The following is a 107,257-nucleotide window of genomic DNA, read 5'->3' on the forward strand; positions in this document are numbered from 1 at the left end:
TCTTAGTTATCAACTAATGATCATCCCAATGGCTCAAGAGGTTGCATACTGATCTTTGCTCTGTTCCAAGTATAGAAATATATGTATGCATATGATACATGTTATAATTAACATAATTGGAATATCATTTCATGTTATCAGAGACTGTTTAATGTTTAACCCAAGCTACACCTTGTCACTCTGAGAGAGACACGATTGTCCTTTGAACTCAAGGACATAGCCAAGGGAACATCAAGCTAATACTGGACTTAGACACTGCGTATAAGTTTTACCTTGAGCTATAAATAGACAGATATTGAAAAGGGTATTGGCTTATCTCATTACTTGTTCTATATGCACTATACTATGAGTATCTTCACTTCACGTACTAAATTATCAACCTGTGTTTGCCAAGCGAGATAAAATTGCACTCGCATAAGCTTACAAGGATGTTCATGTGAAAATGCTCTCAAGCAGTTGGTAATGTGGTTCTATATTTTAATATAATTTTAGCCTTCAATCAACAAATACAGCCAACAAGCTTCAGAATTCAGATGCAGTCAAGCATCTCAACATAAAATCGACATCTGACGGACATGCTGGTACATAGTCAACATTTTGCGACGTATTTTAATAGTATTGTATGTTTTTCAATCTGATGTTTATTAAGTATTAAAGTGTAAACTGTACCAGCAAAGAAGTGTTTGTGAACTAATAACTTGGCATGCAACTAGATATATTAGTGAATGGCTTGAAAGTTCCTATTCGAAATAGTTAAACAAGAAAAGACAAATCCCACTTTCTGCCTAATCTAGTTACATAATCTCCATCTAATTTCATCAAATTCAATGATGGAGATTTATCCTCTCTTATACTGACCAGTCCACATCAACATTAATCAAAGGAGGTCAAGGGTAGACACAGGTTAAAATATAATAAAGGACAAGAGGCAGAGTCTTAATCAAGGAACTGCTCATTTCATGGTTTAACATAATTACCGCATTAGACAAACTTACAGCTGCATTGAGAAGATGACTCCAATTTACCTCAACTCCCAATTTTGAAAGCCGCTGACACTAAAAACTTTAAAGATATATATGAAATTTTTTAATCCTTTTGAGATCTTTGCATAAATATTTTATGGGATTCACTCGCCTACGCAAGTCATTCCTAGCAAGCAGTACCAGCACTAATCAGATAGCCCGAAGGTGGATGTTTAAAAGACTGGTTCTTTGAAACGAGACAAAGTTTTGAAACCAAACATTTTTGATGACCTGGTGAAATACTCGGAGTATATGCATGTGAAGTTTGGATAAAATCAGCAAAAAGTTGAAAACACGTGGCGTTGAGGAAGACTAACAGACAGACAAATACTAGCACGCACGCAAGCGCAAACACACATTACACACACATTATACACGCCCACACACGCACACAAGCACCAGCCATCATGCCGTACACACCATGCTACACCAGACCACCCAGACAGACACAACGAAAAAGTGGGATTTATTAATATAAATGTACAATTAATTTACTGGGCAATAAAATCTAATGTTTACTTCTCGTAGTTGTAAAGAATTCATTTTATAGATATTTGTTTTTTTATAATTACTTAGAAAAGAGACAAAAGTGCATATGGTTTGTATGAAAATTTGTATAATAAATCTAATATTAGCTTTACTCCCATGATACTCATGATACTTAACTAAACTTAAATAGTACTTACTTATAAGGACTTACCTACTCTAGACACCATTTTGGTCTACCTGCAGTTTTATGCGTCTGACTGAGAGACAACTTTTAATGATAGAACATGTACTGATAGGTTTCCTAACGGAAAATGCAATATATGTACTTTTATTTTATACTTACAATATACCTTTATTTATATCATTTTTATAAAAAAAGTTTCACATATGGTGTCTCAAAATATATATAAAAAGGAATCGACATGCGGTGTCATTGATGCAAAAAGTAAAGGTTTATACAAGGAAAATTTGAAACCGCTAAGTTTAGGCATATATCTTATTTCTTTTTATAAAATATTAAAAGATTTAACAATACAATTGTTGAGTGCATCTTTTGGTAAATACAAAATGAAATCATCACATCATGGATACCTGATATCTCAAAATTTAAACATACCACTGACATATGAAGGTGTTGAACTATTCAGTATTTTGAATCCAACGATGTTAGTAAGATGAGTTATCATATCTGGCAGTGGGAGAACTTTGACTCTTCTAAACAATGGTGTAGATGGTATAAAACAAGATGGCACTAATTGTAAGTTACAATAGTGTAAGTTACAATAAGTGTCAGTTACTTTGCATTTCAAAGTAACTGACATTTTGGAAACTTTTGAGTACTTTGGTATTCTAACTGATGTCCAAAGCAGTGAAAGTAAAGGAAATGACGATGATATTTTTTTCTAACGATTCTTATGAGATTATTACAATATTACAATAATTATTACAATAAGTCTTAATGCAGTCTTCTGTAGAATAAATAATCTATCTAATAGTTTTTTAGACAAAGGTTCACGAATCACCAAAACGAAGACACGAATCTCATAAATAAAATGACAATAAATAAATTGAAAGTAGAACTGTCTGGTTGAAAATTTAGTCAAAAATCTGCGACAATCTATTGATGATCTTTTGCATTTTGTACTCTAATGGAAGAGGGTTTAAAATCTTGTGATTTATTTTACAAGATTGTAAACTTTTTCCTACCCAGGCTACCAAAGAAGTTGTTTAAATATACATGGCAGCATTTCTGTCCACCTACCCTGGGTCAATTTACCACTGCACTGATTTGTCCAGGCACACAAGCAGAGAGCCTAGATCTTAGCCTTAGATCTAAGTTGTCTTGTTGTGGCTAATTGCTTTTTTGTTGAGTATGAAGTCATTTTATCTCAGAACTTTTTGTTAGTAATTCTTCCTATCTAAATGGCTCCGCGGCAACCTGATGGCTTTTTATATGCTTGAATGCACTATTCAGCTTAGCAAAGCAACAGGTTTCTACTACATCGCTCTACAGATAGACTACGAATTCCTAAAAATGCTTTGAATGAGCGATGGTTGGAATTAATAAATCAAATAGGGCGGAGAGTAAAACGACTCAATCCTAAACAAGCATTTTTATGGAACTGCAGGCTAACATGAACCAGCTGAATAAGATATCATCTGCCATTTTTTGATACAGCAAATCATCTATGTCGGTCTTGCTAGTACTAGTATAAGTTGTATACATGCTGACAGTTGCAATAAAGCTTGTTTAACCGCTATCTTAACCACTACTAGAGGCGTAGAGCCAATACAGACCAACAATAGTGCAATAGATTGCCTAACTAGAGGTCACTTGTGGTAGTTTGTTAGATAAGAGTATTGTACAGAAATGCAGGAAAATATCGCTCTGTAAGTAGCAATTACTATAGAAAAGAGGCAACAACCATCTTACCATAAACGTAGTTCACAAGCAATGTAAAAACTTAAAAGCTGTTCATTATGCTGGTGCCTCCATCTTGAATGTTCAGCCATAAATCACTCTATTAAAAACTGATTATTCATGAGCATGACAGATCTGAAAATAGTCGTTTGATGGTTTTAAAGTTCAAAAACCTCAACTCAGTTCACTGTGCACTCAATCAGGGTGCACTGATTAGTGAGCACACGTTTACGTACTCTTGCTACAAAGTCTGGAAAATAAGACAGTTAACTCACCGAACATATCCCAAACTAGTGCTCTAAATGTAAGGATTACTGTAAGACAATCTTGCTGTTTTGTAAATGACCTGAAACATCATGTTCACAAAAACCAGATAGCTAACGGCAACCCAGGCTAGCTAATGATAAATTTGGAGGTACGAAGATGTCAAGACATGTTAAGTTCTACCAGTGTCTGAATGAAAAAGCTCTCAATAAATTGCTAGAGTGTTTGTAATTTCTAATAATCATAGCCTGTGGTCATAAAATATGGACAGAACACAAATTCAACATCTGACAGACTGCAACTCAATGCCATTTGTGCATGCTAACCATAGTCAACCCAGCTTTGCATGTCGCCTTTATCGATCCCATCATGTCGTGAGTAGAGCATCGCTTAGTGAAAGTTGCAAAAACTTTATATAGCCTTAGTAGATGAAGACATTGAGGTGCTCAGTCTAACATCTGGCCACATAATTAGTAAAGTACTGTAACAATGGTATCAGTCTAGTTGAATTTCTGACAACAAGTCTCCCTGCTTTGTTTGGTGAGACTGTTTAGCCCAAGTCTAGTAGCTTTTAGGTAAGTCATTCCAATGAACACTAAGATCAAAATAGATGGCTGTTGACCTAATAACAGAGTGGCAATAATAGTATTCCTGCCTTTCTGGTCAGTGATATTTTAAAATGAGTAAATTGTGTTCAGGATGAGAGTTCTCAACTATGATAAGCTCTGGCATCAATCAGCACAGATTATTTTTCCTCGTGATGTCAGGGATTCCTGAAAGCTACAGGAATGAGATAGCTGCAGCTATCTGATTTAGCACACTGCAGAGGTATCCTGCTGGTATTTTAGATGAAAAAGCCATCACTGTAGTCTCTATATAGATGTAAATTGTGTAACCTGCTTTTCTGTATAACAATAGAGTATGATTTAACAAAAAGTTGGCAAGATACATAAACAGTCTCCAACCATTGATAGAGTCAAAAAGTTGATTACTAATAGAACTAAAGTTGGTTACATAAGCAGTTCGTCTAAGAAACAGATGTGCGTTACAGAGTTAATTCGATAAATGGAAAGTACATAGATTACTAAAATGGAGTTTGCAAACTGCGTACGCCTACTTATTAAGAGCATGCCTAAAAAACTAGCGAGGCAAAAACTACCCTCACAACTTTTGATCACTTGAAACAGGTCAAGCGGTAAAAATTACAAAGCCAGTGTAGCGTGACAAACACTCAGTTTGCCAATGCGGAGAAGCAAGCTAAGCCTGCCACTAATATTTTACACAAGACTAAAATCAGCATTAGCTTTGTTACCTTTTGTTATAAAGCTGCAGTATACTGTAACTTATTGAAGCCTGTGGTCGAGATGTTTCGGGATGTTATTTCTCATCATGTCCTACTATAAAGAAAACTCGGCAGCGTAGTTTCGCTTTGTTTTCTTTAACTTCTAGTTTATGTAGAACTATTAAATTATGGCCATTTTTTATTTGTAGTGTTTTCAGTATAACTCTAAAGTTTCAATTTGATTTGACTATTAATTATTGAGATATCGCTAAAGTAATGAAGGCATTTCGAACTAGGCATAGAAATAAAAAAAATTGGTGCTGGAAAGACACTAGTTTCTAATGTCATACTGATTGAAGTTCTCAATAATCAAGGCTCATAAATAAACAAAACTTCAAGCGTCTTCTCATCTTCAACAAGAGCTCAAGACCAAAACTAGTTATTTTTCTATTCAAAACAAGACATACACCAACTATCAGTTTTGGTATACAGCAATAAGTGTGCTTCCTCACTGCTTTTAGATTATCACTATTTTGAGAAGATATGAAATAAGAATTTTTCTCTCCATGTTATTTCTGTTTTTTTCCTTATTGTGCTGCAAGCTTAGAGCTTCAAAATGATCTTTAGTTCAAAAGGAATTGTGCTATTCTACACACTTTCATAGTCGATGGAAAGTTTGTAATGATTGTAATGCTTTCAAGTGTTAAAAAAGAGTGCAATACCTAGGGACATAGCATGTTACATTAGACACTGTACACCTGTATGCAATCAAGCTTTACAAAAATGTTGTTAATTTGCTAAATGGTAAGCAGGACTTGTAATTCAGAGGCTAACGATTAGCAATACGGCTCTTACTAGATAGTAAGCTACTAGCTGAAGCTCTGCTTGATAAATCCGAGAGCAGTAACAGTAGGTGTGAAATACAGAACACATGACTACATAAAACATACCTATCACAAACACATAATTACATAAGACATGCCAATCACAAACACATGACTACATGTATATAAAACATACCTCTCACAAACACATAATTACATAAGACATACCAATCACAAACACATGACTACATGTATATAAAACATACCCACCACAAACACATAATTACATAAGACATACCAATCACAAACACATGACTACATGTATATAAAACATACCTATCACAAACACATAATTACATAAGACATGCCTATCAAACACACGACTGACTATTACCTCATTTGTTTTTTGTTTGTTTTTGTTTTACTATTGTTGTATGGCCTAAATTGAAAAACATTTCTATTCTTGAAATGAAATTATTGCCAATAAAGTACTATATATATGACTATATAACACATGCATAACACATGACTATATAAGACATACCTATTACAAACACATGACTACATAAGACATGTCTATTACAAACACATGACTATATAAGACATACTTATTACAAACACATAAATGTATCATAATCATCTAAGAGGGTCTGCACTAGGAAGTCTGGCTAGAGTGAAATTTTATCACAAATTGCTTTAAAGTGATCAATCAGAGATTGATAGAGACATTTCCTGTTGTATCGAGACTGTAGATGTGCAGAAGGCTGATCCAGCAGCCCATGTTCATAATAACTAGCTATATATATATAACATGAAGATATAATAACCACAAGTGGTTAGATAACCACGGAATATTATGTTCATCTGTAGCTGGTATAGAATAATGGTAGCTTGAGTTCTACTGCAGGTCTTGCTAAGCATCCTCTTGACCCCTTAAAAACATGTGAAGTCTTAATCTTAGTCTATATGTTTGTATTTGATGTCAATTTCCCACGATGTTTATAATCTCTGTCAACACCAGCAGTATAAACAGTTAAAAAAGACTAGCAAAAAGAGTACATTTATTACCTTAAAAACGGAATCTTGGTAAATATTAAAAGAAAGTTTGAAGCAATTGCCTGTCTGTGCACCAAAGGGAAGAATAATTTAAAAAGACGTCCTGAGATAAGCTTATCTATTACACCATCTAATTGATAGCCTGCAAAAAAGCTTTTTAGTGCTTTTTGCAGTTTCTAGTGTCAAGATTAATATAAAAGTACAAAGAAAACTAAGGCACTAAGGCTAAATATTGTAGCAAAGATAGATCAGGCTAATCTTCCTTAACTATTTCTTAGTATTTTCGTCTCATGGTCCAATTTGTTTTGAACAGCGTTGACCTTTGAACAGCATTGACCTTTGAACAGCATTGACCTTTGAACAGCATTGACCTTTGAACAGCATTGTTCTTTGAACAGCATTGACCGATGTACATAAAGTTCGTATTTATCCATAAACTGTAAAATTCTCTTCAAAGACTAGCTAGTAGAAAATGTGCTGTACCCTTTTTCATCTGGCGCTGTTTCTGTTTGGGTCTCTTTTTCTGGAATTCTGGTGACAAAAAACTCGTGGAATACTTTGCTCATACCAGATATAATGGAGGCCATCCACACAAGCCCAGAGAGCACCCATATAAAGACAAAGATCCTGTAGAGAACGGCTATTACAAAGTTGTTCCCACCATCAGCGAATGAAGGATAGTAATCTCCGAATCCAACAGTAGTTAAAGTAATAACAGTATAATAGAGCGCCTCTGCGTAATGCCAACCCTCGTAGAGCGAGAAAATAACAGACGCCAAGAGACAATATATCAAGAATCCGCATGAGGTTACCATGACTAAGGCTATCGGTGTGCCTCGTTGTTTGTATTTAGCAGAGCATTTCAATTTGCCTAAAACAGTGAGACTAAACCGATGTAACCTCTTACCAAATTCTCCAGAAGTAGCGAAAAAGAGAGGTATTCCAATAATAGCGAAGAAGACACAAAATAATTTTCCAGCCAAGGAGATAGGTGTAATATTTCCATAGCCTATTGTTGTGACGAGGGTAGTTGAAAAAAATATAGAGCTGCCGATATCAAAACTTTTGGCATAATGTAATGATTTATTTTTTCCGAGTACAAATCCATGGTCAGTCATCTTCATTACCTCTTCCACAATAGAAAGCAAGTCCTCTCTTGTAAGGCATGTTTCATTCGAGAGAATTCCTTCAATCCAAATTTCAGGATCGATAGCTCTTTTCTCCCGATATGAATATTCGATGCAGTGAAAAATAATACCTCCCAAGAGGATGTATATCACATAAGTGAAGAGCAGCACTAGTGGTAATTTTCCTTTCAGTAAGCTCGATGATTTAGCAGACTGTCGCCGTGTTGTCTGATGAACGTCTGATGAACTCAGGTTATGAGAACATAGCTCTGTGTTTTCGTCTGCAATATCCATTCTACAACAGGTTTTTTGTTCAACTTATTGCTGTAACACTCCTTGAAAGCTTCAGCGATTCTGTGGCATGTTGTTTAGTTGTGCGTGAAGCCTGTTAGTCTCCCTTTAAATCTGATTGGATAAGCATATCAATCAAAAATGCAGTGAAAGTGGCAACTAGGAACAAATGAGATGAGACACAACAGGCGCTCAGGAACATCCGCAAAAAGCAGACGTTTGCACAAAAGATTTTCATCAATACACACCTTGTCATAATCACATGAGCAAACAGTGCCTTTACTAAACACTGAACAGAGCTGTAAATACAAACAACTAACCGTCTACCTACTAGTCTATTTACTTGAGCAGCTATTAAAGTGGAGGCCTTCAACATGCGTCCCACAGCCTGCTCTTTATTCTGTTTTAGGCTATAGTAAGCGAGTCCAATATTCTACTAGGTAAGAGCATCTAAATAAGTTCTGAAAATATATAAATAGCTCCTATTTTCAGACTAAAATGAGAAGTCAAATAGCACATAAAATAAGCACACACAATTAAAATAGACTAGCATTATTTTTACATGAAAGATTAAAGCAGAATTGAAATCTGTAGATTAGCAATAAACTAAAATGTATTAGATTTTTGAGGGAGCCGCTCAAAAACATAAGTGGTATATAAAAAAAAAGCTTGTGGCTTGCTCACCAGCCAATGCTTTCCTAGTCTGATGAATGCATGACCAAAATATTTTAATTTAGCATTGTCTCCTCAATAAACAGAAGTAGAAACGGAGCAAACAACTCTTTGTATTTTATCACATGTATGATCGCTTCTTTGAATCATCATTCTTAAAGGTTGACTTGCAAGAAAATTCACATTACAGTTATTTGGTATCAAAAGGTTCACCATGTCTTACTCTGCTGTGTTGTCGGTGCAAAGTATGTGGAAATGTGATTACAAACTCTTAAAAGCTCAAAAATGAAGTTAATTACAACCATCACGAAAGCGCCGTAGGATGGAATCAATTTATTTTTCTGACGTACTCAAACAATTTGGTTATTGTTTTGACACCTGATGTTATCACGTGAAATGAAAGGCCAATAAAAGGTTCAATATAAAACGTTTCGTAGCACTAGTTTACGACAAAAACTTTGGGTTTTACCGGACAGCCCTTATCACATACAGATGCTCGCTACTTTACAGTTTCGTTTCAGCTTGGTCTAATCATCTAGTCGTAATCTGATCATGTGACCCATACTACCTGCCAAATGGCGCGAATAATTTTCTGCAGCATTTTTTGACTATCACAGGTAACCAACAGGCTCGTCATGTTTATCAGATGATGATATGCACTCGTTCGAGCTAAGGTTAGTAAATTAAACGAACTTTTACGGTGAGTTTTGAGATATCAGCGCTCAAAATGACAGCATTACAATGATGATGAAATAGACGCGTAAGGACGATAGACATGGTTTTATTGAATGCATAAAGCATATTTGTGAAAATATTTCGACGAATGAGGTTCCATGAAACTGTAAACAGAAGCCATCTTGTTCAGCTATGTCCCATTTGAGCCGTTTTGAAAAGGGATTCTAATCTACGGAGTTTTCATGATGGCTGCAATTAACTGTTCGTTTCTGAGCTTCTACGAGCTTGTAATCACATTTCCACATGTTTTGCACCTACAACACAACAGAGTAAGACATGGTGAATCTTTTGATACCAAATAACGGTAATGTGAATTTTGTTGCAAGTCAACATTTAAAAAATTATCTTTGATTGTTTTTTGAAAGGTTCAAATGCTATCATTTGGTTTGCCAAATGAGCTAAACTAGGGTAAAGTAACTTGTGTTCAACAATGTTTCACACTATAAAAATAATGACACTTCATAAAATGTGTACATGAGTTTAAAAATATCACCCATATCATTAAGCACACTTTAGCAGTCTTTGCTGGAAGGAGGCCGTTTTAGTCGACTCTCTAAGTGTCCTGAGAACTGGCAAAGACTGGCAATCACTGACTAGCAAGCAAAAGTTAGTCGCTTAGATCATATGGAAACATACGTAAGCGTAATAAGAAATATATATACATGTAGCAACATAACGTGTCGAAATGGGCAACATTCACTGAGTGAATTCATTGCAAGCTTGAAGCTAGTCGGTCTTAAAAAACCAATCTGTCAAGTTTTTCTGTTTTTCTGAAAACAAAATGAAAATAGAATTATGTAAATGTGTAAAACTTTCTTTTAAATGTATATAAAAAATTGTCCATTTTTTAACTTGATGGTTATAACCCCCACCAGAGGTGGGGGTGCTGGGGCCTATGTGAAGGATGGCTTGCAGATTTGGCTGCTGCCTGTAGTATTGTCTGGCGCGAGTGTCATTTCTTTTAATTTCGGAGGTATGTTCTTAGGCTACTCTTTGCCATGTCTGACACTAATCTACCGTAAGCCTGAAGCTGTCGATGGATTTCTTAGTGACTTTGAAAGCTTGATCTCTTCCTCTTCTTCCTATCATTACTGGTGACCTTAACATTGAGTTTCTTGACTATAATTTAAACAATGGCTATAATTGTACTATAGTTGCAACGTACAATTTCCAGAATTTAATAAATATTTCCACTCGTTTATGTTCTACACAAAACAGTTGCTTGGACAATTTTCTCATAAATTTCACATCAAACAACCCCACCTCATCAGGAACTATATCAGGTTTTATCAGTGTTCATCTGCCTATTTTTATGAAAAGTAAACGCTCAGAGCTGACAAATGAACTGGTTGATGAAAGTCACCTGCCTTCCAACGTAACTTACTTAAACTACTCCAAACTTTATTCATCAGTTTCACAATTAAATTGGAAAGGTGTTTGTATCTTTAATAACCTGGAACAAAATTATAATGCTTTCATGTGTAAACTAAACGAATGCTTAGACCGTAGTTTGAGTAAGAAATCTTCAACAAATTTTCAAAAAAGCTTTCTAAACCTTGGCTAACAGCAAAGCTTTTAAAGCAGATTAAGAAAAAATATTCATTATATAAACAGAGCCTAGCTTTGCCTTTAAACACAAAACTGAGAGCTAAATTTAATAACTTTAGAAACCAATTAACTAGTGATTTAAAAATAGCTAAATTTAACTACTTTGGGCAGACAATTGATAGCTGTTCAAATGCATCTCACTTATGGCAATTCATAAACAATGAATTAGGAAAAATTAAGAAAATAGGCTCTAGAATTTTACATAATTCTAAAGAAAACAGAATTTTAACTGAGGAGTTAGAAATAGCTAATGAAATGAATAATTACTTTACATCGGTAGGAGCAAACCTTGCTTTTAAATTTTAACCCTCCACTGAACCTCAAATAGATTTTTTGACTAACAATCAACCCCTGTTTGAATTTGCTGAAGTTACTCCAAATAATGTATTAGGAATAATAAAAACCATAAACTGTAAGAAATCGGCTGGTTTAGATAGGATTTCTCCTAAGCTGCTAAAAAACTGTGATTGCCAAATAACAGGTACACTATGCAATTTTATTAACAGATCTATCAAGGTAAACACTGTTCCAACTTTAATGAAAAATCCCAAAGTTTTACCTTTTTCAAAAATGGTTCTCACGACAAATGTGAAAATTTTAGACCAATTTCAATTTTTCCAGTCTTTAGTAAAGATTTAGAGAAACTGAAAAACCAGCAGATTTTAAGTTTCTTTGAGACACATAAATTGCTTACAGTCTATCAATACGGCTTTTAAAAAAAATTAAGTACTACAGATGCAGTCGTAAATTTCAAAAATCAAACTCTTGAAGCTTTTAATCTAGTATATACTGTACTCGAGATTTTTATTGATTTTAGTAAGGCTTTTAATACTATTGATCATAACATTTTACTGACCAAGATGAAATTGTTGGGTTTTGGCAAAAATTGAATTACATGGATAAAGAGTTATTTGACAGATCGCTCCCAAACTACATTAATAAATACTACTTATTCAAATTGTAGCAATATAACTTATGGAGTACCACAGGGCTCAATTTTAGGTCCAACGCTATTTTTAATATGTATTAACGACTTATGCTCTAACCTAAAATTCTTCATGCCTATATTGTATGCTGATGATACTAGCTTATTTTATAAATCAAAAAACTTAAATGATGACATTAACTTTGTAAAGGCTGATTTGATAGAACTTACAAGAAAACAAATTAACTATTAACATTAAGAAGACAAATTAGATTATTTTAAAGAACTATCAAAACAATTTTAAATTAAATGACAATTCTCTTTTATTAAATGGTGATTCAATTAAGAAAACAGTGTTAAATTTCTTGGAATAACTATAGACAACAATTTAAACTGAAAACTACATATAAAAAGCTTATTAAAACAATTACGTCTACTTAGTGGCTTATTGTATTGATTATCTTTTCATTTACCACGAAATATTCTAATTTTACTTTATAACTCATTGATCAATTCAAAAATTTCATATTGTATTAAAGCCTGGGGAATGCTCCATTAATTTATCTTGAAAAATCATTTATTTATTAAAAAAGAGTAGTTCGCAATATTAACAAGAAACCATTTTATTTCTCGACTTGGGATCTATTTATAAAATGCAACAATTTGAATGTTAGTCAGTTGTTTAAATTTCGGACTTTGCAAAGAGCTCATATATCTTTTTACTCATATTCTCATCTCTCACAGCACTACTTCACTCCAAATTCTAAATTCAACTTGCCTCTACCTAAATCATCCTTCGCTGCTGGTCACAAAAGATCAATTTATCAAGAAGCTGTTTTATGGAACTCTCTGCCTATTTCTATTTGCAATAGACAAAACAGGTTAAGTTTTAAAAGCAGCTTAAGGGCATGGCTATTGAGATAATTTTTTTAACTATGATGTTTAATTAATTTTTGCCTGTAATCTGCCACCTATGTCCGTGCTAAATATTAGCTTTTGCTATCGCGCACATGACCTCATCATCACCTTCTCTAGATGCTCGTTGCCTAGTTTTAATTTTTTTTGTATATATTTTCATATATTAATGATGAAATAAAGCAAACAAACAAACAAATATAAAAGTGTGTTGGCACCAATAGTAGTATTTAAAGTTACCATGATGACGTACAGCGCATACATGTATTAGAGCATCCACATATGCTACATAAGATACATGTACTTCATGAATAAGGTGAAGATATTTCATGAATAAGGTGAAGTAAACCCAGGGTAGCTAATGCCTGAAACGAATGACAAATGCTGGAAACTTGAAAACTCCATTATTTATTCTTAAAAAAATACAATTTAACAGAATTAGATAACAATTTATTATAAGCAAGTGAGTCAAATGCTAGTTATGCATATTCTTTTTCACAATAAATATTACATAATTATCAAGGTAAGATGCACCAGGGAGCCGATGCTGCAAAAGATACAATGGTGATCGCGATTCTGGGACTACTTATCAATTTTTTTGTGTTTTTAATAATTTATGGTATAAACTTATTTTCTTTAGTATCAGACCCACCTATCACATATATATATATATATATATATATATATATATATATATATATATATATATATATATATATATATATATATATAAATCCCATCTATATATAAATCTCAAAGTCTGTGTGTCATATGTTGGTGTATATCCAGCTATAGGAATTAAAAAACATTAGTAATAAAAAATCAGCATCTTGCTGGATTAGAACTCTCAACATTGAAATCACTAATCAACAAACAGGCGCGTCTAGCAATTAGGCTAAGCCATCCTTAGCATTCTTCATTATCTTATCGTTATGATGATTGCAGGTTGCAAGCTAAAAATGTACTTCTTACTATTAATTAACATTACCTTTTGCATTTGTTTTTCTTTCAAAATTTTTCAAAAGCTTCATATCTATTTTTTAATTTGTAATTTTCAAATGTGACGTCACAATTGCAAGATTGCCATTACACGCTTCGATGTTCAGATCTTCTCAAGATCAATTGTCAAATTGTAACAGCTAAACGCTTTTCACATTGAAAGTTTTATGTTGTGTTATCTCAAGTAGGAATTGCATCTACATTCTTTCTGCTCCTCACTGCTGTATGTTTGTACCAGTATGAAAAGGTACCGGTATCGCCATATCCAAAGTTTTGATGAATAGCCTCTGCTTCAACAGTAACCTTTTTATACACACACTTTTATGTACTCATTATTATTATTAATACAAAAATTTCAAGATTTTTATTTTGTTTTCATAGTTCATATTAATTGTAACATTATCAAATTATGTGATAGGTGGGTGCGGTCTAGTTAAACTACCAACTATATTCGAATCGATTAAGAAATGAGCTTGCAGATTATTATCAAACTTTATTGTACTATACTCTTGACGGATTGATTGCTAATTTATGCACACTACTGATTCTCAAACACAGCCTTATATACCATTTACAAAACCATAGGAGTTCCAGAACCATAGGAGTTCCAGAACCATAGGAGTCCCAGAACCATAGGAGTCCCAGAACCATAGGAGTCCCAGAACCAAGTTACTAAACAATGACTTAAATAGAAAAAACTGTATGTTTTTACAAGAAGGAAAATACACAGACACAGAACGGATAAGAAGGCTGTCCATGGCAAACCAGAATCACCATGTCAAGATAACAAATTCGATTGTAAGAACATTGAGGGGAAAATGTTGTTGACTTCTTACGATGGTTCCATAAACACTGTGCCACATTTTGATTGTTATCTTCATTGTATCAATTAGGTGGTGGCAGTCTAACCAGATGTCTCTAATGTATCTATTGTGTGGTGAAACCCAACCAGATTTCTGAAATGAGTCAAATAAGTTTTTTATATGAACAGTATGAGTGTTGTAAGATGAAGAAAATAAAGTGCTATGAGATTGTAGTCGAACTCTATCTTACAATCATTTTTCATTGTAATTATTGTAGTAAAACACATTATATAGCCATTACTTTCTAATTCTTTCACGCTTGAACACTTTAACAGTTGTTTTATTTTTTCTCTATTATTTATAAAAAAAAATTTGAGAAAAAGTTTCATTTGAGCTGCACAAAGCATTTTCCTCCTGATGTGTTGATAATGTTGTATTTGTTAAATAAGAATAAATTTTCTGGGCAAAGACTTTTTTATTACTCGAGCAGGGCTGGGTATTCACGTAGTATACTATAAGTATTTGAGCAGCAAGTTTTGTAGGCACTCTGTTTGACACCAAAAGTATTTTCGATAAATATAATCAATGTACCGGGCGCCCATTTTATCCTCTCCTGTGATTGACAATAAGGGCTAGCAACCAAATATTAGCACGAGACTAGTAATCCAGAAGACAAAAGTTTACTTGAGCATGGCTACATGTATACGTATGTTTATAAACCGGGTTAAATTTGGCAAATTTTGTCAGCAGATATAAACTTAGTTTTTGTTGGATTTTTTGTAATCACTATGTCAGATATCGCTATGTTACAAAAAATCAGGCTGTACAGCAAACACTCGTTGATATTTAATAATGTTTATGTGGAGAACACTTTTAGCTTTCTATTGATCATTTGTTCGCTTAAGCCACCCATCCGTCCATCCAAAGCCAAAGCCACGCTAAGAGCATTACTATTAGCATATACTCTAAGTTACAAATCATCACGCCAACCACTACACCACTAGGATGCCTTGCCACTTCATGCATTAACTATGCACATACTAATTACGATTTCTCACAATGGAGGGGACTGCCAAGCATATTAGTTACCAATAATGTGTTTATTTTAAGTGATTCTGTAATTACAATCGTACATGTCACTATAACAAAAAGAAGAATAATATTGCGCAATGTATTTTTTAAAGCATCCTTAAAAGGATCAAAATAAAACAGAATGGTCAGAAAGCCTCATTAAGTTATCAAAATAACAACTTATCATCTTTTTGACGGTATGAAAGTTTTAAACTTGCATTTTTTGTCTGTTGACTGGTAGTACTTTCTCATTTATCTTGTTAACGAGTTGACTCGCTAGTCTCCTCAGAGTCGCACTCTTTGACTTCCTTAATCTATTGAACTATCAGTTGCAAACACTGAGCGGTTAGCCAGCAATTATGAGATTGTCATTATCAGTTTTTCAAGTTCAAATACTTAAACTCTTGATTTCCTTAAAAGTGAGGTGACGCTTTGTAATTAGTTAGATACGCAGCGAAATTTAAGAAATAACCTTGAAACTATTAGATTTTTACAAGAACTTTATAGAGGGGGTTCTTTATCACCTTTTTAGCTGCTGGCAATTATCTTGTTTAAGCAACACTAAGTAGATTTGGGAAATTATCTTCTCATGATTTTAGACCTGCGCTACATGTAGATACAACAGAAATATTATGCATTATTCAATCAGCTCTTGTCATCCTAGCATACATTTGTATTTTGCTGCGACATTCTTATAGAACAACCTACATTCATCTCTCACTCCGAGGTTGGGTCAGGAGTTTATTATATTGAAGAATAATTAGAAAAATAAGGATACTTAGTTTGTGCTATTTTGATATCTCTACATGGGCCAGCTACTATTGTAGCATTACATAGCATACCTGATATCTATGTCTATGCTAGTCACTACCTTAGCGCAACGTATGCATTAGCTAATAATGTTTTAGTATCTTTCGGTGTTTGTGACTGCCAATTTGGTTCATAAATGATCACAGCGACTGATCCACTCTGCCGATTGATATTACGATATTGATATTACACGTGCAAGTGCATTTATTATTCTTATTGTATACTATATGTTAATGTATTAGGAAACATAAAACTACTGTAAAAGTATTTAATTATTTTTTGTAATGCTTGATGGCAGTGAGGAGGAGAAATCACAGGAGAAGAGGGCGTCGAACTACTGGTTTGCAGGTTTATTGAAGTTGAAGATGAAAACTTTGCTTTAATCAACTATGTCAATGAGCAACACAACAAGATATGGTTGCACAAACAAATACAACAGGTAAGAACAACTTTTAAGTTTGGAAAACTATAACAGAACACATTTTTAATTTATTCTCAATAAAACTCATCCTAAAAGTTCGGCAATCTAATTTTTGCCTCTTAATATCTTGTAAAAATCAAATTAATTACTTCATTCTGCAGAACTTATTTAATTATGTTCTCAGTGGGTTTCCAACTGGTGGTCTAAAAACCCCTGAGGTACACAGAGAGTTTTGAAGGGGTCCATGGCAGTATTGCCATTTTCATGCGCCAACGTCGATATTGCTGTTTATGCTTTTCTATTCACACCAATTGCTGGTTACATCATACACGTGTATGGAGATGTCAGTAGTGATTGACCTATCTTGTATATTTACAAGTATTTCTTCCCTCCATAATCTGACCAATTTGCCATAATGAGGTTACATTCCTCTACCGTTTCGATCAGGAAAATGCTTGCATTTATAATTAGCTTGATGTCAAGTTGCAACTCTAATTTTACAATTTTTATGTTATCACTGGAGCATGTCTCGTGTACCTTACTGCCCTGAAATGATGCAACGTACAAGTATGGAGCTCGACATCTGATAGAGTTTTAGCAATTTTTTTAATGTTGGAAAGAATGCTATTATACATTTCACACATTGCCACAGAGCAAATAGCTCTTTGATAATACGTTTTGTCAACCTCTGAACAATTTGGTGGACTGCACTGGTGCAAGCAATGCAATATGATATGTGATATGACAAATGATAAATACATAGAGGTGCGATTTTAAAAATGTGTTTAGCAGTGTTGAATCAGAATCATGTAATTGTAGTTTTTATGCTGTACCGATGCAAACATGTACGATCTTATGTATAAATGTGGAATGAAGCTGGATTGAATGCAGCGAGCTGTATGACAAGTGCAAATAAAGTTAGTGGTAATGAATCTGTGTGTCCAGTCTACAATAGTTAAAGAGAAACTGTCAGTTTCAGCTGTGAAAGTGAGTAAATTAATGCAAACCAGGGACAATTGTTTACCTTTCAATTTTCCTCATTGTCAAATACAGTGATATGTTCTACCCCTGTGATATATCCTTGCTTTCTATGTGCACTTTTCTACATTCGCCAATGGTAAAAGCGAAATATGTGATAGCGTTGTTTTCATACACGCCACAAGCATCGGCAGCAGGATTGCAGGTCTATCAGCGGTAAAATGGGAACGTAGTGCCGAGTACTTCCGGTAGTTGCAGCCGGTCAGTGCAAGAATTCAGCGCTATTCAACTTTCGCAAAGGACCGCAGGCAAACCTTCGCAAAATACACTGTACAGATTAAGGTCAGTACTTTTGAAATAGCATGGCGAGCGGTATCAACATGGCTGAGGACGAAATTCAGTGTATGCGACGCAGCTTTATGTGAACATCAGCCGCCGAGCCTAGCGTCGCAAGTGTTTTGCTACACAAAATTACCGCCGGAGTCTCGGAGTCGATATGAGAATCACGCTTAAAATTCACCTTCAACAGATATTTGAATGATTGTGAGGATATTCTATAGCTTTTTTACATCATTGGTTACAGATAACGTCTGCGCACTTCTGTGGGACTCTACGACTTTCAAAATATTTTTAGTATGAGCAACAGAAAGATAAATGTGATGCTCCGTAATTTGACTACAGATTTACCTGTTTGATAGCGAGTGAAGGAAAGGTTAGTTAAATGTCAGAAGGATATGACAATTGATTTGATAAAGCCTGCAATGCTCAGGTTACACCTGAATGCGCAACACGCTACCCTTGTAGAGAAGAATCGAACTTTCTTTGAATGTCATGAAACTCTTTTGAAAAAATGAGACTATTGTCTGATGGAGCTTTTTATGCAGTTCACGGCAAGATTGCTGAGACTTTATATGCACTCGCCCTATAAATTTGCACAGCAAAAAAGTCCAATACTATAGTGGAACAGCTAGCAAGCCATATGCTCAACAAATGGTTGAACCTAAACCAGCAAATAAGCCTATAAAAAAATATCTGCAATGCCACTATCCAATAACACAATTCAAAGAAGAATCATTGAAATAGGTAGTCACCGTAAGGAATTGGTAATTGCTGAAATTCAAGCACCAACTTTTAGATTGTTTTCAATCCAATTTGATGAATCAGCAGATGTGTAGTCATGTGCGCAGTTGATGGCTTTTGCTAGAAAGGTCCTCGATGGAACCATCTAAGACAAGTTGCTTTTTTGCAAACCAATGAAAATCTTTGAAAAGTTATCACTTTTTTTAGGCTGAAAGGCTGTCATGGGACAAGCTATGTGACTGCAGCCCAGATGGTGCACCAGAACTAGGCTCAGCATCTGATTTCAAACTTGAGTGAAGCAAATAGTTCCAACAGTGAAAGATATGCATCGTATGATACATGGACATATGTCTGTCCGTCTGTATTATACATAGACATAGATATAATGTCGGTATGATACAAAGACAGGCTTAAGCATCCAAGACATTTCCTGAATCATTGTCAGCAGTCCTCACTTGAGTAATTTGGATAGTGAACTACATAAAAAGAGGTGCCCTCAACTACTGGCTGTTCAAGGAGCTGTGTAGAAATGTGAAAGCAGATCACCAAGTACTGCTATATCACACACTATATATATCACACACACTGCTATATCACATACTATATATCACACACACTGCTATATCACACATTGTCTATATACCACACACTGCTACATGCATATCACACAAATATTCACTGGCTTTCAGAAGAAAATGTGACAGAAAAAGCATTCAAGTTATGAGATGAAATGAAGTCCTTCTGGGTGAGGAATACTTAACTGGGTTTGAGATATGGATGCAAGATGAAACTTGGCAGCTCAGTTTGGCTTACCCAGTTGACATCTTCGACCAGCTTGATAGACGTAAAACAGAGTCTATTAATGGAGTAAAATTAATAGAGTAAAATTAATAGAGTAAAATTAATAGAGTAAAATTAATAGAGTAAAATTAATAGAGTAAAATTAATAGAGTAAAATTAATAGAGTAAAATTAATAGAGTAAAATTAATAGAGTAAAATTAATAGAGTAAAATTAATAAAGTAAAATTAATAGAGTAAAATTAATAGAGTAAAATTAATAGAATAAAATTAATAGAGTAAAATTAATAGAGTAAAATTAATAGAGTAAACTTTACTGATGCATTGAAGGGTTTTATCTGTCTGCAAGTTTCAGTTTTGAAAGAAGGTTGACAATAGTAATTTTTTCAAGTTTGAGTCACTTGCATCAGTTCTCAAGCCACGGGACAAGGAACTTATTTCTGTTCCAGAAATAGTGCCGTGTAGTATTACATGTCACTTGAACGCTCTTGAAGCAGAATTTGGGCACTATTTCTATGAGGCGGAGGATCAGAACTGAATCTTGTCAAAAATCATTTTTGATGTTCTGTTGAGAGCACATGATGAGCTGCCTGAGGGGCTGATAGATTTGCAGAACGATTCTTCTGTCAAGGATACCTTTGAAAATAAGGTGATAGAGGAATTTTGGCCTACTATGGAGAATTCATACCCAAAGATAGCCGAATATGCCGCCGCATTCTCCTTCCATACATGCCGATATATTTATGTGGTTCAGCATTTTCTTCGAGGATTGTGATCAAATCAAAACAATGAAAGGGGCTGAAACTTGAAGACAGCAAGTGCTGTGCATTGTCAAAGATTTCTGTAGAAATTCAGCAGCTGGTCAACAACAAAAATTTAATCTATCTCACTTACTCAGACTAGCCCCAGACTAGACAGAGACATTAATAATCATAATTTATTGCTATTAATGATAATAATATCATTAATAGCAATAATATTATTAATGATAATAATAATATTAATAATTATTAATGACAATAATAATGAAATTATTAATTTCCGATTATATTTTGTATAATGAAGATGTTTGTATAGAATACAATTATTTCAATTAAATCTACTACTTCTTTATATGTAATAATTTATTGGATTCCTTGTTTACAATATTAATAATATGTAATCTATGTATCATGAGCTCACGGATATGAAGGAGTTAATGACTTGTCAGTTCTTAGGCCAGAGATCCATGACTCCAAAGTAGTTGAGAACCGCTGTCTTATTCCAACAACACAGAACTACGCGAATAAAAATGGAAATATCATTTATGCAAGTACCATAATAAGAAGTGTAAGAGTTGTCCCACCTTTAAAGCCTGCTCATCAGAGGTAATCACTTTATTACAAAATTAGTTTTCTTGTTGGTTATTATTGCACACTAGATTATGCTGCTCGACAAAATGGAGGCGCACTTGATTTGCTCTGATTGGCTGTTGCAACCCACCAAGCTTTTGAAAATTAAACAAGGCTAACGTGGCTAACAAAGCTAGTCTGCAGTATAGTTAATTTTAACTCAGTTTTAAGTGAAAACAAACGTTTTTAAAAATTTATTGGTTGATCAAGCACCTGCCAACATATGCTAGATTATCAACTATGCAGAGGCCCAGCTCAGCTTAACACTACACACCTGATAATTAAGTCTGGACCAGCCACATCCCTTACACCACACACCATCACATGGTATCAAAAACATGCATCACCTCCACACATCAAATGCATCTAGACGCTGAGGCAAGCATTTCCAGTGTAAGTTTTATAGCCAAAATTCAATTAAAATCTGTTTTTTGCAGGTCATCTTTTGCTTATCGTCTTACCAACCTAGTCTACTTATCGTATTATGGTCATTGTTAACAGTCCAGCCAGGACTTCATTAAAAAGTTGTGCATTAATGAAAATTTTCTTTTACAAGAGTTGATACAAAAACAGTGCACTTGCTCTTTTGTGCACATAATCTGGCTAGACAAGCATTGTCCCACAAGAGCAAATAAGCACTTAATATTCCAACTGGGTTTTGTGCTAATAATAGTAACACGTTTAAGCTAACTAGATGATGCTTGAGTCTATTTAGCTAAGTATCCAAAGTTGGTGACATAAAAGTGTGCTAACTGCGGGCTTTGTGTGCCTTTCAAGTAAATAGTTGGCTTGAAACCAAAGCTAGTCTGTTCTCTCCATATGTGGAATATTGGAACACTTAGGTATAATTTGGAGTTCTGTTCTCTTTGTCTGCTTGCATTACAGAGTAATAAGTTGTTGGTGAGAAAACTCTCTGCTAGATAGTGTCATGATTACCTTAAGTTTAGTATCAAGGTTACAATGAGTCAATTTAAACCTTATCTGGCATGGCACTTGAATGTTATACAACACCATAATAGAAATATGGCTAACTGTGTTACACAAGGTAAAACCGATAGAACATATTGTATAATCTCTGTAGTTCTAGACATCTATCTTCTGATATCTTCTTCAGACAGCCATCATAATAACAACAACAACAACACTAATGTGTTATTGTAATTATTATTATAATGGGGTACTGTAAACGAGAATAAGGACGCAAAAAATGTATCATAAAATTCGGCGTATAAGTCGAAAACTTGACAACAAATTTCAAGCTTAAAAATCTGTCTTCAACTTATACGGTGGTTCCATTTTTCTTGACACGAGTTCTAGTAAAATTCAACATCAAAAAACCATCGCAAATTAAAATTACATGATATGACATATAGGAACTTATTTATAGAATAGTAAAATACTAGTAATCATACTCAACATGAGATGGATCAAACACAAAGTTCCATTCTTCACCATTCAAATTGTCATTGCTAGGATTCTTTTCTTGAATTTAATGCTTTTTTGGTAGTATCTGCCTACAAGCCCACACTTCAGTAACCTATTTGTCTATTTGAAACATTCACTATTGTCCATCCATCCTTTTTTTTGCATATGAATCACGATTCCTGATAGAAGTCTGTCTTGCTGAATAGTTTTTCTGTTAAAAACATGCATAATTATTATCAAAGGTTGCAGTTTCGTTTTATTGCCGAGGCGGGCCAATACGATGATGAAGTATTGTTTTTCATGCCTTGTGGTCTTCACTAGAATTGTCATCTCTCATTCTTTTATTAACTGTATGTGTTGCCAACAGCACAAAGACATGAGCATTTATGCTGATGGCATTTTTGAATGCCATTTCTTCAGCTATACATTCCTGCCTCTCATGCCGACTGAACTATTGCAATCAAACAATTTGAGCCAAAGAAGGAGATCGACTTAAATGGCAGATATGTGTCAAAACCAGAATTTTTAAACCAAACTTTAGACCTCGACTTACTTTAGACTTTAGTCTAAACTTTAGACTCGAATTTACGGCAATCGCGGAGCAGGTGAAACACGATGCCCCTCAAAGGAGAATGTCTAGTACATATTCCAGACCACCATAGAAACAGAGCGTAATATACATAAACTTATATCTGTTTAACAGCTGGTACATTCAAAAACTGGTATAACAACCATATGAGCTCTTTTAGGAATGAACGTGCTGTAGAAAGAGTGTAGCCATGCTAAACCGCTTCATAAGGAGCCTGAAAGATGCAGGCGAGAAATACAATGTAAACAGGAAGGTGATTACAAATGCAGGACCATACTTCAGAACTAGAAAGCAATGCAACCTTTGTCTGGTTGTAAAGCAACTCATAGTTTGCAATAATTATTTTGGCACCCTTTACACCAAAAACAAACCAATCAGTGCTTACAGACACACAAAAACTTTTGTACTATTTAAATAGTACAAAAGTTAAAAGCGCAATTAAATATTACAATTTTTTGCAGCTACCAGCTGATCTATACAACCAAGTGAACTTAGTATGGTGTTCGAACCTGATGAATGTGGTTTAGTCAGATTTGAAGCTGTGCTTTTGATTTTACTGTAAACCATACGAAACAATATTGTAGTGCAATAAATTTTAGTCACTCTATAACTTGTTTTATAGAGTGACTGAACAATGAGCACATTTGAACTTTTTATATCAAATGTATTTTCAGAGCTGCATTCTGACATACATGTTTATAGCGTGCTTGAGGCATCATCATATGCTTAACATAGTGAGAAATGTGATTACACAATATAGCAGTCAATGTAAAGGGCATAACGTAGCATCTAGAAAATATATCTTGACAAATTATAGATTTTTATCTTACCTAGTCTATGATATAAAAATACAGTAGAGAAGCTAAAAACACATGTAGAAAGATGAGTTAGCAACAGTGAGGCAGTATGAGAGGTTCTGCATGTGCAAAATGATGCCTGGTGACTTTTTGAGTTAAACAGCACAAATTTGCAAAATATAAAATGTGCGATCAGTTTTCTGTGCTTGTATCGTAATTTTGATGACTGTTCTGCTTCACTTTAGATCGCTTCTCTGAAAGATGATGTAACAAAAACTGCCTAAACAAAAAAGATGATCCTGATATAATGGAAGCCATCCAAACTAGACCAGATAGAATCCATACTATAACAAATATCCTGTAGAAAATGCCGCTTACGGAATTGTCTCCCCCTTCAGCAAACTTTGGGTAAAAATCACCAAGGCCTATCGTTGTCAGGGTGATGAATGTGTAGTACAAGGCCTGCGTGTAAGTCCAGCCTTCATAGACCGAGAAAACAATAGACGCACTAAGGCTAAAGATTGCATAGCCGGATAGAGCAACTAACAATAGAGTTATTTGGTATCTATATCTTGTTACTCGTACCTTTTGGCCAATCTTTAAAGAAACTTTGTAACAAAGTTTATGGAGCTTCAGCCCGAACTCACCAGACGTGACAATGAAGAGAGGTATGCCAACAGAAGCAAACAAAACAGCAAAAAGTCTACCACCAAATGAAATTGGTGTAATATTTCCGTATCCAATTGTAGTAACCAGCGTGGTTGAGAAAAATATAGAGCTACCAATATCAAAGTTCCTGTCACCATTTGAATTATTGCTTCCTAGTAAAATTCCTTGATCATACATCTCTATTATTTCTTTGGCTGTAGACAGCAAGACTTCTCTCGTTAAATTTGAATTGTTTGATAGAGTTTTGTCAATCCATTTCTCAGGGTCGATAGCTGTTTTTTTCCGGTATGGATATTCTATGAAATGGAATATAACTCCCCCTAAAATAATATATACCAAATAAGTGACCAACAACATCGCTAGCCACTTTCCTGTCAGTGAGCCTTCTGATTTCAACTCTTCTTTAAAAGTTGTATGATTTGTCTTTTCTGACGCATCCTTAATGCTTCCGCTTAGCTCCATACTCTCTTCTCGTACTCCCATTTCAAATCCCGCATCCTCCTCTGTTTGCCTGTGCTTTTTACCGCTCATTGCCAAAGCCTGGATGATGAGCCTGTGCAATGTTATGACCTTCTACTACTACTGCTCATGCATGCCTGCCAATGAGATTGAAAGGGTATCAACAGCGACGGCAGTGAATCATTCAAGCAGTGCAAATGATTATCAAACAGCATTCAAGTCGAATGAAACTCGTTTGCGAAGGAATGGTGAGATAAATTAGCATTTGCGGTTGCTTGCTGTAAGCACTTCTTCAGTGGGTCAGCTATACATCTTTTGTTTTAGCAATCAACTATTATTATGGCCTGTAATACCATAACAAATGAAGAGACCGCTTGAAGGCATTATGAAACAACTATGCGAGCATACTCAATTTTACCTGGAGAAATTAGGCCATGAACACTGAAATTCTTAGACAAGGTGGTCTCCCATCTATGGTGAACATCTTGATAAAAAAGACACAAAATGGCTGGGACATAACTCTACGAAGGAAAAAGGAACCAGGGCAGACCCAGACTAAGATACATAGATGTAGCAAAGGTTAACATGAAGTTGAGGGAACTAGACAGGAACAGATGGGAAGAGACAGTGGAAAGCAGAGCTGCATGGAAGTCAGTGATAAAGCCTAAACCATAAGACAGTCATTGTCAAAATGGCTTACTGGAAGAGAGCCATTTTGTATATTGTAACATTGTATATTTGTTTATTATGTTCAGAATAAACGACTCTCATGGGGGGCTACAGCTGCCTGACATTGGTTTAAGCTACAAATTCTTTTTAAATGAAATTTAACCTCACACTGAGGTCACCACAAAGAAACCTACAAATGACAGACATTATATTACAACGGCTCATATATTTGTAGTCATGAATGTGCTCTCTGTGTGTCCTATGAATCAAGGACATAATTGTAAAAAATGAGCAAAGCTCTTGCAAATGTGGCCCCAGTAAAACTCTCGACAGCTCTCGGTCGGTTGCTGTCAAACTGACCGACTGGCAGCAAGAAAGAAACAGACTATTGCTATAAATACCTGGAATAAAAGTTTCTCCTGTTTGCAGAGCCTTAAATACAAATTACTTCAATGTTTTTCGGAGAATCAAATTCAAATGTAGGTTATATATCACCATCCTAAAGAAATTAATGTACATGTATCTAATAAAATTTACACTTCTAGCTAGTTGAAGGGCTGTTGAACATAAGGCCTGATACATTCTCCATCACTCTCACTAAAATTGATATGCATTGAAATATGAATACAAAGGTTAATTGTCGATTTGTATTCTTCAAGCAACACATTTGATTTGTCTCAGCTTTGCCAGAAACGTGAAGAACCAAACTGGTACTAATGGTAAAATTGGCCTTTTTAATTAAAAAAAGACAACTTTTGAATGGATCTGTTTAAACACGGTTTAGAACTTGCTTTCCATCTCCTATTCGTATCTCCTATTCGTATCTCCTATTCGTATCTCCTATTCGTATCTCCTATTCGTATCTCCTATTCGTATCTCCTATTCGTATCTCCTATTCGTATCTCCTATTCGTATCTCCTATTCGTATCTCCTATTCGTATCTCCTATTCGTATCTCCTATTCGTATCTCCTATTCGTATCTCCTATTCGTATCTCCTATTCGTATCTCCTATTCGTATCTCCTATTCGTATCTCCTATTCGTATCTCCTATTCGTATCTCCTATTCGTATCTCCTATTCGTATCTCCTATTCGTATCTCCTATTCGTATCTCCTATTCGTATCTCCTATTCGTATCTCCTATTCGTATCTCCTATTCGTATCTCCTATTCGTATCTCCTACTCGTATTTCCTATTCGTATCTCCTATTCGTATCTCCTATTCGTATCTCCTACTCGTATCTCCTATTCGTATCTCCTATTCGTATCTCCTATTCGTATCTCCTACTCGTATTTCCTATTCGTATCTCCTATTCGTATCTCCTATTCGTATCTCCTACTCGTATCTCCTATTCGTATCTTCTATTCTTATCTGACATTCGCATGTCCTATTCGTATGTCCTATTCGTATGTCCTATTCGTATGTCCTATTCGTATCTCCTATTCGTATCTCCTATTAGTATCTCCTACTCGTATCTCCTATTCGTATCTCCTATTCGTATCTCCCATATCCCGTATCTATTTGTATCGATACTGTTCCAAATATGTATCTGCTAAATCAGATCATCAAAACAGATCTGTTGCCTTCCCTTTTGAAGCTATCGTTTATTGTTTGCTGATTAGCACCATCACTTCACTATCACCTCACACTAACATTAATGCTAATACTAAATTTCTAGGAATACCATATGTGGTCAGTGCTGTGGTCAGTGCTGCGGTCAAAGCTTCGATATCAGTAACTGTTGCCTACTGATTCATAAAGAGCTGTAATTACAAGGTGTTAGTTTTGCATGACTGGCTTTGTTCACGCAGCTTTCTTGCGCTGATCTCAACGAGTGCTGTGAAACATCTGTCAGGCCACAGCTCAATAAAATCTTATGTTAGCAATTCTAAAAAGCTTCAATTAAGTTGGCTTGCCAGATTAAAATTCCAATAGATTTAAGTTCAATACATCTGTATGTATATACATCTGTATGTATATACAATACATTCATATGTATTTAAATACATATGAATGTATTGTATGTACAAACATTTTTATGTATATACGCGTAAATGTATATACATGTAACTGTATATAGATTTAAATGTAGGCTTATATACATTTACACATAAATATACAGTACATGTACATAGATATAAATATATTTACGTGTAAGTACATGTACCTGCTTATGTATCAACACTATGGAAAAACACCATTCATCACCTGCATCTATAGTGAAGGTTCCGTTATCACTCTTCTTGCAAGATATTTAAGTTAAGAAAATTTAATAGTACGAAAACAACGTATAGATTATGTTTTTATTGTGCTAATTTTAGCATTGTACAGAAATTGTACAAAGATGCAGAATACACAAAGGTTGATAAAATCAATGGCATATAAAATAGATTCTGAAACTCATATCTTGCTGAAAATGTTTTATGCTCTAAGATGTTCGTTCTGTGCAAACCAACAAAACTGGAAACTATTTCTTCTTTTGTGTTTTTTCTCTAGCATTGGAAAGGTCGTATCTAAAGCCTTCCTTCCTCATAGCCGATTCTCGTTTTCTTACAGTCTTAATCACTCGCTGTTGCAGTTCAGATCGAGTCATAGGTCGGGCCTCATCTTCGCTCACCTCATCTGAAAACCATGGTAGAAACTGAAACTAAAGGATTGGAATAACCCAAAATGTCAATTGATCATCTACAATCTAATAAGATCCTTAATCTGGCATATATAATCAAATAATATTAAATGCATGAAGTATGCATACCAGGCTCTGAGTCTAAGTCATCTCCAACAGAAGGTGGCATGATATGAGATGGTGGAGCTGGTGGCTGTGGTCCAACACCTATCAGGCCTGGAGCCTTGGGGTCATACCTGTCATAGTCCTACAAACATGAGAATTTTTCAGAGCTAAAAAAGTGTTGCTACGCTTGTGTTTTTTTTATAAAAGCTTATGCATGCTTCTCAGCAAGGTTGCTCAGTATAGCCGCTGGTGGTAACTTTTTACTTCCTAGCTAGGATCATACGGCTATGTATTATGGCTGATGAAATCTGATTATTTGTTGTAATAAAAGCTTGATGGAACAGTACGACCTCATGGTCACAACTCGGTATGATATGTGCAAAGTATATTATTCAAGTATACTTCATAATATTGCTAGTATATCATAAGTTATTATGCACTGAATATCTCATGTCTGACCCCAAAAATACTTTTATACCTTCCTTCACACCCACGAGACTTCATGACACTAAATATATTATATAGTCACTATACATTTTGATCATATAACTGACTTCTGATACCAAAACCAATTTTTAAATGCAGCTTTGAATTAGTAAAATTCATTTATTTTGATGTTCTAACAAAATTATCTCTAACAAAATTTCAATATTTAAAAAGTATTAAAGCAGTATCAGAAACTTACTTGCTAATAAAATGCTACACTTTCATAAAAAAATGATTGTAATAATATATTATTTCAATCCTCTTTTTCAAATTACAATATTTTATTAATATTCTATTCTTTATTTTGTATTAAAATGGATTTGTATAATTATTTAACACATTTCTTTTCACCTGTCAAATTTGATGTCTGCATTACCTTGGAGCAATCAGAGAGGAAGTGGCATATAGAAAGCCAATCATAAGAATATTGCGATGGAACCTTGACATCGCACACTCTAACCCTTTGCTTAGCCTCACTTGTCACAAAAGTCAACACAACCAAAAAATAAATCAATAAGCGAGCTACTTAAAGTATAATTGCTGTGAAGAAAGGATCACACATAGAAAGCTCTTTGGTCAATGATTAACTTATAGGTTCTAGCTTGGCTGCGTGGGACATACTTTTGTGTAAGATCGTCGAGACAAAGACTTGATATCCTATAAGTTAGTTAGATAATTGTCATAGGCTCTTTGCGGTAAACATAAATGTTTGGTAGGGTACAGATTTTACAGGCGCATACACTGTTAGCACGGATGTCTGTGTACGTATATACAAACACACCGTACATGTGAGCCAAATCAAAGCATACAGATGATATTTTTAAGGGCATTGACAACATTAATACTCAAAAACAAGTTTGACATACTGAATTAACCTTGCCAGTGGAGTTTGCCATATCAGAGTCAGCCTGAAAATCAATGTATAAACCAACAGGCTAAATACAGCTTGCCAAAAATATTTTCAGAGTTGTCCTCCCAATGTGTAGACAACTTTGTAAAGAAATTAGAGTACACCAACTAAAACAATTCACATAATTTTTTGTTCAGAAAGTTAATAACATCCCAATAAAAGCTAAAAACCTCTCAAGCTACCTTACAGATGGTTAGCGACAAGACATTACAACAACTAACTTGCCAGTGAACTTGTGGCATCATCATGCCCACTCAACTTAATAATACCAATTTCAAAGCTGTCTTACCTTGCTTGCTTGGTAATCCTTGACAGATAACAGCTCATTGGTTCTCTGTTCAATTATGCCGAGATACTGAAGCATGTTTTGATCACTAACACCCGCCTGTGCACCGAGCATGTCATCAATTGCACCGCGGTTGCAGTTGATCTTGTTAAAGAGCGAATCCACACCTGTGATAAAAGGTAGTTATGAGCACACAACCGCAGCCATTACTGAATACAGAGTATAGCTAAAAGTTTATGGCATGTTTGCACAAAAACTCTTTTTTTTCATTTCTTACTCTCTAAAGAACATGCAAAACATATAGAGATATACCTAAACTTTTTTCTGTAAGTAATAATTAGTTACAATGAGGACTATTTTGAAATCTATTGTGCAAGCAAAGAAAAGAGAACTCCCTTGAGTATCTTTCTTATAGAAATTTAGAGTTAGATAATGGACCATTATACATCAATTGTTGACCATTATAAAAATCTAACACACAAAAAATCTTTGTTTGACACTATTTTGTTGATTGTATAAGAATTTGGAACAAGATACAAGTAGTTGTGAATAGCTTAAGCTAAAGACTATCTAAACACCCTTTATAGGATATAAAGCATGATAGTTTAAAAAATAAGAACTTCGCTATGTCATGTAACTGCAGAACAAATCATGAAAATCTTTACTCAAAGACTACTAACCACAATTTAAAAGCCCAACTCTTTTGTTATAGCATCTGTTTAAAGGTGTTTTACATTGTACCTTACTGATCATTAAAATTGAGAAATTTACATGCAAATAATATTTTTTGCAAAATTAGTTAATAGCAACTATTAGCTGAAGGTGTTCACAGAATAGAAACAGTAACTTATCAAAATGGCTACTAACCTGCTTTGAGCTGATCTAAGATCTTATTGACTGATCTGACCTTCACCTCATAGTCATCTGCTTCCTTGCTCGCCTTGACTTGTCGGTCTTCCAGCTGCTTGAGTATAACTTTGCGCTGTGCTTCCATCTCCATACCCTGGTCTTTGAAGGCAGCAATTTCATCGTTTATCTGCAGCGAGTCAACTGGCATGCTGAACACAGGGAGTTGTTACCTCTTATAATGATCAGGTGTTGAAGGTAGGACAACTTTCAAAGTTCTTATGATGCTAATTACACAAATAATATTTTCATTTTCAGTCATACAGTTTTTGTGATGTCATAAAACTTAAAGAAGTTTAGCAGAGTGAAGCAATAATTCAAACTTTTAAAAACCAAAAAAAAACCAAAAATTAGATTATTGAACCTTCAGGGTAGGTTTTTTGGACAAAAACTAAAAAAATCGTTCTGTTCTGTTATGGCTTTTAGAGCTTAAGTTGTTTTACCTGCTGTATCTGTTCCTGAAGCAACTCTATTTCATTGTGTTGCTCATTGACATAGTTGAACAAAGCAAAGTTCCTATCTTCAACTTCAATAAACCTTCGAACCAGCAGTTCGACTTCCTCTTCTCCTGTGATTTCTTTAATACGGTCCCAGGCTCGTTCATATGAGTCAACACTGCCATAAAGCACCAAAAAAACAATAATTAAATACTTTAGTTTTATACGCAAAGCTCTGTAATAAATTAAAATATAGTATACAATAAGAATAATAAATGCGCTTGAACGCGTAATATCAATATCGTAATATCAATTGGCAAAGTAGATCAGCGCTGTGATCATTTATGAACCAAATTGGCAGTCAAAATTCACAAACACCAAAAGCTACTAACGTATCATTGGCTAATGCATAAATTGCGCTAAGGTAGTGACTAGCCTAGACACTGATATTAGGTATGCTGTGTGATGCTACAATAGTAGCTGGCCCATGTAGAGATATCAATTTAGCACAAGGAATTATCCTTACTTTCATATTTATTCTTCAAAACAACAAACATCTGATCCAACCTAGGTGTGAGGTGTGAATGTAGTTTGTCCTATAAGAATGCCACAGCAAAATACAAATATTTGCTAGGACGACAAGAGCTGATTGAATCAGGCATAACATTTCAATTTCTCACCTGTCTTCTTGTGTTTCCTTTTTGAGCTCAGCTTCTTTTTGTTCTCTCTGTTCTCTCCATGCTTTCAACTGTGCATCTTCCTGTCTTTCTTGGCCCTAACAATTGTGGATAAAAGTGAGCAAGTGCCACAGCAAGTCGCATAGTTTTGTGTGCTACAACACATTGTTGTATCATTACGTACATTACTAAATAAATGCCAAGTAATAAAATAATCACACAGTTAACTTGAGTAACTTAAGCTAGTAACTAAAGCTAGTTTAAATCTTTACTATAATAAGAGCTGGTAAGCCAGTTTGAGGTTATGCATCATGACGTTACGCATCACGATCTCTCACGCAATCATGCTAGTAGTAACAGATAGTATTTTCACAAGCGCTGCACAAGTATATGAACAATTACTCCATAGTATGGCAGTGACAACCTAGTATAGTGATTAGCTCGTGTGTTTGCAGAACTGGTGGTTTTGGGTTCAATACCAGTGCAAAGAGAATTTTTGGTTCATAGATTTTTATTGCTATAACAAGACAGACAGATAATAGACGACAGACAAATGCTAAGATCTATATATGTAGAAGATAATGTTTTAACAGACACCTGGTTATACAAGCCGCGAGTGTCAAAGTCTCACTGCTTCAAATATTGCAAATTACTTTTTGTTCACAGTTTACTAGCTGTACTACTCTGAGTTGCTCAGGTAATAAAAAAGTCTTTGCACAGCAAATTGATCTGTATTTAATATATAACAACATTTTCCATTCTAACTTTCAAACTACATATCATGAGAAAATGAAAAAATGTAGTTGAAATAAATTAAGAGAGAAAATAAAAACAACTGTAAAGTTTTCAAACTTAGTCAAACAACCGTAACTTTCAAACTTAATAACACGAAAAAAATGTTTTGTTAAAAGTACAACTAGTTTTACCCACTTTACATAAGATTCGATTAATTAAACTAACCTTTATGCCCATAAATTCCTTGAGTTTTCTGTCATGATCCAATATCCTGACCAGCTCCTTCATTTCAGCATTGTGTTGCTGAAGGTCCTTATCTGCTCTCTCTTTCAGCAGAATCATCTTAGCCTGAGCTTCATCACTGGACACAAAGATTAATGCAGTTTTACCATTTACAGATACATAAGTAGAAACACGGTCTGTAAAAAATAATCGGAAATACCAACCGAGTGTCATAGGAGATTGTTGATTGGTCGATTTCTTCCGCAATCTGTCGCCTTAGAGAAGTTAGTTCTTTGTCAAGCTTTTTGTGCATTCCTTCAAATCTTTTTCTTTCTACCCTCAGGCTGTCTATTTCCTGTCTGAGGTCAGCATTTCCAGTTAGCATTGAGTTAAACTTCTTCAAACTCTACAATAGTTTGAATAGCCCCGATGCATTCAATTAAATATAATCTTACACCAAACTTGTGTCATTGGTACCCATCTTTACTCATTACCTTATACCAGACACCTTGCCAATTTACATTAAAGAGCAGCACTATGCAAAAAGAGCTTTTATTTCAATACACAACTTACGGTATTTTACTTTACTATTTTTTATTGCTTTTTTTGTCTTATGTTCTAATTTGCTTTAAATAAATTTTTATCTATTTATATTACTCACGTTTATTACAAATGACAGCTTGTTTACACATGAGACCAAAATATATAACCCAGTATACATATTCAAAGTTTTGTAATTTCAATTATTTTTAATATTTTCTAATAATTACATGCATTTAATGAGTGTTTAAGTTTTTGTCTAAATAAAGCATTGGTTTACATATTAAAGTACTTGAACTAGTGAAAGTTTTTCTTCTTTTTTATATAATCTATGGATTCTATGCATTGAAATTGACAGAAATGTATCAGACTAAGTAGAGTCAGAAAGTTGTTACCTAAAGATTATCTTATCTTAGAGTTATTTTATCTTAGATTAATAGTCTCTTACATGAGCTCAACAGAAAAACACTAGTTACAAAATGAAATGCCTCAAGTCTTAAATACATTCAGTTAAACAAACTAGCTTTTAATGATCTACTCTTAAAATAAATTTATTTAATTTAGTTAAAATTAAAAAAACTTCATAAAGCTAGTAGCAAACTAGCAACTAATAATTAAGTATTTTAGTTTAAACCCAAACAAAGAGTTAAAAATAAAGGACTAACTTTGTCCAGCCTGTTCTCTAGTGTCCTGATTTCCTTCTGAGTTTTAGCGGTGTGTGCGGCGGACATATGTACACCTCCCATCATCTTGTGCTGTTCTTTGATTTTCTTTTCCCATTCCTTTTGTTCAGCAGTCAGTTTTTCTATTATATTTCTCTCTTCTTCAATCTCTCTATCTTTTTCATCTTAAAACAAAGAGAAAACTGTAAGCAAACTTTATCAAACCAAATTATTACAACTACTCATGCCAAAACAGCTATGTGCTCTGCTCTTTCAGCTAGTCATGGGGTTTTGTACTAGTTGGTCTATAAACAACAATTTACTTTACTCACAAAGTTTGTGGTTTAAAATTTGTGTTTTACAATCTAGTTTGTTAATGCTTAGGTAATATTCGACACTGGTCACTAGGTAATGCTACTAAAGTAATGTCACTTGCCACGGTGTTCTGGTTCTTATAAAACATTAAAAATAGTGAGTAATATTGCAAGTTAGCTTTTTTGTACCCATTTAAGGTGTTGAATGTAATTAACTAAACAAACTAATGACATATCAAACAGCTTAGAAGAGTTTAAATAAACATACCTCGAGCTTCAACAATAGCCTTCAGTTTGTCGGCATTGCCTTCATCGGCTACCTGATTCGATCGGCTTTCAGCTAGTCGTAAATCTTTGTGCAATTCTTTTTTTTCTCCTTCAAGTTGGTCAATTTCATTTTTTTGCTTCCGAATGAGGTTTTGGGTTTCTTGTGTATAAGCTTCTCTATTAACACAAATATGATACAAAATCCTTGCCAACCTAGCTGTTGATATATTTAAATAGCATACACGTATATGCATTGTTTCAAAAAACACTATTGCTTTAAAATCATGCATTCAAAGTTATTAAAAAACGGAGAAACAAAAGGTCCACTACCTGTCTCCTTCCATAATCCTTAGTTGACGTGACAGCTTCTGCATTTCCAGCTCTGCCAATCCCTCCTCAGCATCACTGTTATCTGACTCGGGGCTTCTTGCTCGAGGCATTTTGACTGCAAGATATGTTGCATGTAACAAATAAATAGATAAGTTATAAACTATCCTACAGCTTTTATATATAGCTTCAACCTAAATAATGAGAAACGGCATGATAGTCATTATCAGTGTAGGGGACGACCACGACCACAATGCTTTAGACTCCCATTCACTTTTTTATAGTTTTAAGCATTTATTTAGGTTTAACATAATTGTTTTTGTAAAATATACCTGCAGAGCTTACTTACTGTACTTCTGGTTTTGTGGTCAGGGATTGTGTAATACAATGTCCAACTGGCTACTTGACGAGCAAAATAGGCGAATATCAAATGTGAAGCTGTTGTGGTAGTTGCCCAGCGACATGTAACCGCTTTTAAAATATGATCACAACAGTGTGCGCGTGTTGAAATATATGTATTAAAATTTGACATATAATTTAAAATGCAAAATAAAACAAAAAATTTTCAATAAATAATTTGCAATATTATCTCCGTTATATCATCATAGCCGCTAAACTAATAGCGGGAAATACCAAGCTGGACATCATGGCTGATAGCGCGAAAGCCGTTTGGGATTCGTCTCTAATCGCTGAGTTGCTACCAATTTACTACAAGAAATTATTTCCTTTTACTCAATATTACCGTTGGCTGCGGTACAAGGACTCAGGTTCAAATTATTTTCGGAACAGAGAGTTTTCATTTACTTTACAAGATGATGTTTACCTAAGATTTAGAAGTTATGCCGACCAAGCTGAAATGGAAAAGGATATCAAAACCAAGTGTCCACATAAAATTGATCTTGGTGCTGTATACACTTGCTCTGTAAGTATGGGTACTTTTGGTATTATGTTAGTCATTTTGGTTGTCTTTACGTTGGTACGGTTGTAATTGTATTTTAACTTCCGTCTGCATATATGGCATTAATTAAGCAGAAGCCTATTTTATCCCGAGTACACTAGTTTATGTTTAATAACTTGATGTGGTTTAGTATGCCTGTATATATTTGTTTATATCGCCAGGTTTAACTAAACATGTGATCAGCTGCTCCGTTTTGATTTTGCTATTTGAAGCCCAAGATGAGAGACATGGTGCGGGCTGGAGAGTTCGTAGCTCAGTACAAGGAATTGGTGTTTGATATAGATATGACAGACTATGATGACGTGAGGACTTGTTGTTCTGGAGCCAGTATCTGCCTTAAGTTAGTTTATACTTGATATCTGTAAGATAGGGGCTGTAAGATTTATTTGCAATGTTAAAGGTCGCGATATTGGTATAACTGGCTTAATTAAAGACATGAACCTGGAGACGTTAGAGGAACGTAGAACCAACTTGCGTAAATGTTTGTTATATAAAATGATCAGAGACGCCTGTTCCGAGTCTCCAGGAGCAATATCACACAAGTTTCCTGAGCTTTTTAGTAAAAATAAAAATGAAGATCATTGTACCACTAGAAGTCAGCGTGCCTCGCAGCCCATGAATTTAACCGCAAATAACAACAAGTACCATAATAGCTTCCTTCCGAGAACTATACGAGATATGAAACTCGGAGATATATATGTCATACAATAAGCTTTTTTATTTTTTGTTTTTGAGGTTGTAATTTTAGTCTATACTTTTGATTGTACAAACTTGAGGCCTGCACAATATATTCATATGAATATCTGCAGGATCTATTTATACCGATACCGATACCGATATCCATCAGTACATTTCAACCCTTTCTCGTACACTTTTATGCAACATGTACCAATGCTGAATTTTTTTATCATTTGTAGTGGATAGATGTGACTCATCAATTCAAAAGTTACTTGTACATATAATGATATAACCATATGCTTGCGCTGTTTTTGTGAAAGTTTAGTTGGTGAATACCATCATACAACAGTCCCATTTTATTTACTTTAGCGTATTAAATTAAACTAAAATTTGATAAATTTTGCTTTCAAAAAACTCTGCTTCATGTTGTATTTTATTTCTTCTATTTGCACGGTAATTGTTGTAATAGTAATATAACAAAATAGAAAGTACGAAAAATCTCGGTATACAAACTTGATTCATTCCAATGTTTCCTTTGTATGTTGAAACCGCCAGAGCAAATACTTTAATGGATGTGTTACGTTTAATCTGTTCTAGAGCCACTCAAAATATTTTATGTAGTTATATAAAATGTTATAACAAAAACATTTCAAGTACCAAATTTTAAAATGCAGAAAAACCAAATTGTTAAAAAATTTAACCTCGGGTTATGGCATCCCTGTTATATACAGTTTTCGCCATACTATGTAAAACATGTTTTTTCGTCCTCGCCATGCGATTTGTTTTTGCCATATCAACAAAAATTTATCTCTAAGTTCAAATTTGGCAGTCAGTGTGCTGAATACGTTGAAAAAATGAAGATGCCGCTATGCTATTCGCCTAGAACACATTTCCCTTCCAGAACCCATGAAAGATGCTCTCTCTCTCTCAGTTTAGCATTCTTCGTGTTTCATAAATGTTTGATGTTTGAGTGAAACGAAAATTAGTGAAAGTTTAGTGGGTATTTTAGTGTTTAGTATAATATTTAGTATGACCTTCAATTTATTATACGTATGTAACTACATATATAACTTTAATTTGTTAGTCATGGATCCTAAGATTGACATTCGAGGAAGAATTAAGAAAGTGAATGTCATTGCAACGAAGCTATAGTTACTTGGTTACCTATAAGTTAATTATACAGTACATTACGTATATAAAATCTTACACTTTTTACAAAGAGGTGTGTGTTTGCATTACATAATTACTATAGGTTTCTATACCCCTTTATCTGACATTTTTCCCTCATGATGCCAACACCGGAATGAATTAATTGATTTCATATGGGTGGCGGGAGGGGGGGGAGTGGGGGAGGGGTGCACCGTAGTATTGCTTGATCGCAGAAAGATGTGAAAAGTGTAAGCTGGGTGATAAATATGTTCCGATGTAGCAGTGGCGGTAGAAACACAACTTAGCCTGTACACGTGAGTGTTTGATTTTTAGATTTTTTTAATGTTTTGTGATATTCATTAGCCTCACTGAGAAACTTCAAAAGTCGTATGCTGTAAAACTTAATCTGCATCCCAAAAAGTTCCCTGAATTTGGTTTTGTAAGCGGTGCCCTATTGAGCTTAAATATTAGAGTGACTTATAGTATGCACTCCAATAGGTGCATTCACTACGAGTATGTACAGGTGATCTAAAACAAAGGTATACACAGCTAGTCTATTTGTTAGTGTCATATGACCTCGGAGAAGCTTATGCATGTACATGATAATCGGGACTTGTTTTCAGGACTAGTGTTTATCTAAAACTTAGAGGCACCTACAGAGCAAAAAATTTACTAGTATACATCCACAGAATTAAAATATTAGTTTCACCACGTAGCTTAACCTGAAAACTGGACTAAACCAGCTTACTCATCAGGCTGGTATAAAAAAAAAACTGCCACAATGAGTTTATATGATCAAAATGATTCGCCCATGCAGCCTTTGAGAAACAAGCTATTTCCGCAATGTAACAATGTTTGTTTACAGAATCTAATTTGGATACTAAGAGGTTACTAGGCTACCAGTGCACAACTTTTGTCAAATTTATGCAGACTCCCTTCCTTTATGTCGCTATTTATTATTTATACGACTATAGCAGAATGCCCTGCATTGTACAGGTAATAAAAACAGCTTGTAAACATTACCTTGTGTCTGCACTACCTGTAACTGTTTGTAAGCTGTTTTGTTACCCGTGCAATGCTGGGCATTCACCTAGTCAGGTGTGAGCCGTGCTCGTTACATGTGACGCAACGTTGTTATACATATTTTAACTGATGTAATAAATGTCTACGTATATAAATCTCAAAGTTTGTGTGCGTGTCGGTTTGTCCAGCTATAGCTATCAAAGTATTGGAATGATTTGATCTTTTGGAACCTCCTGTTCGCCAGACGATACACTAAACCATTCAGCTACATGAGATTGATTGATTGGGCGATATGAGTGAATATCTGGGTAAAAATAGCGCTATGCGTTACGCAAAGTGATTAAAGCTTGCTCTCACGGCTCTTATTAGTAAGTTACTAGCTTACTCAAATTAGCCATTGGCAATGTGTCAGGCTAATGGCAAGTGACACGCAAATACATTACATGCCACTGTTTTATTAGCTGTTTTTTAATACCCGTGGCGGGCATTCTGCTAGTCTTCAATATTGTTGATCTTCATGCGTAGTTGAATGCAGTCTAATGGGTAAGCTCGATGCCTCAAGACCACTATGCCATCGAACCGGCTGCATAGTGGATTTGTCATCACTAAAGCTTTATTGCTATAACTGGGCAGACAAACGTAATGGCTCGCATGATAACAAGGGTTTTACATTATTCACTTCAATTTTGCATCACGTGTTGAAAAATTTGTATTTTGATGTAATCACAAGTGGATGGTTGCCTGTATAAACATCAACTTGTGACTTCTGCAAAAAAAGACATCCCTTGTCACTCAAATTTCCTAATGTTATAGTCTATCTGATATACTCAGAAAACCAATTGTTGACACATCTTACAGGTGCTGGCCGCTGATGACAATGGCTATGAGAATCATCCATAGAGCACTCACAGAAGACTTTGGTTTCAAGCATTTGCTTTGGGTGTACTCTGGTCGGAGAGGAGTCCACTGCTGGGTGTGCGATGAGAGAGCCCGTAAGCTAGGTGCAGCCGCACGAGGAGCCGTAGCCGAGTATCTCAGTCTTGTTAAGGGCGGAAACAATACGGTTAGTAATAAATTTATGAGTTATTGTCTCTAAGTTGTTCTTTTCATTTTTGTTCATTTTCCTACTTCAAATCTTACTGTTTTCTGGTCATGTAATCTTATCCTTTTTTATTAGCCTCGTACACATACAATTCACAACACAGCAAAGAAGACGTACATGCGATGCTCAAAGCGTTTGTGGAATTGGTGATTTGGATTACATACACCTGTAGAGTGTCTCGCTTATTCATGCTTGTTTAAAGCGTTCGCACCAGCCAATTTGGAAACCAAGTTTTTGTGGCCGATCTTTAAACGATTTTATAAGAACCATCGTCCAGATTTCTTTTGTAGGCTGACAGTGGGCGATTTTGTCACATTTGGGTATTATAATTTTAGCTGATGTATTTTTAATGAGTCATGCTTTACATTTTTAGACTGTTTGCTACGGATGTTCCTCATGGACATTTTAACATGTTTACTAATTATTTAGTACTGCACAGCTTATTACTAATAATGGATAATTATAGGCAGCGATCTTTGGCTAACATAATATGCTTCAGCTATTATAGGAACTATAAGCTATTATAATTGAAGCAGAGACTTAAATTATTATACCGTTGCTATAATAGTTCAACCTGAGCAATAATTCTGTTGATAGCTCCCTTCAGGGGTGTAATCAACAGAATTATTACTTGTTTTTGTCATAGCTTCACTCGCATGCACGAATGTGCAGACAAATATGGCGTTCACTTTCAATGACAATTATTGACTCGCCATGAAAGTGATTTCATTGGCTACTCAAATTGAAAATCGGCCAGCGATTTCTCTTGGTACAAAATCGGTATCGGGTTCATTTGCTCTGTTCACACAATGCGATTCTCAGTCAGTGGAGAAATCGGGTGATGTGAGCGCAGCTTTGCTTATATAGTCATAGTCTGTGAACATCTAATATGCATACAGAATAAGCCATCGAGCTTTCATCATAATTCACCTTCAGTCATAACATTTATCAGATGCTGTTCTTGTTATTGTAGAAAAAGAAAGTTGTGCTCAAGTATAACAATGTGCATCCATCGGTTCGCAAGTCACTCCAGATTATTTCTGAGTATTTTGAAGATTACGTTACAAAAAAGCAAGATTTGTTGTCAACACCAGAGAAGTTTGAAACTATCAAAGGTAGATTGTTCACTTTTGACAGTTGCAACATTTTTCTAATCACTGTTTACATGACCTAGTACACTATATAGCAGGTATAATCACTGTTTACATAGACCTAGTACACTATATAGCAGGTATAATCACTGTTTACATAGACCTAGTACACTATATAGCAGGTATAATCACTGTTTACATAGACCTAGTACATTATATAGCAGGTGTAATCACTGATTATATATACCTAGTACACTATATAGCAGGTATAATCACTGTTTACATAGACCTAGTACATTATATAGCAGGTGTAATCACTGATTATATATACCTAGTACGCTATATAGCAGGCGTAATAATCACTGATTATATATACACCTAGTGCACTATATTTTAGGCTTGATCACTGATGATAAAACCCTCAAGTGTCTCAAGCAGTTGGCCGACACTGATAAACTGGGCGAAACAACTGTGCAGAGATGGGCCGGTCTTAAAGCAGCCTTCCTGTCTAGCATGAGTGAGGAGGGAGCCAAGTGTCTGGATGCTGAGCTATATGAAATGCCGCATAACGTAGGTTTCCCTCAGGATGTACTGTTACAGCGTGGGGTTTTACATGACTGTGAGGGTTCTTTGAATAGGTGAATGTTGGGTGCACCAAGCTGTTTTGTCCATGTTACAAATTACATATTTGGTATTTCTGCTTACAGGTTGTCAAATGTTTCTTTTTTAATATTTTTACTTGATTTCAAACTGTTGAAGCTATGCATAAATTAATTACAGTGCACCCTCAGGATACAATTTTCATCCGTTCTAGGGTTGCCATCATACGGTGAAAAAATCGTATTTAGGGGTATAGAAACCATGGTAATTATATAATGTGAACATCCCCTGGTGAAAATCGTCAAAATTTTCTATAGAAGTGCTGGACATATTGAAAATTATTAACAAAATAATGTGTTAACATTAGTAACTATAGTTACATACAGTAACATACAGTAACTTTATTGTATTTAGTGGTTATGATCTGCAACAAAATATCACATTATAATGTACTGCAGTATATACAGTAAGGAGTTCTTACCTTCGAGCCAAACGTACATATAACATAAATATTGAATTCACCTCAAATAAGTTTAGCTTACTAAACACACACACTTGAAGCTACGTTTTAGCATGTATTTTTAACTACATGTCTTTTACTGAATTTTAACTTGTTATCACTACAATTTTATCATTTGTCAGTTTCTGTCTTCGCTTTCACTATAACATTTAGCGGACCTGTTTAAAACTTTTTTCAACCTAATTTGGCAAAAAAGCCCTAATGATGCTGTTTTCGTAATGAAGTAGACGTTTATTAGTAGGTTAAGAGATAGTTGTCTGACCTTCTGTTTGAGGGGTCGCAACTCCAACTTTGCTACTGGTTTTAAAGGGAAAATATCACATTAGTATTACACACAAGAATTGCTGAATTAAGAGAAATCAGTCATTGTATCTCTTTCAGGCGTTGTGAGCATTCTTTCGACAAACAGCATTTCGGTGTCTTTGTTATTTTGGCGTACGTAATAAGTACACCGACTGCCAAATTTGAACTCGGGCGAATATTTCGTTGAATTTGTATGGTAAAATAAGATTCGTATGGTGAGGTGAAAAAATCCTCATGTTCCAGTTCGTAAGTGAAAAAAATCATGTCAGGGTAATCTTATCTTGAATGTTCACTGTACTAATATTTGTGTGATGATGGTGAAACTTTTTGTTTCCAATTGTTTATTATTGTTCATTAGTCTTTTGAGCAGCTGCAGATGTAATTCTGTGGCTAACGTTTTTGTTAAAGGTGTACTGCTTCCTGTATATTCTTACAGTATTGTACTGCTTCATGTATATTCTTTGAACAAGAAGAGGTACTATATATGGACATGTTTGTGCAGTTTAATCTGAAATGTTTAAAGCTTTATCAGTTTAAAGCTGAAATCTCTAAAATTGCGCTTTAAAATTTGTTCCAGATGAAAGAGATCATGCTGCAGTACGCCTATCCTCGACTTGATGTGAATGTATCTACTGGTGTTAACCATCTTCTCAAAAGTCCTTTTTGTATTCACCCAAAGACCGGACGTGTCTGTGTTCCAATTGATATCAACAAGGTGGAGAAATTTGATCCATTTCAGGTGAGTCGGTAATTCTCATTATAATATTGTATTCGTGGCATCAATTTAGGTCTTCTACTCCATTGTTCACAGCCACTCCACTATTCATAGCCTCTCCTTGGATTTGTCCTCTCCTTGTACTACAAAGTTTTTATGTGTACTAGTACATTGGCAGTCTGGTACGCAGTGAGAGAGTACTGTGTGTAATAACTATGTGCACATTTATTCTCAAATACAACAAGTCGGTTGAGTCGCCTAGATAGTAGCATGCCTTGCTCATAAGCCTAATGTTTGAGTTCGAATCCCATGTGGTCAAATCTTTTTTCCACCAACTCGTAACTTTAGACTGATGGACAAGGCTCTTATTATAGTAAAAAATTTTAATTATGTGTCTTATAATTAGCAAGACTGAAATATAAAGTAAGATGAATGCAGTGAAGTGAATACTGGGGAACCAATGCCTCTCACAGTAGGCTTTTCGAAGGTTCATCAACCGTGAGAGCTTTATTGTCAGTATGACTGTATGCGAGGCAGCTGCTAACCTGGGTAACAGATACTGTATAGCGGCAACAAAAGCCATTGGGTCTGGTTTTTAGCTTTCAGTTGCACCTTGTATGTATGTTGCTGCTTTTGTTTGTTGTAATGCTATGTTTTGGAGAAATATAGTATTGAAGAATATTTGTTAAAGTTTTAAATAATCATAGAATAAAAGTCCTATAGTATATTCATAATATAATAAATCTTTTTAATAGCATTGAAACCTATAAGGGTTGGCTCTACAATATGTAGATTGCATTCTTGTCTTCTTTTGCAAATTAATTTTTCTTTTTCCTTATTCAAATAAACTATCCATCAATAATTCATAGAGTTGGTGCAAATCCTATTTCGGTCTTCCCAAGTTCCAAAAATCTAGTGTCGACTTTGATTTAATCTTTTATGGTAAATTTTTAAATATACATTTCTGCATAGACGTATTTTTCAAAGTTTTACCATCGCTAGATTTGTCAGATTCTATGTTAGTATGATAAACTTTCATAAAACTTGTTCAACACTATTATGTTATTCGCTGACCAGAAACCCGTCCATAATAAGCTGAAGTAGGCTCTTGCAGACTTTCATAGTAGTTCATAGTAGTTCAGCAGGTCTTCAGGAATGAAGGAGTTGCGACACACTGGCTGACTCTTCTCAATATCATGGAGACTCCGAACATTAATAAAAATCACAGGATAATTTCTAATTACTGATCTTTTTTACTTTACACAAATAATTTTGACATGACCAGATACGATCGATATTCATAACGATTCATGACCAGATATGATATTTCAATAATTATATTTAAGCCCTGCGTTGCCCAGGATCTCTTTCTTTCTTAATCAGATAGTCTGCTGGTGGATGTTTAAGAGGGTGTTTCTCAGGAACCAGACAGAGTTTTTGAAGTAAATATTTTTGCAACCTGGCAAAAGGCACGAAGCTTGTCTGCGAAGTTTAAAATAAAATAGGCTAAAAAGGAAGAATATGCAGTGTTCACTAAGGCTAGTATACACACAAGGATATAGTAGCATTTATCAATATTTAATACCGTGGCAATACAAGATTAATGCAATAACTTCAACTTAAAGCTTGTTTTCATGAAGTTTTGAAATATATAATAATAAAAGTATATTCATAGAAAATACAATATATTTACTGTATTAAATGTATCAAAACAAATATTCAATACAGTACACCCTAGGGATACGATGTTGATCCGGTCCAGGGTTGCCATCATATGGTGAAAAATTTGTATGTAGGTGTATGAGACCATTGTAATTATTCAATGCGAACATCCCCTGGTAAAAATCGTCGAAATTTTATATTAATGTGTACATATTTGAAATTAATAACGAAATAGTTTGTTAACTTTAGTAACTATAGTCACCTACCGTAACTGTATTGTATTTAGTGTATTTTAATGGTTATGATCTACAATAAAATGCAACATTATGATGTGCGTATCAAATGCAGTACGTATGGTAAGGAGTTCTACTTTCAAGACATCTCAAATAAGTTTAGCTTACTAAACTCACATTTAAAACTAAAAATTAGTTTTCATGTGTTAGCATGTATTTTTAACTATTTTACTGAATTTCAACTTTTTATCACTAAAATTTTATCACTCATCAGTTTTTCTTCACTTTCACTATAACATGTCTGGTTAAAACCTTTTTCTACCTAATTCGACAAGGAAGACCGAGCGATGCAGTTATGGGAAGTGGCCTCTCGCGCACTTGACCATCTAATGGCCACCTAAATGAAAAAATGAAATTTTACTTACTGTACAGGGCGTACATACCTTTGGAGTAACGTGACTTGAGCTGGTACGTGTAGCCAACAGAGAGGAGGCAAAGACGTATCAATGCTAATTATGTTACTGTACACTTGAAAATAAATTTAATATGTAATGAAATGGAATTTTTAAGCAGTTTAAAAAAGTTGTCTAATCATGTCGAAGGGATTGCAACTCCAATTTTTCTACTGGTTTAATAAATTGTTTACCACTTTTACGTCTTGAAAAGCAGAAGTGGCCAGGAAGGCACAGCTTTTTTTTTGGTGCAGAGAGTGATCTAAAAAAACAAGCTTGCTTGGTGCAATGTAGAAGATAGCCTATTGATCACTTATTGAGGATGGTTAATGCTGGTGCAATGCAGAAAATTGCTAGCTAAAAGGATTCCAAGAAGGTTGGAGTTTGTCTTGTATGAAATGTGCACAAGAATCAATGTAACAGTACATATGGAAGTTTTCTACGCATTTATACCCCATAGAGGGCAGGGCTTTAGCAAGTTCTAGAAGGTAATGGGGTTGTGTCAATTGTCCTGAGTAGCTAGTTATATGTGAGTTACATACATACGATGATTTGTATTTACGTAGTAAACAACAAGCCTTCCTCCAAAGACATGATTAAACAGGAAAATAAAACATAAAATGAAATGAATAAAACATGAAATAAATAAAACATGAAATGAATAAAACATGAAAAACATGCCACACAAGGAAGATAAATAATGATATATATTATACATGCATTGTACTGTAATATTCACATCAGTGAATTGAACACCTGAAATTAAAAATTATTTTTAAAACACTCAATCTAATAGCACTTCTAGCTTTTTTGTTAGATTCACTCTTATCATCTGAGCTTTTCGACTCTTCGTTTGAATACAAATCTATCCAATGAGGGCTGTTTCAGACGACTCTTCAAAATTTCCCTAAAACAGCTCATGCATATTTCATTAACATTGTCCATAACACCGTCTGTGAGAACCTTTACTGGATGTTTATTTTCAATGAACCTAGTACGGTTTTCATACCAACTTATAGCTTCTTTGACTTCTGTCAATATAGGATTTTCTGTCACTTCTACTTCCTCGTCGCCACTAAAGTGTTGCTCCTCTTGAGTGCTGATCTCATGCATGGCCTCGAACTCCTTCAACTCGTCAGCTCCTCTTTGTGCTTGCTTTAATGGATTTCCTGTTTTAATAATAAATGCAATTGTTGATTGGAAACCATATTCCTTGGCAATATTGGCAACCATATTCCTCGGCAATATTAACGATATGGGCTAAAAAGTCGGTCATCATGTCTCTTCTAAACGTTATGAAAATGTTTTCGACGAACCACATTTCGGCATCTTTGTTATTTCGACATACATGTATGTAATAAGCACACTGACTGCCAAATTTGAACTCGGGCGAAAATTTTCTTGAATTCATATGGTGAAATAAAATTTGTATGATAAGGTGAAAACCTCACGATGTTCAACTTCGTAAGGCGAAAATCGTATATCAGGGTAATCGTATCCCGAGGGTGTACTGTACCAACTCCGATGGTATCACTAAAGTGGTCATTAAGCGCATGATGTCATCTCATCTGTCAATTTCTTACAGGTACCAACACTTCATGAGCTGACAGAAGAGCTCGCTCACTGGAAGGGAGAAGCAAATCTCCACAATTACAAGAAAACTAGCCTGAGATCATACATAGCGACATTTGACAGATTTCTGAAAGGATTAACCAATGACCCAGTGTCCGATATCAAACATGAAAAGATGGACACATCAGAATCTATTCATGCTGCTGTCAAAAGCTTTTAAGTCAATTTCATCAACAATCTATTTATTTCTTGGTTAGGTTTTATAAACTATAGAAATACTTTTTTATTCATGTAAATTTAATCACGATGATAAGATAAGGATATAGCTGTCTTTTCAACGTGTTTATAACTAAAATGATGATAGTGGATATTGCTGCCACGTGAATGCCCTATGTAACGATGTTCATATGTGTAATAGAAGTAAACGATGTTGTATTTTATAAGACGCTTCATTGTTTTTAGGATAATTGTATTATTCTAATAAGGTTTCATTTTGTGTGTGAAGGCAAAAGAGAATTGCATTCTGCTAGCTAATAGGAGTATTCTACTGTAAGCAGCTCCCTCGTGATGATCTTATCCAGTTGCTCAGTTTAGACAAGGAAGCAGTTGTGGTGGAGTGGTCAGCACTCTCGACAACCAGGGGCAGGTCAGTAGAGCAAATGTCACTTTGGGAAGTCAGGAAGGACCTCTGGTTTCAAAGCACTTCTTAGCTAAGAGAGACGACCCCGACAGGAAACCTTAACTGTTAGATAATTTGCAGGTACTTACCTAAAACAACACTAGAATAAGACATTCCATAGGGTGCTCAGTATTGTAGTAACAGCTTAGCCTCAGCTTCTACAGCTTTGAAATATCACCATTGACCTTGACTCCCAGTAGTGTCTCACCATGGACATTATTATGCTAGACTTGGCAATATGATTACTCGCTAGTAGCTAAGACAACCAATCCTAGAAAAACTCATGAAATAGATTCTGCAAATGAAACTAGTTGAACTAAATTTTTGATTATGATTACCTGAAAACTCAGTTTAACGCAGCTATCTGTCCGTCTTAAAACAATATTGAAAACAAAAATTGAAACATTTTGTTTCATTTATCGCTGTTACAGAGCTAACTAGAAACGAAGAATACACTTGTTATATAGATTAGATATGAATGTCAAATAGAAAGTGGTTAATCGTCAAGGTGACATAATTCGAGAAAGGCAGAAAATGAAACATTTGTAGTTGCTGTATTTGATTTGGTGAAACTTTATTGGAGTTACCTGCTCACATGTTATTCGCGATCCAATTCAAGCCTTGAGCTATGGGCAAGGCACTGCAGTGGTGATAGCTCGTTGCCTTTTGGTTGAATGAGGGTTTGAGGAGCTACTGTTATTAGTCACTGGCTCCCACAGTCAAGTCGTGTGCAAACCTTTATCACATTTTACGAGTACAACTGTACAATTAGGTGCCATAAGCTGGGGCTTCATTATAAAATTGCACTGATGTTAGCTCCAATGTTTTGCAATAACTCATTGCAAAATTGTAACCATGAGAATGCGCAAAAGTTGCAAAAAGCTCCCAAGTACAGGTACGAGCAATCTTATTTCATCAGAGACAGAGTTTTACATTTGTTAATGAAGCCCCATGAAGTTTAATAGAACACAACATACCTATTAAAGGTAGACCTATTAATCTAATGCATCACAGCTTAGCATTGTGTCTTATTTGAATAGTCACATTCTTGGCGACGCGTCATTGCTCTGTTCACTTCACCTAGTCCAGGCCAGCATTTTAGGTAGGAAGCGACAGAGAGGAGCAAATACCAGCACTGGAAAGGATTCAAAAGTAAATTTTGCTCCAATTGTTTGAAGTGTGGTTGTGAGAGGTATTTAGATATATAGAGCAAAGGATCTTGTGGATTGTTTCGAGATGTGCATCCAAATAATAGTTTTTCCAAAATATTTTCTAAAGTTCATTGCTGGCACTACAATTTGAAAAATTGTTTCGCACAAATATGTGCTGTGTAGTAGACAAAGTGTTGCTAATTTCATGAAAATTTTCATCATCATGGCTAGTAACTGAGTATGGTGATGGCTGTACTATATTTAAGAGCTGGGCTAAACCCGCCCAGAAATATTTTTACTTTGATGGTTTAAGAATGTAATCCTTTACTGATTATTTTGCAGGGCAAGGGGAATAAAAACTTTTGCTCTGCATTTCTGATACTACAGGAAAGGGCAGTAAACACGGTTTCCACACTTTTTCCATCAGAACAAAACGCCTAGACAGACGTAACAATTGGGTATACACTATGAAACCCAAGGACTGGATGCCTTCCAAATAGGTACTCTGTGCTCTGCAGAGATCATTTCACAAAAGACTCTTATCGTAGATCTCCTGATATGAAGATGGCTGACATACTAAAGCAAACTGCTGTGCCAAAGATATTTGATTCTCTGCCAAAATACTTACAACCCGACTCAACCAAAGCATACCTAGATGACTGCCGACCAAGGCCATCTGCATCATCCACACTGGACCAAGATGAGCCAGCCATGGAACCTTCACTTTGCTCTTAAAAGCCAACAGCCGCCAAGCAATCTGAAGAGGTCACTCCCGGCCTCTTCAGACCAAAGATCGCACCAGAGATACGTATACCAAATTTTTTAAAGAAAGTCAAGTAACGATGTTAATTAATTTAGTAAATATCGATGTCCATGCGATTTAATAATAGAGTAAAATTCCTAACTTTGAGATTACAGACAATGCATTTTACGAGTGATAACATTTATTACGGCCTATATAAAAATTTCGCGCTGATGATTGGCTAAGGAAGCGACCTCATATTTATCGCTCATGGTTTCTTCTCAGGTGTATTGCTTGTGACGTCACGAAAGAAGCACCCACTGGAACGTGAGCTTTTTAAAAGAGGGCCTCATTCAAACGCATATATCTCTGGACAGGGTTGGTCTACAAAGACAAAATGGCATCAAATTGTAGCTGATGTTTTAGCCTTTTATGGGTCTTAATTTCATTAAATCGAATTTTTTGACGCAACCACATCTTTAACAATAAGCTTCAAAGGCTTCAAAACACCGCACATATTCAGAAGAATTTGCTTGCATTACTGCAAAAAGAAAATAAACTCCAAAACGCTCAGCTAGACTCAATGGATGGTTGCCTGAAGGAGCTAGTAGAAAATGAAGCCAAAACCAAAATATAAAAGCAAAAACGTTCTACAATCAAAAACCAAAGAATTTGCTATCACCATGTACTGCTATTCTCTAAAAGCATCCGTTTTCATCAGTTCACCAAATCATCAGTTTTCTACAATTTTTCTGATGCTGGCTGCATAGCACCTAAGACCTAACATTTATATTCATGGCAGACTGCGATCAGTGTACCATATACCAGTGTGTATGCATTTGTGTATGCATTTGTGTATGCATTTGTGTATGCAGTTTGTATACTTAGTTACCTGACATGTTAGCCCATAACAGAGGGCAACATTGATGATTTTGCAATTTTTTAGAATCGATCAATATACACTTTTACTCGCACTTTACATATGAAATATTAAACTTTATGTTTACAAATTTGCAGGATAAAAAATGCATAGTGTATATGCTGTATATATAAAATCTGAAACAATTATCTTGTGTACTTTAGTGGTTATGTCAAATTGCATGTAGCAACAAAAATGTCTCTTCATTCTTTCAATGTAAACAATGATGACTCACTTGCCTGACTAGGTGAAATTGAACATAGCAATGATGTTGTATCACAAAGAATGTAGCTATTTATGTAGGACACCATGGCTTTGCATTGCCCAGTCTAGTATAGTTAATTGGTCTATAGATCACAACCAATAGATTACACAAAATCTAAAATGATTTTATTTGCAATGTAGTTTAAGCATTAAACAATTGCTGGTTGCATACACATAGTGATAAATATGTCTCTTCTGGGCTATAGTTAAGAAACAAAAAATGCTTTTTATTATATTTTGAATATATTATAAACTGGTTTTAGAACAACAAAAGAAAGAGAACAGTTTCAGCTATAGACATTTTTTTAAAATAGCATTTCTCACATACAATAAGCAAAGTTCTATAATATTGTAATGTTTCAGAAATATTTTAGACCAATAGTTGAGGAAGTAGCAATAGCCAATAGCAGTTTGTTAAGGACTCTATTATTGAGAGGTGAATAAATTGGCTAGCAGAACTTTCACTATACATTATAACTGTCTCTCTGAAAACAGAGTGGTTTTTAGGAAAAACAACAACTCACAAGTTTTAGTTTGTGAGATTGACACTAACCAACCATCTTATTGCTTGTCTGAATAATTGTGCACATACTTAGTACACTTGATGATCTCTCACAGCTCGCAACATCATCAGTTGTGATGGATAAATTAAGATCATGCCATGCTGAAAGCATTCGGAATGAATTTTTCTCACATGGGAATTGAACTCCATTACCCGATGTATAGTCCAGCTCTCTATCCACTACACCACTCAGCCGACTTTCCACTTTCCGAATTAATTATGCATATACTGATTCCTCATTATAATCTCTCACGGTGCATAATACTAATGATATTTCTACTTTGATAAGAAAGCATGCTGGGATGTTGAGGAAAGAATATTGCATCAAATGGGTCTCAAATTCACAACATTCAGTTTGATAGACGAACACTGGGGGTCCTACCACACAAAGTTGTCGTCAGAATAGTCACTTTTAAAATCCTTGTCGTCACTTTTAAAATCACGTTCGTCACTTTTAAAATCACTGTCACCTTTTTCAAGTTGGTAACCAAAACAACCTCTTTCTTCGCATTCGTTATTTTAATACAAATATCCATTTTGGTGGCACTGGGTTGCATTAAAAACCTGAAACTTGCTCAGTTTGAACTTCTGCTAACTAAAAGCATGGCTCAACCAGCGACCTTCACAATCTTATTAGTGATGTTTGGGAGAGTTGCTGATTACTCCGCGAAGAGTGACAGCCGTCTTAGGTTTTTAGGGCTACATTTCTTGTACTGAAAATAGACCGAGATTGTCTATGATAATCACTGCCAGTCACAGACTTGGAAACGGATTTGCTGTCATTGTCGTTGCATTACATTGCTGTTCACTTTAATTATTTGGCAGTCTTTAAATGCTGGGCCAGATGCTTCAAACCAGAACTAGTGAAGTTTCGGTTGACCGTGTTGATTTTGGACAAATAATAAGTTAGTAAAGATACGGCTATACGTAACAAATTTTTCGTTGGTTCTAAGCGAAATCACGAAATGATTGAAACACACAGAATTATTCCGCGCTGCTAGAATCGTGCTAGTGAGCACGATTCCAGCAGCTTTTGCAATGAGTATAGTCCAAGAGACGTATAATTACACACAATAAAAGTATAAGTGCAATTCAACATAGTACACAATGCAACTGCTTAGATCGCGTTATTGTATGTATTTATTGTTTGGACGCTGTAGCTACAAATTGTTTATTTTTTATTTATATTTCCTTTTCAGCAGCAAAAGTTTTGTGGTAAAAAATGTTGCCGTCTTTAGCACAATCAAGTCGGTTGTATCGTATTTACTATGGTGAATTTTCTTAATATTTTTTTGCATGTCGCATGTTGTTCTCGGACTACATATATCTTAAAATTAGCAAGATTCGTGCTCGCTAACCAACAATAGCGCAACTTAAACAGTTATATCGTGTGTTCTATGTTGAATTGCTTTCGTACTTTTATTGTGTGTCGCGATACATGTCTTGGACTATACTAATTGCTAAATCTGCTAGAATCGTGCTCGCTAATAATTTGTTTAATCTTTTAAAAGCGTTTTGTCGACGAACTCGGTGGGCATGCACAGCTCAAATAATTCTGTGAATTTCGACCGATTAATTCTGCGTTTTTCGGTCAGAACTCCGAACCAACGAAAAATTCGTTACGTGTAGCCGTACCTTTAGTAATCTACTTACACAATTATCGTCACCTACATTGATAAATGGTCGTCTCGTCTGTCACTTTTTAAATATCCCTGTCGTCGGGTCGTCAGAATCGTCACAAAACATGGGAGGACCCCCAACACTCTAACACCTGCATCAATTTCCCAGACACATGAGTAGTAGTGCATTTAGTTGCTAAACCTGATGATCTCTCACTGCACACTGTACTGCTAGGGTACTAGTCTTTAATATAATAAGATTCGTGTCCATCTAAAAACTTGGTTGGAGGTTGTAAAAAGGAGTGCATCATAACGGCTTCGAACTCATGACATAACACCTGCACCAATCGACACCTTTGCACATATAGGAATACTTATGCTGATACTTATTACGCATGATGATCTCTTACAGCGCATCGGACTGACAGGGTATTAGAAGTAATTTTTTTTTTGGAACAAACAAAATGTAATTCCATCTCATGTCCATTTCAACATACAATACAACTTACATCAAATATTGCTAAATATATCCCAAGAGATCACTGACCAGTTCTAAGAAGTGTAAGATGATATTCTTTTACGCTTGCTTACATCCTGTAATATCAGTGTTACTCTGACTGATTACTGATTACTGTTACTTTGACTGATACTCCTACAGTGTTGAGCACCAGTCAAACACGTAGGAGTACAAATGTCAATGACCTGTCTAAAAATGCGTATTATATAATCGCTATGAAAAGTGTCCTTTGATTGGCTGTTCATCGTTATTATGTCAACTTATTCCTTGCTTTTTGGTCTTTAAAATAACAAACCACAGAGGAGTGTACTACACAAGTACACAAGTGTTTCTAAGTTTAGTAAGGTAGGTGTATAATATTGATGTTTATAGAAACTGCTATCTTTGTACAGATTTACTGTGCATTCATGATTTTTTATTACTGCAGTGTGTTTTGCATTTTTATACAAACTAGTAGGTCATTGAGAAGAAACTCATATTTATTGAAAATGCTGATAAATGAATGCATCTCTAGATTTTGTTTCTCATTTGTTGCGTGTCCAAACTACAGCAGCCGTGATCTAGTGGTCCAGTAGAGCCATTGTTTATATAACAAATGCTCTTAAAACACACGTACAGCATCTGCTTGCAGTGAGATACACTCACAGCCTCTGTTTGCAGTGAGACGTCATACTTGATCTTCAAGAGATTGCTCAAACATAAATAACATTATAATATATCAACTTCTATTTTTCTAGGTTGTGATACTTCAACGTGGCAAAGTGCTGTTGTATTTGAAGTATTAACCACTTAACTGCACACAATTTGGTGTTTGGCTGAATCTTGAGCTAAATCTTGCTGCAACGTTTTATAAACTTATCACATGATGCTTATTAATTTGCTGTTTAATTGAAAACCTATTAGTTTGTCTTAAATACACCTGAATGTACTGTATAAATTTATTATTCAAGTAGGCCGTCTAGAGAATGTTGCTTGAAAAAGCTGTTCAATGCATCCCTAGGTTTTGTATCTCACTAAATAGACACTCATGGTTTAGCTTTTATGGTAGCAATAGTAAAACTGTACAGTTTGCATCATTGATTCTTTTGATTTATTTAAAAATTAATGAAATATTTTCATTTATTTAACAGCAATTTCATGAAACCGTTTTGTTAATTGTAGTAGTCATATTTTTGTATCATTAAAGAATAACGGGTAATGATAGTTATAAGGATACTAACAATAATAATACTAATTATAATAATAATACTAATTATAAAAATAGTAATAGTAATAATAATATTAATAATAGCAATAATTATAATAAAATAACAGTAATAATAATAACGAGCCCCAGTTAAAAATTTATGTCTCCATTGATTTATGAAGAACACTGAGAACTAGCTGTCAAATCTTATAGGTTTATGAATTGCTGTTAATTCAGCACCATTTTGTTGTATCACTAAAATATACCTAAATGTACACTCTTGTTTATTAGGTGGGTTATTGCAAAACTTTATTTCCTCTTGGAAAGATGCAAAGTACATAAAACTTGACATATAAGAGTTCAGCACAAAATTAAACATGGGTACACCATTTAAATTAGCCCTCACAGAAAAACCTCTAATAGGCAACAATTTTGCATAGTAAAGCTAGTGAGCTCGTAAAGGGAACCATAATGAAAGATATCCATGCCTGACTGCTCTGTACGTTTGTGGCACACTTATTAAAAATGAGTACAGTTGCATATATATGCGTAGAGCGGCATAACTGGTGTACCAATAGGTATTTATATTTTTTATTAGATTAGAAGAAAAAATGAGATTTGCGGCAGCACTACTCATAGTATGTTGTTGCTGGCTGGATGTTGGAAAACCATCATCACTTAACAACCTCCCAAATTGGCTGGTTCTTGACTCGCATGACAAATTCAATGTTAGCTGGACAGTTGAGGGGGAGACAATCACCTTCACGGTAAGACGATTCTCAAATTATCATGTCAGTTTAATCCTTCTGTAAACATCTTAAGGTGCAATGATCATACTCAATGCATAATTTGAAATGTTGATCGACTAGAGGGTTGTGATGCATTAGAACTGAACCACCTCATTGCAGGGCAGTATGCAGCACGTTTGTAGTGCATTACAATTTTCTACTATGCAGTAAATATTTACTGCTACTGCACTCCTACTACAAATTGCCACATTTGCCAAATTTACCATAAAACCTCTATTTGAACGCCGCCTCCTATTGACCGCCACTATAGAGGAAAGGTTGAAAAATAGAGCGCCATGGTGGGTGTTCAATTAGAGGTCTTACGGTACTCCCGCTGTGAACTTGGATCAACTTGCATGACATATTACCTGTAACTCAATTATTCGCAAAGCACAATCTTCAAAGTTTGAAACTCTGTGTGTACTGCAATTGTACTGCATGTGTACAGCGGTTGTACTGCATTTGTACTGCATGCGTACTGCATATGTACTGCATGTGTACTGCAATTGCGCATTATTATGTGGTTGATACTGTAGATCAATGACACTGCTGGCTTTCCAAGCATCTCTGCAGCGTTGTACAAAATTGTCAGATTTTCTGTTTAGCAAGCTCATGAACTTGCTTTCTAACTCCTATATCAAGTTGAATGAGTCAGGCATTCTCACAATTACCATAATAAATTTTGGGTTTGTGTGCTGTATTTTCATTCACATGATGTATTAAACTCATCATAGATTCTTATTTCAACCAGATACAACATATCCATCGTGATCAATTTGTTTGCCCACTCATACCATACTACTATATTACTATACTACTAATACTACTCATACTACTATATTACTATACTACTAATACTACTCATACTACTAATACTACTATACTACTCATACTACTCATACTACTCATACTACTCATACTACTCATACTACTCATACTACTCATACTACTCATACTACTCATACTACTCATACTACTCATACTACTCATACTACTCATACTACTCATACTACTCATACTACTCATACTACTCATACTACTCATACTACTCATACTACTATATTACTATACTACTCATACTACTCATACTACTCATACTACTCATACTACTCATACTACTCATACTACTCATACTACTCATACTACTCATACTACTCATACTACTCATACTACTCATACTACTCATACTACTCATACTACTCATACTACTCATACTACTCATACTACTCATACTACTCATACTACTCATACTACTCATACTACTCATACTACTCATACTACTCATACTACTCATACTACTCATACTACTCATACTACTCATACTACTCATACTACTCATACTACTCATACTACTCATACTACTCATACTACTCATACTACTCATACTACTATACTACTCATACTACTCATACTACTCATACTACTCATACTACTCATACTACTATACTACTCATACTACTATACTACTATACTACTATACTACTAATACTACTCATACTACTCATACTACTCATACTACTCATACTACTCATACTACTCATACTACTCATACTACTCATACTACTCATACTACTATATTACTATACTACTCATACTACTCATACTACTCATACTACTCATACTACTCATACTACTATATTACTCATACTATTCATACTACTATACTACTCATACTTCAGATTGAGTATTATTCACATCTAGCAACTGTGTTGTGATTGCATCCAAACCAACTCGATATTTGGTTCAGTGATGATTTTCACAAAAAAAGCAAAAGAGGTCCTGTGCAGATATGTACAGTGCAACGTGAAAGTTCCTACCGCATATATTACTGTGAAATGTGCACTAGCAACACTCCCACTGCATCCAGCACTGCTTACAAAGCAGTAAGCAATACCCTAACTGCACTAATACTGTTTACTGCGCATTGTAAAATAATTGTACTGCGTGTTTACTGCGTGTAAACTGCGTGTATACTGGGTGTTTACTGCGTGTATACTGTGTGTTTGCTGCATGTATACTGTGTGTATACTGCGTGTATACTGCGTGTATACTGCGTGTATACTGCGTGTATACTGCCTGTATACTGCGTGTATACTGCTTGTGTACTGCGTGTATACTGCGTGTATACTGCATGTATATTGTGTGTATACTGCGTGTATACTGTGTGTATACTGCGTGTTTACTGCATGTATACTGCGTGTTTACTGCGTACTGCATACTAATAAAAGCATGCAATGAAATTACACTGCATACTGCATGGCTGTGACTCGCTTACTACTGCACTGCTAATGTAACTACGGAGATATTAAACCATAACTGTCACGAACAACTTTTATCGTATTTTCTAAGTAAATCAGACACGCTGATTCCGATTTTGTACTCAAAATAAAGATTAGTCCACTAACCTTCAAAGTCATTTAGGCTTTTTTAAAGCGTTTCAATATCCGTTTCAAAAACAACACAATCGGCATTACAAGCTCCGCCCATAAATATGTGACGAAACCTAGCTTTTTCAGAAACAGAAGTTGGGAATGTTTAGTCCGATTTAGAATAATAGAGATGGGTGTCTTAAAACCCATTATTATCTAAATCCAGCCTGTAAAATAGTTTCAGTTTTTTATGAAAGGGATATAAACTATTTAAAATTGCTCGCAGCTTGTTACATGACGTTTAAATGGGCTGGACGCCGAGAAAAATGAGCTCAAAAAGCGCGGTTTTATCACGAGCTAGCGTTGTTATCGCGCTTTTTTAAATATGCAATGTTAAATAGCTTATCTACCTTTCAGAAAAGACTGATATTATTTTTAAGGCTGAATTTAGATATTAATGGATTTTAAAACACCCATCTCTATTATTCTAAATCGGTCTAAACATCCCTACGTAACTTCTGTTCCTAAAAAGCTAGGTTACGTCAAGTATTTATGGGCGGAGCTTGTTATGCCAATCGTGTTGTTTTCGAGACCGATATTAAAACGCTATAAAAATTTTTTCATTACTCTGAAAGTTAGTGGCCTAATCTTTATTTTGATTACAAAATCAGAATCAGCATGTCTGATTTACCTAGTAAATATGATAAAAGTTGTTCGTGGCAGTTATGGTTTAAAGCAAACGTTTACGGCAACTATGATGCATTTTACATCTGGGCACCAGTGAGTGCTTATCAATGCGCAGTTATGATTTTTTCGTAATGCTTTCAATCCTGGTAAACTCTCCCTGAACTCTTCTCTCCCTACATCACTTAACAACTATTGGTGTATAATTTCTCATTGGATGATACTTTCAATCAATCCATGTTTTTCATAACATCTCAAAATATTTCCTATGCTAAGAGCTCTGTCCATCAGTTTGTCCAAAGCCACGGGTGGGTATTGGACAAAAAGATTACACCCCACAATTTTCGAACTCTCAACATTTCAACGTAGACTGACACCCTAGCACTTCCGTCAATCTACCCCTTGGCCACCTTTAGGATTAATTAACTGGGCTATTACTTATTACACCTGAAAATCTCTTTTAGAGCACCAGACTGCCACTGGCCCTATACAATGTTATCATATTTTTCACTGCGTTTACCTATGAATTTACCTAATATTGAACTAGATGTTAAATCAGCGATGACTCAAATAGATCAAGACAGACAAAAAAGTCTGTTTTGATCTATTTGAGTCATCGCTGATTTAGCATCTAATTCAATATTTTAGTAAGGCGACATTCACTGGTTTTCATTAAACAAAATAACTAACCGAATTATTCAACAGCCAGACAATGACCTACAGCAAGGAGCTGTGTCAGTTAATGCATAAAATATCTGGCAAGCATTTATCTTTATCAGTTCAATCTATATTAGCTGGCTATCAGTTAAAAAGGTCAATATTTAGTCCTTGCCTTTTGTACTTTAACCGAATTATTCAGGCGAATAATAGTTTTATGAGTGCAACAGGAACTGCCAAAATTACTGGCTCAATGACTTGGTATATGGTTGCATATGTGACTTGTAATACTATACTCGTATGGCTTATTATCTATTTGAGTTGTTGCTGATTTAACATCTAGGCTGATATTTCAGTAGGTTGGCATTCACCGGTTTTCATTAAACAGAATAACTAACGGAATTATTGAATTCATTTCTTTTACTTCTAGCAATGAACAAAGATACAAATATCCAATAGAATTATGCTTTTAAATAAATTAAATTAATACTAAATTAAATTAATTGAAAATACTTTTAAACAAATTAAATTGTTTTTTTTTGCACTGCTAATGTAACTACGGAGATATTAAAGCAAACGTTTACGGCAACTATGATGCAATTTACATCTGGGCACCAGTGAGTGCTTATCAATGCGCGGTTATGATTTTTTCGTAATGCTTTCAATCCTGGTAAATTCTCCCTGAACTCTTCTCTCTCTACATCACTTAACAACTATTGGTGTATAATTTCTCATTGGATGATACTTTCAATCAATCCATGTTTTTCATAACATCTCAAAATATTTCCTATGCTAAGAGCTCTGTCCATCAGTTTGTCCAAAGCCACGGGTGGGTATTGGACAAAAAGATTACACCCCACAATTTTCGAACTCTCAACATTTCAACGTAGACTGACACCCTAGCACTTCCGTCAATCTTCCCCTTGGCCACCTTTAGGATTAATTAACTGGGCTATTACTTATTACACCTGAAAATCTCTTTTAGAGCACCAGACTGCCACTGGCCCTATACAATGTTATCATATTTTTCACTGCGTTTACCTATGAATTTACCTAATATTGAACTAGATGTTAAATCAGCGATGACTCAAATAGATCAAGACAGACAAAAAAGTCTGTTTTGATCTATTTGAGTCATCGCCGATTTAACATCTAATTCAATATTTTAGTAAGGCGACATTCACTGGTTTTCATTAAACAAAATAACTAACCGAATTATTCAACAGCCAGACAATGACCTACAGCAAGGAGCCGCGTCAGTAAATGCATAAAATATTTGGCAAGCATTTATCTCTATCACTTTAATCTATATTAGCTGGCTATCAGTTAAAAAGGTCAATATTTAGTCCTTGACTTTTGTACTTTAACCGAATTATTCAGGCGAATAATAGTTTTATGAGTGCAACAGGAACTGCCAAAATTACTGGCTCAATGACTTGGTATATGGTTGCATATGTGACTTGTAATACTATACTCGTATGGCTTATTATCTATTTGAGTTGTTGCTGATTTAACATCTAGGCTGATATTTCAGTAAGTTGGCATTCACTGGTTTTCATTAAACAGAATAACCAACGGAATTATTGAATTCATTTCTTTTACTTCTAGCAATGAACAAAGATACAAATATCCAATAGAATTATGCTTTTAAATAAATTAAATTAATACTAAATTAAATTAATTGAAAATACTTTTAAACAAATTAAATTGTTTTTTTGCAATAAACATGAATCGAGAACTATAACTCATGAAATTCTCTAGTACATACTAGACAGTTACTTTCTTTGATGCCGGTCATATATGATGACCTTGATATGTCCTTTAGAAAGGCATATTCACTATTCATATGAATTTCTCTAGAAGGGTGATTGATGAATGAATGCGCTGCTTTTGAAGAAGTAAAACAAGTTTATTACAGCGAGGTGGCAAGATGTTTTGGGGTTACTCTTGGCAGCAAAACAGATGTCCCCAAAATCAAATAAACGACCAACACATTTGGAACTATTGAAGTTTTATAACAATTAGACTTTGTACAAAAAACTAAATTTTCGGTAAATCTTTACACGCATGATAATAAAGATCTTTGAACTAGCTTGTTAGGTTTGATCCTCTGCTATTTTATTCAACAGTCAGACTATGAACTACAGCAAGGAGCTGTGTCAGTTAATGCATAAAATATCTGGCAAGCATTTATCTCTATCAGTTCAATCTATATCAGCTGGCTATCGGTTAAAAAGGTCAGCATTTAGGCCTTGACTTTTGTACTTTAACCGAATTATTCAGGCAAATAATAGTTTTATGAGTGCAATAGGAACTGCCAAAATTACTAGCTCAAAGACTTGGTATTCGATGCCAAAAGTGATTAGTAATACTATAGGCCTACTTGTATGGCTTATTAACTGACATTACTGCAAGAGATATCGATAGTACTGAGACTATAAACCCATTTTTATTGTGGTCACATATAAAGCCCTCAACACAAGTCAAAAAATAGCAACGTTGGAGATAACTCCCTTGACATCCTAGATATTTGTGATTAGTCTTATAAAATGTTAATGCATACCTCTTTTGAAACGTTTAATAAACCTCTTAATATATTTGTAATATAAGTAGGCTACTCACGACGGTCTCCAGGAAATGGAAAAAGGAAGCTCTCCATACACCCAAAAGCCAAGAAGGCTGCGGCATCCTGTAGATTCATTTTAGATGCATGGCCTCCCAAAGCCGATCTGGCATTCTTAGCCTAAGTTCCTACAACATAGTCAGGCGCGTGAGAGATACCTGCATATGCAACAATATTACTTATTTTTAGTTATCTCCCTTGACATATAAGGTAATACCCTCTTATATAATCTTATTTAAACTAGGGCTTTTGGCAGTCTAGAGTGTCTTAGGAGATCATCAGAGTGCGCTGTGAGGGTTCATCATACGTAATAACAATCTGCACAATCATTCCAAAATGTAGAAAGGCAATGAATTGGTGCAGGTGTGAGAGTATTACTCTATCAAGCAGAATGTTGCGAGTTGGAATCCTGTTCAATGCAGCATTTTTTACATTTAATTGTGGCTTATATTGGTGTGTACACGGCTCTTATCATAGTAAAGATTTCAATTATATGTACCTTATAATTAAGATGACCGAACTTTCTATGTCAGCACAAAAGGAATGTTAAGACGGAGTAAGGAGACGCACTCGGCTCTTATTATAGGAAAGACTAGCTAAATGCCCGGTGTTGCCCGGGTAATAAAAAATGTTTTTGCACAGAAAATTTACTTTCAATCAACATATACAACATCTACCATTGTATGCTTTAAAAGAAGGTGCTTGTTTATTTCTCTGTACTGTGTTTATTTATGTGTACCAAGTTTATTTCTGTGTAATTCATACTGTATCGGCTGCAGTACCTGCTCCAGCTCTATCCTGATTGCAATAGTCTTGTTGGCTATGTGAGTTTAAGCAATTTTCTTCACGTATGGGCTTATATTTTTCTTCTTGTATGACTTCACGCACAACGTTAGCTGCAGTGTTAAGCGTGAAGCCATGAAGCCATGAAAACTTGGCAAGTGTAATAAGCATGTGTACAATTTATTCCTTAATATCCAGTTTGACATCGTAGCGTATTGGATAAATGCCTGTTTGCAGAACTGGAGGCTCCAAGGTTAAATCTAGCAGATAGCAGATTTTTGAGTCCTGAAACTTTGTTTATAACTGAACAGACAAACAGACGAACAGACAAACACTGAGATTTATTATATTAAAGATGAGTGCAGACTTCCAACTAGCTCCAAGTGTGCTAGTGTTTCTTTAGTATAAGATTTTCATTTATTATTATTTTCTTTTTAGAAAGTGTAAAAGTAAAATAGTTCTACATTTAAATATAAAAATTTAGAACTTTACTGTTTTCATTTTCCACATTCAATGCAATTTCTCAATGTTGTAATGTAATTCATTACAACCCTTGCGATTTATCACCTAAATTGTTAATATATCTGTAGGTGACATGTGAGACTACAGGATGGGTTGGACTCGGGTTCTCTCCGTCCGGCAGCATGGCAGATGCCGATATCATAGTAGCTTGGGTAGCGGATGATGGCTCTTCATATCTGTTGGTGAGCTCAAGGAATTAGTCACAGATAGCTGATATACTTCCAGCCGCTCTGTTAAGTGTTACGTTAGCAGACGTTTTATTAGATGTTATACGAATAAATATTTCAAAGATTGGATGCCAAATCAAATTAAACGAAAAGCGTGACTGTCGGCATCATTTTTTGAGCCCTCTTTTTTTTCTGAACATTTCAACTGCAAAAAATGTTTGTGGATTTTAATCTTAAAATGTCTTGGCAGTCAGATCACTTGAAACAACAAACTAAATCTCAAACGATAAAAAAATATTTATGCTTTCTAGTAAAAATCTCAAATAATTTGATGTGATCAGATCTTTAAGATACATCAGTTAGTAAACTAACCTTCCTCCCTAGAACATTAATGTCCTTGACATGGTTTATTCCCCTTTATATTAATCTATTCATATTCACAGAGCTCATGATATGTAAGATATGCTGCTATAAGTCTTTTACAGATGTAGGCCTACTTTTTAATCGTGTGAGACATCTATAATAGCAATGTATCTGAGGCTATATTTGAAATTTTATTCCAACAATAATGAGTGAATACAATATAAAATATATGTCAATAGAGACGGGTAACATTGCAATTTGAACTCATAGCCAATGACAATAAAAGAGGAACAGAGAGCCAGGAAAATATTGACAAGTGTATCTCTAATCATTTGCCGCTAAATTGAAATTCGGTTATCAAGTAGATCACTTTGACATGTAACACTGCAATTTGAACTCGTCGCCAATGACAATAAAAGAGGAACAGGCAGCCAGGAAAATATTGACAAGTGTATCTCTAATCATTTGCCACTAAATTGAAATTCGGTTATCAAGTAGATCACTTTACTTTTAATGGTAAAAGTACACACTGATGCGCCACAAGTGATTTCACTTGCAGATTAAGGTCTTGTGATGATAAAGCACTTGCTATAACTTGCTATTTATTGTCACTTATAGGATATGTCTGCCACTAGCAATTCCCTACCAATAAAAGATACCTCACAGGATGTCAGACTGATATCAGCTTTAGAAGCCAATGGAATTACTAGAGTTCAATTTCAAAGAAAACTTGACACTTGTGATGACAATGAAGATAACATTATCACAGTGAGTTCACAGTTTGTATCGAATGTATTTAAGGATTGTCGACCTACGGATAGGTCACCCGATTTGAATAATTAGAAGGGTTGTAGAAAGCTGTTAAACAGTTTAAAAATAACAGATTTTAGATGCTGCCTACAGACAAATAAATCTTGCTCACAACAGCTAGTAAAAATTGTTGCAATACAGAAAAGATGCTGCTTATACACATTATTGCTAAACATCAATACAGATGTTGCCTACAGACAAATAAATCTTGCTCACAACAGCTAGTAAAAATTGTTGCAATACAGAAAAGATGCTGCTTATACACATTATTGCTAAACATCAATACATCTATTAAAAAAAATCATGTAAAAGCTCATATTTTATTTTACATTTTGATGTCTCCGTCAAAGGTAAAACAGAATTCTTACTATAATAAGAGTTGTGTGCACCCGTCCGTCTGTTCGAAGCCACGGTTGAAGGTCGCGGAAAAGATTGCATTGTGTGGGATTTGAACTCGTGATATGCCGCTTGGCAAGACAATATTCTTATACCTGGGTTGTTAGCCTTCCATCTTATCAGAATATTTGTCCATTCCTTAATATTTGTTTTCTATCGTCACACTTAACACACTTTCACTAGATTACCAGGGTACTAGTGTTCAAGCTATTTAAATTTTAAATTGAATTTAAAAAATTTAAATTTAATTAAATGAATGAATTTTTTTGCCTATTGTTAGTCATGTTAGTGTGTTTTGCCAATTTTTAGTCATCGACTACTCGACTGATCTATGCCTACCAAACTTCAGATCCAAAAGACAACCGGTTTACTAGTACAGACTACCATGGATACACGAACAGAGGATCAAAGTCTGTCTACCTACTCGAATCTACAACTGGAAGCAAGCCAACATCGTTTCCAGCAGATGCTAAAACATTAGACTTTAGAGTCAACAATGTAAGTATATAAGCAACATAATCATAGAGAACCTCAAAATGGTGAAGTTTTGAAAGCTCAAGTTTTAGTCGTATTTTTTCAAACAAGACAGAGTGAATCTTGTGTTAGTTTTAATCATTAAACTTACAGTCAACTATTTGCTATAACAAGAGCTGTGTCTGGTCGAAGCCACGCTTGGAATGAGAAAAACAATCACTTTCAACAGGATTTGAACTCACAACCTTTGGTGTAGCATATCAACAAACTATCACTTGCACTAATCCACCATCTTACCCCATTTTGGAATAATGATGCACAGAGTTATTACAGCTGATGAATTCTCACAGGTCACTGAACTGCCGAGAAAATAGTAATAATGAAATAACCATAAAAATAAAACGGTATAGCTGCAATAAAACAATAATGAAAGACAATTGGATCTAAAATAATACCAGACTGCACCAAATTAGATCTTATTGGCTTATCACACCGTAGTCAGTTTTTATTGGTAATATGCAGGCAGTCAGGGTGCCGATAAAACACAAGAAGTAAGTATTGGCACCGCTGGTTGGTAGCACCAGAAGGCAGTCGATTGGCATTAGGTTTAACTCTTTCACTAACGCATTCTACTGCATTAAATTCGCTATTCTGACCAAATTTATTCAAGTGGAGTTTCGAAAATTCAATATACCATTAGTATTCACGAAATATCTCGAAAATCAATGCAGATACTGTTTTACTGTAAAATGCATCTTATTCAGAATTTTCAACAAGATAAATATAAAATTGTTAAGTGAATTTCACTCTTGCAAAATTTCTGACGCTTCCTTTGCGTTGAAAGAGCGCGGTAAAATTATTATTGCCATGACGATAGCGATTTGGTTTTCCCGTTTTAAAAACTGACTAGAAATGAATTGCTTAGCAAAAAGATTTTTGATTGGTTGCACGTGATTGGCAACAAGGTTGTTTCATTGGAGACAAAATGTGATTGGTCTAGCTAATGTGTAGGCTTCGTAATCAAAAGAAAAGTGAAAACCTATTGATAAGCCGATAAGGCTTATCAATAGCAAGTGTTAAAGTGTGGGTCTACCAAGCTGAATGACGCAACTTTGAATCCTGCATGAAGTGATCTTTTATCTCAGTCTTCAACTGAAGCTTTGGACAGACAGACACGGTACCTTATCATAGTAAAGATTTCCTTTAAAGGATATCATTTTTACGTAACAATGACATGCCTAATTACGATAGCGAGTCAATTGTCATTAGTATAAAAATAGGAGATGGTGAAACCATTACCTGCCTTTAAAATTATGTATGGTATTGCGTGTATGTATAAATTTTTATTGGAACTAATAATTATCGACAAAAGGATGTTTTTCTTTACATGCCAAAACAAAAATAGGAAGATGGAAATCAGGAATTATTGAGTAGGTTACAGTGTTTTAGAAATTAGTAATCGGATAGTTAGATTATCAACTCCGAAAAACCACTACCAATAAGAGCAACGGTGGTTCAGTGGTTAGTGCCCTGGCATGTAATCAGCAGGTCTGTGGTTCGAATCACAGAAGGACCGTTGATGGTGTTAGGATGGGCATCCAGCTACAATTGCTCCTGTGTTCAATCTGACTAAACCGGCTCCCACATCTGCGCTACAGCGTGGATGTGAAGGGTGCTAGCAACCCTGCAGGACTAATAACCAAACCTAACAAAGAATAGAGGAGTTCCTCTGCGAGCTCCTCCACCCTTTCTCGCTACTCAACAACTAGCTAATGATGGTGTATCAAACATGTGTCAAATGGCAAACCGCTGTTGAAACTTACCAAAAAAATCATGGTTATACTAAAAGAAAGAGAACCATGTTCGCTTACGTCCTCACAAAACATTGTACTTAAAGAAAGAGAATCTAATAGTATTGTGGAGGAATCAGGATAATAAATGGTAGAATGTAGTGGTTGTTCATAACATGAAACATACAGTGGTGGAAGTTTTTGTCAAAAAATTTAGAATGTTTATGGTGCATGTTTAGGGTTTTTAGCAAGCATCAGTGTGTTTCTCCTCTACTATCAGTGCATTCTTTGCTGTTACTTTCAAGTTTATCTCCTTGGCTCACTGTATAATTTTCCTGCAAGAATTATTACCAGTTAAGTTTTTGTTAACTTCAGAGTTCAGAGTTTACAATTTGTAACCTAATTTAGGTCACCTGATTTAGGTCACCCGATTTAGGTCACCCGATTTAGGTCACCCGATTTAGGTCACCCGATTTAGGTCACCCGATTTAGGTCACCCGATTTAGGTCACCCGATTTAGGTCACCCGATTTAGGTCACTCGATTTAGGTCACCCGATTTAGGTCACCCGACTTAGGTCACCCGATTTAGGTCACTCGATTTAGGTCACCCGATTTAGGTCACCCGATTTAGGTCACCGGATTTAGGTCACCGGATTTAGGTCACCGGATTTAGGTCACCCGATTTAGGTCACCCGATTTAGGTCACCCGATTTAGGTCACTCGATTTAGGTCACCCGATTTAGGTTACCCGATTTAGGTCACCCGATTTAGGTCACCCGATTTAGGTCACCCGATTTAGGTCACCCGATTTAGGTCACCCGATTTAGGTCACCGGACTTAGGTCACCCGATTTAGGTCACCGGATTTAGGTCACCGGATTTAGGTCACCGGATTTAGGTCACCGGATTTAGGTCACTCGATTTAGGTCACCCGATTTAGGTCACCCGATTTAGGTCCCCCGATTTAGGTCACCCGATTTAGGTCACCCGATTTAGGTCCCCCGAATTAGGTCACCCGATTTAGGTCACCCGATTTAGGTCACCCGACTTAGGTCACCCGATTTAGGTCACCCGATTTAGGTCACCCGATTTAGGTCACCCGATTTAGGTCACCCGATTTAGATCACCCGATTTAGGTCACCCGATTTAGGTCACCCGATTTAGGTCGCCTGATTTAAATAGTTAGAAGGGTATGTAGGCAGCTGTTGGAGCAGTTTGAAAATAAAGGTTTTTAAATGCTGCCAACAGACAAATAAATCTCGCTCACAACAGCTAGTGAAAACCACAGCAACATAAAAAAGGCGTTTATGCACGCTATGTCTGCACATCAATACATCTATTTGATCTTCTCAAAATTAGTCTTGTCTTACAGTATAATGTTCCTGCAGAAGATACCACCTACTACTGCGCCTTCATCACTCCTCCTAAGCTTGAAGAAATACATCATATTATCTCAGTAAGTAAGCGCTATTTTATTACATCTTGTTGGAGACAATGTGTTTGAAATATGATTTGTAATAAAATTTTAAATAAAGCCGTTGACATAAAAATTTATAAATATGTGTTGCAAATTGTACATGAATTATTGATTTTTTGTACAACCCAAGATGATTGCATTCATCAGCAATTTAAAGTATATCAATAGGCTGACTTCACATACATTTAGCCAATCATTTTAGTGCTCATGTGTTTCAAACTAATTTTATTATGAGCTTATTTGATATGATAAACGCATAACGCTTTTATGTGTTTTCTAGGGTCCACTGCCATAGATGCATTATTGCGACTTTCCCAGCAATACGTAGTAACCTGTTTTTATTATTCGTTGACAACATAACCCACAGTCTTTAAGACTTGTACGAAGATGACAGTGTTGTCCGAAAACTTCTCTAAAAGAATCAGCCTAAAACAACAAAGCAATTTTAAACTTTCTAACCTAAAACGAACTTTTTTTTGTGTGAGTTCATTTTTGTGTACCGCGTGCGAGTCAGAAAACAGGTAATCAGTTATGTTGATCACATTATAGCCAATTCAGATTTTCGTGATCATACTGATAATTAAAGTAACAGCATTGTCTCTGATAGTGGTGAAAGTAATAGTTTTGTAAGAATAAGGAACATTGTGGTGAATCGTTTTAGCTTCGCATCGATCGTAGCTTCACATAGCTTTATCATCGCACGAAGTATAGATCCATTGAATTTTTGGATAGCAATGTTGGTTAAAATGTTGTCAAAATAAAATATGTACCATAATAAACATGTTCTAGATAAAGATTGAAAAAAAAACTGTATAAATATCATGAAGCAATGTCGACAGCTTTCTGTAAAATGGCTGGCACTGGGTAGATACTTGAATTTGTACATGGTTGGCAGTGAAAGAGTTAAATTTCATTACAAAAATCTGAAGTTAACGTTCATGAAATGAGGATGTTCATGTTGTCTCGGTGTCAGGTTAACCGCAATCAATTGTGACACCGTTTGACACCGTGGTGAGGCCTCATGTGTCGGTTATAAACGGTGTTCGATTGAAGTTGAGGTCGATAACCGAATTGGCATGGTGAGACAAATCGTGCAGGTCTAATTTACACAAGTTCATGTAGTTATGATATAAAATAGTCTCTGAACCATGGAGTACAATTATATAAATTAGATCTCAATCTCTGATTGACTCTAATACCGATCTTGTTTTCTTGTGGAATTGGGGCTTTCTTATATATGATAAAGCTGACAGACGCCAGCCGATATTGACCGATATCGGATGATATGGCTAATTCAGCTGATACGGCAGATATTAGGGATTTTAAAATATAAGTCATAGTACTTACTGAACCTTAATCAATAAACAGCAAGCCCAAAGAAAACATTAAAAAAATTTACCAAACAAAAATGAGTGTTAAATACATAAATATATAAAAAAATATTTGGCTACTATAGGACATACCCCATCACTAACATACAGTGTTAGGTGTGTGCTGCCTTATGGATGTGTCGGCTACAGTACAATAGGTTAGTTACATTGTGATAGCTACGGTATGTAAATCATTAGGCTATTAACAGTTTTTGAAGCTTTTAAAAGCTCCTAATCTTGAAGGCTCCGAGCTTTATGACCTACACATACATAATGTCCTGCTTCAGCGGATGAGAAGAGGAGTGGGTGGTTGTTACCTTGTTTCGCTTAACTTACCTTGACCCTCCATTGAATCAGATCAGTTGTCAGATTGAAAATAAATTTGATTTATGAGGAGGGCATGAAGCCAATAAGGTCACATAAATTAAGATAATGAAGGAAGGAATAGAATAGTGATCTGCTCATCAGAGTAGTGTGACGCGCGATCGAATGTGTCAATCAATTTTTTACAACGGTGTGGCGCGGCGCCTGGAGGACTGACGAGTAGGAATATGACTGACTAAATTATGTTGGGGAGTGTGTTTGACCTTGAGCACATATTTTGCCAGACTCAACTCTAGAAAGGTGTTCAGTTCTGCAATGTTTGCCATAAACTACCACTCGGTATAGGACTTTATCCATGGTTATATGATACTAGCTGTGCTACCCGGCATTGCCCGGGTAATAAAAAAGTCTTTGAACAGAACATTTATTTGTATTTAACATATAATAACATATTTCCCATTCTAATTTTCAAACTACATATCATGAGAGAAGTGTTTTGTGTAGTTGAAATAAATTAAGAAAAAAAATAAAAACAACTGTAAAGGTTTTTAAACTTTGTCAAACAACTGTAACTTTAAAACTTCATATCATGAAGAAATGATTTTATGGTAATAAAAGCGCTGGCACATTGCCAATAGAAAATTCCAGTAAGCTAACTAATGATGATCACTTAGCAATCATCCTGCTTAGCAGCAAAGCCATTGGGTATTTGCTCTCATATAATGACTTATATCTGGTACTAAATGACTATCATATAGCTACTCAATCTCGTTGGCCTAAAGGGCACTGCATCGGTGTCGTGATCAGTAGGGTCCGAGATCAAATCTTCTTCGGTACCGATTCTTAATTCCAAGATTTTAATAGCTATAACTGGAGGGACACACATAATACCTCGAAAAATATATATATAGACTAAAGATGAATGGATACAAACTATTTGGCATCGGGAAGATGCCAAATAATTTGTATCCATTATTCAAGCCTGGGAAGCATAGAGTTCAAACCTTACAAGAGATTTCGACCTTCGTAAGGTCGAAACATAGTAAGGAAAGAAATACGTATTGAAACGCATCCAATATTTCAAGAGGTGCATATTATCATTATACAAGAGGTTTCGACCTTCGTAAGGTCGAAACCTCTTATATAATGATAATATGCATCTCTTGAAATATTGGATGCGTTTCAATATTTCCTGCCTTTCGACTGGCAGGAAAGAAATATTGGATCGCATCAGCTTGGCTTTATTAATGACCATTGCATCACCGATACTAAGTTTATCACCACTATCGAATAATGTTGTCAACTGACTTCCTTACTTCTTTTTACTGTTGTTTAAATTGGCGTTGTTGCTGGTTTTGTTTGCTTGACCTCAAGGTAGACTCATGGTGGTAAAATTAATAGAACAAACCCAGCCACCAAAACTGATTAGTTCCTCACAGATCTAACTATAGATTTCTTTGTAAGGTGACTCACCACAAGTACTCTTCAGTTACAGATAAAAAGTAGACAATCTTAGATTTGGTTTGGAAAAAAATTAAAAGAATGTGGGATTCTGATTCAACAAGCGACCTTAATTACCAAATAACATGTTATTATGTGCCTATAACTGAACTACCGACAGTTTTCATATTTGATTAAATAGATTTAACTTTTGTTAATTAATAGATCGAACCATTCATAAGTGAAGGAAGTGAGGGTTTGATTCATCATATCCTGCTATTCGCTTGTTATGGTCTCTCGGAAGAGCGTATCCGAAACAATAATAAAACTGAAGGAATTTGCTACACCGATGAAATGCCAGAATTTAGTGACAACTGTTTCACTACTATACACGGATGGGCTAATGGGGGTGGGGTAAGTGTGTATCTTTGCCTTTTCATGGTTGTTCAGTCTATTTTAGCATTTTTCTTCTAACTTGCTTCAAGTTAGATGAATTTGTTTTGTATTTAAGAGTGTCTTCTTATTATTTAATTTAAATGAATTGTCTTTATTATAGATAAGAGTTGTCTTAGCATTATTTAATTTGGATGAGTGTGTTTGGTATATAAGAGTTGCCTTCCTATTAAGTAATTTGAGTGAATCTGATTTGTATATTAGAATTGTTATATTATTATTTAATTTGGATGAATCTGCTGTGTACTTAAGAGTTGTCTTCTTATTAATTAATTTATATGACTTTACTTTGTATATAACAGTTGTCTTCTTATTATTTAATTTGGATGAATTTACTTTGTATATAAAAGTTGTTTTATTATTATTTAATTTGAATGAGTGTTTTGTTGAAAACAAATCAAAAATAATTTGCTTTGTTCAGGCATTTTATTTCCCTGTGGAAGCTGGATATCCTATAGGAGGCTCTGATGGATCATCCCCAAACTATTTCCAAATACAAATACACTATGACAACCCTGGATTGCTAAATAGTGAGTCAAGTTTTAACTAATTTCAAATACAGTCAAACTTTGACTTACGATTGCTTTAGCATACCGAATTGCCAATATTTAAAATTAAATTCCATAAAATATTAAACTCTGAAACTAAACGATATCTTACATTTTAAATTTTAAGTCTTAGGACATGTCACAGCTTTTTAAATAAAAAAATTGAACCTGGTTAAAAATCAAAACAAAACCCTGAAACCTTCTAAACTGAATGAAAAATAGCCAAGCTAAATTGGTTTAAACTTTACCTTATCTAAGTTTAGGTCAGCTCTGATGTGTCTCTCCATCACCCCGTTAACTTACCAAACTGGTACGTTTCTTTGGAAGAGTAAGTTGCTTCAGCCAATGATGGTTTTATCTTAAAAAAATATTTTAGAATTGAGTAACCTTATAAATAAAGGTTAGACTACATCAGTAGCTAGTGTTCTTGTAGAATTACTAAGAATAACAATGAAATGCTATATTTATATTGCATAACACTATGAACAACCGTAAGTAGCAACTGTTAAATAAATATCTGTAAAACTATTAATAATTCCATTATTATTTTCATTGTCCCTTTTTCTTAGCAATCGTCGACTCATCGGGCCTTCGTGCCACGTACACTTCTACCATTAGAGAACAAGAGGCTGCAGTGTTTCGACTAGGCTTCCAGAATGGCATAGCGGTACCACCAACTGCTGACAAGTTCAAAGTTATGTCCTATTGCAACAGCGAGTGCACCAATCAGGTCAACATAATACTTACATCTGTAACTTGATATTTCCTGATTTTTGCTTACTACTCATTGGTGTTTGCTGTTTGCCCTGGCTATTGGCTATTAAATGGCAACTAGCAAATGGCAATAAACAACTAGCAATATCTAGAGCTGTCTAATACAATGGAACCTCGGTTCTCGAACACAATCCGTTCCAGAAAGTTGGTCGAAAACCGAGTTGTTTGAGATCTGAAACAGGTTTTTCCATTAGAATTAATATATATAAGTTTTAATCCGTTCCAACACCCTGAATGTTTACCTTTTTAGTATTTTATACATTATTTTATGTATGAAATTGCACATTAAAATGCTGACTAACACATAAAAAGCAATGTATATCTCAGAAAATGTTAAGAAAAATGGCAAAGACACAAATACCATAAACATAAATGTAACCCAGGCTAATCGTACGTTCGCGTTGTCGTAATCTTCCATACGAAAGATTACGCTAACATGAACACGTTAAAATAAAAAAAAGGATAACGAAAAGAATTATGAATAGGATTTTTTACTCGGCTACAGGATGTTCTTTTCTCTTAAAATATCTATCCAATGACACTTGCTTCTGCCTTCTTTTTAGCACTTTTCGGAAGTGGTTCATGATAGTGTTGTTAGTCATTGATGACTCTGGTGGCTGCAGCTTTATCGGGGTGGTGGAGTTCGATGAAATTTTGTAACTCGGCCCATTTGCTACACATTTGTTTAATCTCGGACAATGCGACAACAGTTGGTCACGGAGATCAAGATCTACACCCATATGCCGCTCAGCATCCCACCCTCACGTACGCACTCATGCGTCGTACCGGCGTTCGAACTCCGAATTTGGTTCGAACTACGAAGCAAGAATTTCCCGAATTTTTTGTCCGGACTCTGATTTGTTCGAACTGCGAGTCGTTCGAAAACCTAGGTTTCACTGTAGTTGCAATCTAATTGCATAGATTGCTAATTGCTAATTGCTAAGTAGTATGTTGATAATTTTCAAGTTTTCTTGTTTGAGCCGGGGTTAATTATTTTCTAGATGCTGGCAGTTGCTATTTGTATTACTTGTCAGAGTAACCATTTGCTATTTTTATTTATATATATATTACTTTATTGGCAATAATTTTATTTCAAATAAAAAAAATTCAAATTATGCCATACAACAGTGATAAAACAAAAAAGGAAAGAAGATCAGCAGTTAGCCACTAAAATTGAATACATAGTTTGACAAATAGCGTTTAAAATGCCTTTCTCTGCTGAGAGAACGAATATTAGGTGAAAGACTGTTAAAGCAGCTGGTAGTGATATTTTCAAAATAATTGTTAGTTATTGTATGCAATTTGTTCATATCCTGTAAGTTAAAATGAGTTGAAAACCTGTAATTGTCATGTAAAAAACAAAGACACAAACCATAAAAATCCTTGAAACCTTGAATTGAAGTAAAATAAATATTTAGCATAGGCAGAGTAAGAAGACGCAGAGATTTGGAAAGATCATTCGTTGGAATATTTGGTACTTATTCTAACCTAGATTCTATTTGGCGGTTATCAGCTACTGGTAGCTGTTGTATTTTAGTACTGTACACTATTTAGGAAGTTTTGTATATCCTTTTGTCATGCTACACACTTTAATTACCAGCTCATATATTTATAAACATATTTATATTATATATATAGTATTTATATTTATAGTTTTGGTTGTAGTTTTTACCAGAGGAAGGTATTGAGATCTACGCCTACCTGCTACATACACATCTCTTAGGGAAAGCTATGCACATTGAATGGTACAGAGATGGGAAAAATATTGGCTTCCTCGCTTTTGATGATTCTTATGACTTCAACTTTCAGGAAACCAGGCGTATGGAAAAGAACAAAAGATTGCTACCAGTTAGTGCAATATTACTAATATTATTATCAATAATTACTTTACTAATAATTGGTAATACTAAACAGTCTCTGATATAATATTTATTTTATTTAATTCAACCTCAGAAATTTTAGATGTCTTTTTCAAAAATACAATACTCATTCTTTATTAGAAAACTTGGACGAAAAACAAACATTTATCGACATTTTATTTTTAGAAGGACTAGGTTAACAAAGTGTCAAAACAAAAAAGTTAAAAATAGTTGTACTCGTATCAACGTTGTATAGCTCAATCTTTACTCTGTTGTGTTCGCTTTTAGCTTCAAAGGGGAAGCTATATAAATATGTTTTGACTCTAGCAGTTAGTGATCTCTCAAACTAGCTGCGTTCAAACAAAATACTCATTTTGTGTACTAATTTAATTGCTAACTTTACAAAAGAAATATTTGTGGATAAGATATAATACTAAAATGAAAATTTACCGATAACAAAGGTCAAATTCAATGTTAAATATAGTACTTTATTGGCATTAATTTCATTTTAAAAATAGAAATGTTTTTCAAATTGGAAAATGTTAAATCTACAATTTATCATTTTATGAGTACGCTGGCAGTCTAATGTGTCATGGGAGATCCTCAAGTGTATTAACTATCTGTGTAGTTATTCTATAAACCTAGTGGGCAGTCAGATCAGCGCAGTGGTTAGAGTGTTGAATATCATACTGAAGGTCATGAGTTGGAAACCTGCATGGTGCAATATTTTCCAACTTCAAACCATGACTTAAAATAGATAGACACGGTTTTTATTATAGTAAAGATTACAGTAATGGTTTTCCTTTCTTGCTTTGCATTGTGCAATGAAAAGCATATATCCGATATCAGATGATATCAGAGCCGTTTTTCTTGAGTCATTTTTTGTGTGTTAACATGTATTCAATGTTAAATACAAGGCAATAGAATAAATAAAAAAGTAGTACGCAGCTCCAAAACACATCAAGCTTGAGTTGGAATGCCTAAAAACCTTTGTGAATATAATCAGGAGAAGTCAACTCCCAATTTAATAACCTTTCTTCGTCATTCTGTGACACAGAAAGGTTTGTGAATATAACCAGGAGAAGTTAACTTCTAATTTATTAACCTTTCCTTGTCATTTAGAAGGTGCTGGTATTACTATGGTTTTTGTAGCCCACCTTCTTTGATGTTTATTTATGCTTTCAGGGAGATTCACTGAAGATCACTTGTACCTTTAATAATGAAGTTAGAGACTTTGTTACATTTGTAAGTCTGTTTACCCTCTCATCTCCTTTTGTGACCTCAATCAATAATCAATAATCAATAATAACCACTGAGTACTGATGCATGAGGTGCTCCAGAGTAGCTACTTCTATAATTGGACGCAATATTATTGTTCAGTTATATTTTCATTGAGAAAGAATTAAACTCAAACATGCTGTCAGCATTTATAAACAAATTTAGCTATCTGTTACAACAGGAGTAAAGCAAATTTTGATTCCCAAATGGGTTTATTTTGCATTATTGAAATTTCTTCTTTGTTTTATGACAGAAAATTTGATCTTTAAAGTTTAAGAGAAATCCCTCAAAGATCAACTATGATACTTGCTTAGTATACTATACGCAGAGGCTGTGTGTTTTTTAAAAACTACAGGCTGTGTGTGTTTTTAAAAACTACAGGCTGTGTGTGTTTTTAAGAAACTACAGGCTGTGTGTGTTTTTTTAAAACTACAGGTTGTGTGTGTTTTTTTAAAACTACAGGCTGTGTGTGTTTTTTTAAAACTACAGGCTGTGTGTGTTTTTTTAAAACTACAGGCTGTGTGTGTTTTTTTAAAACTACAGGCTGTGGGTGTTTTTTAAAAACTACAGGCTGTGTGTGTTTTTAAAAACTACAGGCTGTGTGTGTTTTTAAGAAACTACAGGCTGTGTGTGTTTTTTAAAAACTACAGGCTGTGTGTTTTTTTGGTCACTGAATTCTAACAATAATGAATAAATACAAAATATAATCTATGCCATTAAACTCTATGTAAACCGATGTCTGTGCAACCTGTGTTTGTTGTACAAACATTGGTTGGTATTTTGGCTGGACATGTCCGAGTCTAGTGGCCAGAGAACCTTGACAACTGGAGACATGGCCAGTTGCAGTAGTAGGTGGTAACAGTGTATTGATTGCAAAAAATGTAGCTGTTACATGCTAAAAATTGTATACTTGATTCCAGGGAGGAGCAGGTACAAAAGAAGAAATGTGCTTTGCTTACATCTTCTACTACCCAAGGCAGAATTTAACAACATGTTCATCATCTCCTCGCCTGTATAATGATCCAACTGATCCTGTTTATGCTGAACTCTCTGTAAATGCTTCAACGTAAGTTAAAATTGTGTGTTTGTCTGTGAGTCCATCTGTTAGTACGTCTCTTAGTCAGTCTGTTAGTCTGCGTTTGTTAGTCTGTCTGTTAGTCCATCTGTTAATCAGTCCATTAGTCTGTCTGTTAATCCATCTGTTAGTCCATTTGTTAGTCCGTCTGTGAGTCCGTCTGTGAGTCCGTCTGTTAGTCCGTCTGTTAGTCCGTCTGTTAGTCCATTTGTTAGTCCATCTGTTAGTCTGTGTCAACGCTCTGTGTTTCCACATTTTTAACGGATTTCAAGAAAACTTCACACGCATGTGCTTTGTGCCTTCCGGCCAGGTCACTATTTATATTTGATTTCAAAGCTCCATTTGGTTCCTAAGAACCAGTCTCTTGAACACCCACCTGCAGACTATCTAGTTAAATGTGAAAGAAATTCCAAGCATCGCCTGGCTTTCGGCTGTCATATGAATAAAGCTACCTGTTATCTGTTCTGTTCTGTTATTTGTCTGTTACCATTTCAACATTTGAGGGTGTGGATTCATATTTCCATATCTTAATCTTATTGTTCTCTCAGGCGCTTTCCATGATTTTGTTAGTATATTATAAATCCTACATCAAAGATGTTTGAATACTTCATAACAATTATCAAACAATTAGTAACCATGAAAACATGCAGCTGCTTTATCTTTTTAATTAATGTAGCTGTGAAATGCTAAATATTGTATACCTTGGTTATTTTTAACTAATTATACTTTTATTGTATATATTAATTATATTATATCAATATTATGTTAGAAAAATATCATATTCATAATATATTTTATTATATCATAACTTAAATTATATACCATAATATTATGTTTATATTTGTTATATTATATTTATATTTTGTTCTGAATATAATATGCTATCTTTATAATATAACACATTTTATTATATTATATTCTAAGGTAACATAATTATATTTTGTAATATAATAAGCATATTTTATTATATTTCCAAATAATGAAATATTTAATATATATCTATCCATAAAGGTAATTTATTCCTCATTTATGCCCAGCCTTAGTAACAACTTACTTTTAATGTTATATCTATATATTCTATAGCGAAAACACCATATTTGCTATCGATCAAGTCTCTGATTGGACTAAAGACACTGTGGCTGTCCTTCAGAATGGCTTCGACAAAACGCCACACTTTTCATTCTGCTACCGGGAAAATTACATACCTTATGAGGTAAGATTGTAATTTTTGGTAAAAATAACCTTGTCCATAAAGATTAACATGTGGTGACATCAGACTATATGCTATACATGTATTTAGAGATTTCATGCTTCTATATTAGTTTCTCACACCAACTTGTTTTCCATGCTGTATTACCACTGGTAATGTTTTTCACTACAATATATTTGTACTATATATATTGTATGGTTTGTATATATTATATGGTACTATGTATTGTATATATTAAATGGTTCTTAATAGATCTGCTCTTAATAATTATTATTATGTTTCTATAGAAAATAGATAGGCTATGTTTATATTAGTGATAGAGTTTGGTATAATTGAATCAGATATTCAGGCAAATAAAAGGAATGTCAGGCATTGTCCTTAGCCAGTGCCAAAAACTGAATAACTACAGTTATTAGACAGGAAGTTGAGTTAATTTAATCAAGAATTAATGATGCTATTATAGTTACCTTGGTTACCATGCCTAGCCTTGATTTGGTATGTAATAATAGTTATTTTTACTACATAGCCCCTGTTTGGTAACACAAAGTTCTGTAAAGCATAGCCTTAGCTCACTGAAAATGGTGTTCTATAATGATTTTACCTTATATACAATGCTCTGTAACATGCAGCCTTATTTAAGCTACATCCCTACTCTGTAATACTACATAATACAATGGGGCTCTGTAACGCACTGTGTTATCTTATTATAACAACATAAGGTCAAATTATAAAACAGTAGAAGAGCTAAAACAGATCTGAATTATGGCTGTTTATAAGAGATCCCAGCATTTAATTCAGAATAGAAATTTTGTCATAAAAAGGAAACCATTAGTAATTTAAACCTGACCCCCTTCATTTTCTTGGTTCATATACTCTAAATTAAAAAATTCATATAGAAAACAACTTTGCCAATAGGAATATAATAATAATATACAACATAATCAAAAGCAATCTTTACTATAATAAGAGCTGTGCCTGTCCATCTGATGCCACACTCGGAGCAATAGAAACAAATATTGCCACACACAGGATTGAACCTGGATATGTGGATTCCCAGCCAAGCTCGCTACCAACCGCTCTACTCAATCACCTTGCTGCACCATAGAATAATTGTACACATACTTATTACACATGATGATCTCCCACAGCATACGAGACAGCCAGTGTACCAGCAAGTAAACTGCTGATCGTTTCACAGTCAAGTCATTATTTCAAGCTCACAACTTCAAGTTCCAGTGCATTTGAGTCTACTTAAAGTTCTGGAGCTTCTAAGTCAGCTTCGGAGAACCAATTTGCAGTCGAAATCTTACGATCCAATTTGAACTTTCCAGAAAATTAATGTTATTTTCGTTAAACATTTTTCACAAGTCTTTAACAGTTAGATGTTTTCATAGCCATGGCAACTTTTGACTAGCCACCATGAAGTCAGAAAAAGGTTATTAAAACAACCTTCACACTTGTTAGAACCACATCAAGGGAATAATGTACATACTGTATTGAATGATGCGAGTATTTTCACCTTTTCTGATTGTCTGTTCTATATCTTGGCTTCCACACCAACATGAGGAATAATTCGAGGAATAATTGTACATAGACTTATAACACCTGATGATCTCTCACAGCGTGCGGGACTGCCAGCGTACTAGTATAACATGATATGACGTAATAACATGTAGCATGAGATAACATAATGTACTTTAATAAGATATAACATAATAAGACAACAGCATGCAATATAAAAGTAAATTACGTATTGCTTACTGTTATATAATCTACAAGAATATGTCAAAGTATGATAGAATGTAATATCTTGTATCCTTGTGTAATACAATATAATAAACTCTAATATGATACAGTAAATTTAGTTAAGTAAGTTATAATGTAATTTAGATCAATATAATGAGTTGTAATATTATAATATATTATATAATAAAGTACAATGCAATATAAAAAAATATAGTTAAAAATTAAAATAACTAATTATAAAATAAGATTATACAAAATGTTGTAAAATACTCTTTTTTTAAATAATATAATAAGATAAAATATAAGACTGTATAACATAGTAATATAATAAAGAATGATACGATAATACTAATGTCTATGCAATAATGCAATATAATGCAGTAAAACAATATCAAATGATGATTTGCCTGTGACAGGGAATGCACAGCTTAATAAACAGAGATGGCTACCCTGAGATGGAGAGAAAAGAGCAACGCAAATGCTACAGTAAAGAAGGAGAAGCTGACGCAAATTCAGCTGGTTCCATACAAGCTGCTTTCTATTCACTTTCCCTAATCTTTGTTGTCACATTTTATTAAAGATATGTGTATCTCTATTCCATAAGCTCCATCAGCAATAACTGAGTTTCACTATATTATGATATGAACTACCTGGTTGCTTATGCTCTAGACGCAATAGCCGTATCTGGTGCAGGGCTGGTTTTCGTTTTGTATACGTAAGGAGGTCATTCATGTATGTTGTCAGTGTTGAGATATTTCAAATTTATGTACAATATATCATCATCAAATGAACAGTTTGTTTTTATGTCAACATGAATTTGTAAAGTGTTCTTGCTGATTTTGCATAAGAAGTTATGTTTGGTTTGCAGCCAACTATCTATGCCTAAACAACTGTTTCTTTTAAGCTCATCTTTATTCCTTTCAATTGGTATAATATGTTAGACTTTCCCATCTACTGCTATGAATCAGGCAATAATAATGTGATTTAAATTATCATACCTTTTTCAAAAAATGGAACTGTGATAGTTGATGGTAATTTTTTGCTAAGCTGTGGTGCATGGTGTGGTGTAAAAAAGAGTTCATAGTTTAAATATACATATTTATATCCTGAGCTTTATTTCAGTTATAACAATATCAAACAACTACAGTTTAGAGCAAGAATTACAATTGTAATGCGATGGATACTGGTGGTATCAGGCATAAAAAAGTTGTTTCAAGAATCTATAGTGACTAGTGGAATGCCCGATGTTGAACGGGTACTAAAAATCTGCTTATAGACAATAAGTGGTAATGTAGTTGCCTACCACTTACCATTAGCCTGGCACATTGCCAATGGTTAACTTGAGTAAGCTCATTAATAAGAGCTAACTACTTAATTAATCGCTCTCCATGATGTTACGACGTAATGCCATGAAGAGCGGTTGTGTATTTGCACCCATATAATGACATATATCGCCTAATGAATCCATAAAAATTGTGTGGCTTGATTGATAAGGGATTGGACTAGTGAACGAAAGGGTCTGAGATCAAATCTTCTGTGATACGGATTGTTTATTCCAAGAATTCAATAGTATAACTGGACAACACAGAAACACAGACAAAACTTGAGATATATGCATATAGATATAAACAAGTGTGTCTCTCAGTGCCTCACATAAAGGTCAGTATGAATTGTTGAGTAGCTGAATAGTGAATAAATACATCCTCCACAGTGTCCAGGCTGACAAAGTGTGAAAATATATGAATATAAAAATGTCCTACAAAATGTCTCCGACATCGTCGTTCTTTCCTCAATATACAGGAATAGTATTTGCCTTAGTGATATCATACAGCAATATGCCAATAATTTGTACACTAAATTAGAGGTCCTCAGTAGTCTTTGAGGATTACCACACTTATGAGATGTCGACACACAGATGCCTCTTGTTTAGGTTCTAATTAGTTGAAGTTACCTCCTCTAATGACCAGTGATCAAAAACTGACTGACTGCACAACCAGTGAGGAACGTGTCATGGCCAAAGTAGCATGACTTCACCAAGTTTGACTTCTCTTCTCCAATGCTCTACGTTATGTATCTGCTAGCCCAAATTCAATCCTATAAAGGGTGGTGAAGTAAACCCCACTAGGCAAGGTTAGGCAACTCTCAAACCGAAGGCGAGCCGATAGACAGACTCGATAGCGAGCCGATAGACAGACTCAATAGCAAGCCAATAAACAGACTCGTAGGCGCCTTCTCCCAACTTTTACACCTTGGTAAGCCAATTCTTGATGTTCGGTCAATAGCACTTATAGTGAATGCAGCTATGGTACGCTGGCGGGTATCACAATGCTAAAGTCAGAAACAGTGACAAGAATATAATACTCTACTTCCCTTGGAAAATTAACCAGAGCTATAGTTAAAGAATGCACTATCTTTATTAGTACTATAACTCACAGTGCAAATCAGTACCACACCCAGTAATGACAAAACTGAAAGGTTATATAGCAAACTAAGAGAGAAATCCAGTTTATTAGCTGCACACTAATTAGGTCAACTGTTGCCATAATAAAATATTTCGAACACAAAAATGATAATATTTGTCACTGACTAATCATGTAATACGAGTATTAACAATTTTTTGAGTATTTATTTAGTAACACGCAAGTCTTAAAACAGTATGGTAATAAATGGTTAACATAAAAATTTGCTGTACTACAACTGATCTGTGCTAAGCGAGCGCATTATAATTAACTTTTCAAATTTGAATAAACCGCGACAAATCCCGAGAACGCATCACCGACTCTATTACGCACGCTAGCAGCCTATAAATACGAGTACTAACAGATAGTCATTTTATTCACTCTCCTCTCCCATCTTGGCTCTCCTCAGGGCCGCCATTTCTATCTCAAAAGCTCTGTTCTGCAATGACAAGGGTGGGCACCCTGTGTCATAAATATTGTCAACCCTTTTTATTACAGTAGTTAAAACTGTGCAATGGAAGCTTGGCCATGTAAGCATTCTTCCTAGTGAAGGTGTTCAGAAACTCGCCTTCTAACTGTTCCCATGGTTTGTAATATGAAGGTCATAAAACATATGAAAGATGAAAGACAAACTTCCTTTTTCGCTGAGGTACTAGGTGAAAAGGATAGTTAGGTCATGATGAACTATAGATTGTTGAGTCCGATAGCTATGAGTAAAAAGATTTTGACTCGATTACATGCAGGTCATTAGGGTATGGTAAAAACATGTAGTAGTTGCTAGGATTTGGTATGAGGATCAACCTAAAGGAAACAGATCATATGGTGGAAGAATATTCTAAATGCATCAAATTCAGAAAAATGCAGAGTTTTTCCCTCAGACAGAATTACCAGATAGGCCCTGGCTCACGAGTATGGCTAGTATGAGGAAAATAATTAAGCTCTGTTTGTCAACTACTATGTTAGGTAGATAGAACTACTGGAGATGAGACAATCAAAAGGCTTATCAAGAGGACAAGGAAATATCAGACTGGAGTAGACCAGTCTGCAGAAGACACATAACAAGGAATGACGAAAGAGGCTACCAAAAAGCATATGGCCTTCAAGCTCTAGAATATCGAAGAAACATCAGGAACATTATTTTGTTTACAGTTAAAAACTCATATAACATAAAATAACTATTTCAAGTTTTTTTCAAACTTATGATACATAAGAAAGGAAAAAAAGATAGAAAAGTATTGGGGTTTACAGATAAGAAATGGCTTTGAAGGAAAGTAGGGATGATGTGGTACAGCAAATTATAGATATGATAGGGTACGATAGAAAGGCAAAGACTCTTGAACTTTCCAACAGATGTTCCTTTACGAGTAAACTTTACTCGGTTGCGCAATCATTCTTGTTGTTGTTGCATTCTGAGGTAGAACAGGCATGTATAATGTTTTGTATATCTAATAAAATGCAAGTCTACACCACACGGTACATATATTCTTGGCCCTGTGAATAAGCACAAACAAGACATGAAGGGAAAAACAGTAATGATGATGGAGCATAGAATAGTAAAAGGTAGGATAGCCTGTGATGACAACGTTGTTGGTACAAAAAAGAAAAAAAACTAAAATCAAGAAAGAACTCATGTAATAGAAAAATTACTATAAATCTGAATAAAGCAACTTATACAGTCACGAAGAACTATCAAACGAAAACAAGTCTAACACGACCTTCAACTCTGAAATTTAACAAACATTACCAATCCAGTTGAAGTAGGTTTACTTCAACTGGATTTTGGCTTGGAATAGAGCTTATGTCAAGCTTAGTTGCTAAATACTCTTAATTTACTTTTACCTAAAATGTCTTAAAATTAATAAACAAGAATTTTGTTTGCAGGAAACTTCGTTTTTGCTCTGAATAATGAGTTATTTAAACCCAATTTTCCATGGACAAAATGTTGACATCAGAGAAGCAAACTCTATAATTTTCAGTAAACCACCTGGCATCTCATCACCATTTCTTCTTGTTCAGTTTTTATTTAATAAAGTATGATGACTGATCTCTTACTTGCACGACTTAGGCTCTCCTGATAACCATCTCATGTGACCGGATTCTCTCAAAAACTAGTCTAAAGCTCTCTAAAATACATACTTGTTCAGGTCAAAGATCAAAAGAATTTATAGTTGCTTCATTTTGAATTAATTTATGTAAAATCAAATCAAAAGAATTAGTAATTTCAAAATTGGCTTTCAGAATGACTTTGAATATATTATTACTCACATGGACATACGTCTTACCTGCTGCATATCTGTAAGTTCATGACCCTTGCAGGTCTAAGAATTGATGGTAATTTCTGTAGATGGTACAGCAAATGAGATACATATTGAAGAACCAAATACCAGTTGTAAACCAGCAACAAAACGTACACAAGTATCTATATTTGCTACTGCGCCTGTAACCCATGATTAAAAGCACCAGGACGGACATTTTCAATGATACCATAAAGAAAGTCTGAACCGAGGAACGGTGGGGGTCTCTTGGATGATGACAGCGATTGTACCTACATTCAGTTTCAATCTGGCTACTTTTTTTGGAGACTTTTCTATTGCAATAAAATAACATTTAGATTAGTGTATATGCTTGTCTGTTAGTACGTTATGAGAGTTTGTTTAGTGTTCTATATCTTCAGTCTTTTGCTAATGATATCAGTCTCTTAGAAAATGAATGTGTAATAAAACTATGTTACAGAGAAATTTCTATATAAGCTTTCTTTGACCAAGATGACCATTGGTAAATTACACATGGCAAAGGATTAGACACAAACCATGCAAATAGCCCTTTATAAAGCATGTGCCATGGCGGCCATGCAGGATATAATACACACCATAAAATTGGGATGTGACATGCACCATGGAGGAAGCACTGAATGTCATTACAAGGTTCAACCATGTAGCATGTGCATGTATAAACATAAAAATTTGTTCATGTATGATGCATTTCATATTAAGAATCAAAAAAGAAAATCAATTCATTTCATTTCAGATGGTGACACCTATGTGAACTTTGTTTGATATTGATACGGATGCTCTGTTTCATAAATTTGAACTAGCCGGAATGTCCGGTGTTGCACTGCACAGGTATTTAAAAAACAGCTTATAAACAGTGGCAGGTAATGTAGTTGCTTGCCACTTGCCATCAGTCTGACACATTGCCAGTGACTAATTTGAGTAAGCTACTATCCGTATTGCTAAACTTACTAATAAGAGCCATGAGAGCAAGCTTTAGTGACATTGCGTAACGCAGAGTGCTATGCATATTTTAACCAAGATAGCGACTCATATCGCCTAATGAATCATTGCATTTCGCCTAGCTTAATTGGTTGGATTATAGCCTAATAAACGGGAGGTTCTGAGATCAACTCCAGCGTGAAGCGAATCATTCTTTCCTAGATCTTAACAGTTATAGCTTTAGTTATAGCTATAACTATAGTTATAGCTATAACTATAGCTATAGTTATAGCTATAGTTATAGCTATAACTATAGTTATAGTTATAGCTATAACTATAGTTATAGTTATAGCTATAACTATAGCTATAACTATAGCTATAGTTATAGCTATAGTTATAGCTGGACACATCGAATGGTGAATTTTGAGAATTATATATTTAGAAGATCAAACTTTTTCATTCTGCTGACTGATCTGCAAGAATGTTTACCACTTAAAGGAATCCAAATACTTCATAACAGCAGTGTATACTACAACTGTTGCATGTAAATTTAACAATACATGTTATGGATTTATCTTCTCTTTCACAATGGCAACAACGAATAATTTATAATAACCAAACAACACTTGTATTCATCAATGTTCCAGTTTATTTAAATTGAGGATTATCGAAAAACTTCTTACACTTGGAATGTCAGTCACTGTTACTAAACCTTCACTTTTATATCGGAGTACACTCCAGTAAAATTAAAACACTAAATGCATGCTACGGTTCAGCAGAATTGCACGAAAATATGAAATTCATTATGATAAATATTAGTAGCACAAATCATAGAGTGAGGAGCAGAACCATAGATTAATGTAGCCAGCTATAAATAACGCAGCACATTTAAAAAAAACATACAACACTATTGTGTGCATATTGAAGACTAGCCGGGCTTGTTTAATGCTTGTGTATGGGTAACGGGTGAGCCTCGGTGTTTAGTACCCACTTATCAAAGGGTAGTAAATTCTTTTCTGCAAACAGCAGGTAGAAGTATTTGAGTGTTTCCCCTAGCCAAAAGCTCTCCATGTCATCCTAAAAACATGAGAAATTCTGTTCAAACATTGTTACATTTGTCAACCAAGTATACTCAAACACTGATAATCAATCTAACATACACAGTAGACGCTGATATAACGTAAACCTCTTACATACATTATCTGAAAGTAAAGAATTTATGTAAAGTTTTACATCATATCATATTACATAGGAAGTTCTGTCGAAAGTAAGAGTCAAGTCGGTGCAAGCTCTCAAATTCAATAAATTCATAATTTTACTGTTTGGCTGGTTTACATATTTAAAATCAATACAAAATGAAGATTAATTTAACAAATAATTCGGCTATTGACTAAATTTACAATGAGTAACAATATTGTAAAAAATTTTTTTCGTTTTACAACAAAGGGGTATTATGTCACAGACCACTGTGTCTTGCTAAGCCATCAGACTAACTAGCAACATTAACCCAATGATTTTATAGCAATACACACGTATATATATATATATATATATATATATATATATATATATATATATATATACATATATATATATATATACATATATATATATATATACAGTGAAACATGGATAACTCGCCCTCGGATATAGCGAACAGATGGTTAACTCAAATGGATTTGCTTGGTCCGTTCCCGCGCAATGATAAATGGCTTTATATAACTCGACCTCGGCACCGTTAACTGGAACAGTTTTTTGCCGAATTCACAAACAGTTTCCGTTCAATTTATTTCGAAGGAGTTTCCACTAGTCGCGGAGCTGAGACTACTTTGCTTTCTTAACGAAAGCGCTTTTAGTACGCATATAGTGTACGTATAATTTCCCCCGTACCGTATAATGGAACCGAAAAAGAAATCGTATAAAAATGATTAATAGGGTCGCTAAGACGTTCGCTTAGTCACGGCCAAGCTATAAACGTTGGAAGGTATTAGCGATACAAATTTAATAAAGATAGACACAGCATGCAAAAAACATATTGTAACAGTGATTATATGCGGATACATAAAGATAAAATGTCACAAACAGGCTCGTGGCTTGGCGTCCGCTACAACAGACATCCGCTTTACGATGGCATCACGCAAGCAAAGAAAAGCGTGGAAACCTTCTGACAAACTTAAAGTACTAGAGGAAATCGAAGCAGGACAAAAGCTATCAGCATTATCAAAAAGAGAAAATCTTCCAAAAAGTACAGTGTCAACATGGATTAAACAAAAAGAAAGAATAAGATCGTTATGTGACCAAAATTCATCAAGGCTAAGAGATCGTTCAACGTCGCACGATGATTTGGATGGTGTATCATTGACTTGGTTTAGACAAGTGCGTAGTGAAGGCATACCTATCGATGGGCCAATTTTGTTAGAAAAGGCTAACAAGTTTTTAAGGACTATAATAACTGTTTAAAATCTATTTCTACAATAAGTCACACTGTTGATCTTTGTCAAAAAAATACCTTGTCATAGACTACACTCGATAAGTTCTTTAAATGAAACAACTGATCAGATGTAATGCATGCTTTTTTGCATTGGTCATAAATGTTTACTTATGTCCAGTTTTAAAAATTATCAGAAAGAATAGATATTTTTCTATTGGGCTGAGATTTGTTTGCAGTTTTAGGTGATGTGACTGACAAGACATTTTAAGATTAAAATTGGCAAAATTGATCTCGAGTAAAACACTCAGAAGAAAAAATGTCTTCTGAGCGTTTTAACCGCGATTAGGTTTTGCCAATTTTAATCTGAAAAAGTTCTGGCAGTCACATCATCTAAAACAACACACAAATCTCAAGTGTATAAAAATATCTATACTTTCTAATAAATACTTTAAAACTCTACATCAGATGCCCTTTAACTTACAACAAACAACCTATACTTTAGTTTTATATATACATGTAGTTTGTATATGTATCTACTGATAAATACATTCACTTGTGACTGTGCTCTGATAACTTGAACGTTCTGACAACTCAAACACTTTCGCTCGGTCCCGTGAAGTTTGAGTTATCCATATTTCACTGTATATACATCATGCTACAGACAGTACAGTTTCGTCTATTGAAGCCTCATCAGTGCAGCTCAGAGCTTAGGCAAGGGAAACAAATCCCATTACCAATGAGAGTTGACTTCCTGCCATGAAACAACTACGTTGCCTCACAGACTTTAAGAAAGTCAATGTGCTGGCACCAGAGTGCTCAAATCACAAAAGTGATGAGCTTTGCACAAAGGCTAATAGTGCCGCACCTATATATATATATATATATATTAACTAAAAGCAAGTGCAAAAGCATATAAAAAGAGAACCCTACACTAAAAACCTAAAAGATAATTAGTGGAGTATGAAATATTTGAAAAATTATTGCGAAAAAAGTAAACTTCTAGTATTTGTGTTACAAATTTGTTTCGTGCGAAGCACTCATCAGACGCGATTGTACTAAAATCAGATTTTAGTACAATCGCGTCTGATGAGTGCTTCGCACGAAACAAATTTGCAGCGCAAATACTAAAAGTTTACTTTTTCAAATATATATATATACAGATATATATACAGATATATATACAGATATATATATATACATATATATATATACAGATATATATATATATACAGATATATATATATATACAGATATATATATATATATATACAGATATATATATACATATATATATATACAGATATATATATATATATATATATATATACAGATATATATATATATACAGATATATATATATATATATATATATGTATGTAATGAAAAACTTTCACACATAGTCTTTAGCCATACATAAAACGTTAGAATTGTAGGTTGAGAGATAATGACTTGCATACCCTGCATGTAGGATCAGCAACCTTGACATTACTGAGGCTACAATAGCCGTTGCTAATCTTGGCATGCTTCTCAAACGCTTGAAATATCTTCCAGCCCCAGTCTTGATATTTCTTATCCCCGGTTAACCAGTACAAGTAATACAGAGATTCCACAGTCTCAGGCCTCAGAAGGTTATGTGCATCAGCTCTCTGTAATATACACATTATTAAATACTGGAAATTTTTTAGCCACATATGACTCTTTGTGCCAGACTTGCAAGACGGGAGCTGTTGTAGCCTGTGACAGTTAACTCCATCTTAAACAGCATGAAACCTGCACCATGCTGCGTATATTTCTGGGATATTTCTATTTTCGGAAATCTCAATTAAGAGCTAACAATAAGTCAAACACTGCCACAATCATGTTAGCCAAGTTTACTATAACAACAGAATTGATACATAAATGTTAGATCAATATTCATTAGGTTGGGTCCTAAATAGATATCTATGCCGTTCTCTTACCTTAACAATGATGTCTTCTTTGCTATTTTCAGCCAATGAAAAATAGGCTATTTCGGGACTGAGCCCGGATGGCATCTGGGCATACATCTGGTAGAAAGTGACTAGTAAATCTTTGCCTAGCTGCATATGTTCACTGGGCATACCATGGTGGGCTCCCAGTGCCAGAGTACCCGCTATGAATGCCACCAAGTGATCCTAAAGCCAAAAGCAATTATGAGCAGTTAACATGATAGAACAACTCTGCAAGAGTAACAAACTAGTCAAGCTTTTCATAACACACACCAAAACAACCATATTCCAGTTATTTCGACAGCTGTATGTCGATCTGCTAAAGATATGAATAGCACAGCTGCAAACAACCTCTTGCGATATTTACTGTGATAAGAAATCCATGTTAGATATACAACTTTAGCTCACCATTTTAGGACTGAACTTTCGACCACTTAGTAGTTCTCCGATGAAGGGCAGACCATTCGGTTGTGACTTCTTGAGCAGGTGTCTGCTGATGCCACTAATAGCCTCAATGTAGTCCTGCTCCAGCCTAAAACGGATACTTGACTAATGCAAACAAATCAGAAAGTGAAGAGCGAAACATAAAAGAGATTTGAGACCTATTTGTATCGCCTTAACGTTGCTGTACAAACCACATCGTCGCAAATGGGTAAATATATTCAATTGTGTAGTATCATACATTTAGTATAGAAAGCCAAAAAAACTCACACAAATTAAATTATGAAACTTTATTCATATTTTGGCAAAAGAAGTATTTGTAAATTTTGTTATTTAATTTCCTACCACATATTGCCAAAGAAAGCAAAGAGAATGACTTGTTGCATTCAACCCATTGCAGTGGATCCCAATGAAATGCTTGCAAAAATAATTCATTATGAAGTAAATATTATTATTCAAATGAATACCCTATCAAGCATTGTAGATACAAGCATTTGCTATCAATATCATTGAAACTTTGAAGCATGATATTGTTCTCTCTTCCATGCCCATGATAGTCTAATATTATCTGTTGGTGTGGAACTGAGAGGCAGAAAATTTACAGCATATGCATGGCTTCATGGAAAGGGTGTGCACAGTTGAGTGAACAAATTTTCAATTTTCATGGCTTTCCCTCTTCAAAAATAGCCAGTAAATAAAGCAAGCATAAAGGCAGTAGACTCACGAGTCATGTCGCTTGCCAGTCTGTATCCACTCTTTAAGCAGGTATTCATAGTAACTGTCTCCACGCGCCCCGACTGATATGGTGGCCGTATCGCGCAACTTGCCTGTCTGCGCATTTATAAATATTGGGATAAGACCATCCTTTTTCTGCTGATCATGTACGATGCGTCGTACCTTGCTTACAGCTTCCTGTGTATTCAAACAAATACAATCACTGAAAGATGACTCAAACTTGCTGTCCTTGTAGAAATGTTGCTGCAGGCGTTGAGCCGAACTTCTAAAGGCTGGATAACACTATATCGCCGTATGTCGGGTTAGTCCCACAATACCTCAGCGATCATCTGATAACAATGTTCACACTATGACAAACCCATCTGTGTTTACATCTGTGAATACTCCGCGGTATATTATATCATACGATATATACAATATATTACATCATAGCGATATACAATATAATATATTGTATATCGCTCTCATTATGCAATACGCTCACGGAAACAATAAAATACTAGTCCCGCAGCAACTGCCATGGAAGAAAATATAGATCAAGCAATCAGCGACAGTTAATCACCATCGCAGAAGTAGTGCACATTACACAGGCTGTCATTGATGTTTGGAGAACTATTGGAATTTTGACAGCAGCAATCTTTCCCGAAGAATCCACATTACCTCGACGATGCCATTGGTTGACGGTGCACATAGTTGACTACGAATATAGTCGAGATAACAATGCCGACATATTGTGATATAGTGTGAACCAGCCTTAAGTTTGAACTGCCATTTTATCTGGGAACTTAAGTTTGGACTGCCATTTCATCTGGGAAGGCAGGTGCTTAATCTTCTAGATACTGTCGTCTCATTAGCCTGGTTAGACTGAGTTTTGTTAATGCACACATTTGAAACATCTACCATAATTGGCTTGAAACACCAAAAATACAAACGCTTTCTAAAAAAATTGGATCTTAGTTCAGCAATAATGACCCATACAAACTCTATAATCGCCATAGAGTTCATATGGGTCTTGACAATGAGTCATACTACATAAAGTAGTGGTATCCCATAAGAACAGCATAAAGTACTGTATATCCCATAAAGTACTGTATACCCCATGAAGTACCCATAAAGACAGCATAAAGTCCTATATATCCTATAAAGTACCCATAAAGCCAGCATAAAGTACTGTATATCCCATACAGTACCCGTAAAGCCAGCATAAAGTACTGTATATCCCATACAGTACCCGTAAAGCCAGCATAAAGTACTGTATATCCCATACGGTACCCATAAAGACAGCATATAGTTCTGTATATCCCATGAAGTACCCATAAAGCTAGCATACAGTACTGTATATCCCATACGGAAACCATAAAGACAGCATACAGTACTGTATATCCCATGAAGTACCCATAAAGCCAGCATACAATACTGTATATCCCAGACGGTACTCATAGAGAGCATATAGTACTGTATATCCCAGAAAGTAATCATAAAGACAGCATAAAGTACTGTATATCCAAGTATTTATGGACAATGGTAAATTGTTTGGCAACTTGATTTACAATAAAGAATAGAATTGTTTCTTTTTCCTTGATTAAGTGTGAATGTATGACAGATCACGATAGTATTTAACATACTTTGTATTTATCTTCCCCTGTAATATAACTGAGGTCATTAAATTCCAGCTGTATAGTTGTGACCTCACTTGTAGAAGAATCTGGGCCCCATCGAGGCGCATGTGATGTGCCCGCCTTTAGATTAACATCTGAGAAAGGAACTCCGGAAGAGGTTGTAAAGGCTGGCATTAGCCTGTCCCCAAGGATTCGCTGTAAATCATTTGAATTCATGATATGTTTCAAACAGCTATCATGTGCACCAGAATCACCTAATCATGAGTTGTTGAACTCAGACAAAAACACAAGTTAAGAAGGCTTAACGTTAGAATGACTATACATTTAATTTGAAGTTAGGCAAGGCTTATAAAAGTTGATCCTAAAAATACCTGAATCTTTCCTACAATAAGAGCTGTCTGTCTGAAGCCATGCTTAGAGGTTAGGGAAAAATGCATCGCAAGGGAATTCAACTCAGACATTCGACTTAGCAGCCAAGCAAACTACCAACTGAACCCCTCGACCACCTTGCTGTAATGCGCAATAACTGTGTACATACTTATTACAGATGATATCTCACGACGCGCTAATCTACCGGAGTATGGTTATTCATAAAAATAACTAAAAATTTATCAGTGATTTTGAACAAGAATAACTTACAGCCTTGTCAAGGAAAAGCTCGTCGCCAGAGAGGTGATAGGTGCTGAGGAGACCACCAAGAACTCTGATAGTTGTTTCAAATAGATTCACATCTCCTTTATCGAAAGACAGCGAGTGCTCCACCCAGTCCTTAGCCTCATTGAATTCTAGAGAAAGCAGAAGAGGATGGATGGGTTACAAGCATACGTGTAAAGAGGAGGGATGGGTTACAAGCACACGTGTAAAGAGGAGGGATGGGTTACAAGGATATGTGTAAAAAGGAGGGATGGGTTACAAACGTACGTGTAAAGAGGAGGGATAGGTTACAAGCATACATGTAAAGAGGAGGGATGGGTTACAAGCATACGTGTAAAGAGGAGGGATGGGTTATAGGTATACGTGTAAAGAGGAGGGATGGGTTATGGGTATACGTGTGAAGAGGAGGGATGGGTTATAGGCATACGCGTAAAGAGGAGGGGTGGGTTATAAGCATACGTGTAAAGAGGAGGGATGGGTTATAAGCATACGTGTAAAGAGGAGGGATGGGTTATAGGTATACGTGTAAAGAGGAGGGATGGGTTATAGGTATACGTGTAAAGAGGAGGGATGGGTTACAAGCACACATGTAAAGAGGAGGGATGGGTTACAAGCATATGTGTAAAAAGGAGGGATGGGTTACAAACGTACGTGTAAAGAGGAGGGATAGGTTACAAGCATACATGTAAAGAGGAGGGATGGGTTACAAGCATACGTGTAAAGAGGAGGGATGGGTTATAGGTATACGTGTAAAGAGGAGGGATGGGTTATAGGTATACGTGTGAAGAGGAGGGATGGGTTATAGGCATACGTGTAAAGAGGAGGGGTGGGTTATAAGCATACGTGTAAAGAGGAGGGATGGGTTACAAGCACACATGTAAAGAGGAGGGATGGGTTACAAGCGTATGTGTAAAGAGGAGGGATGGGTTATAGGCATACGTGTAAAGAGGAGGGATGGGTTATAAGCATACGTGTAAAGAGGAGGGATGGGTTATAGGCATACGTGTAAAGAGAAGGGATGGGTTATAGGCATACGTGTAAAGAGGAGGGATGGGTTATAGGCATACGTGTAAAGAGAAGGGATGGGTTATAGGCATACGTGTAAAGAGGAGGGATGGGTTATAGGCATACGTGTAAAGAGAAGGGATGGGTTATAGGCATACGTGTAAAGAGGAGGGATGGGTTATAGGCATATGTATAAAGAGGAGGGATGGGTTTTAGGCATACGTGTAAATATATGCTGTTTACAAATACACACAAATTCTCAATGAACATCTCTCCATGTTCTTCTAGAGCAGTAGACTGATAAATAATGTTCAATTCAAGTATTTTTGGACATCAAACATCAACTCAACAGCAGATGCAAACTTGTTTATGAAAATATCTCTGTAGTAATTTCTAACTTTCCGATAATGTTGATAATATAGTTGTATTTGAAGACAGATCTACCGTATGATTCAAATGAGTTGGGTCTCGGCTTTCTTGACCAACTTACTTACACTTCTGAATGGAAAGTGTAAGTACATATAACTCATGTCAGATGAATCAACATCTAGGAGACACCAAGGAAGTAGCTGAGAAGATGAGACATGCCATGAAAATGGAGACAAATAAGACATGGGTGATGGACAAAGGACAGGATAACACATATAATATATGCAAGTAGTACAAGGAATGACAGACATCACAGAAAGAGCGCTAAATATGAAATACAGCAAAGGGGATAAAAACAGAAAGAGATACAACACACTTCATAAAAGTAGCCAATATGACATGCATGTATGTACAATGTTCTGTAGTACAGAGTATAACAAACACCATGGATAATGCGTAGTATATAGTCGACATGAATATCATAGTATAAATAGAAAAGGATACTAGACACGCACACACATACTCCTGCAGAGACACACACACATAACACACATACCGTATACCAAGTATAATAATGAATATAATACTCATGCTGTAGACTGAATAGAACATAGCTCATTTTATGATAGCAGACCTTCGGTGAGTCCCATGATATAGAGAGTGTCGAGGGAGTCAATGATGGTGAGGCCAAGGTCAAACCAAGTGTGAGATGTCTTGCTAATAGGTTTGAGCTGGTCCTTGCCCCATGAGTATTGCTTGTATGCTGACCATGAGTGCTTGACAGCGCTGACGACAGCATTTTGTCTCTCATTAGTTGGACCTATGATAGAAAAAGCTGACTAGAAGTTACAGAGAGCCTTTTACATAATTTATACAAACACTTGATTATTAGACAGCAAATGAGCTATCATTCTGTGGAGTTCAAAATCAACATTTATCTAGTTTGTTATAAACTTAGCAGAATGTCCGGCGTTGCACGGGTCTTAAAAATCAGCTTATAAACAGTGACAGTTAATCTAGTTGCCTTCCACTTGCCATTAGCCTGGCACCTTGTCAATGGCTAATTTGAGTGAGCTAAACTTACTAATAAGAGCCATGAGAGCAAGCATAAAATGACGTTAAGTCATACACAAAGTGGTATTCACATTTTCCCCATCATAGCGACATATATCGCCTAATGAATCCATCAATCTTGCGTAGCTTAATTGGTAAGATATATGCCTGGCAAACGGGAGGTTCTGAGATCAAATCTTGTGCGATACGAATTCTTCATTTCAATATTTTACTACCTATAGCTGGATAAACCGAATTACACACACAAAAACTCAGAGATTTATTTGTAGATTGTAAAATATTGTTTCGCAACTTTAGAGAATACATACTCGTTATTAATTTTTAAGACGGCAAGAAGGAATGTTTTCCCGTAATGCTGTTGCTATTCCAGGCTACTGCCAATAAAATGTATAATTATCCTCATTATACTACTCATTATCTCTGATCGATAACAGCTGCAGTGATTACAAATTGAACAAACAAATTTTTCAAGGTGCTGAACCATGTAGTTTTAAACTGTGTTTAGAAAGTTTGCGAAAAGCGAATACAAAACAAATTTCATACATACACAAGATATGCGTCGCAATAAAAATTATGAGAACGCTCGCATGGCAGATAGACTGGGATGAGAACTTCGCTGAAAACTGTGCCCAAATACAACCAAACACTAGCCAAGCTATAAAACAATGATAATTTTGAGAATTTGAATATCATGGGATCAAGAATAACTAGTTTATTTAATGTCAATCTTAAAAAATAACCTTATAGAATAAAATGACTTCCTAAAAAATAAAATGACCTCTCATAGAATGAACCCGTGAAACTATAACTCCAGCATTTTGGCCACAGCCTGAGAACGTACAGTATTTCCCAAAACGTATGATAGCATGAATCAAACCTCTACTTACAAGCATCTAAAACCGCAAAATTTCCGACATTCAGTGTAAAATCCGCCATTTGCAGTTATTTCAACTTACGACATTTGGTTTCTCGAAACATGGCAGTTTCACAAGAGCAACTATTATAGAGACTGGTGAACATTCAAAATATAAGGCACAAAATATGTAAAACTTTACCTAGCCTATACTAGAGTAAGTTACAACACATATTTGTACCACCACTTCTGTTATGAACCTACATATTATTATAACAAGAAATCAACAACCAAACCTTTTATATTAGTACTTTGTTATTATTGTACATTGTTGTACATATTAGTATATTGTTATTTTAGGCTTCAGTATATATTATTTAATTTCTTACATTCAGATTTTTACTCAGTTTTATTTAATGCATCTGATGTGAAGTACCTGCAATATCGATTGAGGAATTATTATAGATTTTTGGCTTTGAAACAAGTTGAATGAATTACAGTGTATTCTATGATATTTCCTTTAATTTACAGAGCAGAAATCAGAATAAATCAAGCTTTTAGCTGAAGTTTGACTATACATCTAGCCTCAAAGCAAAATATTCGGACAAACACTAAAACCATAGATCTGATCCAAGATGTAAGATATAAAAGAAAATGTTTGTTGCAAACAGCATAACCAGAGCTACCTCATAGGATGGGTTCCAATAATTCTCATCTGCTACAAATGTTTTATGACCACACCAACTATAATTGGGACTATCACCAGCAAACCACTAACGCTGGGCTATAGTGATTCATCACCGATACTTGAGCAAGAGTGAGTCACGATTGTTTGTAGCATGTACACATTCCTAGTTTTTAGTCTAAATGCCTGAACCATTTTTGTTCGCGTGCATCTTGACTCGATACGAATAAACTAATAAAAGGAAATAGATATCCCAACCAATGGTTCCTCAATACTATTGAATTTTCCATAATGAATTATATTTGCCAAAACCAATTGTGAATCAACTAACTGGTATACACAGGTAGCTGAAGTAACAACTGCAATTGGATTTTGTGTGATAGTTGACTAAAAAAGCCATACAGGGTATGGCATAACCATCTTTACATAACGTGCTATTAAAATAAAACTGGTGGCCATCCTAATGCAAAGGAATTATCCTCCCTTATTTAGTACATGCCCGTTGACTGACCTTCAAACTGACCCCGACCATCAGAGCCAGCATCATCATGGCCATCGTCATCTTCAATACTGTTAACGACCTCATTCGGAGGGTCATCCACTATATTATCTCTGTTGCTATCTAACTCATGGGCATCATTAGGATCCTGTGAACACGCAGTCAAATTGAAGTCGTTGGTCACACGCAGTGATGAGATGCATTGCATGGCCAACGAGGTGCCCACATGTTATGGTGTATGACATGTTATGTCAAAATGAACATGCTGGTCTACATTGGTGGCAAAAAAACTGGCACTTATATGATTGGCTAAAAGATTTGATTCTCAAAGAACATAATCCCCATCTTGATTTCCAACACAAGCTGGCTGTATTTGAAATTATTATTTTAAGTTTCACAAAAATAACTATATAGTTATTTTTTACCTTTGTTCCTGTAAATATATATATATATATATATATATATATATATATATATATATATATATATATACACACATACACAGGAACAAAAGTTTAATGCTATTTTCAAACAGAATAGTATGACATTCAATACAACCATCAAAACGCCAGAAACACATTAGGTCATTAAATTTTTTATATGAAATTTAAGAAGTTTGCCCTTTGGCTGTATGTATAACTGCTTGCATCAAATCAGATGCAACACCATCATTGCTCCAAAAGTTAGATAATTATCGGTTACATGAAGGACAAAAAACATTCCAGTCATGAACATGAGAAAACTATCCGCACTTCTGTTTGTGTGCAACAAAAAGTAGTGACAAAGCTTGACCTACTTGACTGCAGTGATTAAAAAATTGCTTCAATTGTAGGCTTAAGTGTAATGAAAATAATTCAGGTTTTCCTAACTTCTTTAGTTGTTATCAAGTCATAAACTAAAATGCTGTTGATATTGGTAGCCAAAAACATACATCGCTGATGAATATCCATGTGGTATGACAGTAGATCTCGCCAAACAATATTACATTTTATATGTAACCACCAAACCATTAGGCTAAAAAGGAAAGGGCCACAAGGAAAATACTCCAATAAAGGAATTTTAACGATACGGTGTAAATAAGCAGATTAAAAGTGATAAACAAACCTTTTCATTAATCTCCAACTCATGAGAGTCCAAGACTTTATTTGTTATCTACAATTATAGAGCTTGAAATTAAGCACATAAACTAGCTGTATAGTAAAAGTTTGACATAGATCACCTAACTCACTGTCCAACATGTTTAATAGAGGCATCTAGACAAAACAACTGCTAACAAGGCCTAAGGCCCTAAATTATTCCCTGGTGGTATTCTCTGCAACCAACTATAGCTAAGTCTACAGGCACTTGAGAGCGGATTCAAATCTTGCTGTCATCATTTACATGTTGGAGATGACAAATGATAATGGCGCAATAAGGTTTTTCAAGTTGCGCCCATGCATCTGTAAATATAGCTATGGTAGCTATATATAGTTAGAGGATGCTCATTCTATGATGTCCTGAAGGGTCCACCATAAACAGCTCTAAAGAATCTTTGATGACGGCAGGCTAGTAATCAACACAATCAAACAACAAAGTTGATTTGTTTTGATGTGAAGCAAAATAACCAACAAATGCATAGTATACAGTTGGGAATCCAGTTCAGTAATTAGCAATATAAATATACAGCAACAGCAATTCATGTTTTGTGTTTGCTTACATGTAACAATCGAGCAGTTGGTTGTTATCATCTTTAGTTTGCCTTTAAATTAAACCACAGATGCATTATATTAGACCTCTTAGTATGAATATATTAATATGAATGGTAGCCCTAATGACTACAAAAGATGGCCTTGAGTAAAAGCCACGTAAAGAACACCTACATTTATCATCTGCAAAACATATTTTTATTGAACCAATCTTTTGAAAGTCTGTTTTTCATCATAGGGCAAACTTGAGTAGATTATGTCACTAGAGTAAGGTGAAGTAAAATAAGTAAACTCACTAAAATGATTGAAATCTTTATGTTTGTCAATATTTTCATTTATAGAAAATCACCACAAAATCAAACTTTATTGCAAGATCGGAGGATGATTAATTAAAATAGAATTACAAACTAGTCTGTGTAAAAGAAACATGCGATTAGCCTAACAGCCGTGGTCAAAGTGCATATAAGAATACCATTGGTATGCTTCTCATGCTTCTCTACTTGGTATGGCGTCTCGTGTTGTTGTGCCTACACCTGGCTGAGAAATAAGTTCAAAGGTCAATCATGAATTTTTGATAAACTAAATTATTGCTCCGACATCTTTAGTTGCTTTGGTAAAATGTTACTATTTGGAAAAAAACAATAGTATTACCTCCGCTTTTGTACCAACTGGCATGCAAAATCTGCTACAAATATGAAATTTGAATTTTCACTAATGCTACCTCATATAACAAGGATCATTAGTGTAATCTAACAGAAATTTTTTGCAACTTACATCAGGTTACAACTTCATGAACGTCTTACTTACATCTTCCTTGGCTGTATCATCTACTAACTTTTTATCCAATTGACCATGCTTGTTTTTAGACACAATACGTGGGTGTGGTGTGGGGCTTGGATGGACATCGTGATTAGTAGTCTTATATAGAAGTAATAAAATCACCCCAGTAGAAATTACATAAACTATACTTTTCTGCAGACGAGTCAATCTTTGCCATTTCTACAACAAGGTTTTTAAAAGGTACACGAGTGTGTTGGTAAGTAAGTTTATTAGCTACTCAGTGAGATGACTAGGCTATGCTAATATAGATGGCTGTATCTCTAAGATTTGTAAAGTTTCTTTAACGACACCAATTAATAGTAACCATAATAATTTGACTTTTGCAAACTGTGCCTTAAGCCTCTAATGAGCTTCTAATCACTCAACATTACGTAATAACATTTGATAGATAAAAACATGCATACACAAAAATCCATGAGGGTAAGTATGAAAAAATAGAACACAAACAATGAAAGAACAATCGGGCTTCAGGCTGGATTTTAATAAACTAAAATTTAACAATCACTTAGTATAATTGTGATATAAATTGATTATCCTCTTTAGTTAGCTATATCAATGACTTAACTTAAATTATGCAACACGTTGAGGACTTCTGTAATCTATAAATCTGTGTTGGTCTTTTTATTTAAATATTTATTACATTGGTTAAGATACTCAGGCTTAAAGCGCTTGCTTGGAGTTAATAACTAGCACTGTTGACATTACGCGTAACGATAGTTAAGCTGGCCTGAAACCCGAGTTTTTTTTAGTAGACTTTATTCAAGATCTAGCTTTCTAGCTAAGTTACTCAGATCCATTACATAATTATTCTATTACCTTTGCAACGCCAAGTATTTGGCTAGTACTCCTATATTCACAAGCAAACAGCTTTTGATAATTTCATCTGTAAACTACACAGCGATTTTCCATATCCTTTCACCAAATGAATGTTAACTTTATTTAAAATGTATTTGCGTAAAACAAGAATAGTATACCTGGTCAAATATTACACAACAGTTAATGAACTTTTGCTTTTTGTTAGCTTCTTATAAGCTCCCATTTCATTGTGCATTAAACCTGCAAGCGTTATACATATAATCAAATTGTTATGCTGTTTGCTCAGAGTTTCTACAGATATCACTAAGCATGGGTACATGAGTTGATACTGCATTTAGACACGTTTTTCATAATATTACAATGATAATATGAAAACTTGAGCATAGTTTAAACTGGCTGTTACAACGAGCATGTGTAAAGAGAGCTGCGTAAAAAGATGTTAAGGATTATAATATCAAATAAGTTTCGTAACTATACATGGTTACGAAACCTATTTGAAAGCCTTATTAAAGTGTTTGAAGATCAAAAATATCCAGCTCACTGTAAGATAACGTACTTTCTTCAAAATAAATTAAAATCATAATCATCAAAAATACCAAGCAAAAATACTTAGAACAACAACTTTTACATGGCAATGGAATATTAGGAGAAAGAAAAGCATTTGCAAACCTACTCTGGTTAGTGATTGGCGAGGAGGTGGCACTATTTTAAATGGATAATAATTATCATTCCTGATATTTATTGAAACACTCATCGCTAACCCAAAAAAACACCACTTTGCATCTCCAATTGTACGGTTTACAGCAATAGCAAGACAGGCGACGAGTTGTAGCGGTGTCACATTGCTAGTTGCACAAGATAGAAAACAAACTTTGGAGCGAGCGGAACTCTAGCCATTGACAAGTTGTTTGTTACTTTGACCAATCGATTAAAAAACCAGAAAAATAAATTTTTTTTAAAGTTAAACTAAATTAAAATTTATCACTAATATTAACAACAATCCAAAATAGTGACAACATTTTATTGCAAGTAATACGGAGGAATTTCACACTTTCTATTGTTCCGTTACTTTTCTCCATTGGTTTGGCATATATTAATAGCTTTCCACTGCGGGAATGAACCATTTCACAAATGTATCGTGTGCATTAGATTGCTAATGTTTTTTGTTTTTCTATTTGAAAAGATTTATTGCAAAAACGAAAGGCTAATAAGAGGACAATAAGTTGAGAGTTTATAGAGTTTAAAAGGTCGTGTGTTAGTCGTTCGATGTTTGTTTGTATGTAATATTTATTGAGGTTAGCATGAGAATACAGAATTCTGTTGACCTCACTAATACTAAAAAGAAAAAACCAAATAAAACTTGAATGAGTATATGATATGTGTAGTGGATAGGGTGTGGCATGTATGGAAAGTAACTAAAGTGAGGAAGTAGAATAGTGAAGTAAACTTTACTAGATAAGGATAGATGACTCCCAACTCAAGAGCGAGTCCATGCAGACTCGATGATGAGCCAATAAACAGACTCGATGGTGAGCCGATAAACAGCCTCGCGGGTGAGCTGATAAACAGACTCGAGGGTGAGCTGGATAAACAGACTCGAGGGTGAGCTGGATAAACAGACTCAAGGGCGAGCCGATAAACAGATTCCAAGGCGAGCCGATAAACAGACTCGAGGTTGAGCCGATAAACAAACTCGTGAGTGAGCCGATAAACAGACTCGTGAATGAGCCGATAAACAAACTCAAGGGCGAGCCGATAAACAGACTCGAGGGTGACTATTCCCATCTTTTACACCCTAGTAAGCCAATCGCAGTAATTCTTGGTGTTCGGCCAATAGCACTTAAAGTGAATGCAGCTATGATACGCTGGATGATATCACAATGCTGAAGTCAAAAACAGTGACAGAAATTTGATATGCTAGTTGCCTTGAAAAATCAAGCAGAGCTATAGTAAAGAACACAGTATCTTTATTAGTGTTATATCTCACAGCACCAAGCAGTAACACAACAGCAATGACAAAACTGAAAGGTTATATAGCAAACCAAGGGAAAAATCTACAGTTGATTGGCTGCGCATTAATTAGGTCAATCGTTGCCACAATAAAATATTTTGAATACAAAAACGATAATATTTGTCACTAACTAATCACACATTACAAGTATTAATAATTTTCTGAGTATTTATATAGTAGCATGAAAATCTTAGAACAATATGGTAATAAATGGTTAACAAAAAAATTTGCTAATATAAAACATACATATAATATTATACTACAACGAACATGTATCTGTTGCGTCTTACCTGTTTGAGTTATGTAGAATGTGTATGCAGTAAATGTGTGACTATGAAAATCTTAATGATAAAACCTGGCCAGGCTAAATCCCTAAATAAATACTCTGTCAAGTTGCCATTCTTATCGAGCATGGACTTTTTACGCATGTGCGAAGCAGTCTATATTGGCGTCGGTAATAGTTCGGCACAACATCCTCCCTTCTCTTAATAATGTGTTGAGTCTATCTGTTATGTAGAGAACTGTTTATATATTGATTGTTGTGTTCCCCGTTGATTGTCCATATGATCGACGCTAGTAATTAGCAAGTTGAGTAAGGTATGAGTATTGATATAATGTGTAATATGTAAGGTAAGTAGTAGAGCAATATAGTATGTACAGCGCTGTCCAAAAGACAGCCCGCTACTCTAGGTAGCGACGAGGAGGATTGATTGTTCTTCCGTAGCGCGTGATTCTGATAGGCGTTGCCTCTGATACCTCCCTCTCTTTAGTGTTGGTAGATGTTGAGTTGTCTATCACTGGTTCTGATGTTGTTGTTTCAGGAGTGTTGAGTGCTTCTGATTCAGACTTAGTTAGATGAGGGACTTTTCTAATATCCACTCTGTTCCTACGAACAGGAGCTCCTCTCTCTCTGGTTGTACCATATAAGACCGTTCATCCAGACGTTGTGTGACTTGAGCACGTCGCCAAACTTTCTGACCCAAGGTCACTGGTCTAAGTCGAACTACATCCCCATCCTGCAGAGGTTTTAGTTCCTTTGTGTGCTGGTCATACACAGCCTTGTCTACAGATTGTTTTTGTTTAAGTGCAGATTTTACACTATCAGTACTTGGATTTGATGGGCTTAGTAATGATGCAGTAGTTGGCAACCTTGTCCTGCAACGACGACCTAACATTCGCTGAGCTGGACTGTATTCAAGCCCTTCTTGAGGTGTGTTTCTATGGGCTAGTAGCGCTAAATAGGCATCAGTCCCATCTTTGTTAGCTTTAATTATTAGTCTTTTTGCTGTCTTGACTGCTGATTCCGCCTTACCATCCCCCTGTTGATGATGTGGACTTGAGGTTTGATGTCTAATGTCATACTTTTGAGTGAACTTTTCAAACAATTCTGATGTAAATTGAGGACCATTGTCAGTTATAAGAGTTTCAGTAAGACCATATCGAGCCACGTGTCCTTTCAATTTCTTTACTATAGTTCTAGCGTCGTTTGACTCAACTCTATCTACTTCAATAAAGTTGCTATAGTGGTTGACAGTGACCATATACTCTTTTTCACCACATGTTTAGAGATCACTAGACACAATCTGCCATGGACGATCTGGTAGGTCTGTCCTCATCATTGGTTCGTTCTGTTGTCTTGCACTATATCTTTGACAAATATCACATTGGGCTATAAAGTCTTCTATTTCGACCATCATTCCAGGCCAGTAGAGGCACTCTCTAGCCCTTCTCAGCGTGGCCTTGACCCCTTGATGGGATGAGTGTAGTTCTTGTTTTACTTCAGCTCTCAGTGAGCTGGGAATCACAATTCTTTCCCCTCTGTAGGCAAGCCCATCATGCACAGCCATTTCATCTCTCATGCTATGAAATGGTTTTGCTAGCATGTTTATTCTCTCTTTCTCTTCTGGCCACCCCTTCGCTATAACCTTCATAACAACTTGTAGAGTCGGACAGTTTGCAGTTTCCATTTTTAGATCTTTTTTCCACGGACCAGCTATTGTTTCAGTTAAGGCTTGAACAGTTTCTGTGAGACAGTTTATTGTTTCATTCTTCCTTGCACTGTCTGCTGGATCATTCAGGTGACATCCGTGTCTACTAAGCATGTCTGCAATATGTTGCTGCGCTCCTGGGTGGTATGTTACAGTAACATCATACTGCTGAAGTCGCATACGTAGACTTGCAGTCTTTTAGGGACATCTCTGAGAGGTTTGAGCATGATTCTTTGTAGACATCTGTGGTCTGAAAGTACAGTTGTGTGCCTGCCATATGTGTATTGATGATACCTTTCAATTGCCCACACAATGGCTAGAAGTTCTTTCTCGATGATAGCGTACCGGGTCTCTGCATCTCGAAGAGCTCGACTGCTAAACTCAAGAGGTTGATCATCCTGTAGTAAGGTTGCTCCTATAGCCTTGTCACTAGCATCACACTGCACAGTCAACTCTTTCTTTAGATCATAGTATTTTAGCATCACTGGCTCAGCTGCTACTAGTGCTTTGGCTTCCAAAAAGGCCTCACTTTGAGCTTTGGTCCAGTTCCAAATTCCCTTATTGTTTGCTTCTTGCAGACGAACTGCAATCTCTGCTAGGTTGGTGAGGAACTTGGATAGATATTGAAGGAAACCAAGGAAACTCTT

At 35.1% G+C, this 107,257-nt stretch overlaps 7 protein-coding genes across 7 annotated transcripts; 3 read left to right on the plus strand and 4 right to left on the minus strand.

Moving 5' to 3' along the window:
• Positions 1-6,769: 6,769 nt before the first annotated feature.
• LOC137403618 (potassium channel subfamily K member 16-like) lies at positions 6,770-8,334 on the minus strand. The gene has a single exon (XM_068089595.1). The coding sequence runs from the start codon at positions 8,277-8,279 to the stop codon at positions 7,317-7,319; it is 963 nt and encodes a 320-aa protein (XP_067945696.1). The 5' UTR covers positions 8,280-8,334; the 3' UTR covers positions 6,770-7,316.
• A 15,837-nt stretch (positions 8,335-24,171) lies between these two features.
• On the minus strand, positions 24,172-25,534 carry LOC137404343 (potassium channel subfamily K member 10-like). The gene has a single exon (XM_068090537.1). The coding sequence runs from the start codon at positions 25,492-25,494 to the stop codon at positions 24,487-24,489; it is 1,008 nt and encodes a 335-aa protein (XP_067946638.1). The 5' UTR covers positions 25,495-25,534; the 3' UTR covers positions 24,172-24,486.
• Positions 25,535-28,429: 2,895 nt separating this feature from the next.
• LOC137403731 (outer dynein arm-docking complex subunit 1-like) lies at positions 28,430-36,034 on the minus strand. The gene is made up of 12 exons (XM_068089750.1): positions 35,940-36,034; positions 35,594-35,708; positions 35,265-35,440; positions 34,686-34,867; positions 33,705-33,886; positions 33,484-33,619; positions 32,527-32,621; positions 31,853-32,024; positions 31,371-31,539; positions 30,507-30,670; positions 28,846-28,963; positions 28,430-28,712 (listed from the first exon to the last, which is right to left on the minus strand). Exons 2-12 carry the CDS (start codon positions 35,701-35,703, stop codon positions 28,558-28,560), a joined length of 1,659 nt encoding a protein of 552 aa, XP_067945851.1. The 5' UTR covers positions 35,704-35,708; positions 35,940-36,034; the 3' UTR covers positions 28,430-28,557.
• Positions 36,035-36,352: 318 nt separating this feature from the next.
• Positions 36,353-48,033, plus strand: LOC137403856 (DNA primase small subunit-like). The gene is made up of 7 exons (XM_068089940.1): positions 36,353-36,512; positions 36,761-36,888; positions 40,257-40,461; positions 41,474-41,615; positions 41,989-42,161; positions 43,592-43,753; positions 47,662-48,033. The coding sequence occupies exons 1-7, from the start codon at positions 36,447-36,449 to the stop codon at positions 47,866-47,868; spliced, it is 1,083 nt and encodes a 360-aa protein (XP_067946041.1). The 5' UTR covers positions 36,353-36,446; the 3' UTR covers positions 47,869-48,033.
• Positions 48,034-50,133: 2,100 nt separating this feature from the next.
• LOC137405110 (DBH-like monooxygenase protein 1 homolog) lies at positions 50,134-77,257 on the plus strand. The gene is made up of 12 exons (XM_068091334.1): positions 50,134-50,243; positions 50,506-50,547; positions 55,886-56,054; positions 63,782-63,895; positions 64,862-65,011; positions 65,759-65,947; positions 69,086-69,169; positions 72,550-72,738; positions 73,199-73,307; positions 73,895-74,055; positions 75,765-75,947; positions 77,144-77,257. Exons 1-12 carry the CDS (start codon positions 50,134-50,136, stop codon positions 77,255-77,257), a joined length of 1,614 nt encoding a protein of 537 aa, XP_067947435.1.
• A 916-nt stretch (positions 77,258-78,173) lies between these two features.
• On the plus strand, positions 78,174-81,891 carry LOC137403597 (uncharacterized). The gene is made up of 3 exons (XM_068089563.1): positions 78,174-78,302; positions 79,395-79,524; positions 81,684-81,891. Exons 1-3 carry the CDS (start codon positions 78,181-78,183, stop codon positions 81,843-81,845), a joined length of 414 nt encoding a protein of 137 aa, XP_067945664.1. The 5' UTR covers positions 78,174-78,180; the 3' UTR covers positions 81,846-81,891.
• A 5,544-nt stretch (positions 81,892-87,435) lies between these two features.
• Positions 87,436-103,494, minus strand: LOC137403676 (endoplasmic reticulum mannosyl-oligosaccharide 1,2-alpha-mannosidase-like). The gene is made up of 12 exons (XM_068089675.1): positions 103,285-103,494; positions 101,763-101,954; positions 100,375-100,422; positions 99,283-99,418; positions 96,794-96,979; positions 94,771-94,916; positions 94,138-94,326; positions 92,502-92,689; positions 91,745-91,868; positions 91,328-91,522; positions 90,827-91,015; positions 87,436-88,015 (listed from the first exon to the last, which is right to left on the minus strand). Exons 1-12 carry the CDS (start codon positions 103,363-103,365, stop codon positions 87,881-87,883), a joined length of 1,809 nt encoding a protein of 602 aa, XP_067945776.1. The 5' UTR covers positions 103,366-103,494; the 3' UTR covers positions 87,436-87,880.
• Between the last annotated feature and the right edge of the window lie 3,763 nt (positions 103,495-107,257).

Source organism: Watersipora subatra, chromosome 9, assembly GCF_963576615.1.
Source record: "Watersipora subatra chromosome 9, tzWatSuba1.1, whole genome shotgun sequence".
Lineage (NCBI taxonomy): Eukaryota > Metazoa > Bryozoa > Gymnolaemata > Cheilostomatida > Watersiporidae > Watersipora > Watersipora subatra.

Coding starts and splice junctions, on each gene's coding strand:
- LOC137404343 (XM_068090537.1), bottom strand. CDS start 25,494: ATGAGCGGTAAAAAGCACAGGCAAACAGAGGAGGATGCGGGATTTGAA.
- LOC137403597 (XM_068089563.1), top strand. CDS start 78,181: ATGTGCTTTGCTTACATCTTCTACTACCCAAGGCAGAATTTAACAACA. Junction 78,303..79,394: donor CTCTCTGTAAATGCTTCAAC/GTAAGTTAAAAT, acceptor TATATTCTATAG/CGAAAACACCATATTTGCTA. Junction 79,525..81,683: donor AAAATTACATACCTTATGAG/GTAAGATTGTAA, acceptor TGCCTGTGACAG/GGAATGCACAGCTTAATAAA.
- LOC137403731 (XM_068089750.1), bottom strand. CDS start 35,703: ATGCCTCGAGCAAGAAGCCCCGAGTCAGATAACAGTGATGCTGAGGAG. Junction 30,671..31,370: donor CTTAGATCAGCTCAAAGCAG/GTTAGTAGCCAT, acceptor CTTTTATCACAG/GTGTGGATTCGCTCTTTAAC. Junction 28,964..30,506: donor AGGATTACCAAGCAAGCAAG/GTAAGACAGCTT, acceptor TCATGTTTGTAG/GACTATGACAGGTATGACCC.
- LOC137403676 (XM_068089675.1), bottom strand. CDS start 103,365: ATGAGTGTTTCAATAAATATCAGGAATGATAATTATTATCCATTTAAA. Junction 92,690..94,137: donor CAGGGGAAGATAAATACAAA/GTATGTTAAATA, acceptor TTGAATACACAG/GAAGCTGTAAGCAAGGTACG. Junction 88,016..90,826: donor TTGCTGATCCTACATGCAGG/GTATGCAAGTCA, acceptor TCATGTTTTTAG/GATGACATGGAGAGCTTTTG.
- LOC137405110 (XM_068091334.1), top strand. CDS start 50,134: ATGACTGCCGACCAAGGCCATCTGCATCATCCACACTGGACCAAGATG. Junction 56,055..63,781: donor GGGAGACAATCACCTTCACG/GTAAGACGATTC, acceptor ATATATCTGTAG/GTGACATGTGAGACTACAGG. Junction 69,170..72,549: donor AAATACATCATATTATCTCA/GTAAGTAAGCGC, acceptor GTTAATTAATAG/ATCGAACCATTCATAAGTGA.
- LOC137403856 (XM_068089940.1), top strand. CDS start 36,447: ATGGAAAAGGATATCAAAACCAAGTGTCCACATAAAATTGATCTTGGT. Junction 36,889..40,256: donor GGAGCCAGTATCTGCCTTAA/GTTAGTTTATAC, acceptor CACATCTTACAG/GTGCTGGCCGCTGATGACAA. Junction 42,162..43,591: donor TATATGAAATGCCGCATAAC/GTAGGTTTCCCT, acceptor AATTTGTTCCAG/ATGAAAGAGATCATGCTGCA.
- LOC137403618 (XM_068089595.1), bottom strand. CDS start 8,279: ATGGATATTGCAGACGAAAACACAGAGCTATGTTCTCATAACCTGAGT.